Source organism: Strix uralensis, chromosome 4 (genome assembly GCF_047716275.1).
Source record: "Strix uralensis isolate ZFMK-TIS-50842 chromosome 4, bStrUra1, whole genome shotgun sequence".
Classification (NCBI taxonomy): domain Eukaryota; kingdom Metazoa; phylum Chordata; class Aves; order Strigiformes; family Strigidae; genus Strix; species Strix uralensis.
This window is the reverse complement of record NC_133975.1, coordinates 57600024-57722953: the sequence shown is the minus strand read 5'-3', so window position 1 is coordinate 57722953 and position 122930 is coordinate 57600024. Positions and strand designations below refer to the sequence as shown.

General features: G+C 41.3%; 3 protein-coding genes and 1 long non-coding RNA gene across 7 annotated transcripts in view; 2 read left to right on the top strand and 2 right to left on the bottom strand.

Moving 5' to 3' along the window:
• Positions 1 to 1599: 1599 nt before the first annotated feature.
• On the bottom strand, positions 1600 to 39619 carry ARHGEF38 (Rho guanine nucleotide exchange factor 38). The gene is made up of 14 exons (XM_074866862.1): positions 39214 to 39619; positions 28691 to 28881; positions 25167 to 25290; positions 20631 to 20778; positions 17627 to 17644; positions 13002 to 13201; positions 12366 to 12499; positions 10574 to 10678; positions 9262 to 9381; positions 6494 to 6814; positions 4732 to 4872; positions 3356 to 3554; positions 2919 to 3178; positions 1600 to 2151 (listed from the first exon to the last, which is right to left on the bottom strand). The coding sequence occupies exons 1-14, from the start codon at positions 39407 to 39409 to the stop codon at positions 1966 to 1968; spliced, it is 2343 nt and encodes a 780-aa protein (XP_074722963.1). The 5' UTR covers positions 39410 to 39619; the 3' UTR covers positions 1600 to 1965.
• Positions 4835 to 32749, top strand: LOC141942832 (uncharacterized). Its single transcript, XR_012628757.1, has 5 exons — positions 4835 to 4912; positions 5568 to 5672; positions 16906 to 17049; positions 31625 to 32481; positions 32651 to 32749. It is a non-coding gene; the product is annotated as an uncharacterized LOC141942832 (long non-coding RNA).
• Positions 39620 to 47841: 8222 nt separating the features above from the next.
• On the top strand, positions 47842 to 86407 carry PPA2 (inorganic pyrophosphatase 2). Of its 3 annotated transcripts, none has more exons than XM_074866859.1 (12): positions 47851 to 48130; positions 49924 to 49988; positions 51686 to 51730; positions 60233 to 60286; positions 62801 to 62920; positions 65314 to 65400; positions 66700 to 66826; positions 74441 to 74568; positions 76332 to 76417; positions 77932 to 78001; positions 85130 to 85169; positions 86230 to 86407. In XM_074866859.1, exons 1-12 carry the CDS (start codon positions 47989 to 47991, stop codon positions 86256 to 86258), a joined length of 993 nt encoding a protein of 330 aa, XP_074722960.1. In that variant the 5' UTR covers positions 47851 to 47988; the 3' UTR covers positions 86259 to 86407. The 3 variants fall into 3 exon arrangements, with proteins under 3 accessions (XP_074722961.1, XP_074722960.1, XP_074722962.1); XM_074866861.1 differs by lacking the exon at positions 47851 to 48130 and adding an exon at positions 48294 to 48419; XM_074866860.1 differs by lacking the exons at positions 85130 to 85169; positions 86230 to 86407 and adding an exon at positions 78279 to 79516 and having other exon boundaries at positions 47842 to 48130.
• Positions 86408 to 117632: 31225 nt separating this feature from the next.
• Positions 117633 to 122930, bottom strand: part of TET2 (tet methylcytosine dioxygenase 2) — a 75621-nt gene continuing 70323 nt past the window's right edge. Inside the window, exon 10 of one of the 2 annotated variants that reach the window (XM_074866856.1) lies at positions 117633 to 122360. In XM_074866856.1, coding sequence (XP_074722957.1) covers positions 120949 to 122360 — 1412 coding nt within the window. In that variant the 3' untranslated portion in view covers positions 117633 to 120948. The remainder of the gene's footprint in view (positions 122361 to 122930) is intronic. The other variant, XM_074866857.1, reaches the window with a different exon arrangement.

The window sequence follows — 122930 nt, the reverse complement described above, 5'->3', positions numbered from 1 at the left end:
CACATACCTGTTTCTGGATGTCCATCTCAGAGAACTCAAAGTTTCTCGATCATATGATTTAATCCAGAAGAAATTTCAGGTTCTCATCTCTCTGATCCACTGCATTCACCTTCCGAGCAAGATTAAGAACTTTCTTTACATTTTTAGGAAAATGAAATTAAAATTTGGGACACTAAAGAGAATGAAACTAGGTCCATTAGTGTAGCTAAAACTACTTTTTGCATTGATTGCCTGAACTTTTCTTATCCTTTCTTTGCTCAGAAGTTATTTCCTATTACATCTCAGTAAGGGATTTGAATAATTTCATCTTCTTACCCCACGCTTCAACTATAGGAAGTAGAAACTTACACAAGAGCTTTAGAACAATTTCTGTATAGCCTTCCACCCCTCTCCCTTCCTCACTTAATTTCAATAGTCTTGCCATTTTAATGTTCAGTCAGTAATAAGCAATTATGCAGCAATACAGAAAATACCTGATGGGAGTTTACCTTCAATTACACTGTCTGCTGCAGGCATAGTTGCTTTTTTTTGCTTTTTGCAATGCTTAGCACAAGAAGGTCCTCATTCATCAGTAGAGGACCTAGGCATTACTGTATTGAAATAAATTGCAATGAACACTCAGTTATTAATGGTGATAGCAATGATATGTTGTTAGATCACTATTCAGTCTAGCTCAGGTGTAAGGCACCAGCCTGACCTAAGAATCGCTGTAGTCAGCAAAGCTATAGAAGCGCCACATGACATTCAGATCCTTCCTTGGGATTTTTTGTTTGCTATGCTCGTTGAGGATGCAATGTGAACTATATTAACTTGTTAAAATAGCCTTGACCATTTTGAAGATACTTTAGCAAAATACAAGGATTTTGACCCTGAATTCTGCAAACAGTGAATCAGCTTATCAATACATTCTTCAATGTTCAATCTAACATCAGACACTGAGAATAATGATTTTTTTTTTTTTCCTGGAAGACAAATTTTGATGCATCTTAAATCCTAGCTTATTTACTAGACATTATGATCCCCATATCTGGCCTAAGGAATCAGATAGGTGGTAAATACTAATTGAAAGGCACTGCTTGACATTTTTTTTTTTTAAATCTTAATACATTTCCCAAGTCTAATAACAAAGGTTTTGTTTCACTACACAGATCTTGCACAATAAATCAGTTAGTGTGGAGACATATGTAGAAGTTCAAACCTGTGGTGCTTTCATATTGCTACAAACTGTAGAATACATATGAAGTAGCGTAATTATTTTGAAAATTATAACTAATTTATTTCACAGTACTTGCTTCTTGTTCCCCCTCTTTCCCTCTCTCCATTTCCATATTTAACTAAACATACCTTCTTCCCTGGGACCAGCCTCTGGTACCACCACACTTGGTATGTTTTAAATTGGAATGTTTCCTACAAAATTGAAAACCTTTTTCTTTTCCTACTCCAATAATCTCTACTGAGGAAAGGGTTCACTACAAAAGTGGCTGAGGATAAAAACAGACAACCAAAAATTCTCAAGTTTTAGACAGGTCTATGTTCATTGAGATAGTGATTCAGGAACAATTCAGCCTGAACTACAGCATCTCTGAAGACTGAATTTGTCCTTTTTCAAGGATAATTCTCTTCATCCTGAATATTATTTGCTAAATATCATGGAAGAGAAACATAATTTTAGCTGTGATTTGTACTTGTAGGTTGACTTTTGACGTAGGACACTGACAAAAGAGAAAATTATGGGGTAATAGAAAAGCAAGCTCTTCAGGATGTTAATCAGAATCAGTCTTCCTCCCTCAGGTCTTGACAAGGTGATGGCTTTTGGAGGATGGAGGTTCTCAATATCATCTGTGTGCTGTACCAGATACCGTGGCTTCTGTCAGTCACTTGTGAGTTTGCCTTGTTTGCTGCAAACTGTAATAGATTATTATTTTGTCTACTTCAGAGAAACTGGCTCAATGGGCCTTTCTGTTCCTAAGCATATGTCATCTTCCCAAGATAATTAGATGGTACATATCCTTTCTGACCTTTTGCTTCTGCTAGCCACCATTCTTTATTGCCACTTAGGTCAGAAAACTGAAGTATCCTAACCTTCTGGTACTCCTGAAGACTGAGTTCCTGATCATTTCTTGCTTGAAATGCATAAACAGCATAGAAGGTCTGTAAAAGAAAATCCACAGAAACCAAAATCTGAATTCAGAAATGTAGCCACATCTTACCGTGTTATTGCATATGAATTCTGTATACAGAAAATGTGTAGTACTATACATGAACCAGTACGCAACTACATGGTCTGCAATTGCTAGACAGACTACAATGAACAGAGCCAAAATAAAAAGGAAAATTGAAGGATCTGGGGAATTCTGCATGGGGAGGAACAAACCAAGCTCTGAGACCTCATTGCCTTACTACACTAGTAAGGTTTTCAGCTCACACCAAGTGCCTGTTTCTGTCACACCAAGCAGCCTTGGATTGGATGGAGAATTTTCCAGCAAGATTTCCTCAGGAAGAATCACCTTTCCTAAAGCTCCTGTACTCAAATGTGACATGAGTCACTTCTGTGCCTTGCTGACCAGCATTGCCACAGATTTCTTGTCAAACATATGTGGAAAAATCCCCCAAACTGAGCTATTTTGCAGGTTCCTTCATAGGAGAGCCTTGAAGCGTTGTATATGGGGTGTGGTAATGCAACGGCATGTCTTCTGTGAGATGGGACCGCAATTCATGGTTTAACTGATTATCCTTTCCTACCCTATAGCTATTTAAGAAAGGCAAAGAACAGAGGATAACAAATTCCCATGTCATAGTGACAGATTAGTGCCAGTCTTTTCCAGTGTAAAAGAAAATCATTTCAATTATGAGCAGTATAATTCTAGATTTGAAATAGGAACAACGAGAAGACAGGCACAAGTGTGTATCATACTTACATGCTGATCATCCATATCCTGAAAAGCATCACTCCCTGTGCCGTTAATCATGGAATTTTCACAAAAGAGAAGAGATGAGCTGCTATCACTCTTCTTGTGCCTTGGACTTCTTGTGCTGCTGTCAGTAGAGGGCCGTGAAGAGACGAAGAGGCTGATGTTATCAAAATCATCATCATCAAAGTTGTTTTCTGCTATATCCTTCTGTGCTTTGGCTGGATTGTAAGGCCTCAGGAAGGAGGAATACACATACCCTTTAAGGACTAGACACCAGAATAAAAAGAGAGAAAATAAACAGCAAAATACCGCTAAAACCGTTTCAAAGCCAACCATTTTATGCAGCTGTCAGTATGACAGAGGCAAACAGATGGGGCCAGAATGAAAAGAAATCAATATCCCAAAGGGAAGCTGTTATTGGGATGTTTGTGCAGAGAACTTACTTCCTGTGTCAACAAGCCATCTGCTCGTAGTTCCGAAGGGGTCCTTTTGCTCCACAACAGCCACCAGTTCTCCTTCATGTAAATCAATATCAAATTCCTGCGTGGCATTGCACTTGCGCTTAGCTTGGTATAGCAATTCTATGCTGTATGTAGACAACAGCTTGGACCTTTGGCCTTCTGTTTGACGTGGGGATTCGAGCTGAAAAGCAAAAAAATTATTGACTGGGAATAAAGCTGAGGCCATTTCTAGGCAACACGGGTGCCTAAAAAACAGTGTATGCTGCATGTGGCAACTGATCCTACATTTTTACACACAGATCAAGGAGTTACTTACACAGTTATATGTAGCCAAATGTCATCTGCATATGCAGCAAGGACCTGTCCAACTCCTATATTAATAGGTGAGCAATAAAGGGCAAATTTTAAAGAAATGTAGGAATTTCAATTAAAGACCTCTTAGTCTGTCCTCTGTTCTCAAAGAGTCGGTGTTCTGTATGTCAACCGTCACTTGCTTAATTGTTTTTCCATAGCAATGATCTTTGAATTCCTATGTGATATCACAAAAAAAGCATAATCCAAAAATTGCTGAGGTATGCTAAGGTCATGTAACAACTTGGATTATAAGGCATTAGGCAAAAAAAATCATTGGTACCCAAATGGTCTGCTTTTTGTGTGAACTTACTCCACTAAATAAGGGCAAGGTGCTATTAACTGCTGGAAGCATATCCACTAGAGTCTGGTTAGAGGGCAGGGAGGGAGGTGCTGCACATCAATGTGATCTTAACATACCACAGAAGCAAGAGCACATGCGCCTTAGTGACACTGAAAGGAATCCTTCAGCTTCTCCTGTAAATCTGCATTTGAGTTTTTATTTTACTGTAAACTAGACTCCTAAAAGTTCTGGAAATGTCTGATAAGATTTAGAACCAGGGGGGACACAGATTTCCTGGTAGATTTTCTGAATCTTGTGCTGTGGGGGTGTATGTGTGTGCATATGTGTGTAAATGTCAGTAACATAACCACAGCTGAGGATGAGGGAAAAAAAAGTTCTGAATTAGAAGACTCAGATGCACCGTAAGAGTATTTAATAAAAGAAGTAATCAAAGTTTATGTATACAACCTTAGACTTAACATGTGCTTAAAGACCTAAGGGTAATCAGAGATAATTTGAAATGGATTTTCAAGATAATAACATGAAAACAGCATGAAAAATCTTCAAAAGTTACTGTTCAATGGAACAGCTTTATTCCAACAACCTGATTCAGAGCCCCAGTGAAGAGACCAAGACCAAACCTCTAGGTGGCATAAAAATGGATTTGTTTCAAAAGTGATCAAAAGAGGATGCTTCATGCACAATTCGGACATATGGTACTCACCGGAGAAGGGACAGGTTTCTTTTTTTCCAAGCTCAATTTTCTCTCAATGAATGTTGCACTGCTGTTTTCTTTTACAAAATTCAGCTTGTGAACCTCCTCCATCAACTGATTCTGCACTTCACAGATGCTTGAGAAAGACAGCTGCAAACACAAAGGTGGCTTAGATCTCATGAACAAAATGGTAAGGAAATTTGAGAGAGCAGACTTGGTTTAATGGGCTGAACGCTAGGAGTCAGGAAATCCGACAAGTTCCTGCTCTTTTCTGCAGAGCCCGTAGTGCTAGGTACAAGATGGAAAGAAAAGAAAGGTCTTTTTGCTTAAAGAAAGTTTCTAATGATTGCTATTAGATTTAAAAGACATACTATTATAAGTTAAATCATCAAAAAATATTGTAGACAGTGATGAAAATGAGCAGCCTTGCACTTATGTTACTGAACCACCTGCTTTCAGATGCAAATGTGCATCTCAGCAGCTATCAGAGAGGCCAAAGTGCTGTAATGCTTGGAGTAGTTTACCCTACAGCTGTGTGTTTGTGCAACTGGGTGCTGCCAAAAGGTTAAAAATCGTTGGATAAGCTGAAGCTCTGTCTGAGGCACTGGATAAGTGCTTTTGGTCTGTGCATAACCCCAAATGTATTTGCTGATGTAAATAGGAAAAAAAATAAGGTAATTTTGTAGGCAGAGCCTCACAGAAAACACTGCTCAATACAACAGCTTTCAAAACATGAAATGGTCAAACTACAGGGCTGCAATTTCTTTATGCAGGAAAAGCATTCATTTTCCCATTAAAGAGCACAGATCTGTTTTGATCCTGACCTTGCTTTCTTAATTTTTCAGCTGTCCCTGACTATAAAGTGCTGTGTTCAAGCCTTGATGGAAGGGAATACTCCAGAATTGCCTCACTACAATGTGTTTCCTATCTAGAGTCTTGCTGTGGTTCAGGTGAGTGGATTTGGATGTGTGGAATGCATCATTGCAGCTATGTTTCTCAAGGGGTTCAAGTCCTCTGGGAAGAAGTACCACAAAACTGAAACACTGTAGGATTTTCACACAAATTAAGAATAATTTCTCAACTTCAATCTTCAGGTAATGATCATAGTGTCCAGAAAGAGTGGAGTGGGCTAGAGGAACTAATGCCCTTCTGTGTAGCTCAGTCGTCTTTGGTACCTTTGACTACATAAGTGAAATAATTTGAACTTCCTCAAAACGCCAACGTGGACAAAGCTATTGCTTGCTGCCTAGAGGTGTCTGCAGGAGCTTCTGAAGCATATTTGGGTTTAAAAGCAACTTGCTTTTCACATAAATTATTTCACCACATCTCCTAACCTGCTTCTCTTTTGCAGTCATCTGCAGTGACTCTGCAGGCCTAGCAACAGCAGTGTTCATGTACATACTTAGAATTTCTGTTCTTGTGTTTTCTGGGCTGCTCAGCGTAGACGCTAAGAAACAAAGACTAAAATGCTAGCAGCTGCCTCCCTTTTGCCTTACTATAATGTTTTTGCCATTACTATCACTGTAGCAGCTGGAACAGCTGCATTAGGATCACTCTTAATGAAAAGTCCAGGCCTGACAAAACTTAAACTCAGAAATTAACCTTTGCTGAGCTTGCAAGCAAAAATAAAACCCCAACCCTGACTGTGCTTAGCAGAACAAACAAAATCAGTGTAGCTTGTAGGTATGTGTCCTACATAACTCTAGCCAAATCATACAGAAAGAAAAAAGACAAATAAAGGCAGAGCTACAGCTGTTTCTAATGTACTTACTGGAACAGGCACCACCACAGCAGAATTTGATTGAAGTGCTGCAGACATAATATTCCTGAGGAGGGTGATGAAGCAATGCAGGCAGTTCAACACAATCTTTTTGGCTGCTTTGTTGAATACCTGAAGTTCTTCCACTAGCTGTGCATTTAGAGCCTCATAGTCTTTCTTTGCTAGGTCTGGCTCTTCTCCTGTTGACCTCTGAAGGTAGCTGTTGTAGTCCAACAACTTGTCATAGCGCTTCTGGATGAGCTTCTGCGGGCCTGAGAATAAGGCTTGTAGTGCTGAAAGAGGAGTCAAAACAAGCTTGTCCATCTGAGCCATCTGGAAAGGTATAAAACAGGTCTACTTATTACTTTATTCATACAGTTCTTCAGACCCAGTAACAGGTTAAGCCTGATGGCAGCCTATCAAGCAATCTGTAAATTTCTCTTCACAAAGCATTGCTATCAGAGGCAGCTTCAGGCAGGGTCTAGCATGAGTTAGAATCTCCTTCATAACATTGCAAAGGAGAGATAACAGTTTTGCAGCTTAAAGTATCTACTAATGGTAACGGTCCCTTGGAGCATGCAGCCTGCGCTACTGCCCTTAGTGTGCTACCACTGATGAAAAACTGGGCAAGGACCAGTGAAACGGCCCAATAAAACTGGGATTTCCATAATTGGAAGGCCCATGCCAATATACAGTCTAGAGGCAGTGAGGTCTTGTTAAACGTCAGTCTTGCAGTCCTGAATGCTTATCAAAGCTGCTTGCCTTTTTTTTTTTTTTTCTGGAAACAGCTGTAACTCAATTCCTGTTTAAGCAAACACAAACAATCACTTGATTTGATTAAATTATGTTATGCTTGTTGGTTTTATCTCTAGTAATCAACAAAATTAGACACCTGGTAAAAAACCCAAGTCTTTCTCAGACTTTTCCATCAGTCTCTAATTGTCTCAGGGGATTAATACTGCACAAAATAAAATTTATTTTTGTAAGTCACTTGTTCAAATACAGCACAGGCTTGTAGTGAGTGAAACTCATCATCATATTAAAGCTCTTGAACATTCTATGTGAATTAAGCTGTTGGCTTGAATGGGAGAATAAAAGAGCAGCTGTCCCTCCACCCTCTGTAACAAACCACAGTTGAGGACAGATCCATTTTAGCACCAGAATTGCTCTCCCAAGGCCAAGATGATGTACACTGACTAGATAGTTCCTACTTTATTTCCACCTGAAAAACTGGGCTATGTTTAGTGAACCAATTTTTGATGCATTAAGAAAACAGTTTTTCCAAACTGCTGGACCTGATTTCTGGAAGAGAAGAGGCTATTGTGAATTTCTGCCCTAAAAATCTAATGAGAGAGGAAGGTATTCATTATTGACAAATGCACAAAGGAAAAAAAATAACCTGAGCTCATTGCTGAGATCTCCGTTGATAATGCCCTTTCAGGAAAACATGTGAAGAACGCTATAGGTTGTTCAGTGAGAACATCTACTCATCATGCAATGTCAGGACAAAAGTTTTTTTAAAAAAAACTGATACATAAGATAGAGAATCCTTGTAATCTTGTAAATCCAAGTCACAGAAATAAATAGATAATAAATAGAAATTAACATGGTTAATAACAATGTCCACAATTGAAAAATATAAGATTAAGATTTTTTTTTTTTTTAAATTACGTAGACCTTCAGAATAGCTGAGTCATGAGCCAATAGGAGCCACAAATTTTTTTCTGAAAAAAAGTTTTCAGTTTCATCTATTTTGGAATTGATTCTGGTTTTCTTTGATGTTTCTGAATATGGGGACATCTTCCATACTGGACACACTCACCACTGCAATGATAGAGGGGTACTCTTCTGCACTTTATGCACTCATTCATTGTAAAGACATTGAAAATATCTTTCTGATTATTGAGATTAATTTTTGAGATTCTTTTTAAATGCAGGAACTTCAAAGGAAAGGAAGTATAACATCTTACTTCCCTGTCATTATCTGGGAGGATGTGGTCTGCCAAAGATCCTTCTGATTCTTGGCAGACTCTGTTTTCAGTGTTTTGAAAAGGATTGAATAGGTATATTTTAGCCAGCACAAACCTAGGAAAGTATAAGAAAACCTCCACCTCTGAATTTTTCCAGCTTGAGCAGTTTGAAGAAGCAGCCTGCTCTATTTTGAAGAGACATTTTAGTCTATCTTAGTAGACCCAGGCATTAGAGTTCATTTGGACTCTGAAAGCAAGAGACTAGTTGAAAAACTATTACTTTTTTTTTTTTTAAATGTTTTTTTAATTCCTATGGGCTATATTCAGATTTTTCATGCTTTCCCTATATGAAGGATAGTAACTTACCTGAAAAGGTAATAAAGCTGAGATTTTCACAGATCTATGATTCCAGAAGCTAATAGTTCATGAGCACAACAAAACTCAGAAAAGTCACTCTAAAACTGCAAGTACTGTTAACAGAAGTCACAAAGCAATAATCTGCTGCTCTTGTCTGAAGCTCAGGTGAAATGTGCAAATTTATCACAAAGATTTTAGTTTAAACCCAGGAATTTAGCTTCACAAGTTTTCTTTAGCTCTTCTAGGGAAAACACAGTGCACTTACACTGAATTTTATCTTATTTCTTACAGAAACTCAACCAAAAAACCCACTCATCTTTCCCAATGGATTCCTAATGTTTTTGGCTCTTTTCCATCCTAGTCTTCCTCACATACACCTGTTTTCTCACACACACAGATAGCTGTGTATCACTGGACATTAGCTGTGCAACACTGGACATTACATAAACTTACAAGGTCTTCACAGAGATTTGCGGTGTTCCGTTTTTTCAAACAGTCATTGACTTCGTTGTCTTTGTCTTGCAAGATTTCCTGAAGCCCAATTATATTCTGTGCAGCCAGATGCATAGAATCCTAAATTGTAGGAAGATGAAACTGTATTACTATCTGCTTTAATATACTGCATTCACTCATGCAGATACTGCAATAATACTGATGGAATCAGAAATATTTTCCATCTCTGACACCTGTGCAGTTTCTGTGCAGCTTCCAGCCATTGTGGAACTATTTACTGTGATAATATTTTCCTGTGTTTTGTCTGTTTTCAATGTAAACTATTTAAGAATCAAGTTGTTAACATTCAGCTGAAAAAATTATGCCCCAACCTAATGAATGTCCCACTGGAAGTTAGCTACTGCTCAGCATGAAACCAGCTCCAGACCCATGCACCCTCACAGGCCTCCTTTGGAGGACTAAGTAAGACTACAGTGGTGTATTTCACTTACTGTGAATGTTAATCTTAATGAAGAGTGCATCTGTTTGGATAATGAACTATCAACACCATTCCAGGCAACAACCCTTGTTGGCTGAGCTCACTGGCCTTCCCCTGTTTGTTGAACCAAACAAGGTGCATTTGCGATAAGCTGTGGCCAGCTGGCTATTGATCTTACCTACCTCTCAAACAACCTTTGTGTCAGGTTTGGGCACACTTACACTTTGAAGGGCCTCATGCCATCTACAGAGTTGGCAAGCTGTCCATGAGAGGGAAAAGTTGATAAGTTACAAGCCAACCCACATCTTCAGAGAGGAGAATTAAAGCAAGGACATTTACAGCACTTGAGCACTCTGCACATCTAATGCTAGCTGTCAACACTACCTAGCAATAGGATAAAGGAAGGAGTCCTCACATTCAAAATATGTATTTTAGGACATTTTAATTCTTGTGGCTGCAACTCAGTTCTTCCATTTTTAATGAGAAGCAGTTGGTGCTCCACTGCTGCAGATGTGCATGACCTATATGACGGCTTCACACAGTGATTGAAAGTCATAACTCTGCCACCAGACAGCACATTCTTTTCTGCACTGCACTCATTGATTTCCATAGAGCCTGCTTGTGTAAGGGGAGAAATGCAGAAGTGTGGGCTTCAAAACTTCTTTGCCATGGGCTCAGTAATGCAGCATCAGCATAGCTTATTTATTTAATACTGTGATGTAGACAGACCTGCCTATAAATAATTTGGTGTTGCCTAACCAGTGGCAGAAATGTGTGTTAGACTGGTTATGGATATGTTTTATGGCCACAGATTTCAAAAAGGCCTGTACCCACCTGTAGGTGTTGTGAGGAGAGTGAAATATTCTTCACACACAATTTCACCGTCTTCTCTAAACTTCGAAACAACTTTTCTTCCTTATTAAAAGTTTGATCTTTCACCTAAAATAGATGCTTGCACTGTTATTTTGGCAGTCCAAAAGAGCCTGGGTGATGAAAGAAATGTCCAGAGTACTGCTGAAAAAATCCCAAACCTTCCCTGAACAACTCCCTTTGAAAACAGAACAGATCGGCCCCTAGCATTCCCAAACTCCAGTTTTAATCCAAGAAAAGTCAAAGGGACAGGACAATGTGACAGAGAATTTAAGTTTTAATCCTTGTGGAAGCAGGGAGTTGCTTTATTACAGCACACCTACGTGTTCCAATAAAACTCTTCATTTTCTGTATCTTGATGCTCCATTTGAGGAAACAATGGTGAAAATTCTGAGATATTTTTATGTTATGGCATTACTTCCCTGGGTGCTTATTTGTGGGTGATGGGGACATTTCCCCAGGCAGGCTGTAGGTGGAGCTGTTACCTCTAGAGCAATGCCAGCTCTTCAGCTAGAAACCTCAGCAGCTGGAAATAGGCTTGTACTAATTTTCTATGCTAGCTGGAAAAAAAAAAAAAAAAAATGAAAATACGTTTATTTCTGCCTACCTTTTACTTGAGAAATTTGAGAAATCTCAAGTCTCGTTTTCAGTGATATTGCTGTAAGGGTCACAGCATTTTTCAGAGATGTGAACTGGGAACTTTCTTAGTCTAATTAAGCAGGAGAGAGGGCTGAATCTTTAACAGATGTATCCTGATTCTAAAATGATTCTCAAATGTTTTAAGCTTAATTAAGAAACAAAACAAAAAAAAAAAACGTAAAACAGAAGCTTCTAAAGGGAAAGAAAAAAAAAGAAAAATCACATCTCCTCTTAATCAAATTTGATTCCTGGTTTTTCTCTGATTTTATAGCCTTGCTGGTGTCCCATTTTGAATACAAAAATTTCCACTGTACAAATAAATGAACAGAAAAAATAAATGTGGGTAGTTTGCATCAGAGAAAGGGAGAAACCACTGATAAAAAGCAAAACAGGAAAAAACATCACGTATCTTGTAAAGTCACATCTAGAAAGGCAAGTGTCCTTGTATAATCAGCCATCTCATGCAGTGAGGTGCACTGGATATAATTTTCAGGTCGGTTGTAATTGATTTTCTTTGAGATTCAGATTTAAGCTTTCCTGAAAATGTTTATCCTGCTAGGTTTTGAATTATAACCTTGAAATTATGAAGGAGTGTTTTATTTTCGGCCACTCAACACCCATAGGACTTATCACAGGGTTCTTTGCCTCTGGTAGTTTTGACTGTTCCAGGTCCTTACACATGTAGAGGCAAACCCCCCTGGCCTTCCTAAACAGAAGTATTGCTCATCTTCCTTGGTGGGTTCAGAATCTGAATGTTACGATGCGGAGCAAGACAGACTGAACATATTCTCAGCACTGACAATAACTATTGCCAGTCTATTCACAAAGCACTAATCTCAGGCTGAGTTTCACAAAACTGCCAGTCACTTCCTCTCTGCTGAAGATCAGAAGTTTGAGAAACTCTTAGATAAAAAAGGAAAAGGTGGAGAACACATTACGTTATTTTCTATTTCAATCACAAAGATCTTTCCTGTCTTCTGTGACATTCAGAAAATGACTTTATAAATGATGCAGAAAAAAAGCAACACCACAAACTCCATTTCCAACATGTTTTAAAAAATGCCCAGTGCAAAAGCAGAAGCTGTCAATGCAAATCTGCAGTTGGATGAGTAAGTACCTGAGGTTCTCCCCCTGTCAGTATTTTCAGATGACTGGTGACCCTCTTGGATTTCTTGCTAATGGAGTGGATATTCAGTCGGGAAAACTTTTCCTTAAGGGTTTCATCATCATCATTCCTCTTATACTTCAGCACTGCAGACAGAGAATTTCATGACACTAATAATCTGTATTCACAGGGCTTTTCACAGGGACAGGCACACAAATATGAAACCATTTGAGAGCAGACACTTTGATGTCACTTGCTGTAATCTTGTGTGAAAATGCTTGAGATGATGAAAACCCTGTTATCAACGCTAGCCTTGGGAAGAGTGAAGTTAGGGCTTCTATGTGGCAAGTCTAAGAAATATTGCTATTACTGCATCTTAATTATTATCAGTGTTTACAACTGCATTACAGACAATGAACATAGATATAACATGAATTCTTTCATCATTTTCATATTTCTGGAGTTACCAGTCAGATAACATAACTGGCTGCAGACAAGTGACATTAAGGCATCTTGAAACCCAGCATATTACTCAATTTGGGTAGCACCAGCCAAAACTGTTGCAGTGATATGACTGGAGTTGAAATCTCTCTTGTAATTGCCAGCCCAAACCTACAGACAGAAGAACTCACTGTGCCTTTTTCTTACCTAAATCTTTCCTCCTTTTAAGTTCATTGATGTTGACATTAATGTTTTTCATAGCAAAAAGGGCATCTTGTAGCACCTTGTGGTCAGGGTGAGAAGCAGGAGTTGAATTCAAGAGTTCACAGAGTAACAAAGGATATTTCATCACCCGTTGCACTGGTTTGATCATCAGGGATCCCATGTCCATTAGATTTGGCTTTCCTCTATAATTTATACAAAAAAAATTGTCACATAAGGAGAAACTCCTTGAAAACAAAAGCTTCTTATTATTTCTGTCTAGTCATTGAAGCTGCTGCCTTTTATAGCCTTCAGTTGAGCTTTCAACTACAGAAAATATCAAAACAAGAGCAGTGCTTTGCACTGACTCATAGAACTGCAATTACCACTTCAGTAAAAAAATAAGATACATCTGTCAGGGAACATGGGCCACTGTAAATGAAACCCTCCTCTCGCCCACTCAATGAGAAATACACACCGGATCTGAGTTTTCTCTATTTTCAGCAACCTACCAGACTATTGATTAGACATTAGGTCTGAAACTGTCCCACTCAGTCTGAGGGTTCGTGTGGCACAACTTACACACCACAACACCCAGGAAGGGAGATGTAGGTGGAAGAACAAAAAACAGGAAGCTCGAGAAACGGCATGTGAACGGGGCTATTACATCCTGCTCTGGCCCCTCAGGCTTAAAATTGCAACATCTCGCTGCTGCGAGTAACTGGCATGCCCATTCATGGCTGCATCCCTTCTCATAACATCTCTCAAGTTGCCACAGTGACCCTTAAGCTTTACTGTCCTTTACCCGTCACTTTTCTTTGCTGGCTGCCAGTAGGTTACTTCCAGTGATGCCTGAGCTTCCAAAGGGTACCAGATCTGGCTGGGGAAACACTAAGCATACAGGATGTTCACCCAGGCTTGATCCAACCTGCTGAAAGTCATCTTACATAAAGGCAAAGCAGGCAGCTGCCTAGGGTGGCAGAATGATGAGGGTAGGAAAGTCACAGATTCCAACATGGGCATAGGGCCGCTCTGCGGCTCCAGGCTCGATCCTTGCTGGCTCGGCAGGGGCAGCAGCACAGCTTCCTCAGGCACCCGAGCTCTCTGGCCCCCATGCAAGGGAGTTAGTTACCAGCCAGCTGAATTCATGCTCCAGCCCCACTCTGGACAAAAGCCTTTGCTTGCACTCTCTAGGCTTGAAGAGGAGAGGCTGTGCAGCTTGCAGGCTGGCACAACAGCCTGGAAGGAAACAGGGAAGGGCAGGACTGAGCCACAGGTGCCTTCATTACTTTCCACATGGCTGGTAGAAACATGGGGTGTCCCCAAAGTAGGTAACACCAGGTGGTCAAGCCCTAAAGCCAGGGCCAGCCCCTACCGAGGCTCCAGCAGCAGGACAGACATGTCCGTTGTCTCCTCGCTACAGCCACTCCTGAGCAAACCAGACACCAAGTGCTGGCCCCAACTACCTGTGACTCACAGACCTCCCCTTTGAAACTGAGCGTGAGCTGTTGGTATCAGCATAAAAGTCAGTAAAGCAGAAGAAGCTTTCCATTTACATGCCCAAAAAGGCTGCTTTGGAGGCGAAAAGGTTGTCTGACATTAACTATGCAAGAGTTAATGCTAGTCAAAAAAGGATTTCAGCATATGGAAAGATGGAATAACACAATGTAGAAGGAAGGTACAAAACCCAGGGAACAGCCACTTGGTTTTGCAGGCTGACATCTATTGTTTTGTGCAGCAGAAACAGTAAAAGAGAAGGGGAAAAAAAAAGCTTTCATTCCCACTTTTATATGTATAAAAAGTACAAGAGCCAATCCTTACTGCTGACTAATTAACTAACAATTTGAATGCCTTTGAGAAGAGACATCTGCATATTTAAACCATCTCTCTCACACAGGCATTATCTGTAAGAAAGTTCTGCATGAAAAAAATTAACAGTAGATGCCTTTTAAGGCTTCTTGATGTCCCCAAACCTTCTCATCATTACAATCCCCCTCATTTCCCATGTATCCTACATTAAATATAGTGAGCTATTTTCCCTTCTTTCAGCTTCTGGCAGCAATAACAAAAAAAAAAAAATCTTAAATTGTTATTGTTTTCTCTGAAAAGCCCCATGAATGCAAATCTATAAAAGCTGCCTCATGAATGGAAAAATCTTCAAGTGTCTTTTCTTTATATAGTTGCACTTTGGACAGCTGCCCAAGTGATAAACAGCCCTCTGTTCATGTATCTGCATGACACAGTCTTGCAATATGGTTTGAGAGATAGTAGGTTTGTTATAAGATAATGACTCCCTGGGGCACTAAATGCCACAAAGTTCAACTCATCTAATTCTCCCCAGCAAGATTAGCTGATGATAGCCACTCTCCCTGGACGAGTTCCATTTGCAATGCACCCTGTTAGGATGCACCCAGCCACTGGGCAGGACACGCGGTGGCAACTGAAACAGGCGAGTAAGGGCTTGTGACATCTATTGTGCAGAAAATTAAGTTGATAATTCATTTGTGATGGTACTTCAGCCTTCTCCCCCTGTTATTTTGAATTTAGCAAGTATCCTAGGTCATATGTAGCTATACTAATCTCATCGCAAATTATTACCATAGGTTTGCAGTAAATGCAGCTGGCTTAACTGCACTGAGCTCACAGCATACCCTTCCTCCCTCCTCCTGACAAAAGAAAGTCACAAATGCAGAAAGATTCCCACCTGTTTAAAATTAAACACATGGTGGTGAGCTATGCAGAGACGGGTAATTCAGGATTTAGTTTCATTTGCTGTCATTACCCAAAAGCTAGGTCCAGTGGCAAACATGATAGCCAGTATGGTACAGCAGGGCTGAGGTTTGTCATATTCAGCTTGGCAATTTTGAAGTGGTGTGCAGGCATCATAGGCTGCAGCACGACTTAAAGTCTCAGGCTCCATGGTTTACTGTGCATGAGTTCATTTTAGTACAAGGCATGTAGGGCAAATAATTCACTGTGCTGTAAGACTCTCGTGCAAACCCAGGGAATTCACTGAGGCTGCACAGTTGTTAAGCCAAGCAGAATTTAACCTATTGAGCTGCTAGCAAAGGGCAGCACTGTCTGGTATTTATGTAATTGTTTTCTTGATCATGCTTGAATGAAAAGCAGTCTGGGAGCAGCAACATCACAGACCATTTAGGGCGAGTTAAACTGTATTTTCCAGTTCAACGTTAACCAGAGTTTTGGGCGTGGTCCTGCCCAAGGACTGCTGAGACTCTGCAACCTCTAAGCTGAGTTGCAGGTAATGGCATTTCTGAGGGCCCTGCCGGTCAGTGGGGAAGGCAAATGCCACCACACAGCACCACACGGTGAGGTGGCCAGGCTCAGGGAGGGTTCCACAGCTAATCCTGGCTTATTTCACTCTGCACAGCTTTATAAGAGCCAGTTTAAACTCAGAAAGTGAGTTGTATCGTACACTCCAGTGGAAACTGTTCGAAAGAGAACACCAGGCGTTCATTTCTGACAGGGTTACACAAGGCAGAGCAGCCAGTCTTGTGCTATTTCTATATGCGTTGCTGTCTCACGTGATCTTATTGTGACTCTCTGGACATTTTGTTCCTCTTGGAGCCCAGCTCATTGGGACACAGGAGTATACAAGAATGTCCCTTATCAAAACAAAATATAGAAAAACTATTTCCTAGCATAGACTAAAGCTTGAAAACCCCAACTGTAGAACTTCAACATACAAATCCTTCAAAGTGTATTTTACACTGATCTTATTTATGACATGCAATTGACTTCCTGATTAACAAATTCTCTGACTTTATAGGTGTGTTCCTCTCCTACCAATATAGAGCACACTTGCTCCCTTTTTCTCTCTTAACATTTCTGTCAGGTTGTAATAATTTTCTTCAGTTCAGCTAACCCCTCCTCTGACCTCTCCCTGCAGGTAACTTCAGGACATGCTGCATTTCAATGATTCCAACCTGCTGGATGTCCAGAAACTGCAGCTGTGATAAACGTTCCTTTATAGCTTTTCAAAGATGTCACATTTGGCACAGAAGTCCCTTAACCACAAGTTATCGGTGGCTGTGTGAGTATTCTGGCAAAGTGCTGCAATGAGCTTGTTCTTTTCTGATGTTCTTCCAGCCACTCTCAGAGGGAAGATCCTAAGGTGGACTTCTCATGCAGGGCTACTGAAGGGGTCGTCACTAAAGATAGCTTTACCTGTAAACCTAACATGTATTGTAGCAGGTCTAAAGAGGCCTATGCAAAATTATTTCAGAGTGTCTGGATTTCAAAGACTGACACTATGTTGTTGACAAGAACTCTTGTGGACCTCAGAGCTCTCTAAGCACATCTATTTACAAGACAGCAAGGTGATAATAAAGGGCTCCAAATGAATTGGCAACCAAATTAAGCAGCTTCATAAACCACAAATTTTGAAAGATACGGCAAAGCTAGTGCAGTGGTAATCAGAAAACTAGACAGGCTTAGGGAAATTAAAACTGAGAGTCTTTATCACATATATCCTGGAAAAATCTATGGGTTATACTAACACAAAAGGCTTGTGTTCTTAAAATTTCCACATGTACAGTTTTAAGCATTCTAAAAATAAATTAAAGATATTTTAAAGACTACTTTACATGTAAGAAAGGCATAGTACTTACTCTTCCTCATATATCTTTCTGCAAAAGAGAAGAAAACAAAACACATATTAGATTCCTCCTAAAAGGATTTACACAGATCAGGGGCTAGATTCTTGGATACACTTCAGTGACACAGAGCAGCCATAACTGGCCAGTTAACTTAGGTTTATGGCTGCTATGTGTCAGCAGAACTGCACACAACAGCCAGATGGTACCAGTGTATCCGGCCCTATATCTTTTGAAAGGACAGCCCCAAATGAGAAAGGATTGTCAGAAACCTGGCTTTGACTATAAGACCCAGACTTGTCCTAACACTGTTAGAGAAGGAAGTTTGGGTCACTGTGCTAGCAACAGTAAGTAACGTCAAGTCCTTAATACAAAAAGTAAAATTAAACATGTCATTCTTACACTTCATATACATTCCCATTTACGCTCTTTAAATAGAAATGTATTTCTAAATGAGAAAGAATACATTTCAGCCTTTTAGGATATAGAATCAATGAAGCTGGTTTTTGTAGGCAATACCAAGAAGGAAACCTCTTCAGTGTAGGATGGTATTGATACATACACTGAAAACAGCAGGGACATGCAATTGTAGTTTGGAAACATGCAAATGTGCATATAATATTTTCCTTATGGTATGAGTTCACTGAAATTCCAGGGAACCAAAATGTCGCTCCATCCCTGTGTTAGGCTTTCCTGACATCACATCATCAACCACTGCTTCTTGACTGCCTGCACTCTTATCTCCTTGCCCACCAGTGCCTAACCGAGCATCTGGAAGCTGGTGCTTTCATTGCTTCTGCACTGTCAGCACTTTGTGTGCTTATGACGTCCCTTTGCCCCTGTAACAGTTGACCAAGCTACTTCAGGCTGAAAGGAGAGCAGGTAGTTGCCAACATCCTTTCATTTTTACCAGCTGCATTTCTTTGGCTAAGCTAGCAAACAACATCCACAGTTTGCATAATTGCTGCTGAAACACAGGACTCTACAGAATTTGGATATGCACGTGTCTCCAAGGCAGTCACCTACATTTTGGGATGGAATTTCTCCTCTTCAGTCAACAGGAGGAATAGGAATCTCAGCATGTCTAATTAAATCTGATTTGTCTGTACAGATGTGCAGAGTGCCACTCTCAGATTGCTCCTGATATAGAAGTTGTTTTTCACATGGTAGATATTACTCAGCTGAGGAACAGAAGCCCCTAGTAACATTAGCCCATTTTAATTTAAAAAAAAAATGGAACAATATTCTTTCCAAGGAAAAAAAAAATTATTAAAAAGTAAACATTTTTCAAGAATAGCCATCACCAGCCCCCGCTTTTACTATGTCTCACAATGGAAAACAGCCTGTAACTTATTTGGTAAAAATGCTGCATGATTTTCTTCCTAGGGCAAGTAGTCTCCAAACGGTAGTAACAGGTTTAGGTGACCGCAGCTCTGCATTTGAGTGTGCACCTTCAGTTCTTAATATTTGAATTGACTGCAGTCTTTAGGCACTGGGAAAAAACACAATGTAGTATATATGCACCAGTCCTCTTTTCATTGGTTCCTGTTTAAAGGCTAATCAGAAAAGAACAAGAAAAAACAAGGCTTCATTGTGAGGAAGGCTTTGTCACTTCCTGCTAGCGAAGGCTACAATGATTCAGCACAAAATATCCTTTCTCTTCACAAATCCCAGCTGTGATGTTGGAACAGGAGCTCCTCTTGCTAGTTCTGGAATTCAAGTGGCAGCATCAACCCTAGCATGTACGTGGATGCTATCTTTTATCTTTATTTCCTTCCATGTCCCCTTGCCTCAGCAGCAGGGATGAATGAATGACAGTAGCGGCTTCTCTTGATTAGCCGGAAAAGAATATTGTAGGCATCAGCAACTAAAACATGCCCTTAGGGGAGATACCTGGCCATCCATTAGCCTGAAAGCCTGAGTTTATGATAATCTATTTCTTCCAACGTCCAGGGTAGCTAAAACCTAAGTACCCTGCACATATACTTTGTTATGTATTTAATAACTGGACATGTTGCACAAAAAAAGCCTTATTTTCAACATAACCTGTGTTCAAAGTGAATATTTCTCTTTTAATATTGTTAGTGTTTTCCTTCACCACTCTTTCCAGACTTCACTTGGACATACTTCCCATCTCCTCTCTGCAGACTGATCACTAACTGGTTGAAATATCTGTTGCTGGTGTATGCTCCATTATTTGTGATAGCTTTACATCTCTCCTACAAGCATGCAGCATGGGCCTTTCCTGAAGCTGGAGCTAGGCCTCTGATCTGAAAGAGCATGGTGCCTTCCCTTCTGACAGTTCTGTGTGATGCTTTTGGGAAAGTGCAGGGGCAGGGGGATTTATGAGTGGAAGATAAGCACACTTCATTGAGTGGATGAGCTGTTTCCTGTGACTGGCTGCAGGGGAAGCTGTACTGGAGGAAAGATGGATCAGTTATTCTGCAGCATTCCTGGTTCTCAACATGTTTCACTGAGGGGCTGGCATGGGAGCTGATGGTACAAAGCACCTTCCACTGGTGGGACCTGGGAGCTTGCTCCAACACTGACCGCTCTTAAATATCCCCATCGTGAGGGGTCCAGCACCACACAGCCACTCCAGATCCCTGGAGCCTTGCAACAGGTACACAGAAACCCCAGTGCATGTGAATAACTGCGTTACAGGCTACTCAATTCAAGCTATAGAATTGCTGAAGATGGGGGCAGCAAGTTTCCTGGGAGCTGGGCAAGGTGTTCCCAATAGGCCATGATATGATGCAGCATTTTTTTTGCCAGTATGGGGCACTGAAGCTAAGGAAAGAGCAACCTTTCTTGTGCTATTTTTGGCCATCTTAGAGAAAAAGAAGTCTAATCATGGCCCCTGGCTTGTCATCTTTTCATGAAAGCAGCATAAGCCAGAGCTCCCAGCAAGCCTCATAAAACTCCAGATTTACAGGGGACCTTTCATCTACATCCATTTAAAATGTTCCCTGCCAGGCAACTGACTATGGACGGAAATCATCATTTGAAAAGATCTTACTTTAAGGACTGTACACAGTGTCTTAAATGCTGCTTCAGTTCTTCATCCTTTTCATAAGATTCCAGCATGGTGTGTGCATCATCATGGCGATAGCAGTAGATTTTATATGTGTCTTCTAGTGGGCCTTTAATCTGCAAGAACACTTCCCCTGTTAAAGAGAAAAACAAAGCATGTCAAGCCAGACAACAGCATCTCAGAAGGAGTTTTATTATTCCACCACATTAGCCGTGAGCTAAAAAGGCTGGCTTCCACTTTACTTCCCTTAGAAACAATCTTGTGTGTTTATGTGCATTATTTATTACACGTATTTCTTAGCTGCTCATCTTTGTCATAGCCAGGCACCATTATATCAGTGTTAATGCACAAAGATTCCCTCAGGAAAAGGCATGAAATCTCTACACCTCGCACCCCTTTATATGCAACCCCCTAATTCACAATCCCAGCTTAATGCCCCTTCAGTGGAAACCACACACGAGAGCCTAACTGTTAAGGGGAGACCATTTTTGTGTCGTGGGCTGGCAGGAGGGGTGAATGCAAGCCTGTTAATTTTCCTTTTGACTTTTTTTTCAACTGAATATGAACTTAAATGGGTTATAGCAAGAATAATGTCTCTATCTCCCATTAGCCATTTCACTTTTATCTATTTTGCAAAATCCTGAAATGGCAACTGTTATGGCCTAGAATAGAGATTTTTCTTCACGTGACAGAGGAGTAACCTCCACCCCTTCCCTAATTAAATAAAACCACAGTGGATTACAGACTTTTTTATATAGTATCTAAGTTTACATACAACTGAAGGGGAAAACATTTCCATTTCAAGTCCTCCACACCACCATTTTCCCCCAAAGAACAGTTGGGAAATTTTAGAGGCACTAAAGTAGTCCTGCACCCGTTTCCCATTTAATTCTAGTGCTTAATTCTCTCAGCCTAAAAGTCCCATGTTGGTTTCTGTGTATGTAAGAAATATTATTGGAGCAGAGAAGGCATGCTTCATCTCTTCTGCTGAGATATTCATTTGGTTCTTACACCCTTATGTAGCAGTGCCCTGATCAGCATCCTTGGAAATTCATATAATAAGCAACATCAATGGTGAAAACTCCTGTCTTGGGCATTTACTGAAAATTACACCTATGTGGCAACTAGTCCAATGTTTCATAAACATTCCTGTTGAGTTATAAAAATGATTATTAAAGTTAAAAGCCAAACACCACATTAATTGGGAGCTCTCTATTCATTCACAGACTGAGCGCCAAGCTGTCAGGCATCCTGCATGTTTCATCCCGGCCGGAGTGGGCTGTTTCATAATACATTGCATTGAACTGCTCCATCTTAAAGTGAAAAATGATTCAGTTACCACAGTAACACAGCTCTGGGTTTTTTCCCCTAGCAGCGAAGGTTAACTGGGCTGTCTGATGCACATTGGTTTCAAGGTGCGAGTAAGGGAACAACAATGACGGAGCTAAGGCCACACGAGTTCATTTTAGTTACTGTAAGGCCACAGTCAGAAAAGCACCAGCATCCTGTAGTTAAATGCTCTCTAGCTGTCTGTCTTCTCTGTCTTCTGCTTAATGCTAATGTTGATGGGCTACCAACGCACATTGCATCCTAATTTTGCCATGAACTCTCCATACAGGCCTTTATCAGCCAACGGTGCCAGGGGAAACCTTAATAAGCTTTCTCTTGATCCTGCTCCCCTTGGCACCTGATTCTCAGAGATGCTGAGCTCTCACAGTTTTCACTAACTTTAAGCGGAGCTCCAAGTGCTTAGCATGGCCCATACTATGCTAAGCCCTCGAGTTTATGTTTTCAGTAGCAAAAATGCAAGCTGTAGGTTTACAGCTCACTTCAGCATATACTAGAGGCTGAAAATTATCATGCTCTTCTCCAGAATGAAAGAGATGAGCAAGATCTGTTCACTGATGTATTGTGCCACAACGACAGATACTTTCATTGATGCTCAGTGATGAGAAAAATTATGTGCTGATTTCATGGATAGGGCCTTTTAAAATCAGATGGATTTCTTAAGCCTAAAGCCTTTCTTGGTTCTGAGCCATATGGACCGAATCAGATGAGCTTTGGGCATATCGCTGTGGGAGCTTGCTTTATGAACCGAAACCACATTGTATTTGGGCACAACTTTAAAAATACGGAGTCTTTTGCACACTCTGACAGAGGCAAATCTGCCTGATGCCCCTTCTTAAGTGTGGTAGTCATTAGTCTCAAAGAGAAAATCCTAGGAGGAAGGCTTAAGCAACAGAAACAGTTTCTCCTGTGGCTTTCAGTGGTGCTTCCTGTGTGGACAGCAGTGGGAGGGGGAGGAAGAAAGGGTCTAATGGCTAAAGCCAGGGTAAGGTTACTAAGTCTTAATATTCCTCCATATACAGTATCCAGAACTGAGAGGAGAAAAAATACAGGAGAGAACTAGAAAGGGTATTTAACCTCAGCGACATTTAGCATCAGAAGACAAAGCACGACAAAAGGTCTGTCTACATTAGCATTTTAGCTCAGATTAGGAGAGGGTTTTTGAAGCCAATCTCTCAGTAGTCCTCATCTCCCATGCCTTAGTTATGCGGTGGAGCAGTCACAGACACAAAAACTGGATCACTTTGAGGATGGTAATTACCAGAAGATGCACTCCGAGGGCACATCTTATGTACTTCAACCATAAAGGGCATCTCTCAATTGAACCCTCAATTCAGCCAATCTGAAGTAAGACCTCTTGAAACGTGTTGTATGGATACCAGGTCCTTAGCAGCAACTGTTTCACTCTACAAGTCTGCTTCTATTGGACATTACTACTCATCAATGTGGAGATAGCATAAGGTGTGGAGAACATAGACTAAAATAAGACATGAATATGAGCAACCACATTGTTTTGGTTTTAAACCAGTGAATTAGCAGTTCTCCTTAACCTCACCATGACTGGCTTGCCTTCCAAAGCAAGGTAGTTCAAAGCAAGGTGTTTAAAGACCATAAACATGGTAGAATATGATGGGTATGTTAAACATTCTCAAGCCTGCTTTTTCTATAGACTGACTTCAACAACTTTTACACTGATTATGAAGATCCTGAAAACAAAATTATCACATTGATGTACTTTTAGAGGATGACAAACTTACTAACTTATTGCTTATAGTGATGCAATTATTCTCCCTGCTTCTGTCTCAGCCTTTGGAAGAATGTCTCACACCCAACCTGCCATCATTTTCCCTGCCATAAGTTAGCCAACTCTGTGATCCACAATCCCATTTTCATGGTTCTTTGTCTGATTCTGGAGAAATACACCCTAATAGATGGATAAAATTGTTTGTCTTTACTTCTGGATGTGGCAGGGAACTAAAAGGATGATTCTCTTGGCTGTGAAAAAGGCACTTCCTGCTAGAATAGAACATTGCTTATTAAGGGTATGACTCATCATGATGCACTTTTGTTGAAATACCGCCAAACAACACAGTCGCATCAAACTACGTTAAGCTGTTGCCTTGGCAAACCAGATTGAGACGTGCTAGGATTAATATATTTCCCAAGCCTCATATGTTTTAATATCATGTTTTTTAGTCAAACGACAACCGGTAATTTTTTACCCCATTATTTGTGAGAAAAAGGGTCATTTCTATAACATGTTACCTGTGCTATGTGGTCAGTTTAGAGAAGAAAGAACCTCTCTGACCTCTGAATCATGGCTGGAAGTTTTTTAAAGTAAACTGGCTGACTTTGCACTGAAACAAATTAAGAATTCTCACCTGATCCCTTAAGGTGGATCACCTACTGCCTCTGCACTGAAGAAGCAGTTATGGGAGAGATGATGAATGGTAACTGCTTAAATCTCTCCAGCTGTGCCAGAATGTCAAGTGAAGCCTTAACATTCATGGCCTGACCTGCAGAACATGTGACTGTTGTGACATATCCAGAGCCAACCTGTTTGCTGAAAATACCTATGATCCCTGCAGACATTCCTGTACAGATTCCCACAAACTTCGTATCAGTGACAGCTTTCTTGCCTTTACTGACCTTGTCCCTGTTAAGCACATGTAACCACCTCTTACATGAATTGTATCGCCGGTAGATATATGTTTACAGTGCTTGGGGGGTGGGTATGGGGGTGTTGTAACGTGTTTGTTATTCCAATAATTTTTAATGCTTTTCTTGAATGGCACAAATATGAGTATGCAATATAAGAGTTGGTCTAAGTGTGAGCAGAGTTATGTACGCAATATCAAACTAGATGAACAAGATATTATCAGTATGTGGCATAACTCAGTGCTGCAGTTTTTGCTCATGCTAAACTCACTCTCTCCTTCCTTTCTCCCCCTCAACATCTAGATGAATGGAAAAAGAGCGTCCTGATCATATGAGTACAGTAGAGCAGCTGGAGAGGTTTCACATGTCATTTTTCCTGTGTCATTATGGACAGCTTGTAGCATTGTTAGCCTCTGGGACTGGTACTAGTTAAGTCTGATGAGGATAAAGGACAGGAGAGTCTTATGTTTATTCTTTCACGTAGCTTTGTAGAACTCAAGAGGACAGTAAACATACCGATTATTTGCATGGGTGGTTCCACATCTGTCGTGGCTTCCTCCAACAATGACAGCAGTTTGGCTGATACTTGATGGACCAATTCAATGTTGCTAAACAAGCCATCCACGTCAAAGCGAGCAATCTAATGGAATACAAATATTAAGCAGCTACTGACGAAGGATAAAGAAGGACATTGTATATTACAGACCTTCTCTTGCTGTGCCCTGAGTGTTCAACACTCCAGGAAACACCACTTCTGCAAGACCTCACATAAACATCCTCCTTGTGACTTCAAGGACACATATACAGTTTTCAGATTAGTATAATATGGTTGACTCAGTTAACAAAGGGCATGCTATCAAGGGCTTTTAACCTTATTTTCAACTATTCCTAATCTGAAAGTGTTTACCTAAGACGGAAATAAATATTATCATCTGAATAAAGAAAAGATCTTTTGCTAGCTTTAAAATGTTTGTTTAGTCTCCCACTGAGGAAAAGAATAGTTGACGGTGGGTTTGATTCCCTGATTACCAGTTGCTAACAGATGTTGCTACATAAACTGAGACTTTGGTGCTTTGGTGACAGCTACCAGGTACAAAGACTTAAAGACGGTGGTACCATTTTAAGTTAGTTGTCCTATAATCCCAGAAATACAATCAAGATGATATAATTTCCACTAAAACAAACACATTTACAGTTCTGGTTATTAATATAACCTAAAGAGCTTCCTACAGAGCCTGAGTGCACAACATTGACTTCAGTGAACTGCATCAATTTACACCAATGTAAAATTTCATTCCATGTCTCTACTCATTTTAGAGCAAGTAAAAAATTTCCAGGACACATACTTTTCATGCAGTAGTTATTTATTTCCTTGCACAGCAGGGCAATAGTTAATATTCAGGGACAATTGGAGATAGCCAGTGGTAATGTGCTAGTACTGAGAACAAAGGCAAGACTGATTTCAACATCCATATTGATACCCTCTGAATGTATCTTTCCATTAGAAACAGAATTGCTGACTTACATGGCAGCTTACCAGATGCCAGGAGGATCAAATTGCATGCTATTGTAACAGAATCAGAAATATACTTTCAGTACTAATGCAGTTAATTTCTTTATAACTATTATAGGGCCTAAAACATGTTTTATCCATTTGGAAATATGAAACAGATTCATTGCTAGGTCAATTTTCTAAATGCTATCCTTCTCTAAACGTATTACAAACTTTCAGTACTGTAGTTTATCTGAGAACTAGCCTTAAAACCATACAACATTCTTGAAAGCCTTTCAAAAATGCAGAGGTTATTAAATTAAGAGAGTTATAATCTCTAAAGTACTTTTCCTGTATACATCTAACACAGGACTTCTGACCTCCACTCAAGCACAATGCCTACATAGTATTTGGAACTACATTGTGCATGGACACTTACACACATTAATACAGTGACAAAGGACAGAATTTAAGCGTATGTTTTCAGTTGATTGGAAAAGAAGGAATACAGCATGCTTGTCAAAAATCTGAGTTCAACCAGGGAATACTCTTTCTTGGTGCTGGCCAGGCTGGGGAGGGAGTCAAATGGAGACTACTTCTAAGCAGATGAACAAGTGAGGAGGAAGAAGTCAAGAACTCCTTAAAATTTTGCCAGCAAATACCAGCTCTTCTGAAAACCAGTTGGAACAAACTCTGACAGAGTTTTAAGAAAGAAAAAATGTTCCCTAGGAGCTTAAACAGCACAGGCTTCAGCTGGCCACAGCATTTCCTGAAGAGGCAGTGCCAATGTCATGTAAAGACACTTTGGCCTCTGCACCTGTATTTTGTCACCAATTTCATAAGAAACCCTACATACAGAATACTTGGTTTAAGGTCTGGTTTAAATTATTTTTTTCTGTATCTGCAGCAGATATCATTTGTGCAACCTCTGTGACCGCTATGTTGCAGGCCCCACAAACATGAATCTTTCTCTGGACAACCTCTTCTATTCCCAGCTTTCAGCTGCATAATTTTTCTATGAATTGAAATACTGTTGAGGAAAAGGTGCTCTTTGAAGTCTCAGCTGAAAAAGAAAAAGGGTATCATTGGCCTAATAAGATCTTTTGCCTGAAAGTTTATGAGCCTTCCTTCTTAAATGTGCCTTTTCTGTGTAGAATGCAAATTTCTGAAGTGCTCACTGCTCTGTCAGACATGGTATTTCTCCACCACAGCTGTCTGAAAGGCTGGAAAAAGTTATCTTTACAACTGAATTTAACCTTGATGGGGAGGTTCATGCCTTTTCAGGTTGCTGAAAATACTTGGAAATATCATGGAAAATACTGTTTAATATCTTCATAAGTGATCTGGATGATGGGATCAGCTGTACCCTGATGAAGTTTGCTGATGATACCAAACTGGGTGGGGAACTGGACACTTCAGAAGGGAGAGTGACCCTGCAGGATGACCTGAATAGGCTGGAAGAGCGGGCTAAAAAAAACCTTATGAAGTTCAACAAGAACAAGTGCAAGGTCTTGCACCTGGGAAAACATAATCTGGGAGTGCAGCACAGCCTGGCGAGCAGCTCTGTGGAAAGGGACCTGGGGGTCCTGGTGGACAAGCAGCTCAATATAAGCAAAGTGTGTTGCAGCAGCAAAGCAAGCCAACAGGATGCTGGGTTGCACCAACAAGGGTATCCTCAGCAGAGATAAAGAAGTCATTACCCCACTCTACTCAGCGCTTGTCAGGCCACACCTGGAACACTGTGTTCACTTTTGGTCCCCACTATACAAAAAAGATGTGGAAAGGCTGGAGAGGGTCCAGAGGAGGCCCACAAAGATGATCAGAAGACTGGGAAGCCTGCAACATGAGGAAAAGCGGAGAGAGCTGGCTTTGTTCAGCCTTGAGAAGAGAAGGTTTAGGGGAGACCTTGTCACCATATTCCAGTATTTAAAGGGTGGCTACAAAGAGACTCCGTTTTTACAAGGATTCACATGGAAAAGATGAGGGATATACCTGGAATAATGTCCCCAGGGAAGTGGTGGATTCCCCAACATTGGACACTTTTAAAATTCAGCTGGACAGGGTGCTGGGCCATCTTGTCTAGACCATACTTTTGCCAAGAAAGATTGGACCAGATGATCCTTGAGGCCCCTTCCAACCTGGTATTCTATCATTCTATGAAAATACTTGATTTTACTGCTTTTGGAGGTGCCAGTAAAGGTCTGCCAGGGCATGTAGCAGGGGTTATAATTACAGAGCAGTATGGAGAGTTGTAAGCTGCTATTGCAGCCCACAAGCAGGAGTACAGCATCCAAGTTGCCCTGTGGGCAAGTACCTTGATGCAGGCTTTATGCAACTGTAGCGCAAGTATCAGGAGCATATCTGACTTCCCGCTCTCCTCGTTAGAGCCCTGGCACGTCCCTTTCCAGAAAGCTAGCTCTGGACTCACTCCTGGCACCATGTCACTCCCATGTTGACACCTGTGCTTGCATTAACATTATCTGCAAGCAGAACGTGGGTGAGTTGAGACCTTGACGTCACTGCCTCATCCTCCACCCCCAGTGCTCACCTGCTTGTTTCTCAGGGGCTGAATCACTTCCTTGATGCAAAGATCCAGGTCGCTGATATAGTCTTTCTCCGTCTGCATGAGTTCTGTGATGATTTTCACCCTCTTGGCCATCATCTGTCTGCTAATTTGTTCTTCATCCTCCTGTGGTGAAGAGGCAGGGGTTGAGGACCCCACCTGCGGGGCCATTTTTTCTGTTTAAAAGAGGGAGATTTGTGAGGAGCATTGTAATCCCACATGCTCACCCAGCTTTCCCTGCATGACTGTGGGGGAACGTATCCAGTGCCTGTTGGAAATTCCCAAATTGCCATGGGAAGCAGGAAAAGAAGCGTAAGAAATGGCAATACTAGCTCAGACTCAGTGTCATCCCATCTCCCTCCTCTAAAAGTGAGCATGGTTTTGGCGAAGGAAACTGTCCATTTGGCAGTGAGGGGATAACCCATCACCAGCTCCCCCAGCTTTGATGTTGTGTATGTGAGCAGAAATTTTCCATGGAGCACAGAAGAGTCTGATCCTTGTCACAATGAAATTCAAGGATAGCTGATGCCCTTCTACTCCTTTGAAAACACAGTCTCGGTCTGACATCTATTATGATTTGGAGGATGGGAGAAAATGTGTTCCTGTGGAAGAAAAAGGCTGTGTTTATCATAAATAAGCTTCACTGGAATAACCTTTGCTCTGCACAATGTAATGTTGAGTTTATTCATGGGAAGCTGAGGGCTGCAGGTACTGGAAGACAAGCTTTTAAATGAAGACAGTGTTACTAACAATGAAGATGAAACTTGCAATTCTGTTTAAAAAGACTTATTTGCAAGAGGCAAAGGAATTACAGGAGAATATGGGAAAACCTTTAATGATCAATAACAAACATTTCTTGGAACAATGGAGATCACTAGGATCAGGACATTCTTAAGTATTTTTCCACAAGTATTTTGCTTGTTCCAAATACATAGAAATGCAAGCGAGTCTTCTACAGATAGGTAATTTATGTATGCTACAGGACCTGCACATAACCTACTTATCTGTAATAATGGTCTTCCCTTTTGCTGGTTTGTAAGCCAGCCTGCAGACACCCATGTCAGCTGTACAAAGGGTACTGAATTTTATCTATGTACGCTGACAATCTGTATTTTTCATTAGGAAAAACACATACAAAAAACAAGTGAAAGATTTCAGAAGCTATTCTGGTGTTTTTCTGCTAGCCACAAGATGGTGCAGAGTACCAACAAAGCTGGACATATCATTACTGTACTCATCTCTGCATTACCCAGGTCGTGCTTTGGCAGCATTGGCTTTCATTGCTCAGTGGTGAAGGACGGGAATCTCTACTGAGGATCAGACTGTTATGCCTTTGTGTCAACTTCTTGTCGGGAGCATACTGTATAATGAGGCAATAGCAAGCAGTATCTGATGCTTTGCTCACTGATAGTCAATACTGAATATATTGCAGTTGTTTGAATTGATTGTCAAGGAGAGGTAGTGAGCGCTCAAGTGAGCATTGAACAGCATGCAGCTCACCTGTACAACACCAGCCAAGGCTGTAGATGATAACCTGGAGCTGGACTTGTGGGAAAACCAAGCAGCTTTCAAGAGAGAAGGCTTTGAGCCGCCTACCACTGAGAGGTGTAAAATGTTATAAACCCAATGTATCATCATCCCCAACCCCTTCTACAATTATGCTGACCACCGATATTCAGAAAGGACAGTTCTGTTATTAATGCTTCTCCCATCAGGTTTTCTAGTGAGACTGATGTAACCACAGTTATTGTTTTAAATAGCTACTTTTGGGACTGCACGTCCACCTCTGTACTGCTAATTTTAAACAGTGAGGACAAGGAACCTAAACAAACCAGGGAGGGGGGTTGTTTCTTCAGACTTTTTTGTATTTAGATGTACTTTTTATCTTTGAGTTTTTAGCCTTGAAGTCTGTGTATAACAGCCATGAACATTTTGTCCTCAAGTTTGTACACGGACATAAAATGGAAACATGATGAGGATGTCTCCCCTCCACAAGGCTTGGGCTATCAAAAGATTTTAAAGCTGAATCTTGCCCTAGTGAGTCCATGCTGGTGTGAGTGCACAGACTGCACAGGAGCTCTCTCTGCTGCAGAGCTCACCCACCAAAGGTGCTGTGGGCTGGATAAAACACACTCTGTCCTTACCTTAGTGAGGAGAGCAAAACTGGTACCAGTATCATTCCACAGCTCCCTCTGAGCAATTTTCTGCCAGGGTTGCAGAATGAGACCACCTTGCCTGCTGCTTATGTGCTAAACTGACAGGAACTTTTCCTCTGAAAACTTACAGTATGTAACCACACTTATAAATTCACAAGGAACCACATGAGCAATACATTTCCGTTCCAGTTCTGCACCAGAATCAGCATTTTTCTTGAGATCAGGTGTGAAAATGTTTGCATGTGTGTGATTCTATATGAGAGTTCAGGGTGACTCCTGAGAAAGTGCAGAGAGAACCAGACTCCCTGACAAATCTCAGAAATGTCATTTCATCTCAGATGCAACACTGTTATGATATCAGATGGAATTTGAAGGTAAACACAAGATGCTGTGCAAAAGAATTTTCTAATCTTTTATACTAGTGGCAGGGGAGGGCATTATATGAGCAAAATAAAGCCCCTGTATCCCACTTCAGGCTTGAAGGTGCAATCCCTTGAGAGGCTGCTCTTTCAGTTTATGTCATTAGATCACCCTGATCAAATTTGATTCTTGAATTATGTCAGGGCTCATCTATTATCCTTATCGCATGATAGATAATAATGCCAGGAAATAAAAACTATTCTCAACAGGAAGAAATAACTGTGAGAAATATCAGGTAGATGCTGTTTCCTTATAGAAAACATGTTTTTTAATAAATGTATCCTTTTGTTAAAAGTAATATAATTTTCCATTTTCACTCACTATGTTCACTTTTTCATTTCAGGTATGTCTGTCTCTATAGAATGCAACAGCAAGATCTTGAAGTGATGATTACAGCCAAAACCTGTGATTTCATGTTCAGCTGATTGCTTTTGACCAGTTCGAGAACATTAGTAGCTTGTGAAATCCTTGTGGAGTAAGTGAAAGTGTAATGAATGCACAAACAGCAAGTGTATATCTGGAATATAAGCAGACTTGTTTCTACCTGGTAACGTGTACCAGCCCCGGAACGGTTCAAGAGAGAGGATTAGCAGGAAGAGACATTGCTGAGGATTAACTGCTACAGTAAGAATTTGGCTCATTCATCCTCAGAGATGCCAGGTGAATGGTTTATTAGACAGCTGTGTCTTAAGACCAGTTTTCAAAAAAGTTATTGGTATTTTTAGTAGGCATAAAAAAGTAAAGCAGAAGGTACCGTTTGCAATTGTTGCTTTGTGATGCTAGTTACCTGCAGGAGTCACCTTTCTGGAGGACTTTGCTTTGGAGAGGAAGGTGATGACTTTGGTTTTCCAGCTGTGTATTGAAGTACACAGCTCTAGTTGCATGAAACAAGAGGTTCACCATATGATAACATGGACAAAGCAGCCACATGTCTTACAAAAACAGTTTCTTGCAAGTATGAAGTCTAAAAATATCCCCCAGATGGAGACATCCAGCAATGCAGTGGAGGAATAGAGCTTGCAATGTGCAAATGCAGCAGCCCGCTTCTAGGCTCAGAGGAAGCATTGGGGATTCCACAGCAAGTGACTGAAGGAACCGCCATAGCAGGTTTGCAAGATCTATATGTGCAAATTTACCTGGCTTTCCCTCCTAGAGAGTAAGCAGCTCCAAGAGGTCTGCTCTATCCATCCTTCCTCCCAGGTAAGAGCATCTTATTAGGTTGGATATTATGTTTGCCTTTGGGGACGGGACCCAGGTTTCTCCCCATCCGATGCTTTCCATCCAGAAGTGAAGGTACTGGCACAGAATACAGCAACAAGTACAGTGATATCAGTGCATGGAGTGAGTAACAGGCCTTTTCATTACTTAGGCAGCATTTGGAGCACACCAAAGGAGCGCAAGTTCTGCACTCACGCTGTGCAGATATGGGGATTTTGCCTGGCACAAGGGAGCAGCGAAGGCATAAGTTATCAAGGTAAAACAAACAAATTACAGCATTACTGTGTTTTCATGTGTGAAACCTGAGTCTCACACCACCCTGGATAAAATTACTTCTCTGTGAAAGCAAGTCCTCAGATAGCCTGTACCCTCAGATAACCTAGCTATTGCACACAGGAATGTACACCAGCTTTTATCGGTTGGATTTGGGAATGAAATGCAGGCAGCAAGTCCAGAGGCTGCTGCTGTGGCAGCTTTCCTCTCCCCCCTCACACCATAGCCCTGGCTCTGCCCATTACACCCCTGCTTCCACCACAGGTGCAGGGAAGGCTGTAGGGCACAGGGAGACTGGGATCCTTGAAAATGAGGGAGCCTGAAATGGTACAAGCCGTAGGAAAGGATGGAGTGTCCCATTGCATGCAGAAGTGCATCACATGAGCTAACACACAGGAGTTTTACTCCAGATCCCATTCCCCTTGTGAGGGACCACTTCATAGGGGTGTCGTTATAGTTTTACACCAGAGTTATTACAGTGCAACATTATGGTGCACACATGGTGCACATTAGATCTGCTGAACTCCAAGTTGGGCACTGAAATACAAAAGGATCGGGAGAGGGTTGTGGAAAATGCCTTTTTGTCTTTTACTCACAAAGGCACATAACAGCAGCATTGTTCAGGAACAGGTTTGTTGCACATGTGCTGCTAGTTACACATGCAAAAGCCCCTTTTCTGAACACAGGAGAACACCGCAGGACCAGAATGACCTTGCACCAGTCTTCCTGGGCAACGGGCTCGCTCATAAAATCTGCATCAGAGACTTCCTTGCAATTAGGTCATTCAATCTTTGATCATTTTTCTGTTCCATAAGGTACAGAAAATATTTACATTCAGCACACAAGTTCTTTCTTCAATTCCTTGACAGCAGCCCGCTTTAATTATATGTGTGCTGACAGGACTACAGAGAGATCCCATGTGACCGCAGTGGAAGGGAAGAAAGCTTATCATCAGGTGACAGAAGAATGCCCTTATTGTTAGCGCCAATACTTACAAATAAACCTTTCCAGTGTGTCATATACCGGTATAAATATACCACTCCTGTGGCATTGAGCTAATACGTTAATAAAGTAAGAACCTAGAAAGGGCTGCATCTGAATTGCTTCCCCTGGGGCACATGCACCTCAAGATTTGTCACGGATTAGCTGTATGAACTGTGAGCTGTGTGACCCACAACACAAAGTATCCCAATTAATAAAACATTTGCTAATATGCTCAGAGAAGGATCCGTAAACCTCCTTGAGTCCTAGTCTTCACTCCTTTATCCCAGTTGCTGTTACTAGTTATGCTGCAGTAGGTCCTAAGAGTCCTAAGCCACACAGCAGGACTGGATTCTGCTAAATGCTGTGCAAACACAGCAGCACAAAATGGATTCTACTCTGAAAAGACAAGCTCTCTTCCCAGCCTGGCTGCCACTGCTTTATTGCAGTGCAAGTTAACAGAATTAGATCCTCCAAGCATAAATTTGCATGTGAGAAAATAGAAGTATTTCTTAGATTGTGATTTCTCATCACAGAGCACAGGGGGGTATTTTCATCAAGTCATCTCCTACACTTCAGGAAATAATCCAGACTTTTATTCCTTACCGTACTTCAGCAAACCAACCGCTCCAAAGATCAATACATTTTGCAGTGAAATAGGATATTATCTGCATTGTAGTCCATAGAAAGTTAATCAGTAAGTACAGCGCAAAGCAAATAAGGAACTGGAGAGAAGCACAGAGGATGGTTACTCCTGACAGGAGGTGCCAAGAAACTGTGTGCATGGGCAGCCCACGCAGGAAGAAGCAGTGTGCTCTGCAGGCAAGGAGGAGGATGGGGTGGAGGAAGGTTCCCTGCTTGTGATGGGAGTGAAGGGGAATGAGTTGCTTCTGACTGAATTTTTGTATGCCAAGGGATAGCAACTTTCCAGGGATTTCTATAATTTCACAGGTTTCTGAGTCATTTCTGGTGTTGGTTATTTCTCATAACTACATTAGACACAGGCAAAATGTGAAATTCAGGGTTCAGATACAACCTGTGAGGCAATATATTGTGGTAGCTGTGTGATTTGAATCACTATATCTATTACAGGTATGTCACTGATGTATTTTAAATTGAAGCAAATCATTTAACAGTGCAGTTGACCCATTCACAGTTAAAGTTATAAGGGAGTTAATATGTAACAGATTTGTAAAACAAGGAGTATTTTCAAAGCATGCATTGTCTCACTGAACGCTGCAAATGTGATCTCCAATTCCTTCTGGAAAACTACCATTTTCTATAGCTCATTTTTCACACCAAGCATAAGTTTGGTATATGATTATGAACAAAACCCAACAAAAAAACCTAACAGCGAACTATGTTTTAAATCCCTTTTCATGGTCTTCCGTTTTTGGTTGATAGCATCTATCCCACCATGACACATTGTATCTTAATCTGTTCTGATGTTGCAAACATTTATGTGCCAATAACTACATCAAACAAACTCCTCTTCCTGAAATACACAGGTACTCACAGAATGGTAGCTTTAGGTTAATTCAGAGGCTGATCCCAACATTAATGCAGTACATAGATATTAATACAGTTATTTTTACAGCTGCTACTGATGGATTTTTACTGTAGAAAAGAGACCAACTCCTAACAGCTAAACAGCTACGGGTAACACCTTTGAAAACAGAGCTGCTAAATACCATTTTGTGTCATTGCTTAAGGATAGTAGCAAGTTCTTCATTCCTCTTCAAAGGACATATGTGCAGGATTTTCTAGTGAACATAGAGCAGAGCACTACATAAAAATATCACAGGAACTCTATCTTAGCTCTTATAATGGCCCTTGATACTATTTCTGCATCCACCACAGATGCTAGTGAATATATCTTTTTTAACCCCATTTTTTCCCGCTTTAGAACAGTGATGCTTCTGCGCAGTTGATGGAGAACTATGAAAGAGAAATATATGTATGGCTTTATCAAGGTATTTCTGGACTCATCTAAGAATGCAACTACAAACCAGGTTCTAGATGACTGCATGGTTGTACCACAAACCTGCCATTTGATAGCAATTGCCTTATTTTCCCTTATCTAAAATGGGACTGCAGGCATTTGGTTATCTCACAGGATAAGGTGAAATAGATGCACTAATTCTTGCCAAGCTCTTTGAGAATATAATGGTTGCTCTGCATCTTATTTCCTTTCTAAAAGAGTAAAGCCAGGAGGTGTTGCATGGCCATTCACACCAGATAAGGTATTGAATAGATGTGTCTACTATAATAATTAACTATGAAAATGCTTTCTTGTGTTTTTAATGAATCCTTACTTTTAAAGTGAAAAACACTTGCATAAGTTTACACCTTTGACAATCCTATTGTGCTCGTGTTTGTAGACTTACAGAGCAAACCATCTTGATTACCCTGGAGATCTGAGTGGTAGGTTGCCTTTCTCACTCTTTATAGAAAACATTTTGGATTCTGCATAAAACAGGAAATCCAAGGGCAGAGACTGAATTCTCAGGAGTTTGTATGCCTGACTGTTGGCTCACTTGGTTTTGGTTTTTTGTTTGTTTATAGGCTTTTATCTGGGGACCTATGCTTGTAGCACACTGAGCTGCACTTTGAGCATATACTTCAGAGTTGCTAGAAATGGCGGGGGGGGGGGGGGGGGGGGGGAGGGCTGTCTGTCTCGGTCCAACCAGGATCGGGGCAACGTGCAGAACAATGACAAACTCACAACAGTTTGCTGAAGGGGGAGCATTGTCAAGAGCAAATGCCACTGCACTGTGTGCAAGCTCCCAATTTATTACCACCTGTTTACATAGGTTCATTTTTACTTTTACATCCTACTGACCTTCAGGTTTTGCCTGTTTATTGCTTACATGCTCACCACACTCTGCAGGTGGTGTTTTTTACTGCTGTTTTTCACTCAACACAGTGTTACATAATGCTGCCTCAGTTTCCCACAATCATTCTTCTAACCTCAAGGTCAGTTTACATTTTGCTAACCACCAATTCTTAATTGCCACAGGGGGCAACAGCCTGGTTTCTACTCAGGGAACCGTTTAAAGCACACAGAGCTCTAGAAGGGCCCTCAAGAGGTGTCTTGCCCATGCTTCACCTTGCACAAATGTGCTGCAGTGCTGCTGTAGGCACTGGGGTGTAAAAATGCCTTGGACCCCATGCTCTGCCTAGGTTGCCTTCCACTAGCAGAGATGGGGATCCTGCAGCCTCTGACTCTTAGCTGTGGAAATCTGCCCCACTCACAGGAGATTCCCCTCTGCAGGGTTTGCTCCTGTTGCATCTCCCTGTCTTACACATCCTTGTCTGTGCTAATGCCTACCACAGCTCTGCAAACTGTGTGTTAGAAAACATATTAACAGGGGACTATAGAAGGGAGGGGCAACTAAACACAGAGCTTTTCCTCCGATTCATATGGGAAGCAAGTGCAAATGATTACCATTTGTATCTTTTTGCAAAGCATTTACCATTCCAGGGTGATCAAAGTCCCAAACTGGTGATATGCAACAGACCAGTTTATGTCACCCACAGAGCTGTTGGGTTTTCTTACCAAGAATGGACACCTCAAAAGCTTTGTACCAAAAAAACCACTTCCCTCGCCTTGAAGTAAGCTGCTTCACATCCAAGCGCTGGTGAGAAAAATGAAGAACATAAAGGCATACAATCATAGCACATCATCAGTGCTGGCAGGTAGCACATTAGGCCTGGGATCCATGATCATAATCAGATTCAGGCACATCTAGCTCAGCAAAATTTGGTCCAGATCAGGCTTTGGCACATAACCGCATTTCTTTCTATTGCAACTGTAAATACACTTCATAGGAATTTCCACTGACTTTGTATTTTCACTCTGAGGACGGGCAACTTCTAACCCAATATAAAGCCTGCAGGTACCTTGTTAACCCATCACCGTTTTTCTTGAACAAACACAAGCAAGCAGAGTGACCTGATACCAGACCGGTGTTTTGCAGTAGGTGGCCGCGGCAGTCTCAGCTGGTGGCAGGAGCTGTAAAGCTGGATTTACCGTCTCCTTGGACTGCTGCCATGAACATAACCTCATGCTCTGCCATGACTACCTAGGTTTCCCCGCCTCCTTTGCTTCAGATTTTAAACAGGAGACATTTAAGGCACAAATACACCTGACATCGAACAGAAAGTTCTCACACTTTTTGCTGGACACTGCGCTGATCACCTTGACCTCACCTGGGCAACCCCCTTCACAAGTGAAAAACTGCTGTTTTGGTGGGACCTGTGCCAGGAGCTTGCCTGCCCAACCGTAGCAATCCGTGCTTGTACCCTGAAACACCTCCGCCAGATCCCTGCAGTGTGTGCCTGACTTAACTGAAAATTTTTCATCTTCTCATTGATTAGCTATCACGAGGAGGGAACAGCATAATCGATGAACCGCTCCGTTGTTCTCAGCATATGCAGCCACCATAGAAATCCTATTATTTTCAGGTTTATTATTTTATTTTCTGCTTTTATTGTCTCTCTGAAGGAATGATCCTTCCTAATTAAGTGCATCAAAACCATAATACAGCAACTCGAAGTATTTTCCTATTTTATTTCCCCATAAAGGATTATTGCCACAAGAGTGACTGTCACAAGGCAGTTATATCACTATTAGTAATAGAAGCTTATATTATAATAATACTCAAACCCCACATTTGTGATGGGGCCCTGTCATTCAAGACCCTGGATACCCACAGAAATTTGTCAATTTGCATGATAGAGCACTCCCAGAAACAGCCATACACATTCTTCATGCTTTTCCTCAATTTGTGGCATTACATTTAATTATTGATTGACAGGCCCAATACTGACATACATTGCCAATTTCTGGTCCAGATGCAATTTGGTTATTTCAAAAGAAACCCTCTCCATAATGGTATAATTTGAATCAGCATATCCATCAAAACATGTATTTAGATGTATTTCAGTTCAGGCTTCTACAATCTGAGCAACAGATAAACACATTATAGATCCTGGTATTTTTAACTGAAAGAAAAAACTGCCCTCGATGCTTCTAATTACTTAGCATATACCCCACTTGATAGGACAGACAGACAGATAGCATGGAGCCATCGTATTTTCAAGCTACTGTTTGCGTTGCAAACACATTCTGGTGGTGAAAAAGAAACATCCCGGTTGCATATGCATTTTGCAGGAACACACCAAAATCTTTGATGCATTTTGTGTTCTGCCTACACGACATTATTTAGAAAAATTAGGGGAAACATTGCACACCCTGGAAGTGGGGGTTAAGGCTGAGAGGGGGCAATTGGTCACTCCAACTGTGAGTGTGTGGGGGAGGAGACTGCCATTCCCTTCTTTATCTTGAACCTGCAGACTGGGGGGTGTCGATATACCCCCTCAGCCCAGAGCATCTCGAGATACCACCCCAGCCCAGAGGATCCCTAGCAGCAGAGCACCAAACAAGCTTCCTGGTACCTTGTAATTTCTGGCTGTACTCTGTCCTGTCAGACTGACTCCTCCTCAAGGTGCCGTGGTCCCCGGCAACAGCAGTGCTCTCCACCACAGGCTCTGTCCTTCTCCTCTCCCCCATGTACAGCTTGCTCCTCAGCAGGGCCAAATTCCTCTTCCTGCCCCCCACGCCTTCTTTCCCTGGACAGTCCATGCTTGCCATGGCCAGCTTTGCTTGGTGGTGGTGGTGGCGGGGTGGAGAGGCAATATCTTGTTTTTTTAGGAAGGTGAACTCGCTGCCCAGGTGAAGGCTGGCTGCTTTAGGCTTGGTTTTGGAGCAGGGCTCCCCAGGGCCCGGGGCTCAGCCCTGTCACCTGTGCTGGAGCAGCTCCACCCCCGGGAAGCTGACGCCCCAGGCAGTGTTTGCATTCACCTGCCCTATGTGCAAGCACGCCTGGCGGGGCCGGTTTCAGAGCCAGCCCCAAACCGCAGCCATTCAAGGCCCCTTTCCCTGCTTCAGGGTATGCTCCTCACCCCGCTGCGGGGCCGTGGATGCCAGTACCCCAAAATGGAGTTGCATCCTCCCAGCTTTGCCCAGGCCGTCCTTGCTGTGCAGTAGCAGAGCAATGTCCGAGTGCAGCAGGGCATCACCACGCTTTCACGGGACACCTTCCCTCTGCACTGCTGGGGCACTGGGGAAGCAGAGGGCGTGGCAAAAGGGAAGGGGAGGCCAGGCCACCCCCTTGACTGTCACTCCTTCTCCTTCCCCAGCCTGGTCAGGACCCCAACTCCTTGCGTATCGAATTGCATCTGCCAGGCTCCCAACTCCACCAATAGGTGTAGCCAAGAGGCTGGAAACTCCTGATCTACAAGTTTGAAGGGAGACCGATCCCCCAGGACAATGAAGAAAAGAGATGAGAAGGAGACGAAAACCTCTCTAAGAGGTGGGAAGCAGCATGGAGCTGATGCTTGTCTCAAACCAGGCTGTGTCCTTCTTTACACTACTCACAGAGAGGTGACACAAAAGCCTGCCAAAGACTTGTGGAGGCTGTCGTAACAAATCACCCTGCTCTGATGGCCGAGGAAGTGGACACCTGCTCGCAATACCTCTGGATCGGCCCCTGGAAGAGATCTTATTCTCCTGTCTGTTAACAGTGGCCTCTGGCACACTTGCACTGTCTAGTGATCCTCTGTAGCGCCGGTCTAATCAAGCTCATGTTAAAACAGCAGGAGCTGCTGGCATCTAAGCTTGGACCGGACTTATCCTGGGAAGAGCCCCAACAGCCATCAGTAGCAATCACTGCTGCTGCTGTGATTCCCAGCCCCTGTGGCCCTCGCTGCCCTAGGAAATGCCTGGTGGGAGCCCCGTGGTGCAGCCTAATCGCTGTCGGTCTCACGCACACTCATTGCCACAGCATCTGCCGGGGAACACAATTAATGTCCCTCTGACATACGCTGGCAGACCGCTCTGCTTTAGCATTGCCACACTGTGTCCCTGAAGGACTGCGTAGTAAAAAACAAGCAGGGATGCAAAGTAGTAGTGTAACTCTGTTTCCAACATTTATTTTTCTTTAAGAGGCTGGTCCTGTGATGCAACCTCCTGATCAAAGCCCCTAATTTCTACTCAGAAGTGAAAGGAAAAGGTTATGAAACTGTTAAGCAATTTACCATGTCAAATTGCAGCACTGTGCCAGTGCTGCACAAAGTGTTCAGCCCAAACACAGCCTGGCAGAGGAATAAAGCACGGAGTGGAATACTGGGAAGACTGTGCTCACCCAGAGAAGTCGCATATTACGTAGGCAATTTCTGTGTTACGTCTTGCCTCCTCGTTGATATTCCCTAAGAAACTCTTTGTTTTGCAAGTCAGACCACAAAAGTTCCTTGAAAGACAGAGCAGTGGTGACAGCGGGGAGAGGCGTACACAGGGACCCACCAGTGACACCCTTGTGACAAGCATCAAAGCCCCAGCAACAAGTAAACAGATTAAGGTGGGAGCTGAGGGAAATCAACCACCCCATTTCCTTCCACTGGGGAGGGGATTTTTTTCAAAGCAATGGCTTGGCATTCAGCAAGGGTGGTAAAATTGGTTTAAACAGTCACCACCCTGACTGCCGCTCTTCCCCGGATACTTTTGCTCCCACTATTGGTACAGGGTGTAAACACCCGCATTTGAGACAAGATGGAGAAACTGATCTGGCTGAAAACTCCCTCCCTCCCCCCTTTTCCCCAGGCTAGTATCCATCTGGATCTGTGATCCTGTTTAGTTCATCACCCAGCTACACAAGCAGTTGTGGCAGCATGAGGCAGGGGATGATGCAGGGGCGCATGTGAGCAGCTGGGGGTAGGGCTGGTGGTTGCTTAAGCCAGCATTGCCCAGAGAAGGTATTTCCCCCAGACAGGATTTTACGGTGTTGTGCTTTTCAGAAGGCACGGGTCCCACCATTTATATGAGATTTCATTATATTTATTTAAATTAAGATGGTTTGGGGGAGAACTGGGGAATGTATTTTGGCTGGGTGGAGGTGGAAGAACAAACTTTATAAAATTCTTGGCTTTGTAGGCTCTCTGCCACATATGCAGAGTTACAGCCAAGATAGGATATAGTGAAGTTTGCTCAGGTGTTTATTACGACAGCAATCTACCCACATGCAAAAGTTGTCTTCCTCTTCCTCCTCAACTCAGTCACAGGGTGTGAAAAGGTATGTGTTCATTCAGCAAGGGAATGGTTGCGGGGAAAGCCGGCTTGTGGTTTGCTGCTGCTTTTGTACTTGCAATGGTTTACCCAGCTTCATCTGGCAGCACTATTTCTGAGGCAGCCAGGAGGCCAGAACTAGCTTACAACTGCAGTTTGGAAATGTAGATGAGTACTTTCTGCAACCTCAAAGTATCTCCTCTGTGCCACTCAGCATGGAAAAGGCTGAAAATAGCATGTCTTCTGTAATACTCTAAGTGAAGGGGATGCATTCAGGACCGGTGGCTTCCCTATACCCTCTGGAGGGAGGGGAGGTTTGAGACACATCCTAGTTTATTAAATCCAATGATTGTTTTACACTTGAGGGCTGTGCCAGTGCAGTCAGTAGGAGGAATATGTAAAAACAATCAGATGTGTATATGAGCGAGATACACCTATAAACTCATTACTGTTTGCTGTACTTACCTGGACTATAACAAAATGCCACAGAAAGCATGGTCAGAACTGCATGTGACTTCAGCTGCCGCTTGCAATAGTATGAGCAACCCTTCTTCAATTTCCAAATTAGTCCTGCTCCCTTCTGGCCCTGGTAACAACTGATCATCAAGCAGTATCAAATCACTCATCCATAAAACAAGAGGGACTATTTGTCATCTACAAGGACAAAACACTCTTTTTACAATTAATGTGAAAATCTCTTTAACAGGTCTATGTTTTGCTCTTTTAATTCTACAAAGCAAACTGGAATCCAGTTGATGCGAGCACTCACATAGGAGTTATTTGCATGGAAGACACCCTGCTTAAGAGACAGAACAGGTGCTGATGTCAACACGGAAAATATTGGCATTATGTTCCCAAGCAACTGTATTAGACACATATAAGAGCTTATTGTTGTACAGTCAATGCTAACCTTTATCTCCATTCTGAGCTATAAACAAACTGGGAGCGCCATCAAGACTGATGGCCATTAAGTAAGCAAACAGTTATTTGTTTCCTTGTAATACCTCACAGCTGTTACAGAAGATTTCTTTATAACTTAGTATCCCAGAGCATATATGAAAAATGCTGGTGTGGGTTGACTACTGTGCCTGTTCCCTTTGAGTGGAGGCACAGACCACTGCTGGAGTCCTGTGGCAGTGACACCAGGCTGCCATTTTGAAGTTTGTTCACTGCAATGGCCAGCACAGCCATCAAACAAAAAGAGAGTCTCAATATGCAGCTGCAGAGTGACTTTACCCGCCAGCGCCAGTTTTGAGCACGTAAAGCGATTACACTCGACAGGCAGTGGAGAAGCAGAAATGTACCACGGTACTGCTGGAGAAAGCTGTCCTACCCTCCTCACAGGGGGAGCATGACAGCAAAAAGGTAGTCGTCTCTATAGATCCACAGCTCCGTACAAGGAAGCCTAGGTGCGTATAAAAGCAAGCTCATATCTCTTGTCACTCTGCCTGTACACACGAGTCATAGCAAAGATGTCTTCTGAGAGACAAAAAGATGAGGCTTTGATAAGAACAATCACGCATAAGGCCCACCGAGGACTTTGAGCACTGGGAAGTTGCTAGTACATACACCCTACCTGTTTGCTGTTATACTGGTAAGATAAGAACAGACTGATGGGTGAGGATAAAAGCAATAAAAAGGAAAGGCTTAAGGACAGAAAAAACTGGAGTCTACACATTGATTTTTTACAAGGAATGAATCAAAATTACTTTGAAATATACATAGAAAAAAAAAAAAACTTCAAACACCATTCCAATAGTACAAAAAGAGAAAAAAGCCTGTCTTGCAGGTGAAAAGTTATTTAGCGTGGCAGTGTCACCTTCTCTCCGACTGTTGATCTTGCCAGACTGGTGATTCCTGAGGAGAAACAGGTCTTTAGAAGTAAGTGCACAGTGATAATTTCTTTTAGCCCTGTCTGTAGTGTTTCTTGTCTAAATATTTGTAGGAGAAATTAATAAAGCATATGCCTGTCGGGGCTCAGACTAGGCTGTTGGTATTTTTAAGAAGGGATGGCTCAACCTATCAGGCTATGCAATCCATCTCCTCAACTGCTGTGATGCTTTCTTACTCTGAACAAAGCCTCTGTCCCAGTTTACACATACAAAAGGCTGACACGTTTTCCACCTACAGAGAGGGACCCGGCTCTCAAATGAAACACCTGCCGGAGAGGAGAGGGGATGCTGAGAGAAGGGTCAGCAGGGCCTGCATTGTCCTCGCCAGTGGATCCGTCACTGTCCAGGGCTTTGTGTCAGTCTGTGAAACAGGCTCGGAGCCAGGCCAGCTCCCAAAGGCACACATCTAAGGGCAGTGCTGCTTTGAAAGGGGTAAGAGATGTGGAGGAGAGGGGAACTCACTAAGAAACAGAGTAGGCCTTTGATTTCTTTGGGGTTACAGCCACGTAGTTATTTCTAAGGAAAATAACCTGACTCTGTTGATCAAGTAGATGGCACTGTGATATCAAAGCTAATGAGAAAAGACAAGCAAGCGAGCAAGGCACAGATAAAAGGACAGGAAGATGAATCTTCATTATTGTTACGTTTCGATGTAAAACAGGGGGGTGTAGAAATTACCAAAGATGAAATATTTTCTGTGGGATTCTTTGAGAACCTTATGTCTGGCAATTCACAAATCAAGAGGGGAATGGAGCCTAGAAATGATTATCATGAGCAATAGGCAAGATTTTCCTTCTAGGTCCCTATTTTGAATGATTATAAATTTGCAGCTTTGCACCAAAACTTCATGTTTCCAGACAGTATTTTTATAGCTGTACTGAAACCATTTTTCTCTCTCTTTGTGTACATGCATGTATGTGAAAGAACAAATGAAAGAATGAACAGGAAAGAAGACTATTTGGTGATTTCTGTTTTGTGATGGGGAAGTTGCTTTGGAGTAACAAAGAGTCTTAAAAAAAAATGAAGTTCCAGTTGATACTCACAAACAAGTTTTGGTGGGGTAATGGTAGACTGTAAAATCTTGGTTCACAGGGCCTAAAATGAACTCAGTACAGATGCCCAGGAGGGAAGAAATGGGCATATCCTACAAAGCTTGACTTAGCCACAGTGGCCTGGCCTCTTGATAGGCAAATCACTTTCTAGGCAGAAGTCCAGAGAAGTTAATCCGGCAAGTGAATCCTAATATACATTACAGGGAGCCTAACGAAAAGCATGGTTAAAAATGAAACTAAAAGCTCAGAGAAACGATTTATTCAGAAAAAAGCAGGGTGTAAACTTGACATCTTCCTATACACAGTAGTGAATATTATGACTAAAAATGAATTTTGCATAAATACAGAGGATCAGTCTTTTTAAAACAATAGGGTTACTGAAGTGAGTTCACCGCTACGAAAATGGGTTCGCAATCTGACTGAAGGTACTTAGTTTCTTTGGGATAGGAGCTTCTATCTTTATTCACACTGAGATGGAAAGTAACATAACCTGATAAACGTAATTCTAGTTACTGACACAATTTCTTCCTTTTAGCTAGATGATGTATTCTCTTGCTGCCATCAGGCATTCATCAGTACGTAAAATGCAGATACATGTGTGTGGGCTGCACGTATACATCCTCCCCCAAATCTAGCTGTGCCCATGAAAGAGGTTACTGACTCCAACGACTCGTCATCCTCCTCCTGCTGCAGACTGTCAGTGCGAAGACCCGCAGAAGGAGTTGTTCATGTTCCTTAACTTGCTTCAGCCAAAAAAGCAGCCTGACTAACTTAGCCCCTGTCCCTAAACTGCCTCAGCTAGCCTTGCTTGGCTTGATCTGAACTAGGGAGCACTGATACGGGCTGATCCATCAGCATGGTGGTGGGACGGTGACGGCTGAACAAGTGCGCGCTGGCGAGCAAGTGCAGGCAGTGACCTGTCCCACCGAGGTGGCTGGACAGGGAGGACGGCTGTCCACGGCTGCTGGCCCTTTGCACAAAGGCAGCAGCAAAATAGAAGGCTGGCAAGAATTGATTCCTTCAGATTAATGGTCTTATAAGCCATGGAGATAGAAGTTATATTACAGCAAAATTTAATGATAATGATGTGATCACCAGTCAAGAGCAAATGCACTGAAATAGCACATAGTGGTACTAATGAAATTCTTCAAAGCCTTATTAGGTGAAAAGATGAAAATGATTTTCATTCAGGAGGAAGGGAAACTTTTTTTTTTCTTAAATTATAATATAGGTAGTGTTTTCTGCATTTAATTTCCACAGCATTATCATGGGCAAAACATTAATTTTATACATATATGTGTGTGTATATATATAAAAATATATATAAATGTAAATGCACACTGTGGAGTACAAACTTTTAAAGTAAGGATGTCCTTCAGGCTTAGGTGATTATACTGCTGTTGAGTTTTTGCTATACTCCAGTGGCATTCTGCTGGAATGAGATTCACCCCTGTGCAGAGGGCAAGCATAAAACCTAAGTACCATGTAAGTCCTACTTAAGGACCTGGTTCTAATTCCATTGAAATAAATAGCAATATTTTCATTGTCTTTCAGTGGGAGCTGTTTCAAGGTCAATAAATGGGATCAGTCCTATACATTGCTTTTTTGCTGGCCCAGCTGGAATGATACTTCGAGGAGCTGGATGTAAACTGCTTGGGAATAAAAAGAGGTGAAATAATACCTTGGTAGTAAAAGCCTTGATAATTCTGGATAATTTGCTTAGAGTAGATACTGGAACCAAAACATTCTTTTGTTTCAAAGATTCAAGAAGGTTAGGTAAATTTATTCTAACCAGGAAGCTGGTCTTACCTACATCTGACTTGAGGAGTACTGTGCACAGTTCTGTCATATTCTGTGTAATATAATGCATAATACTGAGAAATACAGCCAAGCCTATTTAAAGCTTTATTATTTCTGCAGTACTGAGAAAATTTTGGGTACCTTAGACTACTAAAACATCATGTTCTCTGCTCTGGCAGCATTAGCTGGGTTTCTGTGTGTTTTTCTGCTGCATCATCTGCCCTTGGTAGGTAACACAATGGCATCTACTTATGCATCTAAAAAGTGCCTGCACAGAAACTCGTTTATATTTCATAAATTCCAAGTGTTTCACAGCTGATTTCCCATTACAGATGAGAAAGCTTTTGATAAGACCACATTTGCAACACAAGGCAATGGAGAACTCTGCACTCAGACTTTGTGCATCTGACAGGGACTCCTGGCCACAGCAGTGTATTTCACTTCCCAGCTTGTACAGGTAAATAAATATATATTGGACCATATGTAGGGGTAATAAACTTTAAAAACATCACAACCTGAATACAGATAAGAATCTAATTTAAGTATCAGCAGGGTTCAAAATAAAAAACGCATCTACCATTGGGTACCCATGCAAATAGCCTGCCTGTAAGCTGCACAGACACAGACTGGCTTGGGTGACATTAAACTGCACATGCCAAGAAGAAATAAACGCTTCTCTCCCCAGGGAGCAGCTGGGTAGGGTCTTCACACCGACGAGGGCCTCAGGTAAGGGTAACAACCCTTCTACCATCACCCCCAATTTTACATCCACACTTTTGGCAGTGCTGGTGGCCTGAAAGCACCTCAGCGACGGCACAGCTGGGCTACCACCTGCCCAGAGTCGTCTGGCTCCTGCTGAGGGACATCTGCCACCTCAAGCGCTTTTTTTATTACTATTTTCACTCGGTGGAGCCCTCCCTTGAGGTTGGGCCTGTGAGGGCTGCCGACAGCCTCCTTCTTCCTCTGAGGTGCTCACCCTGGCCTCAGTAGGGGGAAGCAGCACCTCCCGGGGCCCGCAGGGAAAACGGAGCAGCGCCTAGGCCCGGCAGCAGCCACCCCCTCAGGAAAAACCGCCACACACCCGCCTATTCAACGGAGCCCCCGGGGGCCAACGGTCGCGCCCTCCCTCAGGTGGCAGCCGCGGCAGGGCGTGAGGCAGTGGCTCTCCCTCCTCGCCGGTGAGGCGGGCGGGGGACAAGGGAGCAGCCCCCGGCGGCCGGCAGCACCCTCCGCCGCCCTGCGCGGTTTCCCGGCGGGGGCAGGCGGGGCAGGGGGCCGGCGCGGCACTGAGCTGAGCTGAGCTGAGCTGAGCGGCGCAGGCCCGGCAGCCGCAGGAAGGGGAGGGAAGGCGGCCGCCGCCGCCATCATGCGCGCGCCGCCGGGGCTGGTGCGGCTGCTGGCGGCGCGGGGGTGGGGGCGGCCGCCGCGCCGCTGCCTCGGCGCCATGGCCCGCTACGGCACGGAGCAGCGGGGGCGGCCCAACTCTCCCGATTACCGCCTCTACTTTAGTAAGTAGCAGCCCCCGGGCTCGACAAGCCCCTTCCTTCCGCGCCTCGCGGGGGGGCACGATGGGGAGAGGCGGCGGGGAGAGGCGGCGGAGGCGGCTCCCCGCTCCCGCCAAGGTCCCTCGGGCTGGCTGAGTTGTCGCCCCTGAGCTCCCGCTCTCAACTCCGGGGGGCATTTTTTTGTGGAGAGTGTGAGGGGATTTCCTGGCAGATGGGCTTTCGGAGGGGATGCTGGGCCTGGTGTGCGCGGCACAGCCGTGCCCGTCGTCAGCCCTGCGAAGGCCTCTGGAGGGTGAGGAGGTGCTGGGGCCGCGGGGGGTGAAGCGCTGCCGTGGTGCGGTGTTGTGGCAGCCTGGGCGCAGAGGCCACGGGGCGCTCAGGGACCCTAAGGACAACCTTGGGACCCTTGCCTCGCCTCACCCCTGCGGTATGACCGCCCAGGGGGAGCATGGCCTGTTACCTGGGACGAGGCCAGCCCTCCCTCCAGAAACGTCACGGTGAGGAGAGGCTGGCGTCCAAAACACGGGGCGTCAGCCCCGAGGGGCCTGTGGGGCCAGCAGCAGCAAGAGGCAGCAGAAGGGCATGGGCAGAGCTCCAGGAGGCTTCTCCAAACCGAGTGAGAGCTGGTGGCTTGCAGTCTCAGTATTACGCATTTTAGTAACAACGTTGTTTGTTTGTATGCCACTTCTCTAGCCATGGTTTTGTACAGTTTTGATCCGTTGACTTACAAGTAGTTAATTCTGACGTCTGGTGGTGTGAGAGAAGCGAAGGAGGCGTTCTGTACCCTGTCACCGGTACCCTGCCAGAGATGCCTTGTGCTCGGTCCCCAGGGGGCTGCCAGTGCAGGAGCTCATCTAGAGAAAGTCACTTTAGTTAGTGGGAATAAGCAGCTTACCACTAAACTTTGTTTTATTTGGGAGGAGCATCTGGGAGGCTTCCAGGAGTTGCAAAAACAACTACCGTTTACTCTTTGCAGAGGTGGTCAGAGTGCAGTCCAAAGCTAAATGAAGTCCCTTGTCTGCTTTCCCCTTTACTGTGAATAGGGGTTAGCAGAGGAGAAGTTCCTTGGGATTTGTGTTAGCACCTTATATTGTTGTTGATGTTTCTGTTTTGATGCAGTACTTGGGCTTTTAGTATATTGAACAATTTCTGAGTAGTTTGAAAAGCTTAAACATCAACTCCAATGGATTTTGTTCCTTTCTACAGTGGGAGCAAGGCTGAGGTGCAAACTGGGCCCCCATTAAGTTAATGTCAATTTCTGCTGTTTTTGAGATGTGGTGTTTCATGTCTAGGGCCTGAACAATTGTCCCATTCCTCACTTATTCTTTTGGTCAGACTTTGGCCTACTGTGTTGGGGGATTTTCTCTTTGTGGTCATGAAACTCAGTTTATTAGAAATACAGTGAAGTCACAAGGGCAGCATTGCTAGAAACCCAGATGAATTCATTGATACCCCATGGAAATGAGGTTCCCTTGGTATTTTTTCCTTTGTTAATGGTTTGTATTGTTGGGGAGGAGGTCATCTTTACGTAGCTTGTATTGACAGGTAGTTAGAAGAAAAGTGTTGTATTGAATACTAAAGCAATGATTTTGATTCCAGTGAATCCTTGTCAAACAATCAAATTCCTTGTCCTGCACATAGGTTATATTTTAGTCCTTGGAATTAAACTTCAGAAAAAGTTTTAACTAATGCATAATTGTGATATATCGTACATTTCTGTAATGCATAATAGCAGTACCAACGTCTTCTGGCATATCTTTAGATTTGTAATGCTACTTTTTTGTTTTGTTTTTCAGAGAATGCAGATGGTAAATATATTTCCCCATTTCATGACATTCCACTGTTTGCTGGATCTAAAGAGGTATGTATTTACGCCTTGAAAGACAGTTAATTTCAAAATAACAGTTTTGTTGGTATTCTTTAGGTAAAAATACAGTTTTTAAAAGCCATCGCTTTTTTTTTTTTTAGCAATTAACGGACAAATGTATAGCATCAGAAAGTACCACTTTAACACAGGCTGTTTTCTTATGTAATACAGGCACAATAACTCCACCAGATTTTCTCTGCTGAGTTCAGTATCTTGCAGTGAAACATGATGATTACTGTGTAGACGAGCCTAGGCGTCTCTAAGTCTCCAAGTGATTGAGGGCAGGGGGAGCCCTCACTGTATCTTGTGTTAATTCTCTGTGTTTAAGGTTTGTGTTTATGTGTGCTTGAATTAATTTCTTACTATTACTCTTCTTAATTTGGCAATTTTCTACATCTGCAATTAAAAGTGTACGTTTCCTTGCAGTAGGAGATGTACAGCACATGATTATGTAACTTACGGTGTATTTCTTTAACTTCCAAAAGGAGCATTATAATTGGAAGCCAACAATAATGCCCAAGAGAGAAGTGGTAATCGCACCTTCGGAGAATTACAGGGCGTGAGGTGCAGCTGAGCACTTTCACGTCTTGTTAGCCACACTCCCTGGAGTTTCATTATAGCAATAATGAAATGCCTGTTTTATGTGTCACCAGTGGGAACTGCCAGTCTTTGGTTTAGGCTTAGGGTTGCTTATTATGGTATGCTTGTTACACAAACAGGTTGGGAAGGTTTCGGACGTTTTCTTGATTTGTTGCTGTGTCTCTATGGATGATATGAATGGTGAGGGAAGGTCAGCAGCTGTAACATGTTCAGAATGAGACTTCTGAACTAATGAACCAATCTCTTGAATTATTTAAACCGAGAGATTAAAAATACGCATGAAACCTTTTTGATCAGCAAGACCCTAAGCATGCTGTTCTGTGGAAGAGGTAAGTCTCATTCAGAGAGTCATTACTAAGATGCTCTGTTCAGTGGGTACTATTGCTGGAAAAGCAATGGGCGTTTTCATCACGTGTTTCCTGGGGGCTTTGCTGTCCCTGCATCTAGAGTTTAAGGTTTGAAGAGGTGGATTATAGTCTCTGATTTTTCTGTAGATTAGATTATAGTACAGCGATGTCTGATCAGTGTGGAGAGGTTTTAATTTTGGTGTGTGAGCAAGGATTCCACAGGATATTGGGGCCTGAAGGGGGAGCAAGAAAGGAGTTGTTGTGAAGGTCTCTGTTAATTTTGCCATCTTTGCAGGAGGAGGACATAAGGAGTTGTATGTTATATTCTTTCCTTTCCCTGGTCTAAGCTTTGTGGACTTTATTTTGTGATGGATAACTCCAGCCTTATTTTTTTCATACTGGTTTTGTTTGTTTATTTTGGTTTTTATCTTTTTCAACTGAACAGAAGGATGACTGTGTTTTTCAGTTGAGGACAGGCCTAAATTGCTGCTTAAGTTTTTTAGTAGCTGGGAGAAAGCGGATGTGTCCTTGTACATTTTTATCTTCCTCTGTTAACATCTGGAAGGTTATAATTTCACAATGAAATAGAACTGAGTACTTACTTTTAAAAGTTGTAGTGTAGGCCTTTATGCTCACAAAGGGATGTTTCAATTGCATTGAAAATTACCGTTGTCTGTATTTATGCGAATACAGTATTGCTCTCTAATTTTCTTTGTAACTCTTTACTTCACTCTTTCTCTATAGGATAAAGAGATTCCAGCAAAAAGGTCAAAGACTACTGGAACTGAGGTACTGCTAAGCTTTTATGGTTTTTTTACTATTCCTGCTATTTCCTTTCCAACATCACTTCACTATTCTGCAGAGTGAACTTGCTCTCACTGAATATGGTTGACATATCTTTAAATGCAAGTCTTTTAGGAGAAGAAGGCTTAAAGGGATTTAATATTCTCCTCTTTGAATGAGCCAGAAATGTCAGCATTCTTTTATTCATCAAGATGTTCTCAAAGGCAAAGACTTTTATACCAGTCTTTGAAAAGTTCGTTATGACTATTGCAGCATAGATATGTTATCTTTTTTTCTATTGCATTCAGAAACATTTGCCGTAAAACCTCCATTAATGAAATATTCATTATGCTGTGACTGTGGGTAATCTTTTGTATATATACAAAACTTCAGAAATCATAAATACGTTAGGGCAGAAATTAGACTTAGTATCTGCTTTTTAGAACTGAGGATATGTTGTTTTCGATACTCATCTGGGAGCCCAAAGAGAGAAAAGTCACATGTGCTAATGGTTCAGTATTAACCAGCACTGAAGTTAGGCTTATCAGAAGCCCAAAAAAACATGGAAGGTCTGCTCAGGCTTTTTCTGTGAAACGAGATATGTTTATGCAGGTGTCTTTCCCAAAATGTAGCATTTTTTGCAGTGCTTTCCCTGGTGTAGGAGTACCTAAAACTTAGTAGAAGAAAGTGAAAGAAAAAAATGAAGCAAACTATTCTTTAATGCCGTGATGTGTGGGTGTGTGTCGCAATCTTCTGATATCTGTTTGTCCCATCATATTGCAAAACTGTAACTACCCATCTGATGTGAAAGAACTGTCCTAACTGTCTGGGTTCTCATAGTTCTGCAATTAGTGTGTGATACACTGGTTCTACTGTACAACAGTCCCCATGCAATCCTGCACTATATATTTTCTTTCTCTTTGCCCTGTGATTCATTCAAGCTACAGTGCCTAGGTAATGCTTTTTAGATTTCCTGTTACTTGATGCCTGTTTAAGTACGATTTAGTAGACAGAGAATCATGCGTGAAAGATGAATCGTTGAGGAGAAACAGTACGTGCCAGTAGCCTTTCTCCGAAATCATTGTCTTGCAGCATGAATTCTTAATTACTGCTCTTGCTAGAAGTCAAGTATTCTGTTTCTTACCTCCTTATGAATACTGTGACAGTACCAGTTGCGAAGCCTGTTTTATGCAGTGTCTAAAACTGTTCAAAACTGCATTTGTCTGTGTAGTGGGAATCATAATAGCTTGCTGAAAAACACATTTCTAGTACCCTTTTTCTGATCTCTGGATCTTTGGAGTGGGGGGAAAAAAATGCCAGTGAGGCTGAGCAGCTCTTGGGCCAGTGTAGACTCTGAAGCTGCTTCACATAACTCCTGCTATGAGAGAGCTCTGGACTGGGGTTTAATAGAACTACAGAAAATGAGCAAAGGCAAAGGTACATTCCAGTCTTTGTGGGCTTCTGATTCAAGTAAGCAAACAAACATGCAGGCTATGGGCTTCCCAAACGTGCTTGGTCTTTACTTAGATGGTGAAATGTGAGAATGCAAATAATTTAGAAAACCCTTTTTCATCATCATGTTTGGCAGTTGGGTAGGAGAGAAAATAGAGGGATCTTTGTGTTCAGGAAAGCAGTTTCTTACACTGGGCTCTTCAGAAGCTCTCCTCACCTTGGCTTAGTGAGAAATGCATCCCTGTGTGTTTGTATGTAGGGAAAGCCTGGCTTAATCAGGGGTTAAAGGGAAAACAAGGAATTTAATGCCATGTACTGATTTCTGAAGACCTTTGAAGCACTGTACTCCTTACTGTTGTCTAGGGATGCAAAGGCTATTATTGATACCTGGTGTTCAGTTGATCCTTGCACTGAATTTGGCCAGAATTCAAAGGTGATAGTTCCTCTTGCCCTGGAAACACAGTGGCATCTTTAAAACTTGTGCTTTTAGGGTGGCAGTTACTTGTTACTTTTGACAAGGGCAAGCCCTCTTAAGAGTGTTAAATTATGCTGAACTGGTGTTCATCAGATGGCAGTTTAGCTATGGAAAATGAAGATAATTCTGCATGAGTCTCTTCAGTCTGTCTAATCTAGTTTAAGTTGTTCTTGGCATTCCTGATGCCGGAAAAACAAGTCTCAAAATAGAGGAGTTTCAGCTTTCAACATTCATGGGATAGGAGAATGCACATCGTACAAGTCTGTTAGCTGTTTTGCAGTCTCAGCTTGTAGTTCTAAGGGAAACGCCGTGGTGTTTCTGTATGAACTGTTCTCAGTAGTGCAGCCATTTCTTGCAACATTTTAGACCTTCCCAAATCTCAATTAAATTTTGCTGTGCAGCCAACTGTTGACAACTGATCTTTTTGCTTTCACAGATGTTTTTTGGCTGTTTGAAGACTAAAGTTATTTTGAGAGAAACTATGCTGAAAGAAATCATATTCAGCTTCAGTCTCAGAATTATCACCAGCTTGCAATCTGAACCTGTGCTTTGTCTTAAGCATTGCAAGCACTTGGAATCCACTCCTGCTCACATAAATCTCTGTGAAAGGTATCAAAAGTTTCACATCTCTGTCTGGAAGAGTGGGTGCTCCCACTGTGGTTACAGTTAAAACTGTCAGAGGCAGATTGTTGAATATGGTCTTCCATGTCTAGCAGGAAGAAGGTTTGAAGAGGTCGTTGTTTTCTTTTCAAGACAAATGTGACATGTTGCTTCCCTGCTGTAGCGAAAGGGTTTCTAATCTACTTGTCATTGTATGTCTTTGGTAAAGTATTCACATGTCATCTCATTCAGAGGACCCAGGTGTTCCTGAATGCGAAGTTTTATTTAAAATGTTGGCCTTGGTAAGGAATCTGTCCAAGCATGTAGAGGTTATAGTCCTCTAACTTGCAGACACCCACAAGAGCATTTGGGAAATAAAAAAAAAAATACAGAGAAGGAAACAAGACAGCTTTTGTTTTGTTGTATCCTGTGGGTTGTGCAGTGCTGGAATGCCCTTGTGGACTTCAGCTGAATTGCTTCTGTCAAGCAAAAACTTCTGATAAGTTAACTAGGCAGGTGAGATATAAGGGGTCATCAGAGTGATCATGGAGCCTGAATAGGTGATCTGATGGAGGGCCTTATGCTTCGAACAGTGTTCAGAACTGGTGTCAGAGTTGTCTTATGATAAAGTTGGTATGTTTCATAAGAAAAGCTGTCACCATTTGTCATGCAGTACAGGTGCAAACTTTGTACTGACTTTGTATTCTAACTACAGCCTTCTTCGGTCACATTAGACATTTTTTTGGTATGTGTAATGTGGGCTGTAGTGAGTCCATCATGTGTATTCAGGGATTTCTGTGTTCCAAATTTTAGCTATCAGTGAAGCTTTCATCCTGAGTCTTGAACTTTCCCAGCCTTTTTCTATGGACGTGTCCAATAGCTGCAGGCCTTGTTTTGTGCTCTTGTAGATTAGCAAAAAATACTGAGAATAGAAGTAATCTTCACTCAGCAGTCCACTTAAAATCTAATGGAGTAGCCTTGGTTTACCGAGAAAGTTGCATCAGTGATTTGATCAAGCTTAACTTCAAATAAATGGTTCCTTAAAGTTCAGAAGGTCAGTGTTTCATTTTCATTCATGTCATGGTTGGATATTGAGTAATGTTGCAGGTGAATGTTTCCAGTAACTAGTTTATCAGAGAATATGCCTGACACCACTTTTGGGATACCTGTGGTTAAAAACTGACATAGTGTTTGTGATTCCCTTTTCACTGTAACATTAGGGCAGTACACTATGATGAGGCTGCAGGCACTTTGTATTTATGCTGGGCACTGCATTCCTTTTTTGCTATGTGACATGTTAATTTATATGGGAAAAGTTCCACTGACTTCTCATTTAAATACAGTATACTTGGTCTCCAGATGTTACTGGCATCTGATTCGTTGTTTTCACTGGCAAATACCTTGTAGCAAGTGATACATTGGGAATGCTTATAACATGGGTACTCATTTTATAAGCAAGCCCCTCTCCATTTATTTCTGGGTGTATTTCATCACAGTCCTTATTTTCCTTCTTTTTTTTTTTTTTTTCTTTTTTCCTTTTAAACATCGTCTTTTGTTCACAGGACTGCTGGACTGAGGCTCATCTTTTTCGTTCTTGTTAGTTCCTCATGTGCATGCTGCCATGTTCAGTTGATGGCTGATGAGAATCCCTGCAAGACTGTAAATGAGCAGACAGAAAAGAAATTGAAATGACAGCTGCTTTTTCTTCTTTCTGTCTTGTGAGCTCAGAGTGTCTCAGTGAGGAAGGGTCAGGAAGCCCCCAAGTGCTGCCTTTAATGCTTTCAGGTTTTTTTTTTTTAATCACTCTACTACAAAAATGATTAATGTCATTGTAACCTTTAGCATATCTCTTCTCCCTGTCATGCAGGAGTGATGGTGGATGGCAATCAGGCCTTAAAAAGTGGTGATGTTTGTCATTTTATGAAACTATACTGAGTTTCTGTTCCTCTCTTCATTGTTTTGTCACTTTCCTCGCTCTGCATTGGTTGCTCCATTTCTGCTTCAACCTAGCCGAACCTTCAGAGTTGAGCATTAAATATTGCAACCCCTGGGCAAAATCATACCTATTCAAAACCCTCCCCTCACATGCACCTGCTAAGGAACTTTGGAAGGCTGGGAAAGGAAATAGTTGAACAAGAAAGGGAAAGTTAGGTAAGGAAGAATTGTTTCTGAGAAGGGTGTATGCAAGTGAGTCCAGAAGGGTAGGTTGTAAAAATAGTGTCACAAATGTGCTTTTAAAAATTTTTTTTTCTTCTTGTGATATTCAGGTTTGTAATAACAAACCCTGATAAAAATGAGTTATCTTCTGTAAGAAACCACAGCTAGCAGTTGTTTTTGCCCATCAGTCTTAATGGAGAGAACGCTGACTCACAGTTTACCTGGGTACGACAGTCTGTATTTTCCTTGCTTTTCTCAACACTTGCTGTACGAGTATGTTGAAGTATATTTGTATATCTTTTTTGTTTTTCTCTGGTTTTCTTATTTCAGAAAACAAAAACTGTTCCTGTTCTCTGTGTGAGACACACTTTTGCTTGTCTCGGCAAACATGATATCATGATACATTTAAAATGATGTTCAACTGAAATGAAATGTAGTGAGTTGCCAGCCAGTGCTAAAGAAAACACCCTGATAAAGCAAACATCCTATGTGAGTTCCCATGTAATGTACTTAGCATGCATTTCTTAGGAAATAAAGGATATCATTTAGATATACTGGTTGCTCCTTCTGACATCGTTTTCTGCTGATTTGTGTATTCATTTTTAGGAATTAGGAAATGCACTTTTGACTACTCTGTTGAGCAAATGGATTTTTTTTTTCCCATCACCTTTTCAAGGTATAATAGAGCATCAGTACAGATGACTGTCTTGTGTTCACATTAACCCAAAGTCAAACAAGCTGCTGCTTAACCTGGATTGAAAATCCCTCTTGGGCTCTGTCAGGTCACTTCCCTAGCAGGTGGGTTCTGTCCCTTTTTTTGAATCTAGGAAATGGTTTCCCCCTCTCTTCTTGCATGCTCCAGGAGACTGTCCTGAAGAAACCATCAGCCAGCAGAGCTGTTGTGAGGCTAGCCTGTAGGAACAACTCCATCTGGCCTGTTGTACAGTCTGCTGTCATGAAGTGGAACCCCTTCTACATTAGGTGCTTGCAGAGTTGAATTAAGTCTGGACTGCAGCAAGCAGTGATCTCATAGGCAGACCAGTTGACTGCTGTCGTACTAAGGCAGTTAAATGGTAAACTTTCCAAAGCAATAGTTTTCGTTTCATGTGAGATCTTTTTTCTATCACTGGAAGGTGTGTCAAATGGAAGTGGTCTCACCATTGCTTGAAGGGGGTAGAAGTGCTCATTTGGGAGTTTGGTGAGGTGGAATTTTTGGGTTTAGTGATTTAAAATAAAAATATCAATTACCAGATGCATTCACTATCCAAAACTAACCACTGATCGGCATATGCAGATGGTAATCTGTGAAGACAGGTGGTGTCTGACACTTGCATTTCTATTTGCAGCTGAGGTAGGCATGGTTTTGCAGCAAGGGATGGGGAAGAACTTTCAAGTGGTTAGAAGGAACAGGTGCTTGGTCTGGGAAAATAAGAGTGATGGAAAAATTCCTGCATGATATTTAGACAAAGAGGGAAACAGGGTAGGAAAGAGGAGGAAAAAACCCTAAAAAAACAGAGGAGTATTATTTCTCTCTATCTGTCAAATTATCTAGTATGTGCTCTCCTTTCCACACTAGTGAATCCTGTCTCGTCACTGTGAAAATGTGATTGCCCTATAAATAAAACTTCTTATTTTTAAATGTAAGCACTGCATGAAGTTATTAATCTCTTGTAAATGCTTGTGGCAGCTTAGCATTAGACAGAGTACTTTCGGGGATTTTTTTGCATACAGATTAATCTGTCAGGCTGTCACATTTAAGACTCTTGACAATTCACATTTGACTGATACCACAAGTTATGAGGGCCTGTTCTTACAGCTGAGTTAAATCCAAGTGATTTTTTTGTTTTTGAGAGCAGCGTTGTATTTATTTCAGTCCAATTGTTGTCCAGCCCTGAGAGCTGTTTTGGTGAAGACCTGGAATAACTCTTGACCAATTAAAGCTCGAAACCAAGGTTTACAGGCTGCTGAAGCCATTGTATTAGACAAAGTCAGGAAGACATACAGTGACATCTAAACAACAAAAATACAGGACTGCGGTGGAGGGGAAGGCATCGTGTGTAATTCCGGGAGTACTTTGTAAGTTTTCTGCCTGTAGCTACCAGTCAGAACAATTCTTTGACCTGCTTGGCAGTTCCCTAAGAGTTGCTTGTCAGCACTGGCTCTCATGCTGTGTATTTCTTTTTTCCAAGTGTTTCCCAGATGGATGTGCAGACTTTATTTGGCTCTTTTCCAACCCTTCCCTTACCTGCTGCTGCATGTATGTTGCTTTCTTCTGTTTCCTTAGTGTTGACATCTTTGAGCTCTCTTTCTGATTACTTCTCTGTTTGAGCCGTTCTTATGTATATAAGATGTACTTTATGAAACTGATCTGAAGCACCTTTCTCTTTGTTTTTTTTTTTTTTTTTATTGTTTCGTTTGGTTATGACCTGATTGGGGAAGGTGATTCCGCCTGACATGCCACTGATTGCAGTATGGGCACAGTACTTATGGATGGCAAATTTAATGTAAATTTACTGGGAATTTGCTGTCAGGATTGTGCATAGCGTGTGATCTCATGGAAGAAAAGCTGAGTGACAGTTGGGGTTTTCCATTGCTTTCTTACTTTCCATATTCCAGGTTTGTTTGGGAGGAGATCATAGAACCGCTGGAATTATTTTAATCAGACTGTGGCATTGACCCCAGTAATGGTATTTGTTTGTTGCAGCTGCAGGATACAAGGAGCAAAAAACCAAATATTTGTCTGCCTGAGCCTTAGCTGCAGTGTAGTTAAAGAGTCAGTGCAAATCTTCATCTAGTTTAACTATATATTTTTTTCTTACAAATTTCCGCAAAAACATATTTTGGCCTTCCTGAACTGTTGCGATTTTTTGATACCAATGTGAATTTTCTTTGGCTGTGAAGAGATGTCCCAGGCAATGTGATATTTTGAGGTTACGTTAGTAATCTAGGAGAAAACAAGTTGTAGACATGGCTGGGTGGTTTGGTCTAGTTACCCATTTCAATTAATACTTTACTCCTTGATAGTGCTTAACTCTGACAGCTTCAGAAGAGGAACCTTATGGCAAATTACACAGTTTTTCCTCTGGAAAACGTCACTTTAACCTCCTCAGCAAGAAGGACATAGATTACTTATTTTTCTTCTAAAAACATGAGAGTTTACATGTGTTAAGATTATTGCCCCACACCCCCCTTAAAACAACTTTCAGTTTGTTTTTATTAGGAACAAGGCTAACAGAAACATGAGGTATCTGTGTCCATGTCTTCCTCTGCCATCACTTTTGGATTCATTTTGCCTTACTTCAAGCAGTTTTGACTGAGAATCAGAAATGTTGGTGGTTGTTGCATTTGCATGGGTTTTGAAAAAATGAATGAGGCAAAAGAGGAGGGTCTGAAGAAATAAATCCTCAGGGGAAAAAACCAAAGCATCATCCTTTCTAGTGCTTGAGGGAAGCTAACTATGTCCTGTAGAAACGTCCAGTCCTCTTTGATAGTAGACTGAACCCCTGCCTTGTGGCAAACCATTCCATTGACTTTCTGAACATTCTGTGAAGAGTAATATTGATGATACAGGAATAAAAAACATCATGTGGATTTCCACTACTTGTAGTTGTTCACATTTTCAAAGGGGTGGGGTGGGAAAATGTTGAATCAAGGGGGCTGAATATCATTGTGTGGAATTTAACGACTCGTACTTAACATAAAGGAGCTGGAACAGAGGGATGTGATGTATGTTGATGCTGAATACAGAGGAAAGAATTTGTCTTATTGTAAAATGCTAATTGACAAGTGGATTTTGTCTTCAGTTCTGTCATTTTTTGTTTTAGGTCCTGTTTAATATGATTGTAGAAGTGCCTCGTTGGACAAATGCAAAAATGGAGGTAATTAAGAAAAATACTTTGATTATATAGGTATTTATGAAAGTTATGACAATGCAGTTGCTTTCAGCAGTCTAATCAGAGTGTGGATTACTCTATACATAAAAGTTTCTCTGTTAAATTAACTTGAGGTTGTGCATACAGACACTTTTCTTGCGATTACAACAAGTGTTGAGGTTCTAATTTTGTTTCCCTTCTGCAGGTGAGCATGGCTTCTTGACAGCCCTCTGACTGCAGAGTGCAGCATACCTGCACTACACAGTCCTAGAGTACTGGCTTGCAGGACATTGTCCAACGTTTAGTCTTACTCTTGCTTGCTCGTAGAGCATTCCACTCGGAGAATTTAGTTCCTTTCATTTCCACTGTATGGTGTGCTAGGCCAAATCCTGACAAATGGAGTTGCAAGTTAAAAAGCATTTCCTTGTGACAGAAAAAATACTTGGGGACCTCACTGATTGAAAGTACCTACTCCTGCAGGGAGATATTTTAAAAGTAGATCCTAGTGGGTTGTTCCTCTGCAGTTACAATAGAGAAGCTGAGTAATGCTTCATCTGTAGTGTTTGTGAAACAACAGATCTCACCAGGATATATCCTACCTTCCTGAACACTTGTATTAATTTTACAGATGCTTCCCAGATGCTTTTGAGGAAGTTTGTGGTTGAGCTGTTAACTATTTTGATTATTAAAAGTAACACCAAAGAACCTCCCCAGCCTATTATTTCAGGGTTTTGTTTTCTCCTTTCCCTGATGCTGGAAAACCATTTGAACTGTGTTTACCGCCACAGTTATTACTCCACAAGCAGGGTTACTTTGGAGATTTACCTTGTATTTTAAGATGATGATTTATTGTGGAAGCTGGGTTCTCTTTTGCAGAGTTTCACTTTGACAATGCTATTTGAACTGTTTGCGTAAAGCTTAGGTTGCTCTCCCTCCCCTTCTCTCGGCACATTATGTCAAGGGTAGAAATGTTTGCTGTCCTTGTAGGTTCAGAAATTGGTGGGTTTAGACTTTTCTGGCTTGATAGAGGAGACCAAATGTGGTTCTCTAATCTGTAACTTTTAATATACTTGAAATTTCCTGCATTAATCATTAAGGCAGTTGTCTTGCCCTGCTGTTGTGTCCTGGCAGTCCTTCAGTCCAGACTGTGGTAAGGTGCTAATACCAAATCTTGTCTGCATCTCCGTGCTGAGATTCCTTCACATGGAATGGAGACTAGAAAATTAAACCTTGCCTTAGGATGAATGTTTCCCACTCTTACATCTCCAGTACCAGATCTCCTGCTCATCAGTTTGTTGTATTTCAGTTGCTCTTCCCTTGCTTTTACTGAAGGTGCTTTTTGTGAAACTTTTGTCTGCTGTTGTTAGTTACTCCTCTTTGTCCTGATTTGCATCAAGAAGGAGCGTTGCTGAGCTCTGCTTCTGTCAAAGTCCCAGGTGGCCTGTTTGAGGTCTGCATTGTTAAGTTAGGACCAGAAGCAGGTAGAATCAAGCGTGAAACCAGAAATGTGTGAACCTTGATCTCAGCTCTTGGGGAGGGTTTACCTGTGGAATAAGTTCATGCTGTTGACAGTTTGGTGTGGTTCAAAAAGGTGGAATTTCTTTGGGATGGCTTTGGTGGTGGTGCTTTAGGTAAATTACAAGGATGTTGTAAAACAAGTATAGGCTAAGAGCTGTGTGCTTAGGCACGCAAGCTGTGTACCACCTGAGCCAGTGTAACCACTGAGCCTGTAACAAATGTGATGCCATTCAGACGAGTGTTTGTAAACAAGAGCCAAGCTAACATGGATTGGATTGTGATGTGGAGTGTCGAAAACATGGTTACAATGAATTAGCTGATGTGTGGTAGGTAATTCATATGGCAGTGGGTTTGTATTTGAGGTTTTGGGGAGGATGACAATAATAAACTGTTCAGCTTTAATTAGTTTAGTCCTTCTGTGAGTGCTTCTTCGGGAATAAGAACGCTTTCTTCTAACGGTGGCTTAACTTGTTCCAAATCTGTGTTAAGTTGGCATTTGGTGACTATGCAGAACTTGTGCTTACGAAAAAGCATTTGTGTGCTGAGAGGTGATGGAGAAAAGGGATGTATTCAATAGGAGAGCAATGAACAGAGGCTGAGAAGAAGGTGAAACACTTCTGCTGTTGCTGTCAAAGCCCATGTTGTCAGAAGAACTTGGGCCACTATTTGCATGTCTGTTGAACTTGTACTATAAAGTGCAAGAGCTTCTAACTTAAGTTCTTTCAGTATTTATGTTTGACCATGACAGTCTCCTTATAAATTTATTACTTTCTCTTCTAGATTCATTTTTTCTTGCATACTTCACAACGTTATTTAAAACCTTAATAAGCTGCTTTTTGAACATGACCCTTGAGATTTAGAGTGAGGCCATCGTACTTTTAATACTTCTCAAACCACAAGCACCTGCTCCCAGATGGATCTTTCTAACTGGTTGGGTACAGAATGAATTGCTTTCCATTTTACCATCTCTTTCTCTCTCTCTCTCTTTCATGATCTGCTTAGATTGCCACTGAGGAGCCGTTGAATCCCATTAAACAAGATATAAAGAAAGGCAAGCTTCGATATGTGGCAAATATCTTTCCTCACAAGGGTTATATATGGAATTATGGTGCCCTCCCACAGGTAACATTTTTGTTATAATGGTGAAAGTTTTCTGTCTTCTTTGTAAATTGCCTTGTAAATCTTGGATACTGCCTGAATGCAAATCAGTTGCACGAGGGATGTTTCTCTTTGATACATTTGTAAATTAGGATTTTTTATGTTGAGCTTTATTGTGTCCATAAATTTTGATCAGAATTTGGGTGTGAGTGTAAGTATGTGCTGTGTTTCAGGAAGGAGTTAAATGATCATGAAATCTCAAATCTTTAGTCTGCATCTCTGTACTGTAGTGACAGAATTAAACTGTCTGTAGCGACAGAATTAAACTATGGTCTGCTATTCAAGAATACTTTGTCAAGTAGCCCTTTTCTGCTTAAACAAGGCTTTTTTTTTTTTTAAACTAATATAGGATTTTCATGTATTGCAGCATAAATTTTAATTGGGATTTCTTAATATGTTTAACAAAGAGGAACACAAGGGCTGCTCTTTTTTAGATTAAACCTCAACTGCCTTAGCTAACTTTTCTCTGAACTGTGAGACTTTACTGATGATGACACATTCAAAACTTTGAGCCTTGAAAAAGCCCAACTAATGGCTGAAATTTTGTGCATAATGAAAAGTTTTAAACTTTTTTCATTTCTGTGAACAACAAATTGGACTTAAATTAGTACTGAAGAACATGATGGAGCTAGGAAAGAGTGATCTATTTTCTTTACACTTAACTGCATAAGCAATGAAAGTTAACTCCTGAAAATCTGCTTGTTCATTTCATCCGTGAAGAGGCAGGTGCTGGAGTATAGCAATGAAGTCAGCAGTCAGCAGTCTCAGTAGACAAAGTTTCCACGTAGGTATAGTTGGAAACCAGCAATTCCATTTAGTGTTTTGAAATTCATGTGTGCCTTAGTACAAAGCCAAAACTAAACATTTGAACATTTTTCTGCACAAAGTGCATTATTTTGGACTGATGACACTTTCCCCAGGAGAAATGTTCAACTTCCCTTGTTGCCTTGTGAGTCCACAGAGGGTTGGAGATAATTGTCATTTTTATTTTCTGCAATAACTTCAAAATACTAGTTGGATCATTAAACCTCCAATTGTTGACATCTAGATGATAACTCCAGATTCCTACTAGCTGCTGTAACAAACAAAATCCAGCTCAGTGCTTCCGTTATCACAAGAGGACTTTTCATCAGGATCAGCAGTTGCCAGAGGTTCAACCTTAGTATATGGCTTAAAGCTGTGTATTTGTGCCTGCTGTTTTCTTCTCTGTTCCACAGCATAAAAAAATGACAGTAGGACTGTCATTATTGCAGGAGTTGCTATACTGTCCAGAGGACGAAACCATTCCTAGTGAGCTTTCCTTCTAACCTACAGGTGGAGGGGTGCAGCTGGGCAGGAGAATAGTACTGGTATAATGCAGCCTTAAATAAAAAGCACTTTGGAAGAGTATTGGAAAAATAAGTTCTAAGTTGAAGTCCTCTCTTGGCTCTACTTCAGCAATTTTTTGGTAATGATTCTGCTACCTAAACACCTGAGCATTTGCTTTTCACTGTTTTGCCTTTTAGTATTAGTCAAGTTCTCAAGAACAAGTTTCAGGTGGAGGTTTGACCATGGACAGCAGAAGCTAATAGTATAGCTTCCTGGAAGAAAAGTTTTCTAACACCTTTTCAACAAAACTTCATTGGACTCAAAATTCTTACCAGGGAAACTTCTCCAATTCAGAACGAGTTACTCATTACTAGCCAGTAAGAGACAGAACAAGTTCTGGTCTAGTAATTAAGTTAACTTGGCTATGATTCCTTGCTTGTACAGAGCTCGGAGCAGGGCATGAACATGCCTCCTGGAGAGGCTTCTTTGGTCTTAAACTGTTGGCTGTTCTTGGGAATGTACACATCTCAAAATACTCAGAAATATTTCATACATAAATCTAAAAATGTAAAAAAGCTAATTGAGTTCTGACAAATCCATACATAGGAGCTTGGTTAGCTCAAAGCCTAGATGTTTTTGAAAACAACTTATGTTAGTGCCATGGTATTTAAAGAGTATAATAAGAATGTAATGATAGGATGTCCTAGCTTAATCCCACAACCACTAGTAACCAGAAAAATACATATTCAGGGTCCTCTGATACCTTAATCGCTGAAATTTGGTAGTGTATCTGTTGAGTCATGAATGCAGTTAATATTTTTGTTTTGTCCTCAGTAATCCTCATGTTACTTGTCCTGAGTATGAGGATGAGTTATGCAATGTCAGTCCATTGGCTGTTTGTTTGTTTGTTTTTTGTTTGCCATTGAGCAAGCCTGTTCTCAGAAAGCTGATGTTTTTATTGGTGTTTTTATTAATCTTAGTAATTTAGTGGTTGGACGAATTGTAATTGCGGATCAACTGGTAATTGATAATTCTTTTTCCTTTGACAGACCTGGGAAGATCCAAACCATACAGATAACATTACAGGATGTTGTGGGGATAACGATCCTATTGATGTTTGTGAAATAGGTTCAAAGGTTTGTCTTTATCAGGATTAATTTAATTTATTAAGGTTAATTTAATAATTTGGTAACAGTTTTTGGAGGAGAAGATGGTAATAGTCTCAGGGGGTCACAAAAGCATGAATAGAGGATCTGAGGAGGTAATAGGTAAGGAAATTGTGGATTTTTAAAAAGAAAAAAAAAGCAGGATTTGGTAAAGTCTGTGTACTGGATAAAAGGGCAAATAGGTGAACACCACCCTGAAGTTCTGTGGCTGGACAGTGAATTTTGGGTGGAGGAGGAGGGGATTAAAATTTTGGGGAAAGGAAAAGATTTCTTTCTTTTTTCCCTGTTAGTAGTACAGGACCTGGGAATAGGTTTCTGAAAGATCAGGAAGTATGGCAGCACTGTACTTAAAATACACATAAAATTACAAGATCAGACCCACAAAGGAGGTAAGTTTGAGTTTTCTCATGAGTGCAAACAGAAGTAGATCCCTCTTCTCTAGAGGAGAAGACAGGAACCTGTTGCGGTATTGCAGAGTTATGAGATACGGAGTGAATGGATGAAACAGAGGTGCAGCAAACACCATTAGTAGGTACAGGGAAAAGTTTTAGCTCACTGAAAGAAAATTCTACATATCTGGAGACAGCAAAGAATGGAGCAATCCTCCATTGGAGGGTTATGAAGATAGGGTTATGAAACGATTGAGTTTAGAAGAGGGATCTGTTGGGATATTTTAGGTAAGGGGAAATTTAATTGGTGGCCTCAGTGAAGGTGGTTTTATTTGAGGAAAGGAAGCTAAAGCTGAATTTCAAGGGATCCAGAAAGAGTTTTAAAGGGAATATTAGCTGGTAGGGAGAAGGTTCCCAAGAAAATGCAAAAAAGAGTTGTGCTCGTGTTTCTGGGGAAGGGGGGTTGTGTATATTGGAGTTTAGAGGAAGGAACAGCAAGAGATAGGTTAAGACCAGAAGTTGAAAAAGTAGAGAGTCAAGAGGCAAGAAAGGGTTAAAAAATGAGTAGGAGATACTTCTGATTTGCAGTTTGGTGTGAAGATCAAGAAGGTGTGTGGGAAGTGGGGTAGAAGAGAAGAAAAAAATTTTCTGGCTTGTTGTCTGCTTAAATAAATGCTGACTGGAGAATTGAGGGTTGAAGAATAACAATGGTGGTAGAAAGGCTAGTAATGTTAAATAAATGTGTACTGGTTTTACAGAACTATCTTGCAATTCTGTTACCTGCTGGTCAAAAATGTAATAAAACTATTGTGTCCGTAAGGTAAAAGAGAAATTCTCTGTAGTGTTTTCCAAATTTTTGTGAGGTTATGTTCTCTTTCAGATTCGTTCTTCTGGTGAGATTGTTCAGGTGAAGGTCTTGGGTGTTTTAGCTCTTGTTGATGAAGGAGAGACAGATTGGAAGATAATTGCAATCAGCGTGGATGACCCAGAAGCCCAGAAAATCCATGGCAAGTATTTTTATCTTTCTTAATGCAAGTTATGTCAGCAACTTGCACAGTAGAATGGTACCGGAGTTTAGGCCACTCAGGACAAGAAGAGGCATACAGTGGAAAGGCCAAGATTTCTTTATTTTTTTTGTTGTTGTTTCAATCAGGTGCTTCCTTCAAGGAGGACATATGTGCTTTCACACTAAGCTTTTGAAAAGGTTCACTTCGATTTTCAAGAGGACCTGTCATGCAGAAAATCTTTTGACTTCTGAAACATAACTGCCTTAGAAAGTGACCTCTTAAAATTACAGGCTTAGCTCCTGTGTAATAGTGCATATTTACCCACTCAGATTATGTAGCACACTGCTATTTTCCTTGTTGAAAGTGTTTGTTCCTTTTATGTTTGTAGGCATTGTGTTGCATTCTGAAAAGGGCTGTACCTTTTCAGTGTTTTGTCACTTGTAACTGGGTTACTTCCAGGGTTTGTTGCTAGTATGAACAATTAGCTTGAAAATTTGCAAAGTAAACTACTACTAATGCAGCTCACCCTAATGTCAGCCTTGGTGATGAGTAGCTGTGCAGGGGGAAATACCCTGTCCAGACTTGTCCTCCTGTAACCATGCTTCTGGTATCCAGATGGAATTCAAGTACTAAAATGTGTCAGTGTGAATAGCACATGAGGTGTAATTCTGCTTGCAGACTGTTCAATAAGAAGATGATACAGATGTGTTAAAACTGCAGGGAGCTAGGTTTTTACAGCACAGGTAAAGTCCAGCTCTTCTCTGGGTAAACGGAGGTTCACTTCCTCAAATGCAGTGTTACTGGGAACCAACAGAATTAAGTGAGGAGGTTTGTCTCAGTGATTGTTACGAGGCCAAAAACCATATATGCCATCAGGTATGTACAATTAGATGCTGCTCTTTGTTGGTGGGGAGCATCAAGGCACAGAGTGGCCTTCCTGTGGGAATAGGGCTATCCAGTAGCTTTTTAAGGAATTATGTTTCTCAGCCATTGAGGCTTTTTCTGGGTTTCTGAATGTAAAGTAAGTATATCACTGCACTGGCCCTTCATTCTCAGTTTTCTTGCAGGTTGCTTTCACATGGAGAATACTTGGCTTGTGGGGAAAGAAGGGGAGAAGAGGAAATGAGGAAAAGGAAACTCTTGGGTTGATGCTGATTAAAATCATTGGGCAGATGAATTACTACATAGTGTTTGTGACTCTTTAACTACTTTGACAGTTAGAGCTTAAGGAAATAGTAAGTAATAGTTTGCTGTTAATGATAGTATCAATTTAAACCTCTCTGTAATGTGCAGTGATATGCGATATAAGTGTCAGTAGTTAAAAGACAAGTAATTAGCACTTTATTTCTATACACTGTTCTGTTTAACTCTTACCTTTTTTCCTTAACAATTTCTGAGAGAGTTTAATCAGAAAAGCCGGTGAGAGAATTGAAAAGGAGTCCACTAAGTAGGGGCAAAACTGGGACAGTTTATGCCACTGGGTTAAGTAGTTCTATTTGAAAGCCCTCTGGTTTGGTTTTGTTTCATTTTTTCAAGTGATGACTGATTTGTGTCAGCTGTGTTACAGCTTTAGTTTGTTTGAGAGGCGAGTAAGAGTTTTAGACTTGTTTAAACAAAAAAAAAAAAAAATGGGCAAACCATTGCCTGTAGTTGATTAGTGTGTGCATCCTTTCTTATCAGAGAATAGGTGCAAAACTTAAAGAAGAGAACTGTCTTTCTGAGGTTCAGAGAAGTGCAGAAATATTTATCCAGTTTAATATGATTCCCTTTGGGACTGGAGTTGCAGTCCAGGATTTACAAAAGGAAAGAAAAAGAGGAAAAAAAAAGCCCCCATCTGCTTTCACAAAACATGACTAGCTTGCAGTGTTTAACAGCAATCCTTCTTCAGTCTGAAAACAAACAAATCTGTTGGAGTAGGCAGTACAATATGTCCTTTCATACTTGTTTTTCCCCCTTCCCAAAGATGTTAATTATTTCAGCATAAAGGGATAGCAGCTACAGATAAAACTGGTATCTCCCTCTATAATTGACATGCTGCTGTGTTACAGTGGTGGCCACCTAGGGAAAGATGAGGCTAAGTGTTGCCTTCTAAGTCTGTCCACTCATTTTTGTATCATTTGCTAAACGTTTCAAATTGGACTGAGAATCATCACATTTGCTTTCAGCTCAGTATGTGCACAGCCCCCAGTGAACATTTGGAAAAGATAATTCCGAGACACCAGAGTGGTGATTACTTGCAAACCCCATCCTGAGCCCGCGCAGTGTCTCTTGCTGCTTTAAGCACACCCCAGGTACTCTGTATATTCTCCTTCTGGGATTGTGATAGTTCTCATAAGTGCAATTGATTTTTCTGAGACTTTGCAGAATTTAAAACTGAGCAGTCCCAACTTCTGAGCAGTTCTCATTGTTTATTCATAGCACTCCACTGTACTGTGTCCTGCAGGCATTTATTGATAAATACTGGTTTAAATTGGAAACCCTGCCTAGAACTCTCTTTCACAGAGAGCAATGAGAAACTCTAGTTTATAGTGACAATACCCAGGAATGATAAGCAGTGCTTAGCACCTATTCAAGTGGGAACTGTGTCATCAGTGGTAATAGCAGGGGCTTAGTGTTTTTTTAGAAGGTAATCTGTTTGAAATTATACCACTTAATCCTGGTGGGCATGGGGACAATCTCACTTCAAATACAAGCTGTATGTCAGATGCAGGTACCTGTCTGAGAAAGTTTCTTTTAGACCAAAACTGGACATTTCAGATTTATCTATTTCAATAAGATACGTCTTTGTGACTACCTGAAAATCACTGAGTTGTCTTTCTGCTCAGGCAGTTGCTAGGCAGATGGCCGTTAGCGGACCAGCAAAGCAGCTTCAGACCAAGCAAGTCTGGGAAAGGGCCTGAAAGCTGCCTGCACACTGAAACACTAAATCTTGGTGGTGTAATAGGCCTGGCTGCTTTGTTGTTGTTGTTGCTTTTTGTTTGTTTCTTATAAAATACTAGCCAGGAGAAGCAGCAGATTCTTGGAGTGGAAAGGCTGCTTGTCTGCTTACCTCATAATTTGGATTGAATTTAATATATTGGAATTCACATACATATCCGTGCTTTACCAGGTTAGGCTCAGAAAGGATGAGTGATATTTTCATGCTGTAATTTGGTCTAAATATACATGGCATCTTCATGTTGGACAAGAGGTTTTGAAAATCACTGGCGTTGAAGCAGGAAGTGTGTTTGAAGCAGTTTATGAAAAGTCTGATGCTCAAAAGGTCATTTTACCTTCCCTGAGCAAATTGGACAAGTCACATATGTTGGATGGCATTTTGGAGGTGATTTACTGGTCTGGAATCTTAGCAGCCTTTTTTTGCTAATGCTCACTGGAAAGATGCCTGGATATATTCAACAGCAGTTGGTGATGTCTGCTGGCTTTGTTGCACTACCCTTTGCTGGCACCGCTAGAGTTAACTGTGCTGTGTTGCCATGCTGCTTTCCAGTGTGCAACTGAAGAGTAGCTTTTTGAGTTAAGTGATCAAACCCTAAATGGCAAAAAACAAAGCACATTGCATACTTCATACTATATTGTTACAGACCCTTGCATGTGAGTGTATTTATACACAGAGAAGCAGCAGAGGCCCTGAAAACCTTTGTTGTGGATTTGTGTAGCATTCAATATAAAGAAATTAATTATCTGTACCGAGGCTCGCCCCCTACCCCCTCACACCATGCTGCACAAAATACACCAAATGCCTTTATATGGAATGTAGCTGCTGCTTCCTGTAAATGTTTATAAGATGTTATTAAAAACATATGTCCTCTCTTCCCACAGACCTTGTTTAGAAAGCTTGCTGCAAGCATGTTGTTTTAGCTTTGCTTGCAAGAAGCAGCATCTGTTGTACTAAAAATGGTAGTTTTGTAGAAATGCTTTTGTTGCTCTCTTTTGTGAAGCCGGATAGAATTGGGATCTGCGTTTGCATTGGCTCCCTCCCTTGACAGAGAGCTAGCAGCAGTTGTTTGTGCCAACCTCTAGTGATTTTCCTTATTGAGACTGAACTGCAACCCTTAATGTGATTAGCCATCTTTTTTTAACCCTCGGTGCTTAACTTTGGTGCCCAGAAAAATGGGACCTGTGGTTGTATGTAGGCAGTATGAAGAGATTACTGCCTAGAGCCCAGTGGGTATGTGCTGATAACGTACCTGCAGGAGCCTGATCTTTCTGCTCTGTCACTCTGAGCGGGGTTTGCATGCAGAGATGAAACCACATTAGGCCGGGTACATGGTTGCTACTCCTGTACTTGCTCAGCCCCTTTTCACATCAGTGTGAGTACATAGCTCTAAGGGAAGGTAAGCAGCCAGGGTTAGAAAAAAGTGTCTAACAGTGTCTGCTGTGGAAAAGACATCTAAGTATTTTTTAAATCATATTATGCATCTAGCTTCTATAGATATTAGTGCAATAAATCACTGTACTGCTTATCATGATCTTTTCTTTTACCTTTCTTTGCTTACTGTTCTGTTTTCTGAGTGTATTTTTCTCCTGCTCCCCCTGATATCCCAAAGATGTTGTTTGGATTTCAAAGTGGAGGACCAGCTGTCTTTCAAGCTTTTCTATGGTGCCTTTTAATGAACTGAAGAGGTAGCTGTTGAGTGATGCAAGAGCTGCTGTTTTCTTTATATTTTGTGCTATGTGCTGACTCCACAGCAACAGGATTTTTTTTGTTGTTGTTTTGGTGCACTGTTGCACTCTTTCCTGCTGCTTGCCACCAACTCCTATTATATTGTTTGGTTTTTGTTTTTTTTTTTCTTCAACCATTTACTCTTCATTTGGTGCCCAGTAACTGTCCTTCATAATAAAGAATAATGAAGCAAAGCATGGGGATGAGGAAGAATAACTTGCAAGGAACCAAGGAAATAAAAGCAACCACTGTTCCCCTTCCTAAGTTCTCAGAACCAGAAATACAACAGCCAGGCCAGTACTTTAGGGGACATATAATGTTGTAGCCTGATTCTCTGTGGTCATTTTACCTAGGCAAGGTATTTACCAGTAGAGTGTGAAATTCAGAGAGCTGATACTATCCATGAAGATGGTCATCCCTGTCTTAAGGAGATGATGAAAGCCTGCCCCAAAGTCTATTGTAATATTTGAGTCCTTTTAAAGAAATATAAACAAAGCCTATAAATAAGGAACAGCAGATGGGGAAGGACACAAGTGTCTGTCAGTAGACAGTAAAGCACTTTTGATGAACAGTTTTTATGGGAATAGGAGGCAAATAACCAAGAAGGAGGAATGGAGAAGCAGAATTAGGAGAGAAGTTTGCTGGAACAGGAACCAGAAAAAAGGAGCAGCAGTCTGAGAAAGTATGCTTCAATATAAGTAGTGTTTGGAGATGGAGATCTGGAGTTCATCCACTGCTGGGAGCCAAGGAAATTGCTGCAGCAGCCTGGTTTGCTTTACAGACTTGAGATACTGGCTCTTCAACAAGTACTAGGAATTGTGAGTTCAAACCTCACAAGAGAAGATGACAAAGGCTCAAGATGAGAGGAGGGATGTTCCCTTGCTTGGAGAGAACAGGATGATACACTGGAGCCCTGAAACCAATTTGAATTGGTGCTGCAGTTTTATTAGTGTCCAAACGACGCATCCTCCCTCCAGCCAAGACCCCACCCTTTTCTAAATCATTCCTTCTTGGTTGGTCTCACCCACCCACCCCAGTGAAAGGCTTCTTGTACTCTTAAACATATATTCCGGCTAGAAAACCTGCCTCTAGCACAGCCTCATGTGCCCTTTTTTTTCTGGGATTCTGCCAATGAAACTCCCTAATCTTCTACAGGCAGATGGCCAGCAGCCAAGTTCAAAATGTGTTTTACTCCGAGTCCATAAACACGTAGCCCTATTAAGTGTGTGCAGAAGCAAAAATTTACACAGGGTTCTTCAAAGTTTTATGTTTTATTCTTTGGGTACTATGTGATCCAGTGGAATTTGGGAGTGGCATCTATCAGATGCCTATGAACACTCAGCATATCTTCTCACATAGGATTGGTTTCATAGTTCAGTAGACATGGCATCGCTCTTGGTGGTCTACAGAGAATTGAATGGCCTGTAGCACAAGACTTTTTCCCTTCTCTTACTGTTCTCTTTAGAAATACTTGAATGTCTTTGTTCAGTTTCACAGACTAGATTTTATAAAGAGATTTAGGCACTTAAAGATGGAAAGTACATGACCAGGTGTCAATTCTGTGGACTAAGCAACTCTGAAAATCTGTTTTATAAGACTGGATAGACAGAAGAGCATCCATGTGGAATCACTGCCAACCAAGAGGTGTCAGTGAGTGAGGGTCTCTATGAGAGAAGAGAATGAAGTAGCCAAGCAGTATGGAGAGAGAGCAAGAGGGAATTGGGAAGGGAGAAATGAGCAAGTGACTTGCAAAACACTAGAGGAGGAGACTAACACCATGAAAGGTGGGTGGCAGACTGAGGTTGTGAAATAGCTGGAAGATGACATGCAAAGCACAGCAATAAAGTCAGTTCCCATTTCCATCAGAATTGACTGTAGGAGGGAAATAAATGGGAAGAGAAGGATTACACCAGCTACAAAAAGTATTTGGCTTCCAGAAAGGACAAAATCCTTTATTGTATCAAAATCAATTAAAATTGTATTGAAGGCTTTTCCATATAATCATTGCCAGAGAGTTAATTTGCCAAGGGGCTGATAGGGCTCCCTCATTGCCAGTGACAAGAGTGATAGTGGTCTCACGGGATAACCTGGTAGAATTTGATACGCACAGCAGAAGTAAACGTTTAAGATCATGAACTGTGTCTTTGCTACAGCAGTATAGCCCTCGAGCAGCATTACTGTGTGACTGTTTAATCTCTCTGTACCCACTGTGGCAGTGTTCATCTCTGGCTCCGAAGGGTGTCCTGCAAATGACATGCATTCCTCTTTGTGTCCTGTTCCATCTTTGCACAGTAGGATTATAGAGGTAAAGGTAGAATTGGCTTATTACTGTGAGTATGCAGATATCACAGGGTTATCAGTAGAGTTAGTGTTTAGTGCTCCTGGCATGTATCTGTCTTGTATCTAATGGGCTGAATTTGGAAGTAATGTGAGCGAAGGGATGCCTTTAATATAACTTCGAGACGTCAAGCCTCTATTTTGTTTTGAGGTGCTGGTGTAAAAATCCATGTGTTGAACTTGTTTTTACTAGCTATTCTTTCATTATCAAAAAATGCCTGTAGTCCCTGCAGTTCCTGCAGTTGCTGGGGAAAAAAATTTACCTCACTGAATAACCTAAGTATTGCAAGAGGTATCTGCTTGAGATGAAAGCCTGTAAATACAGAATTTTCTTCCTCTCCTGTCACAAGTATGGTCCTTTTATTCATTGTCCCTTTGGGTCTTAATTAATGAAGGGCAGGAGGCAACTGGTTTACCTGTTTAGTGTGGTTGTGAAATCATAAGATATCAACTGTGGGCAGCTAATGTAATAAAGTGAAGTTCCCCAATGACTTTGAAAGTGCTCAGTGGAATCAAATTGCTTGCAGATCCTTTATGAGACTTTAAAAATATGAATGTTACAAATGAGTAAAAATGACCTTTTTTTTTTTTTTTTTTTTTATTAAAACTTATAGATATTGATGATGTCAAGAAGCACAAACCGGGTTATCTTGAGGCTACAGTTGACTGGTTCCGACTATATAAAGTCCCTGATGGTAAACCGGAAAATCAGTTTGCTTTTAACGGAGAATTTAAAGACAAGGTGAAGATAATCCAAAATTAAAGCTGCATTATTCTATTATGTGGCCTCTTTAATACATCCTAGAATTTTTGGAATTGTAAAGGAGGAGGTTTAACAAAAAGAATTATATGAGGGATGTTTGAATACAATTTATTAGGCTAGGAATAAATAATGTTTGCTGTTTTCCATTTTATTCAGGGAAAATGCATAGGTTACTAAAGGAAATCTGCAAAAAAAAATTCAGTCCTAATCCTGACAAGACTTACACACACATCTGTGTGTATGTGTAGGGTTTTTTCACAGCATTTTCATTTTCCCTGACAGAAGAATGAACAGATTGTCTTTTCAGGTATTTTTTCAGTCCTGATTGATAACTTTTCCTGACATTCTTTTCAGGCTATGCGGTATAAGACAGACAGTGGGTTGCAGATTTTTTCATACTTGGTATTTGCTCAAGGTATACTTTTTCCTGATAATTCTATGTAAAAACATTTGAACTAGTTTTGGGGTTGAAAGCTGAAAAAGTATTTTCCCCTTTTTTTTGAAAAAATGAATGGCATTTTAAACTATCTACAGTAAAAATGGCCAGTGTTTGAAAGGAGAGTGGACCTGGGAATAGACCTTGCTGAAGAAAATACCTGGATTTTTCTAGAGGAAATTGTGTGTGATTTGAGTAAAAACGCTTTGCAAATCGTGTATTGCACATTCTCTGTAGACTATTTTTGGCAAAGAATCACAGGTTCCTACTGAATGATGTCCATGTGTCAGCTAGTTCAACCTTGCAGTGTGCTATCAAAGTTATAAAATGCCTTCTAACCAGCACAAGCAACTTCATGTGTTTTGTCTGGTAAAAGGGATGCCCTGACTCCCCTCTGCATAAAACTGTCTTTTAAGTCAATGAAACTTAGAGTTCTAAGGTTTGATAACCTGATCTTTCTCCTGTTCTCCCAGGAACTGCTCTTGGAGGTTTTCCTGCTCTGTAAAGCAGAGTGTTGCTCTGTAGCAACAGTTTAACAGTATATTCCTGTCAGGCCATTGGAGTTCAGGCTTGAGGCACTAAATGCCCTGCGATGGCTGGTTTGGAGCACTGGAATAATTCTCAAGCATTTCTAGAGACCCAGGATGTGGTGAGGCAGCCATGGCTGTGCTCCAGCAGCGCTGGTGAAGTTCACAATGTTCCAGTGGCATTTTGCCAAGTCACTCCTTGTTAGGAAATGTGAATGTTAGGTTGGCAGCTTTTTGCAAACCAGTCAAGATACCATCATCTGGACGCTTAGGGCTTATTTTACTTTTTTTTTTTTGAAGCTTTTTCATCACCAGCCGCCCCCAATATGACTTTTTGTTTTAAACAAAAACTGCTAAGCAGCTGATATGTTACATTGTTGCAAATGCTTAAGTATATGATTGGGCAATTAATGAAGTAAATGCAAATTTTGCCACTAGAGGGGAAACCTTAACTCTGACCCTGATGTGCACGTGTAACAGAGGAGTCATAGCTCATGTGCTTTGTCCATTTAGGACCTGTTAGTTTTCTACAGCTGTAGGTGTCTGCTTAGCATCTAGCGCTGATTTCATTTTTTTTGTGCAGCCTTCATGTTTACTGGCTGCAGACTAAGGGCAAGTCCTGAATGTGTTGCCAGTGTATTTGACAGATAGTGAAGTTTGTTTCTTTTCATAAAAAGGGTGTTATATTTTCCAGAAATTGTTTTAATAAACTTGTTCTGTGACTTTTTTTCTGTTTAATAACATTTTAATTCATAAAACTTTTCCTTGATGTAAACTAGGATTTTGCTGTTGAAATTATTAAATCCACCCATGAATGCTGGAAAGCTTTGCTTCATAAAAAAGCTGATGGAGGTACTATTAAGTGGTAAGCATCTAGTCACGTCTTTTCCTCTTTGTATTGTGCTAGTACTGGTGGTGGTATTCAACGTGTGGCAGCTGTGCATGAACCGCTTAGATTTTTTACTTTAAGATGACTGGAATACTTATGGTTTTGATTGATAATTAATTTATAATAGACTATGATTGACTAATTGCACCTTGAATGATGATGATTTAATGGTAAGTGGTTCCAAAAAAAATATTGATGGTATCAAAGTGACATAGATTAATTCAACTTTCCAGAAATGGCCCCAGAGTATTTGTTTGGGATCATTCTGGGAGAATCTCAGTATCCCATGCAAATCCTCTTGTTTATTCCATCCTTCAGTGCTGCATTGCTGTGTTGCAAAATTCTTTTGCAGCTTAGCATTCCATATTTTTAAGTTGTTCTCTGGAATGAGAGAACGAAATTATTGTTCTTTACTAGTCTTTGGCCTAATCTAAATTAAAATGGACTTTATTGAGCTCTCTGGATTGGTTTGCATTGGCAATTCTGGCACCAGAGGCTTTGAAGAGCAGGCAGTTGTCTTTGCCTGGTGCTTTCCAAGGGGTGTAGACTGCCATTAGCTAAACCAGAGGGCAAAGGCTGTGGGGGAAGCTGTGCTGAGGTAGTTACTATTGTCTTCTACTTTATTGGGAAAATGTGACATTCTCTCTCCATTTCTTGGAGCTGCTTGAACACCTTAGCAGTTGGACAGGTTAGTAGTTCCATTTTAGCATGGCAGGAATACTGTAGGATAATATTCAAGTTTTGGTCTTGATCGTTTCAGAGGCGCTTTGAGCTTCATCTTGATGAAATTAAAAAGTTGAAGTTGTGCTTTGAGGAATTGAACTTCTTGCAGTTTACTTTATAGGATGTTAAAAACTCATGACCAAACTCACAGTCTGAAAGGATATATATTCATAGGGAAATGTTTCTGCAAAGTATTTGGTCCCAGAATTTGTCTACTCTCTGGAGGCAGTACAGGTATCTGCTGTATGTTGGCGAAGAATTCTGACCTGTTTTTTCCTTCTTCTTGTTAGATACTGCAGGCACACTACTGCAAACCAAGGGTGGCCTGCCACAGAATCTGGCCATCCTTCCAAGACACAAGAGACAGGGGGAATATTCACACCATCTGTCCTAGCCATCTAGGTGTTCTTCAACTCCCTCAGGAAGTGCCAGTTTATCTCTACTGACTTTTTGGGAGGATATAGTTTCTTAGCTGTGGTCCTCTGAACTGTACCCAAGTTAGCTGTCAGAAGCACTGAGTATGATCACTGCTTGCATTAATATAGAATGTATAGCCTAAAAACCCTCTCAAACCCAAAGAAACAAAGAACACCCCTCCACACCCCTGTTCCCTTCCAGCATTACTGGGTACTTCGTGACTTCCTCATTTCTTGCAGGTACACATTTCTGAGCTCTATATGTGAAGGTGTTTTTTTTCCATAGGTGTTTAATTGTGCATGTCTCTTTTCCACTGATTGATCAAACAGGTTTAAAATTTTTTTTTTCAGCACAAATGTTCTGGTGAGTGGCAGCCCATTTTGTTGCAGTGAGGAGATTGCCCGATCGATTGTGCAGTCGGTAAGGATAATATTTACTTTTTTTCCCACCTTTTTTAAAAAGTGATTAATAGGAGAAGAAGATTCAGAACTCCAAAACCAAAATAAAGTAGCTAAACTGAGATGGTCTTAAACAAAAATTTAAGGCATAAAGTAAAAAGAAGAGCACAGAGGTTGTGGGGGAAATATAAACATTATAATATAAACCTTTCATTATAGTGGTCCAATTGTGCTTTCTGGCAGGTTCATTACTGTTCTGGTGGGATTTTTTTTTTTTTTTTTTTTTTCTCCCTCTGCAGTGCTGTTTCTTCTGATCCTGAATAGCAAGATGGACTGCTATTTGTATCTAGCCTGCTGTCTTCTCTGTCTCCCCTGTTGCCATGAGTTACCACCCAGTGTTAGAACTCATTGACTAGCTAACTGTAGTCCCTAATCAGTAAAGGGATCCTTTGTTTGTCTGCTTGCATAATTAAATGCATTGCTGTAAGAGAGGGGGATGCTTTTTTCAATGTTTCTTAAAGAATGCCTGTCATATTCTGGAAATTAACATAAAACTAAAACGTGCAGATTTCCTGTTCAGGCAAGAAAAATGTCCTGCAGGTCTGATGCTTTCATGTGCAAATGCTAGTGGAGGAGAATTTCTTCCATTTTAAAATATGCTCATTTGGATGCCAGAAATTAAGCAAAGTTACCAGAAATTACATGGAGAAAAGTACCCCCAAATGTTACTTTTTTTTTTTTTTTCTAAAAAACATATGCCGTGATTGAGCCTGTGCTCACGACCACATGAGCATGGCAGGTATTTTGCACATGTGCATGGCTGCCTGAGCAGCCAGCGTTTTGTCCCAGCAGTCACAGTGATTATGCAAGTTCAGGTGTCAAAGGAGTGGTCCGCTGTCTGTGCAGTTAGCATTCCAACAGCATTTCCAGTAAGAATGTGTTGTCCTGGGTGGTGTTTTGTCATAAGCAAATAAGACTGTCAGTTGCAAAGAAAAGTTAGTTTAAGTCATAAAGAAGCATCAAACCTGTTTTTCCTATTCAGGTCTCTTGCTTTCAGCACTTCTTTAAAAGTACCTTTATGGTTGCACTTGTGAATGTTGATTAATGGGACTGTAAGTTTTACATGATGAAAAGTTCATTTTGGAATTCAAATATGTATTTAGACATGTCAGTGTCAGCTATAAGTATATATATATGCTTATATTTTTTTATATATATATAAGCTATATATCCTCTGTACTTTCAAATTTACAGTAATTTTTAGTGAGTGTTTAAATGGAACTAAAATTTCAGGTTCAAATGTATTTGGATGGTGACAAACCTCCAAAGGAATATTTCCTTTTGTGTTCTGTGCTGTTTGTACCTTGAAGCATAATTATCTGTTTAAATTGGCAGTATCTGTTATTTTGTCTCTTAATATCAAACAAAATTTTTCCTGTTTTTTGGGGTGGAGGTTAGTAAAATCAGTTTATGAAATAGGTACCTTGTATCAAACGTTAATATCTTTTTTATTATGAGCACTTGCCTTCTTATCAAATATTATCTCTTCCTGGCTTTTTTGTGCCTCACATTATTTTCTTTAAGTGATACTGTGTTTGTGAAGTTGTCATCATATACTCCTTTCCATCATTGTGTTTCAGTTCAGTCTAAGTATTTTAATTGTGTCTTTGTAGGGTACTGTCTCTTGGTACTTTTTGGTCAGGGAAAAGATTCAATACTCTTTTAAATACTGTTCATACTGAATACAGTTTCTAATCTATGATAACTAAAAAAAGTAAAATGATCTTGAAATATGAATGATAGACAGTCAAACTCTAAATATAAGCAGGGAGGTTGACTTACACATTTTAAGCAGGTATCTTTTTGTCTGGTACACTACACTGCCCACTTTGGTTGTCAGGCATTCATCTCTTTCATACTGAAGTGAAAGTACGTGAGAGTTGGCTGTAGAATTTTAATGGCTGTGGTAATTGTAAATGAAGGCTGCCTGTGTCTGTCTGGAGCTTTTTTTTGTTTGTGCTTTTTCTTTTTTTTAAACTAAAAGCAGATACATTTTCTACTAACTTATGTCCATCTATTAAGTTCTGGATAAAAACCGAAGAATGAAATGCGGGGTAGAGATTTTGTATGCAAGTACAGTGAGAAACATATTTCAGCTACTGCAAAATTTCTGAGCTACTTGTGTAGTGAGAGCTCGTTCCCTGCAGTTCTGTTTCCTGGGTCAGACTCCAGTTACGGAATTTTTGAATTGACTGATAATTACCTTAAATTGGATATATTGAGTTCTCAAAAAAACCCACCACCACCCCCAAAAAAAACCTAAACCAAAAGGCTGCACTCAGTATTGTTATGAACCAATTTTCACGGTGAACAAGAAAACTATAACTAAGAATCAAATAGAAAACAAACAAATCCTTACCAAATGCTTACCAAATTGTGCATTAAACAGAATTTCATATAGATTTTGATTGGGTAGTTCCCAAGGTAGTCCTGTTGATTTCAGTAGGATTTATTGTGCTGTTATTTGACCTTTCATTATTTTACAGGTGTGGGACTAGAATGGCTTGTCTGTGGTAGGGAATTCCATTCTACTGAGTTAGTTTCTAGATGGTGGGCATGCATACTGTCATCTATATTGGTGGCAAACTAGGAATGATTCTACAGCTGGTGAAGTTGCCATGTCCAGTCAATTCCAAAGGGGTAGAAGATAATATGTGCATATGGAAACACATACTGAACATTTGAACCAGATAAAATTACACTTAGCCCCCTGCAACCACAAACCCAGTTGAGTTTTAACACTAGGTGGTGAAAATATCTAGCATTCTCTAGCCTCTGAATATTGTTTCATCTCTGTTTCAGCTCCAATGTTAGTATATGTTGAAAACTAAACCCAGGAGGAATAGAGCTGAATGTGCTAGTGCTAAGATGTAGTGTTTATTTCTGGCTTTTAAGTGTTGCCATCTGTAAAACTGACCAGGACAGCCAAACTTTTGTTTAACATTAATTCTGAGAACTGCTTGCTCACTTGCTCTGTGAAGAAGCTGCTGAGGACTTTGCAAGTTGGAAAATCTCCAAGACAATCTATATATAGTTAGTAGAGCAGTGTTTCTCAGACTTATCACATAATTCTTCCCTTATAGTACTGGAAAGTGAACTAGGAAAGCTTGGCTAGATGAAGTCTCTTCTGATAAAATGCAGAACAGTGTCTTACAGGGGAGAATATTTGTTTTTTCCTGATAATTTAAAAAATCTCCAACAAAATTTGAATCTGCATGCTTACTAATGTGTTTCAAATAATTAAGATCTAAGCAGGAAAGTCTGTTAGCTACCTTTCTCCCTACATGTTTTCTGTGAGTACATTTCCATTTGGGACTTAGAAGCAGGATTTTCTGTTCAGTGGTCAGTTCTGAAACAAAAGATTGGTGGGGGGTTTTGGTCTGGGTTTTCTGGGGGGATTTTGTGTGTTTGTTTTTAAAATGTATTTATTTATTTATTTGTTTGGGTTTTTTAAACTGGTGTTCCACATGAAAGGGTTGTGTAGTGAAGAGATTCCTGGTTCAGTGGGATGAGTTTTTGATCTGTTCCTAGTGGGAAGGTGCTGAGTCCTTATCTCAAACTTCCTGAGCAGTTATCCCAGAAGTGGCAGGCACCTGGTTATGCATGGTGACCACTGGTTCTCCCTGCCTTATGAGTTAAAGCTTGGTTTTACTGGAAAGAGAGGGGATGATCTGGTGTTAAGGCCTGGAAGACACTTTCCATAGAATACAAGAGCTCTCGATCCCCCTGTGTAAGAAGTCGGGAAAGGATGGTAAGAGACCAGCGTGGACAAGTCAAGACCTGCTGGTCAAAATAAAGGGCAAGAAGGAAACGCACAGAAACTGGAATCAGGGACAGGTATCCTGGGAAGAGTATAGAGACGTTGCCCAGTTGTATAGGGGCAGCAACAGGAAGGCCAAGGCATGGCTGGAGCTGAGCTTGTCAAGGGATGCAAAGAATAATAATGGCTTCTATAGGTATGTCAGCCAGAAAAGGAAGGTCAAAGGAAGCGTACCCCCCTGATGAACACGACTGGCAAACAAGTAACAATGGCAAAGGAGAAGGCTGAGGTACTCGACAACTTTTTTAACTCAGTCTTCACTGGCAGCCTTTCTTCCCACACCTCTTGAGTGGATGGACCTCAAGGCAGGGACTGGGGGAGCAAAGTCCCTCTCACTGTAAAAGAAGATCAAGTTCACGACTGCCCAAGGAACTTGAACATACGTAAGTCTATGGCACCTGATGAGATGTATCGCAGAGTCCTGAGGGAATTGGCAGATGTAGTTGCCAAGCCACACTCTTATGATATTTGAAAAGTCATGGCAGTCAGGTGAAGTCCCTGGTGACTGGAAAAAGGAAAACATTGCACACATTTTTAAAAAGGGTTGAAAGGAGCACCCTGAGAACTACCAACCTGTCAGCCTCATCTCTGTGCCTGGGAAGATCATGGAACAGATCCTCCTAGAAGCTATGATAAGTCACATGGAGAACAGGGAGGTGGTTTGAGACAGCCAGCATGGCTTCACCAAGGGCAAGTCTTGCTTGACCAACCTGTGGCCTTCTATGATGAACTGCGTCAGTGGAGAAGGGAAGAGCTATGGATGTCATCTATCTGAACTCTGTAAGGCCTTTGACACGGTCTACCACAACATCCTTCTCTCTAAATGGGAGAGATATGGATTTGATGGGTGGACTGTTTGGTGGATGAGGAGTTGGCTGGATGGTCACATCCAGAGAGTAGTGGTCAACGGCTCAATGTCCAGATGGAGGTCAGTGATGAGTGGTGTCCCTCGGGGGTCTGTACTGGGACCAGTACTGTTTAATATCTTCATCAGTGACATAGACAGTGGGATCGAGTGCACCCTCAGCAGGTTTGCAGATGACACCAAGCTGAGTGGTGCAGTTGACACGCCTGAGGGACAGGATGCCATCCAGAGGGACCTGGACAAGCTCGAGAAGTGGGTCCATGTGAACCTCATGAGGTTCAACAAGGCCAAGTGCAAGGTCCTGCACATGGGTCGGGGCAATCCCCAGTATCAATACAGGTGGGGGGATGAAGGGATTGAGAGCAGCCCTGCCGAGAAGGACCTGAGGGTACTGCTGGATGAAAAACTGGACATGAGCCAGCAATGTGCACTCGCAGCCCAGAAAGCCAACCATGTCCTGGGCTGCATCAAGAGAAGTGTGGCCAGCAGGTCAAGGGAGGGGATTCTCCCCCTCTACTCCGCTCTGGTGAGACCCCACCTGCAGTGCTGTGTCCAGCTCTGGAGTTCTCAGCACAGGAAAGACATGGACCTGTTCAAGTGGGTCCAGAGGAGCCCACAAAAATGATCAGAGGGATGAAACGCCTCTCCTATGAGGACAGGTTGGGAGAGTTGGGGTTGTTCAGCCTGAAGAAGAGAAAGCTCCAGGGAGACCTTATTGCAGCCTTTCAATACTTAAAGGGGGCTTATAAAAAGTCTGTCCCCATCTATCTTGTTAGGGCCTGTAGTGATAGTACAGGGGGCAATGGTGTTAAACTAAAAGAGGGTAGATTCAGACTAGCTATAAGGAAGAAGTATTTTACAATGAGGGTGGTTAAACACTGGAACAGGTTGCCCAGAGAGATGGTAGAAGCCCCATTGCTGGAAACATTTAAAGCCAGGTTGGACGAGGCTTGATTTAGTGGAAGGTGTCCCTGCTCGTTGCAAGGGGTTGGACTAGATGATCTTTAAAGGTCCCTTCCAACCCAAACTACTCCATGATTTTTAAGACCTGGATTACGTTTGTCATACTGGCACATCCTTTCAAGACCAGTCCCACAACCTGCCCTGTGCAGGTAATTATCCTAGCTAAAGTGAGAAAAAGAATACTGTTTTTCCCTTCCCTCCTCACAGGCTTTGACCTGTTCTTCAGTGGATCAAGCCCTGTGCCTGCTTGGAGGCAGGCAGGCTCGTGAGGGAATTTCACACCAACACAGCGCAGTTTGAGTGCTGCACTGTGCTAAGCCTGGCCTTGTGGCTTCTGGGTCAGTTTGCCTGCCTGCAGGATACTGCAGAGTTTTCATTAATGTCTTCACATGCCATTAAGTAGTGGCATGAAGTTCTGTTGGTGTGGAAGACATGGGTGGTCACTGGCAGCTTTGTTCTCCTGAAGCTTCAAACAGCTGCAAACCCTGCTTTTGAGGTTGTTTCTTTTTTGTATAGTTCACCTAAGTGATTACTCCTGGGGTTATCCGCTTGGGTAAGCGAACTTGGGGTGGGCTTGTGTCATGGCAAAGGCTAACAGCCACATGTTTTTTGCATTTGGTTTGTGTGTATGAGTGAGCGTCGCAGGATTGCTTGTCTGAGGTGCTCTCTGCTTCTTTCCGATCAGTTATGTCAGTTGGAAAACTTGTATGTGAGGAGCTGATGGAAGGGTAGTGGAGGATTGTTGCTATGCAAATAACTAACATCCTCGTCATGAGACAGGTTGCTTCCAGCTGGTGTTAAAACTAGCTTTAATTTTGTCCTTTAAGTAATAGCACAAGACATGCTGTGTAATACTGCAATTGAGTAGTGGTGTATCCAGCTTTGAAATGGAGACTTACAGACCTACATTTTAAAATTTGTCACTTTCCACAGAACTGAATCCTGCTCTGTCAAAATGTGGTTGTAAAAGAGTTTAATTACACATTTATTTAAAAGGTTTGCATATATGTAATGTAAATTTTGTGTGTGTATATATATTCACATGCATACCTTTATACTGCAACATGTATAGTAATGTAATTGGAAAGGCATTTTTATTCTTTAGCATGTAAGCAACAAATCGTGTTATCCTCAAAGACAATACAGTAGGAAAATCTCCCTTTATGTTAGGTAAGATGTTAATCTGTCACTTATTATTAGTGTGTTTGTTTTGTCATTTGTGAGCAATCAAGAAATATGTAAAGTAGTTATAGGGGGAAAAAGGGAAAGTCTACAAGGTAGAGCATTTCCTGTGGGGGCAACAGAAAGTTCTGTTTTTATTAATATCGCTTGACTTTAGCAGTAAAATAGCTTTGAGTTTGGGTGCTACCTCTGAAACTTTAACTAAACACTGATATGTTGGTTTGGTCTTTTGTTTGTGGTTTTTTTTTTTTTTTATTCAGGCACCAGTGCCTGTGAATGGAGATTGTGTTTCCCCAGAAGGTACGTTTTTCCCCAAATGCCATGTGATTTATTTAATTGTTTGCTTTTAAAAATTGACATAAAAACTGTTGTGTTGAAAAAAAGTGGGTTTGTGCATATGAGAATGATGATAGTTATATTCTGTCAGACTGTAACGCCTGTCCCCTTTTAGATAGAACATGGACAGAAAATCATGGATGGTTTGTGGGAGATTAGTTTTGAGTATGAGTGAAAGTGTAGTCCACATAAAAAAGATGAGAAGACTAAATTTTTCTGTCACTGGTCATGGAAGGCAAATGCATGACATTTATCCTTTTTAAAGGAGAAAGGTTGCTTTGTTTGCCTTAGTTTTTGTCATTCCTCACAGTAGCTAACTAATCAAATAAACAGCCCCTTTTCCTAGAAGTGACATAGCGATATTTAATTTTCAAGTGTAAGTTCTAAAGACAAAATTCTGTCTTTCACTGTTATGACTGTTTCTCATGCTAACAGAACATGTGTTTTTGGTCAAGAAATAAGAATGCATCCTACATATTCATTTTTGTTAACTACTTTAAAAAAAAAAAAGAAAAAAAGATTTTTCTACTGGCAGGAACTATAGAGAAGATGTACGTGCTTTTTGAGATAGAGGGAGTTACAGAAATGCTAAGAGAAACAGTCATGAGTCAAGTTCCAGACTGTTTGCAAAGTAACATCTGTGTAAGCCATGTCATGGGAAAACAAGTTGCATTCCATTTGCCCTTATATGGTATGCCAGTAAATAGCATTTCTTTACTGAAGTACTACATCTCAGACCTCTGACAGACAACTAAACATAATCTGCCTGATCTTTGATGTTTTCCAGGGATGGTCAACTCAGTGTTGTAACTCGTTGCAGGATTGTTTCAGCCAAAGTGTTGAAGTGGACAGATACTATTTTGGGGCTGTGCTTTACATAGGCTGGGGGTAGAGCTCACCCAGAAGTATTGTTGTGGGAGGGAAGATAGCTGAAAGGGCAGAATGGTGCTTTTTCAAGTGTTTGTGTCTGGCTAGTTGTATAGAACTAATATAATTCTTGATGTCTATTTTTTTTTTGTTTTAGTTGATTCCTGGCACTTTTTTCCCAAGTGATCGTCAGTGTTCTGAAGCTGCTTCATCACATCTTAAAGTCATCCCTTTTTTGAAGACAGGCAAAAGCACTAATTGTTGGGTTCCTGTTGAAACAACTTTTCAACTTGTGTAAACTTTCATGTAAATAAACACTGACATTATAAAATGAATGTTTCCGTTCTGTGTCTTTCTTTGTGCAGGGTGGAGCAGAGGGAAGAGGAATACTTGCTTGTTTGTTTCTGAATCTCAGAACTCCAGAATTGCTTTTATGCACTCATGAAGTGTAGTATCAAATGAGATGGGAGATAAGGTGTCTTCAACCTTGTTCTCCAGATTTTGGAATAATCCAGCCATCAGGTGCATAGAAGACTCTGTTAATTTGTATCTTAGGGCTTGTCTGGCCACCCTGACTGTAATCCTTTTCAAGTAAACAACAATCTTTAATACGCTTAGCAGTTTACCATGTATATGACTGTGTGCTGTTTTGTGTTCACTTCTGTGCCCAGTTTTCTTTGCATGCTTTGTCGAGTTAGGAGCAGAGCATGCTTGCTTTAAAAAAAACAAATACAACTTCACTCCAAAGAGTGCTTCAACTAGGAAGGGCTAATGCCATAACAATTGAAGTAAGGATGCACGTGTGCTCACTGTAATACATCCTGTTTTGATAACTTCTGTGTTTCATCACACAGGAAGGACTTTCCTTATGGAAAGCTTCCGTTTTTAGAATTCTGTATGCCTGAAGGCTTTTGATAGTTCATTCAGTGAGACAAGATTGCTAAAATGTATAGAACTGAGCTTTGAGCTTTCATCTGCCATTTTTTCTACTTCAGGATTATATCTGACCTGTCTGTACCCACGGTGTTCATTAAAAACAGAACCAAAAAAAGCCAGCTGTTAAGTAGAAAGAGAGGAAGTGTTAATATAGACAGACAACTTTATCCAGCTTGTTACTGAGACCAAAGGTGAGCATTGTATGTATGACTGAAACAAAAGGTTAATATTGCTGCCACATGATGGAAATGGAGGATAAAGAACTGAAAAAGTTAGGCTGTGGCTTGCCATAGAGGACTACCTTTTCTTTACAAAGAGTAAGTTATTAGTAAGAAAGCTTTCACCTTTGGGAATGTTTCTTTGATTTTAGGAGATTATTTTCTTGGTTTAGAGACTTTCCTCTAGAATATTATCCAGTGTATAAGCACCAGTCAGTTGTGAAATCTTAGTCTGGGCCTCAGCACTTATGAGTAGATGGGAGTTCTCCCATCTGCAGAGTGTTTTGCATTGTTTTATATGCAGAGTTGAGGTGTGGTATGAAAAATACAACATAAACCTCAGATATTAAGGACTACTTTTTTTAAGTTAAGAGATATGTTACCTCCAACATTTACAGTACTGATTTTCCATACTTTATTTTACAGTTTAGAATTCTAAGTACATGCAGCATTATACCTACAGATGTAATAGCTTTTTTTTTTTTTTTTTTTTTTAATAGAATAAATGTTTCCTTAGTGTCTTGGGTTCATGTGCAGCCTTTCAGTATGAAATTACTCTGGTTAGAGGTTAGCACTTGTAGAGTGCAGAATAGCTGCTGTGTTTGTCTCTATGGTGGTACATCTAGGAGGCTTACTGTTCTGTAAAGTGCTTAGGGACATCTGGACAATGAAGGGCACTGTGTAAAAACCACATTATCTTCCCTATACATTGGTCACTGCTGTCCTGGTTTTGATTTTTTTTTTTTTAGACCTAGAATGAAAGGTGGTATGCATATGAAAAACACATACTGATTACAAACGTACCCATGCTGAACTGTAAAGAATAGGTCAGATGTTACTTCATTTTTACTTCAAATAATTTTAGTAGTTTTTTAAATTTATAACTGTATTGACAGCATGGAGTTAGAAATACAGAAGGAGAAATAAATTTCTAGATCGGAATAGACTTTGTGCAAGAAAATAACAAGTAGTACTTGGGAAAGCTGAAAATTGAAGTGGTTGTGAATGTCCAATACTATCATAAATTTGAAAATGTTAAAATATTTCTTATGTGTAGAGTAGATAAACAGATGACCCTCTTGTCTTCAGACTACTTTCAACATGTGTTTATGTACGTTTTCTAAAGGTTTTTCCCAAGTGGGACAAAAAGATACACCGTTATGTGTAGCCTTGCTACTAAAATGTACTGAATGCTACTGACATGGATTTCAGAAATGAAACATAATGAAATAGCTGTGGAGAGAATGTCTGCTAATAAGAGGATTAGGGGGATGGGACAGAAAACCAATATATTTTTCAGATCTCAGGAAAAACAAGTCTGTGCAGTAAACACATTTTTTATTTTATTTTGGATTTTTTTGCAGGCTAGGTCTTCTGTTTGTCTGTATTTATATGCCTATATTGTTGTATTTAAAATTGGTTTCTTTGTAGTGGGAAGCTTAGTGTAGCATTGTCCACGTCTCAGTTTTATGAAAAGAACTTTTTTACATCTGATACCAGTATCTCCTGGAAAGATGTCTTGAAGAGAATTTCCCCCCCCCCCCCCCCCAGGAAATAAATCTATCTCAACTGTATTTTCTGTTGAATATATAATACACATATGTATATATTTCTTGGAAGGATAACTTTGCATCTTGATTTCCTCTTTTTGTCTGTTTTGGAGAGAAAAGAGGTTACTTTCCTCCCCCCCTCCCTGCATATTGGGATGGTGAAGGTTCTTTTTAGTTATGCAAATCATTAGCTACTGCTCAAAATACTCTCTTTTACTGACATGGAGTCCACACTTAAGTCCCCCTAGTCAAAAATGGGGTTTGAATTTTACTGTGGAAATAATGTTCATTATTCTTTAAAGTGTGAAAATAGTATGTTATTGTCACTGTTAGGATGTTATTTTCGTGCTGTTAGTAACAATGGACATCCTCTGAAAACCCCTGAAAGAATAGAAAGTAATTCTGAAGTGTGTTTAGGAGCACTGGTCATAGATGTTATGCAAGGAGAGTGCCTTACCATAACTTGCCTGTGGTTGCCTGTTGGTGTATTAACACTTGAGAGCTCCAACATAAAGCAGTCCTAAACTGACTGAAGTATTATGTCATGCTTCTCCTTGCTTTTACTGGGATTGAATCTTTTTAATGGGTTCTAATTCAATTTTAGTCAACCAATATTAAGTCAGTAGGGTGTGAAATTTTTTTCCTGCCCTTGCTGTAAAGCTTAAGGTGATTTCTTAGGAGGTTTGACAAGAGATCTGGGATTTATAGAACAAAGAGGTGAAAAATTAGCTGGAAGAGAACAGAAAGAATGAAAGACAGATCTAGGAGGTGGAGAGAAATAGAAGTAATGAATAGAACATTATATAGGAGTGACTGAAATGTTTTAAAACAATTTTGCCTAAATCTTGCAGCACTACATAACAGTGCTGATTTCATGCGACTGGAGAGGTCAATAGGATGCATTTGCCAAGGAAGAAGAACATTAACCCACCACACAAAAGTTGGAATTGCATTCACTAAGTGCCCAGAAATAGTACTTCAATCTTTGGTCTCCTGACTGGGGGAAAGCAGCACTCTCTGGGAGTCTTTTGGGTTGTGCAGAGATGTCCTGGGTGCTCAGCAGTGTTGACTGACTGATCCACACATGGTCTTTGATTTCTCACAGCTTACTGTTCTGTGCAGCAGGATGCTGGATGTATGCAGTGCTCTCTTCCTGAAACTACAGATGGAGTCTAGAGAGTAGACCAAAAAAACCAAAACTCACTGCAGTAGATTGTCACTTCATTACTATTTCTCAGCTTTGGCGAATTAATTAATTGCTAAGTCTTGGGGCAGAAGCTTGAAAGTGTTCTGGAGCTATGGGCAGAATTCAGATAGTGCTGCATGTTTTGTCTCATTCTTGATCTGATAAGTTACAACTGAGTCAATCTTACCAGTGATTCAGTATGCTGAGTCAAAAGTGAGGTTTTTGTTGATGGTTTGGTCTACTGCAAGGGTCAAAACTGGGTTTCCCTTTGTAAGGGAAAATGCAGATGCCAAAAAGAATTGCACTATTCTGTGCATGAAGAATGTGTCTTGTGTGCCAGAACACTGCTGCCCGTTAGCTTTTTCCCTTAAAACTTACTCATAAAGTTTCTAGATTCTTCACAGATGTCACCAAGTTTAATACTAACTTTTTTGTTTATTATATTTGGAAAATAATACTTGCGTTACCCAGGTATTACAGCACATATGCAAATTTATGTGTTCAGTTGCACTCCTTGTGGTTTGCTTCTGTATATGTATTAATGCTTGCCTGGAAATTAAGGGGGTTTTTTCAGACCTGAAGATCTGGTTTTGTGTGCAGTGCTCAGTGCTAATAGATTACTAGATGGTACTGTGAGCTTCTCTTTTGGGATGAAGAGAGTAAGTGTGTCACTGAAATCGCTGCACTTTGTAGCTGTTACTAGCTTTAGGCTCATTTATTGATGCTTGTATCAGGACAGGGATACTGCAATGTTATGAAACTGGTTTGTCCACTCTGTGTATCTGACTGCTCTCTGCTGCTAATATACCAACTACAGGTTTGGGGTTTTTCTTAAGCATTTCTTATTTCACAGTTTAAATATGCTGAAGAGTAAACACCTACCTAGTGTTAAAAGCCTTGGGTTGGAATACAAAGAATTAACTTTAAATTCTGCTTTTCCATAGTGTACCTTGTGGGCTTGGGCAGACCATGTAATCTTTATGCTACCTGTAAAATGGGTAGAAAAGTTTCTTCTGTGAGTGGTCTGATTTCTAGCAGAGACCTGACAGTTCCCCGACACTGAGAGGGGAACTCCTTCCAGTGTCTAGGAAAACATAGGATACATTCAGCTTTGTTTACGATGAGAAGGTTGGCTACACTGACAGGCTTTCTGAAGGACTTGACTGAAGATGCAAGCTTTGCTAGTCAGACTGATCTGCCCGAGGATTGTCTGATGGCGTAATTATCTTAAGAGTGAAAAGAGCATCAGTGGTGGTGAAAGTTGAAGGTGTAAATTGGCATCTTCATCCTTGTGAGTTCTGCAGGAGATTAGACTCAATTCTTAAGCAGGTCTTTAAGTAAGTCCCCTAATGGCCTATGCATGGTGTTTCTGGAGTGCAGAAAAGCCAATTTCAAAGTGTAACTTGTGACCACCTGGGAGTTCTGAGCATTTTAACTCTAAATCATAGGAGGCCTGGGAACAAAGCTGGTTTAAGAGTCAAAGTGAAAATATCCTGCTAGTTCCTGCTATTTAGAAGACCTGCTATGTGGTACAAAATTATGTCTAGCTGAATGGCATTTGGCAGCCTGCTCTCCCTGCAGAGCTGGGATGAGAGGAAAGGCACAATCGGGTGAGGACAAAATTCCTCCGATAGAGCTGTTCAATGAAATTTACTTCTTGTCTCATTATTGCCTTGCTTTAACTAGATTATTTATTTCTTGTATGTGATGATTTGGGAATCAAGAGTTCAGGAATTCCTAGACCTTTACTTGGGCAGTTTTCTGACTCAGATAAACCACATAAACCTCTCTCTCTTTTTGTGTCTATAAATAGGGACAGTATCTGTTTATGTTACAGTAATGTTGTAGGCATTAGTTGCTTAAAAACTTTAAACATCAAGGAAGCCTTATTACTAACAGATGTCTCTCTGACCCTATAGGTTGGCAGCACAAAGCTTCTAAGTGTTCAGATGAGGAGTTTTGGAATCCTGTCAAAGTTTCTGTAGCGCTGTGTGTGTGGAAGGGAAATCCTGCAAGAGAAAAGGAGTCAGGGTAAGAGCAGGGCAACTGAGCAAGGGTCATTGTGAAGTGCATATGAAAAGAAAGTTGTAGCTTGTCATGCAATGAACAAAGAGAACAAGGGGACCCAAATGTGGGAAAGGAAATGACATCTCCTGTCCTAATACAAGAAGAGATTTGAGATTCATGTAGACCTAAGTGTCCTCAGAACATCTTTGTCTGTTATCTACAAATCATGTACAGGTGTTGCTCCCTGATTATGATAATCTGCTTTGTGAAAGTAGCTCTCTGATTCACTTAGCTCTCTATCTTGAGCTGGAATGGTTTGTGGGACCTGCAACTGAAATGCAAATTAGCCATAGATGTCTCTCTTCAATTCGCACTTCTTGGAAGAAATGACACAATTCTTGAAAATATCATAATGATGTTTCTGTGACGTGCAAGCTCTTTGTTATATACGTAGTATAGCTAATCTGAATCATACCAATATGCTTATGGTCTGCCTGAAAGTGTAATGTATGCAAGTTGCACAGCGTGTGGTATTTTTCACTGAATGTGTGATCTCATGTAAAAAATTAAAAGTTATTTTTTTCAGAAAAGGGAGAAAAATAAAGGAGGGGGAATTGCCCTTTACCAGGAAGGGACCAAGCAAACTGTATCAGTTAATGAACTTAGGCACACCAGCTCCTAAAACTTCAGGATTTTTCCCTTTTAACTTAAAAGTGTAATCCATTCCTAAATGTAGGTTTATTAAAATTTAAGTTTAGCAAAAATTGTTTCTTTATGATGATTAGTTGCATAGTGAATAGAGGTAGCTGACTCATTTTCATTTCTCTTCTGTAATAATTGGTTTTTGCTTTCTGAATGTTCAAATTGTAAATTTTCCTATTTAAAAATGCCTATTTTTAAATTATTCATTTCGAAACAATGTTGCACTGAAGTCTTCTGACCCATCAAATGATACAGAGTATCCATAAAAATGAAATGCTCATTGCATATAACAACTAGGAAGCTATTTTTTCTGATTTTAAAGATGCTATTTTCCAGAATATGAATAATGAAAAAAACTCGTTTTGCAGCCATAACCATTTTCTGCATCTATTAGAACTTGTTGTACTCATGATCAGAGAGCACTGTAGTAGGTATGTTGAAATACACATAGCACCTCAAAGAGCTGATGCTCTAAGTAGAAAAAACAGGTAAGAGATGGGAGGAGAATTAAATGCTATTCCTGATCTGCTATTGAGAGAACTTGAGGAACAGTGAACATTAGTCGGTTACTCAGGGGCAGTGGCTGATATGTGAAGGAGGTGAACTCTGGAGAGATTTATCCTGACCCCTCAACCTCTATACTGTAATATCATGCTGTTATTGTTTGACAAACAGTTATATATTATGTGGAGCGATAGTGGCTGGTTATAACAGAAAACAGTCATGTAAGCAGGACTAAAGTTTAAGTGATAAATTTAGCTTACCCTAAATAGTAAAAAAGTAGGATATGGGACCTCAGATCCATGCTGTTGTATCTTACTATCTTGCTGGTCTACGTACCACGTGTTGCTGAGGCCCAGAAGAGGAAGCCTTGTGTTCACAAAGGAGATAAAAGTAAACAAAGTGCAGCTCACCTTGAGGAAGTACTTTTCCCTGGACTAAAACCTATCCGTTGTGTTCTTTTGCCAGCTGAATCCTAGAGCTTCCATGAATGACACCAACCAACATGTATTTCTTTTAATGTGCAACCAAACTGTGAAGAATTACTACCTTCCAGGAGTTAAGCTAGCATCACTTGGATTGTTTTTGCAAACCCTTTGAGCTGACATTTGAAGATTACTGACCTACACTATGTTACTATGAAACACTTATATAGCCTTGATGGAGAACTGTCACCTGGTGCCAGGGGTAGGAGGTTAAAATCCTTTTATTACATGAAGAAACTTCTGCATCTAATGCAAACCTACTGAGGTCTTGTCTTCCTTCTTACTGCTGATCTTGTCATGTTGATGAAAGTGTAAACTAGAGGTAATTCCTTTGGCAGGGTGACTGAAAATATTTGTGTGATGGAACTGTAGCCATTTAAGTTGAACTATTCATGCAGTCCCAATAATTAGCTATGTTTGTTAGTAGTTTTCCATTAATAAGACATTCTGGTTGTAGGAGTCTGTATATTTGGCTTTTTATTCAAGCTGGTGATGTTTGTTTCAGTAAAAGTGGTGTTTCAGCCATATGCTCAGATGTTAACATGTTTAATGCCAGCAGCAGAGTATTTACAGTAAAGGACATAGAGCCAAATTAAACTCAATTGCAACTTTATTAACTGGATTACAGTATTATCAGCAAAAACCAGCTGTGATAATCGAGTGATCTCTTGATTTTTTTCTTTTTTTCTCCTCTGAATCTTTCCACCCAGGCTGAGGCAGATCTGCCCCTGTTGGAAGTTGTGCTCTAATTACTATTGTAAGTCCTAGTGCAGCAGGGGGTTCCAAGAGGTGTTCCGCTTGGACCTGAAACCCTTGAGAGGGAGGGATAGGAAGGTAAGCATATCCAGGATTTTATTCCATACTCCTTCCCTCTTGTTAGGGGACTAGAAAATGTTCTATGCTTTCTTTCAACAATGCATGATTTGTTTATGTTAAGCAGTAGTTCTGGAAGAGATATTTTACAGGTCAGACTGAGGCAGTTGAGTAGATTGTCCCCAGAAGGCTGTGGATGCACAATATCTAACTGCAGCAAATGCTTCATGAGGTTTCTGCCTCTCAGATCAGACTTGCAAAGACCTACAGTTTTGATTGTATAACTGAATTGGTAGAAATGGCTAATGGAGGGATAACCAGACTAAACAAGTCAGCAGATTTGAGGAAGTGGTAACTGTGAGCAAGGCTTGGTGTGAACGGTTAGTGATGGATGTGTCTCTTCTGCTCTGTTGCAGCCAGGGGAAATGGTCTGTTCATAGATGGTGTCAGAACTGGGACTGCAATGCAGGAATAAAACTTCTGTGTTTTGTTTGAAACAGTAATGAATAGGTTGCTGCCTAGTGGAGTCACAGCTAGTGGTAGGATGAAGTTCAGACTTTGAATAAGCATTCAACCTTCAAAAAACCCCCACCAAACCCCTAACAACAACCTCAAACCCTGGATGTTCATCATGCCAGTTTGGAAAGAGGATGAGAAAAGTCTTTCTTCTTACAGTTCCCCTTTCCATCTGAAAAAGAGAACCATCTGAGGAGCACAGAAAGGAGAAGTTAAACGACACTTTTATGGTTTATTGGCAAACACTAGGTCACTTTTTTCCCCTTCTTTTTTTTTTTTTTTTTTCCCCCCCCTCCTCTGTCCCCTTCCAAAGTTATTAATTCTAGTTAGGCCCATTCCAGATGATCTTGGAGAGGACTGACAGGGAGTTAGCATCATAGTATGATACAGCCACAAGTGATTTCTGTAGAAGCTGGACCTTCAGCATCCCGTGTGTATTTTGTATGCAGTATGGCTGCCCTCAGAGGAGTTCTGCCTCTGTTGAGACACGAAGACAGCAGAAGGGGTGCACAGTGGAGAATGAAAAGCTGAGGAACTTACAAAGAGGAAAAATTGATCTGCCACATGGGATTAGGTAGCAATAGAGCTGTAGGCAGTTTTCTTCTTGCTGAGCTGATGTTTCTGAGGCTGGAGATGGTGGGTGTTCAGGCACAGTAAGGGCTTGTGCACTCATTTTTGGAGAGAGTGTCTGGGTTCTCAAGGTGAGAGGAAGCAATATACACTATGGGGGTGATATATATGAAAACAGATTACGGTTCTAAGATGACTGTGGAGATGAAAGAAATACTTGGATCTTTTTGAGGGATCTTTTTTCCTGCCTTGTGTGTTACTACTCTAATTTTATACTTGTGAGCGGGAGCAAATGAAAGAGACCACTCTTTCCCTTGTTTGTTTCTCAGTGCCCATCAGCTTTTCTCCATCACTTGGCAAAACCCTGTGACACACACTTGGACCACAGCAGCTTGTTTCTCATCCTGAGAACGTGGTCAGACTGTGGTGATGATTAGAAAGGGGTTATACAGATGGTAGCCTCAACTTCCCCAGCTATTTTAGGCCCCAACTACTTCTGAAAGGAGGATGAACTTAGGGGGAACAGTTGATTCATTCACTTCTTAAAGCCATCAAGCTCTCAAGCCGTCTTGTGTTATTCTCCTAGTTACAGTGTCTTCTCAAGAAAAGATGCTGTATGATGCAGGCACTGACCCAAGAAGGGAAACAGTAGTTGGAAATGTCAGGAGGAACGGAAGGAGTACTTCCATGTTTGCAGAAACATTTGGTCGTGCACTTACCACGGTTTTCCAATTTTTTAAATTTTTTTTTCCTTGTATTCAGTGACTTTGTCCAATTCCTTGTAACGAGTTAGAACAGACAATGTTTTTTTCATTAAGGTGATCACATGTGGAAGTTGGTTGGAAAACATAGTTCAGTGGTGCAGGCAAATGAAAAGAAGCTCAAACCTTAAGAAAATATGTTTGGAGGGAGGGAGCTGCATAAAGATTAAGTTGAAATGAAAATGTTATCCAAATCAAACAGTGGGCTTAACTCTGAGGTAATTTTTCCTCTTGAAGTAGTTGGAAAATTGTCTCTTGCATTCCAGATCCAAAATTTAAAGTGCAGTCATGCTTTGTGAAACTAAAGACATATTACAGATGTTGATTTCTGTATGTGATTTAGTGGTTATGACAAGTGGCAGATTTACAGCATTGGGACTTTCAAGTTTTATTGCAGACTGAGTCATTTAGTGACCTTTGGGTGACTCTTGGTTAAACACCTACATACGGAGCTTGATCTTGAGCTGTGAGGAATGGCTGCAGCTTCCCTGGCCTCCCCTTGGGCTTGTCCGTGACCCACACAGGGGGCAGGGAAGGACCGCCCGGCGGGTGCCCCGTAGGGCCCAGCACCCCGCACTTCTGCCTGCCATCAGCAGGGGTAGCTAAACTGCTGCCTTCTCTGGCAGTCCTCTGCCTTCCCTTTCCTCGCTCTTACTTGCCTGGCAGAAAGGACCAAGAGAGTAACCAGAGAGCTTCTCCCCCTCGGGGACAGGAAAGGGGCAGTGGTGCAGTGTGTCAGCTCAGGGGGCTGTTTTCCTGGAAGCATGCCGCTTCCTATGGCAGTGTGCGCGGAGCTGGGAGTTACTGTCGTCGCCCTTTCTTCCTCCCCACCAGTGCAAGACTTTTGGTTGAATGTCCTGAAGTTTGCTTTCTTGATGTTGTAATGAGTTTGTGACAAATGTTTCAATACCCTGAATGGGGAAACACCATTTGAATCTCTAGGAGGCTTACAGGAGGTGAGGGGAGAGGGAAGGAAGATGAAGAGAAATGACAGTTTCGTCCAGATTCACTTCTGAGTTAGTGCCACATGGCAGTCAGATGACTGAGCAGAGCTGCATGGCTGCGTGGTCACATAATCCACATCCTCACTAAGCAGTTTGTTGGTTACTTCCGAAGGATAAGTCAAGAAAGGGGAAGGCAGAGAGACTGCTGGGACCCACTGCCATGCAGTGCTGGAGAGTCTCTGGTTCTGTGCTTCATGCTGGGATGTGAAAACAGTGAACAGTGAAATACCCTTGTGCACAGAGCCCGATTCTGTGAAAACCCAGGCTTAAAACAGTGCAAAGAATTCTTGTGCAGATGAGTAAATGCTCAAAGACTGCTAATTTCCACCTTCAGCATTGACTTTTTTCATGTGAAGAGATGTGGTGGCAGGTCTGGAGCTGCCAGCAAGCACAGGAAGAAGCATTCAGCTGCATGGGCAGTATTTACTGTGCCCGTTTCCTCCAGAGAAACAACTGTGGGTCTGGTTTTAGTGCATATCTCTTCGAACTGGTTTTAGTGCATATCTCTTCGAACTAGCTTTGCACATATGCATGGTGTGCATACCGCAGTTTGGGAAGTCCTGACCTAGATGAAGGGAAGCCAGTGAATTACTGCTCTCAGCCTGCTTGAAACTACAGTGCCATAAGTGAATGCTGCTTCTGGAAGGAGTTGTTACCAGTAAGGTGCAGCAAGCAAGTGGTGGTGTTGCTTACCTGGTTATTAGCAGAACTGCTGAATCAGACCTGCTATTTGCATTCTCCAAACTTAGTCCAACACTAAATGTAAAAATCAGGTAAAAGAGGGAAAAGCAGACAGAGGTGACTCATTTAGCTCTGTTGCTGTAATCCTTTGGCTTCACACAACACATCAGAAAAGGATGGGAGAGGCATGTGTGGCTGCATGTGGTGATGGAGCAACTCTTGGAGAAAGTGTGTGAATCTGAAAGCTGTGGAGTCATTGAGACATCAGCTTTGCTTCCTGTAATTACAGGGAGAGGGAAAACTGGCATAAGGGGTCAGATCTGGCTAAAGGCAGGTCTGTTTTCTACGAGGCAAAGGGTATCCTAAAGGGATGATGAGAGACGGCTGGCAGCAGGGCAAGATGCTGCCCTACCATATTGGGAGTGGCTGTGGCTGCTTCTGTGGAAGGGCAGGAGCAGTGAGAAGCTCTTCACTACTGACTACATAATATTTCTCTGCCATTCTGGAAATGCTCCAAGACTTCAGTACCTTATGCTGAATGTATTTAAACCAGCCTCGGTTATTTCATGAGGCTGTTATGACGTGCCTACTCTGCTATTTTTCATGAAAGACTGCTATGTTTTAGTAAGAGAGGAGTGGGATTGTATGAATTTGAGAGATCTTGAACAAGTTGGTTATGAGGTCTGCAGTTTTTTCTTCTTTCTGGAAAAAAAACCCAAACAAAAATCACCAAACAAACCCCTCAGAACACAAAAACCCCTGAAAACAAAGGTTATTTTTTTCATTGGGGAATCTTTAAATGTTCAAACTAAGCAGCTGTTTTTTCAGCTGTTGCAGGTATTAAACAACAGCAAGAAAATCCTCTGCTATGACCTGTCACAGGAAATAATCCTTTCTTGATCATGGTGAACAGCTGGGTTCGTTGGTTCTCCTGCAATAGCAATCCTCAACTTCTTGTTACCTGCACAATGGCTTGTCAAAATTTTAAGCTAATGGTGTAAAAAAATGAAATAATGAAATTGCAGATGTTTAAGTGCATCCTTGGGATTCATAAATTATGGAAGCTACAGTGAATTGCTGTTAGGAATGAATTAGGTGTTTGGAAGTGACCTACTTTGAACATATTTTTCCTTTTTTAAAAATGCTGAATGCTTTTGACCTTTTTTCCCATTGCAATGCAAGTGACCACCTAATAACACCACTTCAATTTTGTTGCTTTTTTGTGATAATAAATAACATTTACTTTTCAATGGTGATACTTATGCAAATCAAATCGTCACTAATAGCTTTTTTTCAGACCCCATAAATCAGCAGTGTAATTTGTTCTTTAGTAAATAGGTCAAGGGAAATGCAACAATGACAAGGGTGGGCAGACATATTTTTGGATCCTCTGATTAACTACACGTATCCTGTGTAATCACTTAAAAAAAAAAAGCCAGAAAGTCCCAAAAACTGGTGTCCCCTATAAATGTTAAGAAATGGAAATAATGATTGGAATTGCTGTGTTTTGTGTTGTGACTGTCTGTAAAGGGGCTGTTGCTAATTTATTTCACTTAACAAATATCAGTGGAACCAATGCTGAAAAATCTTACCCTGAGAATATCCTGTAGGCTTCCTTTACTTGGAGACCATGTTTATTTCTGGCTTGAATCTGCTTATTGTTTAGATTATAATCTGCTTTGCATGGTCAACGTAGTTGAAAGCGAGCAGATTGCCTTGACTCCTACATTATCAACACAAGCATAATTGCAATCACAAATAAAAAGGCAGGAAATAACATTCATTACTTGAAAAAGAATACACAACTTTCATGTTCACAGATTTTTAAGGTTAACAGCTACTTTCCTTTCTTTTTCTCCTGCTTTCAAATCAAAACAGAACCCTACCCCTGAAAAGCGTGAAAAACTCAGGAACAAGCAAGCTCCCCCAAAAGCTGAGAAGCAGGCAGCTGTGAGCTATAATTGCTGGGACAAATAAAAATGGACTTCTGCTGTGTCATGTCTAGAATCATATTTGAGATTGGTACTGTGATTGAATTGTTGCAGCATTATGTGTTGCAGCACAGGGACATACCGAGACAGAGTTTCCAGACCAGAAGCCCAGTGCACTGCAGATATGTTTAAATTCGGTATGTAGCAATACAAAGTAATTTCTGGATGAGGTCTGTACTCTTATGCATACACCAGCCAAGGCCATTTCAGCTGGCAGGTTGCACGGGATGGGAGTCTACACTGTGAGTAGTGTGATAGCCATAGCCAAAAAAGGAGCGTTTTAACAGAGAAGATTAGATGTTCTCCATGCCATGCTTGTCCCTTCCCTTTACCATCATTTTGACGTTGTAAGTTTTTATAAAGAAAATTAGGGTGTAAGAGCGTGGGACACCTTAGAGAATCAGTAGGTGAATACCAGTTCTTTGAAGAGAAGCACAGTCTGTCTCAGAGGGCTTGTTGATTATCCAACAGCAATTTGATCTTGTACTCTGTTGGTTCAGTGATTTGACACACTGTGTTGGCATTGTTATTTAGGGCGTTTTATGTAAACCAGTATGAGCTGGTTTATCCTGTTTAGAGTGTAAGCTACTTCTCCCATTCCTGCAACTGAATCTAACAATTTCATTACAGTGGATGCTTTCCTTATTTGAACTCTTAACTACAATCACAAACAAAGCAGTTATGACCTCTGTCTTTGACGCGAGGTTGTCAGACTTTTCTTAATACAAGACAGGGGATACTGCCTTGCCTTGCTTTGGATAGCTGTTCCCTATTATCTTTGGAAATGAAATATCCTTTTAAAAAAGGATGGTGGTATATTCATTATAGCAGTGTTTCTCAGGCTACAATCCTGGATTGTTGGTCAGCTATAAAACATGGAACGTTATGCCAGGGAGGATGGAAAGTAAAATGCTCGGACTGTACCGTGTGTGCTCTCATGTATGCCAGCAAATCAAGAACAAAGTGGGAGGAAATGGGCAAATAACAGACATACAGAGTTTTATTTTTTATTGGGAAATTTTAATAAGTAACAGAGCAAGAAACATGGCCTTGGATATTGTTTGTTTAATTTCCTGAAGGGGCAGATAGTTCTTTGATTTATTTATTTCTCGTTGTTTGGGAAGCATTGTGCTTGGGCTCTGTTCTGGTGGGTCTGATTATTGTACACAAGAGATGCCGTTTCTCCTACCTTTGATCTGGAGCATTGGTGTCACCGGCACTGGTCTACAGGAAGAACTAGTACACCTCCCCTCTCAGCTAGCTCGTTGTCATCTGAACTTGAAAACTATTTGCTCCTAGTTTTTCACACTTAAAGCCTCAGACACGGACAGTCCTGCTATTGCTGCTCTCAGAAACACCTGCCTTTTCTTCAGGGCTAAGCCGTGTGGCACATCCATCTTGCCTGAGCCACAGACAGGCTGCTCTCCCTGCTGTGCTCACTTCAGGCAGCTTTCAGAGCGCTCTTTTTACATGATGGCTCGGAGGTTAGAGTGTTCAGGTCTCCATTTTCTGAGGAAATTCAGCTCTTGCAAAACTGAACAGATGGATCTGAGTCCCAGCAAGTAGACAGGGAACTATGTTTAATTCCCACATCCTGAATGAGTGCTCTAACTGCTAAGGAAGGGCAAGGAAACTGCTGCTTCCTCTGGCCATGCTGTGTAGTAAAGATGTTGCTCTTCCTTGTGAGAGCAAAGGGGTAGGCAGGTCAGAGCTCAATGTGCTGAACTGCAAATGAAAAGAAGGGCCTTCTGTTGCCCTGCATGAAGAGCCTGAGCCCCCAGAAGAACTGGGTTTAAGGAGCTTCTCTTTCCTTGGTGCTCCCTGATGCTGGTGAGCTGTTTTGCGTGGATCGTGCTCTGAAGCATCAAGTCCTTCACCTACTTGCTGAAATCACAACTGTTGCTTCTGCTGCAAAATCTAGAGAATAAAATAGTTAAGTGCTTTTGTGTAGCACTGCTGTGTCAAAAACCTAGGTCCACGAATAAATTAATAGTTTGTTCCTTAGGGGCATTAACAGCACAGTACTCTTAAAGTATGTGGTACAGAGAAAAAGTAGCATTTGGTACTACTTTCTTCCCAAACCCTCCTCCCAGCAGTCTGTATATTAAATATACATTAACATCCTCCACCCCCCAATAACTACTCAATTATGACAGTTGAAGAAGAATTAGAGGAGCTAACATAAAGCCAGACCCTGCGTCCCACCTGCACTGCAGGCTGCTGTCAGAGCATGTCAGTCATGATTTGCATCTGCACAATGGTTTCTTTCCTGAAAAAAGGCAAAACAAAAATCAGACTTCCTTCCAGCCTGCTACCCTGATAAAGCTTATCAGTCATAGCGACAGCGAAGGCATAGCGAGGATAGCTTATAATGCTTACATCACTTCGCTCTTAGAAGCATAGACGACACAGTGCTGAAAATCAGTTACTTGCATCTTGTTGCACTTCTGCTGCCAGTGGGACATCTACCAGCAGTTACGAAAAAAATCCCGCTGTAGCATATGTAAAGCCTGCACTGATATTTCTGTGGCCCTAACAATCAATTTTTCAGTGTCCTGCTTGTACATAAAAAACATAATAAAATATTTGTACAAGAAAAACAGTCCAGTTTCTCTAGAAAGCTCTAAGCTGCCTGGGGTGGTCTGATGCCCAGAGTCCTGGTGATCTACATGTTACTGTAATTGAGGAATGGATGGCATCTTTCTCTTGAACAAGCAGCATGCTTAGCAGGAGAAATAAGAAAAAAGCACCTTTCCAAATGTCTGGTTCAAAGGTTGTTCTGTACTTTCAGCATTTACTCTGGTAGTCCTGAACTCTGAATTTTCAGTATATTGCATTCATTGCTTTGGATGGATGCCTTCTTTCTTTCTAAGCTAAGACCAAGCACTGAGGTGATTGTAGTTTCAAGATAATAATGTCTTTATTTAAATAAACCCAAGACTGCCATTTTTAAAAAATGTAGCTCTAACCCATTTGTTGCAAATTATGGCTTTCTGTGTTTGCACTACTGTGACTATGCTGGTTCCTGATGTGGGCTCATTAATAGATTATTTCCTTGTTAGCTGTAGGTAAAGCTTTGACCTAGAGCTGATTAGGGAAAAGAACTTCTGTATCTATTATCTTTTCTCTCTCATAATTAATATAATTATGCTTCTGTGCCCTAGACAGAAATCTCAGACAGTCTGCTGTGGAGCCACAGAAACCATCTGGACTGCAGGAATGGGAGTTTGCTGTTGAGCAAGGGATGGCAGAGTTCTGTAGTGTCAGGGAAAAGCTGAATTACAGACACAGAAAGTAACCAAACCAGCAGAGAGAGAGTTCCCTACCTCCCCACCCAGTTAAATCCAATTAACTGGGAGGAATGCAAAAAGCAGGTTCTGTCATTTCCACTTTTTTTAAGACAAATTGGCACACCTATGAGACAGAATCTTTTAAGGGCACAGTATTTCAATTTTTAGGTGGAAATCACAGGCAGCATTGAGGAGGAAAGCATCCAAATGAAAGCACTCTGGTTTTGACACAATACTACAGCTTTTTAGTAACATGTTCACCTGCTCTCTGGGCTGGTTGAGAGTGTTCACAGCTGTGCAGAGTGGGTGTGAGTGGGACTAATTCAGCACTGGGGTGGGGGTTGCTCTCCCCAGGTGTGGGTAGGGTTTTCTCCATCCCAGGGTGCCCTGTCTGGTCGCAGTGCAAAGGCCAGCTGCCTCTGAAGTCAGGTTACAAAACAAAAGCAAAGGAGGAAAGGACTCTTTTCAAGGTAGGCTGTAGCAGCCTTTAGGGGGAAGCAAGTTAAGAAGGTGAGTTCAATTTAGTACCTTTGGTTTTCATACAGTTTTGATGTGTTTTGAATGCAGTGCTCTGTTCCTGAGGCCTCAAATCAGCCTAGTTAAAGTTAATGCTCACTTTAAGAAGGACATGGCCAAACTGCTGGTGTGTTTGGAAAGTGTTGAGCTGCTTAACTGGCAAGAAATCTTGAAGCTTAAATCGTGAAGGAGTTTAAGTGTATGTTGAAGGGCACTAACAGCTGCCTCTGTTGCCTCTTACCCTTCCCACCATGTTTGCACCTCAGAGTACATGTTACTTTTCCTTGTAGTGTGACTGGACTGACAGGATTTAACAAGACTGTTGTTCTTCACAGCTATCTCTGATATTGTTGCTCTGGTACTATGGAAGAGTAATTCCCATAATAAAATGTCAGCTGTACCTGGGCACTTCCTAGCAGGGCTGAAACGCAAAGCTCAATAGAAGGAGAAAGGATGTTATGGTAGTAGGTAGTTGTGAGGATGCAAGTGTAACTTTTTCCTTGGACTCAGGGCTTGGAGTCCCCACCTCGTGCCTTGCGAAGGAGTTCTCTGGTGAGGTGGGAATGGGTTGGTCAGTGGGAGCAGCCTTCATCCATCCTTTTTAATTAATCTTGCAACCTGAGAGAGTTGTCTGAGTGCCTGTATCTGAAGTGGAGAGGCAGGCTCTAGTGTTTCATGCTCTTCTCCATAGAATGATAAATGCATGAGCAGCCCCTGGAAGAGAGGGGAAAGCTCAGGCTCAGGGATACTGCTGGCTTAAGTGTTAGGATGCTTTCTTGGGAACCAAGAGTGATAACGTTGGATCCCCTCCAGAATAGAGGAGCTTTAAGGACTAATCTACCACATCTCGGCTAAATGCCAAACTAGCTGTGGTCTGAAGGAAATGTCTCCTGCTCTAAGAGTAGGACTAGAGGTGCTTACTTCTAACCAGACGATGGACATCCTGAACCAGTGATGCTGCTTCTTAATAAACCCCTGAAGGCCCCAGGCAGGCTGTAGAAGCTTCTGCCAGGGATCCTGGGCTGTGTCACTTGTCTGCCCCTGCATCTCCTCCTGAGGTACCTGATTGTCCCTGGGCTTTGGGTCAGCTCAGTGCTTGTGTTAACACAGTCCCAAGTTCTACTCAAGGCCTGGTGGTCAGTTAGATCCTGCAGTGCTACCTGTGGAGATGCTCAAATCCCTTTTTGGGCTGAATTCCTTGCTGTTAGCCATCAGCCCTGCCAGGAAAGAAATCACTGAAATGTATGAAAATACTTTGTGTAATAGAGTACTTGGTAATTGACAAGGGATAGTTGGATTTTCTTTGCTTGTTTTCACTATATGACTTCTTAAAAAAAAATTAAAAATCATTAAATAAAAAAATAATCAGTTACAAATGGCAAAAGCACTCTGGGTTGTACTGCTGCATCCTGTGGTGTAACTATCCATGCTCTTTCTGTGCTCCACATGTGATAAAATAACCTGGGAGAGAGTAGGGTGTTTATATTCCCATGTCCCTGGCTCCTTGCCTGGAGGTGTTCCATAAGCAAAACCAAAGATGAGCCGTGATGTGGGGTGTGTCATGCGTTATGGTTTGATGTGGCAGGGGAATGAATGTGAGGCTGTGATTAACGCTCTTGTGATATGCCGTGAGAAAGTAAAAGGCTTGTGTGTGTTATTGGTGGAAACAGAAACGGAGTTTCGTGATGTATGGAGGAGTCTGCTCCTGCGTTGAGCTGTTTTCAGGCTGTGATTAAATGCTCTTACAGCTAAAGATTGTCTGATTTTTTTTTAAATACAGCATTGCTAGGACTGTTAGTGTAATAATTAACATGCTTTGGAAGTAAGTATGTGGTTGAGCACAAGAGCTTTTGTGTCTAAACTAGGTTAGTGTCTTGAGGCTCAAGAGAACAGGTAAAATGTCTTGTCAAGAGGAATGATGCTGCTTAATCCCAGTTTGCCAAAGAGAAATTTGAGATGGCAAAGGAGAAACTGCCTGTATCTGGAAACTTTTCAGGCTTCGGCTAGATTTTTACTAATTTTAAGAGACCAAGTTCCAGCTAAGAAGTGTGAATTACTTTATTAACTGGCTGTTACTGACCTTTCTCTCTGTTTACTTATGTTGCTAATGCTTTCTGTGCATTACAAGCAAGAAATCATAGCTTATGCTTTTTTCCTGTGCAGCTTGCAAGCATTTAACTTTGCAGTGTGAAACCTCTCCCTTCAGCCGATAAAGAGCAAACTGTGTTAGAAGTGTAGCTATTCAAACTAAGACACAGCTCCCAGTTGTGCTGGGTGGAGGCTTAGGAGAGCTAATTAATAATGGTTGAGTAGGTCCATGTTTCAGTTGGGACAAGCTCAGTGTGAGCAGGGCTAGCACAGAGCAGGTGGAGGGGCTAGATGATCTTAACCTGTTTAGACAATTTACAGACAGTTTACCAACCAAATAAACAGACTTGCATGCTGACTGTATCCAGAATGAGTCAGGTCAGATGTCTATTTTGGTTACAGAACTGTATGTGTTTTCCTCTTGTGAAAAATATTAGAAAAGAGTGAGACTGACTGACTTCTGTGTGGAAGTTCTGGCATTCACTCCTGGGCTTTCCTTACCTCCTGTTTGCTTGTTAAAGTGTATTATTTTTATCTAGGCTTTCTGAATATAATTTCTTTTTATTAGTGATCCAGTCATCATGCCATATTCCAGCATAAGGGAATTAGTTATCCCTAACTCCCTTTTTTCTTTCTCATTTTCAAGGTGCCTTAAATATAAAACCTCACAGTTTGGGTGTGGCTCCCATGTGAGAGTACTTGAAATGATTGGATTGATTAGTTGTTGACTGACTTTCCTTTGAAAGTATCCAAGTGAGGGGCTTTAATGTTCATATTTTTGTGCTTCTCTTGAAATGAAAGAGATGAAAGCATCAATGCATATCAGTGAATTTCAACTTCTATACAGCCTCTTGGTTTAGATCCCATTCCTTGCCACTCCATGAGAAAAGCCTTTCTATTCTTTGTCCCACAGGCTAAACTATTATTTTTATAATGTTGGCTTCTGTAGGTATGGTAAACAGGATATTGAGTTGCTAAGAAGGGAGGTAAAGAGGATTTAAAAAATAAAATAAAATAAAAAAAGAAGGGAAATAAAGAGAGACCATGGATATGATTTCTGATCTTCTGGAAACAATTTGAGTCACAAGCAACAAGAGCTGCATTTCAGTGGCCACAGAATCTGGTAGGATATACCCTTCCAGAGTCATGTGTGAGCTCCTGTCAATGGCTGAAGTTTTCTGTTCATTTTCTGGAATTAGTATAGGTGGTCATAGTAATAAAGCTCTATGGCAGGAAAATATCATGTAGGCGTAAGTAGTTGGGGTTTTTTTTCTGAGTTAATGGGGAGGGCAGTAGGCAAGCATGCAGAGTGAGACTTCAAAACAATTTACTAAAATAATCTGCTGTGAACAGAAATAACAAAATGATAAATAGAAGACACCTAATAATTCTCATAATGTCTTCCCCCCCCCCCCCCCCCCCCGAATTTCTTTGCCAGCTGATGCTGTTGAGTCAGGTGGTGAGCCTGGTAGAAGAGTAGAGAGCTCTGGAAAGGTGCTATGGCTTCTGCAAAGCTGCAGTCACTGTATGGTGAGGCTTAAAGTGCTGAGACTATTTGAGGGATGAGGAGAGTATAATTTCTTAGCAGAAGGAAGAGGTCTTGGTACTGAAGCATGAGAGTCTGGGTGTCCCAAACAGAAGTAACAGTGTGGGTAATGGTGCTGACTACAGGCCCTCGTTACCTTCGCTATTAGGACAAGTCTGTTTCTAATGTCTTGGGCAAACAGATCTCTTCAGCACCCTGAAAATGGACATGGAGAAGCAAACCTTCAAATCCCTGGAGTAATTTGGAAGCTGCAGAAACTCATGCAGCCCCAAAGAGGATTTGAGACTTTTTGCGGTCATTATTGACATCTTGGTACTCCTGTGCCACATGTGGTGCCAGCTCTGAAAACTGTATTCTGGCTGCTCAGATTGATTTCTCTGCCATTCCTGTGGATTCACTTTACACCCGATCTCCTCCTCCCTCCTCAGTCCCTAGGGGTGCACGCTGTAGGTAGTATTGTCTGGTCACAGTTTGCATTCAGGTCCCCACTTGTGGAGGCTATCAGATGGAGGCCGTCGGTATGAAGGAGAAACCAGACACTCAGTAGATTACCTTTGCTGTGTAAACGATCCTCTTTGTCTTGGCCTGACTTCCTGCAGCGTTGCAACAGGCGACTGTAAAATCACATCCATAGCAATAAAGTGTTGCAATCTCTCTCCTCAGACTGTCCTTCCTCTCCTCCCCCCTTCTGTATTATGCTGATTTTCACTGTTTCTGTTTTTCACTTTAAGGAGAAAATTGAATGAGATGGTTTTGTCCTTTTTCTCTCTCTCAAGCCAGTCTTCCCTGTGTCACACATGATCCCTTCAGAAACCCTCAGTCCATGTCTTGCTTTGACTGGTAGCAGTTACAAATGGTGCTTCTTGTTCAGTATAGGTTGTGTGCATCTTGGAGTAAAAACTGTGGTGAGCCTGGCTGGAGTTCTGCAAAAATTGCTCAGTTGTTCTACTGACAAATAGGCAAGGGTGAGTGCAGTTCACTCGCTTTTGTGTCATTTCTTACACCTTCATGGTTATTCTATAGTATCCTGCAGAATGGCTGCATTGTCTTGCTGTGAACTTTCCCACAAGTCCTATATCCAGTGTAATCTTAGTGCTTTAAAACTTTATGAATTGCCTTTTGGGAAGGACTGTTGGAGAACTAAGCTGTTGTGAGGGTTTCTTGCATCTTGAAAGGGTGAGAGGGTCAGGGCAGCAGTGTCTTAAATAGCTCTCGCAGTCTGAGCTCAGCTTTGTAAGCAAGGCTCTGAGAAAACTATGCATTTTGTAAACAATCTCCCAGAATCTGTACTACTTATATCCCAGGTTTTAGAGTGTGCCATAGACTATTTCGTGAGCAATCAAAAATTGTATAAACAAGGTCTGTAATTGAAGGAAGAAAAAAAAAGTTTTAATAAGTATAGAAATAGGCGTTACTGTAGCCTGATCTATAGTTAGTCCGCACTCAAATACTTTTCAAAGTGGCTGGCTGAGTGTTGGATGGTTAATGTGAGACAGTAAAAAGAAGCTGAAGTACCTATCTATGTTCCAATAATCAGGTGGCCTTGAAAGGTTTCAAAATGTGCACTCTGAAAACCTTGGAAGGCTCCAAGAGCTCGTAGTGTATTTGGCCACCTACTTCCTCTAGACTTCAAGACACTGCTTCATTCTTTCCCTTAAACCATAAGTGATGAGTGAGAGGGGGGGAAAAAAAAAAATGTGGGGGGTTTGCTTTCTACATATACGGAGTTAAACTAAAGGAAGAAAATCTAAGTATCTTCACCTCCAATTATCGTACCCCTGATGGACTAGAGAGTGCATTTGAGTAAAAAATACCCTTTTCCCCAGGGCCACTTGTAACCCTCAGCAGCGCTCTAGAGATCACTACTGATTAGCTGAGATACAGCCCTTCTGCCTCCAGAGCTGTAAGCCAGTGGTAAAGGTGCACTTCTCGGCTTTGCATCTGAGGCAGTTCACTGAAGACTGCTTGGAAAAGTTTTGCATGATGGCTGTTTTCTGTAGCGTTTTGTGCAGTTATTTCTGAACGAGACAGTAGAGCATGCCTGTAATGTTGAAAGCTGGTCCTTTTACATTGAACTTGCTGTCCGACGCAACTAGAAGCATCATTGTTGAATTGCGTGACACTTCTCTAGCTGAAACTTGATTCTGACCAGTGGGTTTTGGGTTTTTTTGCCAGTACTTGATGTGGTATGATTAGAATCAGAAAAGAAATAATTTTGTATGGGTTTTTACTGGAAAAAAGCAGTCAACAGATCTGCATCTCTGGAAGGTATTTTTTTTTTCCAGACATGACAGCATCTTTCCCATCTCTTGATGATGCAAATAGGATTTTATGGGTCATAATGAAATATTTTATTGATCATATTATGAAAAATCAATGAAAAAGTTGCCATGGCTGTCAATTCTTGCTACCTACTATGTATGCAGTGAGAGGTTTGACTGCTCACCATTGTGGCTGAGAAGAGAATACCTTGGGGTGCCCAATTACAGCAGCAGTGAGAGGAGATTCAGAAGAGTAATTTTGGCTTCCTCCATTGCCTTTATGTTGGACTCTGAACAAGTGGCCATTCCACTCCTTTCAGATTTCACAGCAGCAAGAGCACTAATGGCAACTCTGTGCAATTTTGACTTCTCATGTCCGTGAGATTGAATCAATGCTTTTCCTTCCACATTTAGTAAAACAATTTTACACGCACGCTGAGCAGCTATTCTTGTCTATACCTACTTTGAGATGGGCTAGATGAACTGGAAGATTTTTATAGAAAGTCATCTCTTTCTTTCTCTACCCCCCCCCCCTTTTTTTTTTTAATAAACTGGAGACTGACAATGAAACAGTTCTCTAAAGGAGGTATTTTTAAGGCAAAGATGAGGAAAAGCCAAGTGTTTTAATACGGGTTAATTCATAAGGGGTGGAAGTTTAAAGCAGGAAAGAAGAAAGTTAACATAAACAGAAAAAAAAACAGTTGAGCTCTCCTGATTCAAGGATACATAATTCAGGTGCTGTTACCATAGTACCTGAACACTTAAATTGTTAAAGTATTTATTGCTATAACATTCCCATGTGGTCTGGAGCAGACCCTTTTCAAGGGAACTGTGACTGAGAAACCCAGTTAAGGGGCTTGGGTACCTAAAGCAGGTTCTAAGCAAGAGTTTAGATGCTGAAATCCAAGGCTGCAGTCTGGATATTCCCTGTTCAGTCACTACTTACCCTGGAGGTGATGTATCTCCCTGACATCTATGAACAGCCAGATTTTGCTTTCATACTTGCCCGGGACTGCTTAGAATGGCAGTCCCACAGCACAGCTCACAGGGAAGTGTGACCTGACCCCAAAACGAAGTGTTCCTCTGCCTAAGGTCTGATCAAAGCAGACTCATTGCTCAGGGGAACTGAGCTCCTGACAAGCATCACGCCTCTGTTTTGACTTCTTTTAAAGTGTAGCTGGGGAAGTAGAGAGCCTACTGGGGAAGGTGCTTGCCTATGAAGAGGAAGGCAGGGGTCAAGTGCTATCTCTGAGCACTGTCTCTTAATGTGCTGTTTAATATTAACATCACATCCATAAGCAGGAATGAGAACAGGCAGCAGAGCTCTCCACTCCCATACAACAAAGTCACGCCTCCCCTTAGGCATATTCTGTCCCCCTGGCCCAGCAAATACGTTATTATAATTTGGGTTGAGTGGCAGGAGGAATCTCCTTCCTCAAGGGGGGGCATGTCTTGGACTAAAGCTGTCATGCTCTCCCCTGCACTGAAGGCTTGAATCTCTTCTGGCAGTCGTTTGAAAATGGTGACCATGCTTCCTAACAGGAACCCAGCTGCATTTTTGGAAGATGTTTGCATGCATGGTAGGCAAGAGATGTCTTTCCAGCCTCTGTGGCAAGAGGTCATGTGTAACGTATAATCTCTCTTAACTGTAATTGATTGATCAGAGTTAACTGAACAAGCAAGAACTTTGTTTGCTCTTTACCAGGAGCTGTTTGGGAATACTCACTAGCAGCAGGGCCCTCCGCAGATCAAACAGCATCTGCTCACTGCTTAGTCCGTGCTCTGGAGGCAAGCAGGCAGACATCAAACAGGCAGCAAATCTCTTTGGTTTGTTTTTATCAGCACAAGTATAATGCAGAACCCCTCCAAAAGAGGGCAGTGGCTTTTCTAGAGTGATAGTCCATAAATTATGCTGTGGAAGTCTGTCTTCAGAGAAATCTAACAGCCATGTGTAACTGGTGACTATCAACTGGCAGCAAACTGCTTTCTTAGGACGAGGAAGAAAATGGCAGCTAAGGTTCTCAGCTGGTCAAATGTCAGCTATACCTGACTGTATGTATACTGAGCTGTGTATTTGAGTAGTTTGATAGCCCCTTACTACAAAAGCACGAAAAGAGCACATAGGAATACTTGTTGGATTCACAGAAAGTTGTCAGATCCTCTTCAGACTTTGTGAAGTTTTCTTGCGCTTAAAATGTGGGGGGTTTTTTTGAGTCTAAGTATGTGTAAGCAAGCTGCTTGTCTGCCTTTCCCAAGGAAGCAGCTGCTGCTGTGCAGCAAGAGTGAACGTGGTGGTGGAGGAGGAGGCAGCACTTGCTTTCTTCACGTAACAGGCACAGCTGCAGGAGCTCTGAAACCTTGTGGCTACACTTGACCTGGTTTCCTTGATAAAAGCACATCTGGTTTTCAATTTGATTTAACCTGGAAACCATGCCTCTGCCTGTGCTGGGGCTAGGAATCCTGAGTCACAAATCCTTCTGTAAAACGCCAGTGTGTCCCTGCTGGGAAAATTACCAAGATAGCAGATCTAGACCATTCCCCATGTCCCCTTGGTAGTCCTGTGAGAGAGACTCACCTTTGTCTTGTCACCCTATGTGTCTGGGACTCACACCTGGCAATTTGATTGCTGTGTTAACTGTCAGACCCTCTTTTCCTCCTTGTACTGTTTCGGTTTGGCTGGTATCACCTGACACCTCCTCACAGTGTCACTGTCTTGATACAGAGGAGTGTCCTCTGTGCTATACCACTAGGTCAGCTGGTATTTGTTGCCTGGAGTTTTGGACAGGAGGAGCCCGGCGTGTCCTCTGTGAGGTGTGTATGTGTTGTGCCATGGCCTTGGTCCCCGTCTTCCCTGGAGCAGCTCAGCTGAGGAGTTTCTGCAGCTCACCTAAGGGTGCCACAGGAGCCTGGATCAAGGTGGAAATAAGCTGCTCTTGTTTGCATCCTGTGCCAGAGACCTTGGAGTGGTTTTGTGCCAACGAGCAGTTGTTTTCATCTTAAGAGCTGGGAGAATAAATGCCTGCGAACAGCAGCCCTCTGACAAAATGCACGCTTGCTTCTGGTATGGAGAGTGTTAACAGCAGAGAGACAAACAGAGGGGAGATTTGCCAGGGTTACTGATTATAAGACTGTGTAAATTCTTGAAGAGCAGGCAAGCCTGAGGTTTTAAAATTCTGCCTTATACGGTTCCTTCCAGTATCCCGTTCTTCTGCCTTAAGAAGGTTGTGTGGATGCTGCAAAGGTTGAAATACAGATCCAATATGTGAGTCTGGATGTTTTAAACCAGGGCCTGAACTGAAGGGCTGTGATGCAAAACAAATGTGCTGGGGGTGGTGGTGGAGGAGGGAACAGCTAATAGATGTTTTCCCCTTGCTTGACATCTGTCACCTCCCCCCATGCCAACCCTTCCTCTGTTTATAGCAAACCATTTGCTCCCATTAATTAGAACTGGATTCCTGCCATCTGACCAGCTTTATGCCTGTACAAATGTCAACAGAGCCAGGACTACACAGGTGGGGAGAAGGGGGTTAGTCAGAGGAGATCTGTTGCATCTGTTTGGGGAGGGATAGATGGGGGGAAATGCCACCCCCCTTCCAAATCAGGCATGTTAGCTACAACGATAGTAGAAATGCGGACTGGGAACCCCAGGATACCACTTTGCCCATCCCTTTTCATAGCAGACTGCACTTAAAGCCATCCCCTCCAGTTAAATCTCTTTACCAAAGTGGTCTGTACGAAGGCTTACATACAAGAAGATAATGGTGCTGTCATTTTTACAAATAATCACAACAGGAGCGGAAAAATAAGAGGAAGATGATTACGCCTGGAAATCCAATGAGGTTCCAGTTGCTAATGCAGTGGAAGCTAAAGGGAGGCTGAACCACAATCCCAAGCTGTTCCTGCCAGGCATTGGGCTGGCTTTTCTGCTGTGATTTAGGAGCATACAGCTGTGTTGCCATGACATTAGAAGGAAATGTGCTTGCCCTGGGATGGTTTTCCTCATGTAAAAATACTACGAAGACAAAGTATTTAATGTGCTAGTTGAAGCAAATCCCGAGTGGGAGAAACAGGTTAACCTTGATTAGCTTGGCTGGATTGTAAAAGAAAAAAACCTGCAAACCCTCTCGTGGCCTCCTCCAGCAGCGAGTGCTGTGTTTCTGCTGGGATTATGAATCAAGAGAGTGGCACTGTTTTTACACTGAGGATTAAACCCCATCTTAAAAGGAAGTGGAACAGCAGGCTCCCCCTCCCCCCATTCCTTCATATAGTGATTTGAAGTATTTTTTTGTGGCATGGGAAGAAGGAGGGGGTGGGGGTGATGTGATGTGCCTGTGTGTACACCAGAGTATTTTAAGCCTTTTATATTCTGTAAGATGGTGTTCTGAATCTGTTCAGGCAAGGAGGACCTGAATGTCAAGGTTGTGAGTACTCAAACCACTGAACTAATGGCAAAATGGTCTGGGGGAGAAACAGTGGTGCCTTGTTCCTGCATCTGAAAGAAACAGGTGCAGGCTCCAAACCTGGAAGGAAGGCGACCGTTTGAAGTCAAGAATAAGGAGATTTCTAAACTGAAAGGCCTTGGCTATATTTTTATACCATGTTGTAGGAAGTGTGTAATTCCCTTCGCTGGCACCCGGGGATCCCTCCCTTGTGTTCCCCTGGAGGGACAGGGGCCACTGGCATCCCACTGTGCTGCGGGGTGGCTACGGCAAGCGTGGTGTTTGGCTGGGGCTCGAGTGCCTCGTGTTTCAACGTGCAAGTCAAGTACACGGCTTCAATCCCCACTTTTCTCTGTTGATTGGAAAGAATAGAAAGGATAGCAGTAGATCTTCAACAGACCTTTTCCTCCTTTCACCCTTTCTTACCCCAGTGCAAGGTTTACCTTCCCTCTAAACAGAAGGATTTTTTTCTTTCTTTAAATCAGCAACAGTTTCTATGCTAACTTCCCACATATCAGTTATTTCCTTTGTTGGTTAGAGGTAAGGCAAGTAAAACATGGAGCTGACTTATTTGGAAGTTCTGCAAGAATCTCTTCTAGTACAATTTTTGCCCTAATTAAACTAATTTAGGGAATCATTTACAGGTCAAAGTAAAGGGACCCAATACATAAACTTTGTGTGAGACATTTTGTTTTTCAACTAAGTGATGGAGGGAGAGCTATCATTGTAGCTCATGGGGTGGTGGGGGTAAAATTGTCAGTCATTTGAGACAAGATGGTCATTTAATGAGTGCCTCAAAATTATTAGTTGTGTCTGCATTAGGTAAACACAGCTGAGTGTAAGAGAAACTTGACAGATGTGTGTTTTTCAGAAAAAAAAGTTACTGTGTCAGTTAAATAGCAGAGTATTAATTTGCTGCTGAGATGATGATATCTACCAATTCTAATCTTGGTGCTGCTGGACTATCAGCAAGCTTCAGTGAGTTCAGCGTGACGCTTGTCACGTGAGTGTAGAAGTAATGGAGAGCCCTGCCTGGCGGCTGTGCTGGCAGCGTGGTGCTGTGCTCTTCTGAACAGCCTACAGGCAAGGGGATGTGCATTTCTATAAGTTCTGTTTTTCAGCTAGGTACAAACCTCAAGGTTCACATTTAAATCCAAGCTCTTGTTCCCCTGCTTTGAGTTTTACTTGCATGAAAAGATTTGAGCATTTTTAAAAAAATATTTCCTAATTCGCACTTGAAAGTAGTGGTGAAAATGTGCATATGGAAAAACCACCATTATCCACCTGAATCCCTGCTGCCTGCTGTAGGGTGCTTTACTTCTCCAAAAGAAAGCCTTTTGTTTAAGTGTTTTGGTCCTTTTCCCCACTCATCCATGCTGGATACTGTTCTGTATCTTTGAGCACAGTCACCTGTTGCTCTTAAATTTTGCCTGGGTTTGTTCACCCTGGCTTGGCTTGTCATCACAGGCTTTTCAGTCGTTCCCATAAAAAAGCTGTATTGTCCTCTCTGAGATGTCAAAAGGCAGAAAATGACAGAACAGATGGGTAAGAGAAGAGGAAGGGCAAGGCAAAAGTTACCTCGGGGAGCTGGATCCTCAGCAGGGCACCCCCAGTTGTAACTAGTTTTATCAGGGCGAGCCACCTGTGGTTTGGGTAACGATGGCGAGGGGTGCCTTGGTCACAGCTGCCTGAGGCACAGGAGCAAACTGCCCTTGTCTTGGGGAGAGCCCCTGTTTGTGGGAGAAGTGGGGTCGGCAGGTGCAGTTTGACTTCCCAGTGGCCTTGGCTGGGAGCACGTTGTGCCAATGTTTGCGGCAGCTCTGAAGCGAGATCTGTAGACGCGTGCTGAAGAGAGAGCCGCTTGTGTTAAAAGGCAGCCGGTGGGAATGTTCATTAATGGCAGGGTTTTTTTCTGGGGAAGGCTAAAGGGGTGATAGACCTTTGTTAAAGCGAGTGCATCTGTCGGTTCCAGCTGTCTAATGCATTAAAGTGCACCTGCGCACAGAAAAGAGCAACACTTGGCTGCTGCAGCGTGCGAGCCTGCCTCGAGACATTCCCATCTGGGAATATGCTGAGAGCCAGGGGTGAACATTACAGATTTTTTGAGTCTTAAATCACTGCTTCCCCAAGACGCATAGCTACAGGAATGTACGGAGTAGGGGGGCTTTCCCGAGGTGCGTGGCACTGATGGGTGGGGTAACCAGGGCTGACAACAAACTTGTGGTCTTAAAAAAGCTTGAAAAGCTTTCAAGTACCAATTTTTGCAGAAACATTTTGCAACTGTGGAGAGAGCAATTTCTGTCTCTTCCCACAGAAAAGAGTATTTCAGGATCCAGTCCTGATCTCCCTTGAAGTTAAAAGAAGGGACCATGAAAACAAGCTTTAGTCTGGTGACTGCAAGAATGTCTGTCCTGGTATGGATTCAGACACACTTTCTTATTGCTTTGGCTTTACTCTAGGCTATGTATGATTTAGATTGCATGTGAGGTTTTAGGCTTTTATAATTTTGTTGTTTCTTAATCATTTAGGTTGGAAAAGACTCTTTAGGTCATCAAGTCCAATCATAAACCTAACACTGCCAAGTCCACCACTGAACCATGTCCCTGAATGCCACATCTACAAGTCTTTCAAATACCTCCAGCGGTGGCTACACAACCACTTCCCTGGGCAGCCTTTTCCAATGCTTGACAACCCTTTTTGGTGAAGAAATTTTTCCTAATATCCAATCTGAACCTCCCCTGGCACAATACTACTATCTGTTGAAATATCCCACCATTTGGGAGGAATTTGAAATCAACTGAAAAAATGCGTAAACAGGTAGAGATAAATACCCCAACCAAACCAATGAACCCCTAGAGTCTCCCCCTTGTCCTGCCTCTGCCAGGGGTGCATTTGTGGCTGTCACTTGAGCGGTAAGGAAATTCCAACAATGAATATGCCATATTCATCTGTGTCCACAAACACTGGTAGGAAACCAGCAGCAATGCTCTACGCACTCTTCCGGCCCATAAAAATGCCTCCCTCCTTCACTGTAAACACCAATTTTGTTGAGCAGCAGCCTGGGCTAGGTAGCTAGCATCCCAACCCCTTAGAGGCAAGAGTCAAAGCAGGACTAGGAGTACATGTGACATCTAGATCTCCTGTTTGGAAGTCCCTAGTGATGCATTTTGTTTGAGTGTGATGCTTGAGTCGGGGAAGATGGAGGTGGGCTAAACCTGGGGGGAGGTGGGCCTGTTTCACTGAGAAGTTTGGGTTGTCCTGGTGTATCAGCTGATGCATTCAATTTCTAAGCTGCTGAAGTACACAACTTCCTCCACTTCTTATAACAGTTTTAGATTTAAGTTCCCCAGGCTAGCAGTTTTCCCGGACCCTAGAACCGTTGTCCGGTTTCCCTGGGGCTCTTGACCTGTAGCTGGTACTAGGGGCCATGTTTCACTGTGCTGGCTTTGTTATCAGCTGATAAAAATGACAGGGAAAGATAAGTTTCTGCAAGACAGACTTAGAGTGCATTAAATAAATATAAATTTTATTAAAAACACCCACATCTCAGCGTTATCAGGAATGATATAATAATAAACAGCTTTCAAATAACCTGCATTACATTACAATACTTACAGTATTTATAACCATCCTTGGATTCTTTTTATAGACATACCAAACATTTCATGAAAATGAATGAAACTAAAGTAAAAAAAAAAGAAGTAGAACATAAGCATAGAAAATGCACACAGAAGTTCATTACCTTAGTGTCAAACTGCTAAAGTTTCCTACACAAGTTAACCACTAGCTTTAGAAGTGAACTTTATACCACTGTGCGTCAATCAGGATGAAAAATTCATTCAAGTAAAGTTGACACCACTCAGAAGCATCTTCAAGTATGGCTATAGTCAACCTGATAATCCTATACAAGCAATTTTATGTCTGCTTTGTCATTCGTTCCAACTGAGGCAGGGTTCTGTACACCAAAAATTACAGTTCGGGTATTTACAATACAAAACTGATTCACCAACTAAGCTTCCTGCTCCTGCTGCCAGCAGTTTGGCAAATGACGGTGCACAGCATATTAACCAAACATCTACTATGGATTACACAAATAATGCAGGACTTTAAAAAAAAAAAAAATCACCAAAAGATGAAGATTTATAATGATTTAATTAATCTGACATATAACCATAATTTTTTTTTTTTTTAAAAAAGGCGAAACTTTTGTTTCAATGCAGTGGGTAAAGTCACAGACTGAGAATTAAAAAACAAAATTGCCATAATAAATATTTGACCGTTAAACCCAAAGGCCTCCTTTGATTTACTTGAGTTAGGTTGTGATTCTGTTAGATAAAATTTCTTTCGACCAAACTTAATCTTACAGTATATTGCACAAGATATATCTGGGACATGGAGGTTTGCATGTTTAGGGAAGCCCTTGTACTGACTGTACCTTTTCATATTTTTTTCATTACAGTATCCAAGAAGCCTTGTTTAGAGAGTGACTTGAACAACTCTAGCAAACAGTCACTTGCCAAACCCCTGCCTTACATTTTTCCCTTTAATCAGCTCAGTGCATTCTACTTTCTTTTTATTCGTTTGAAACAGGCAAAACATTCTAAATCTCTTAAACACTTTCATTACAATAAAAAGAGCTAACGAATTTACAAAATTAGTTTTAGTTACATCAATACATGTACAAGAAAAATTAGAGAAGGGATTCAAAAGAAAAGATTAAATCCCTGAAAAAAAACCAAAACAAAACAAAAAACCCAAGAATAATATATTTAACCTACAACAGCTTTACATACACACAGGTGACACGTTGGCATAGGAGAACATGAGTTGAAATATCCCTGAATTTTTAGAACCAAAAAAAAAAAAAGTTGAAGTTCAAGTTATACTTGCTAAAATGTCAAGTATTGAGAGTTTTTTTTGTTTTGTTTTTTTTTGTTTGTTTTTTTCAAAGGCTATTGGGGAAAAAGATGGTATACAATATATAAACTTTCATACTCAGTTCAATATCCTATTGCCAAACTAGTGTTGAGGTATATGACAAGTAGGAACATCACTCAAACCTTTTAATGTATTTTTAGCTCACATTATGATATATTTGTAGCAGGCTGAGTAGCACCATGATGTGAATTCAGCTCAAAACCCAAATATATATAGATTTAATATTTTTACAGTACTAAAATACTAAAGCATTGCGTTAAAAAAAGTTTTGTTTACAATTTAATTTACTATACAACTCTCCTGCTTTTTTTTTAATAGAAATTAATGATTTAAAACCACCACAGCAAGCCAGCTGCCTATTTTTTTTTTCTATTTAATCAACGGAATCACACAGAACTAACCCTGTTTCATTCATCTTGTGTAGGCATCAGTCTGCTCAATCTTCCTGGAAAAGAGGACACTTGCACTGAGAAATGACTTACACCACAATGTACATAATTATCAACACAAAAGCAATCTGCCATTCAATATTTGAAGAGCGTACAGATCTTTAAAAACAGCAGAAGCCCAAGCTAACTAGTTGTAGTCTGTTGCATGCTGCTAATTATTACCTGTGGTTAATATAAAATTCTTTCCTTAAAACTGTACATATTTGAGCAATGAACTTGTCATAATAATTGTAGAAAACAGTTTACAGTATAGCTGTGTGAGATGAGCACCAGAAAAACATGTGTTTTGTGTACTAAAGTATTCCCTTATATCCAGTAAGCCCCATTTTTACTGTAACTGACTGTATTAAAAATGGATATGTAGCCCACTAGCAGATGCACGGCTAAAACAAAAGTATTTAAAAGCTTTTTTTAGTTTAAAAAAATTATCTTTGCATTTTAAAATCAAAGTAAACTCTTTTTTTTTTTTTTTTAATGTCTTAGTACCTTAGCATTGTTCAAGTTGCCAAGCTTAGGTAGACAAAGTGCTTTTGAAACACTATTTAAAAAAAAATATCTCTCTATATATTTTATTGTCCTTTTCTAGGACTTGACTGGATGAGCAAAATCCAGAGGTCTTTTTAATTCCCATATGTTAAAAAGTAAGCTTATTTTAACACCAGGTAAATTCAATACATACATGAATGAAAAGGTCCTCCCTGTTGTTGAAGAACACTTGACTACATCATCGACATTTTGTTATAAAGGCATTAACTGTTCGACTGTTAAAATAAAGACACCATTCTCTTAGATAGCACCATGGTTTTAGAATATCCAAACAAATTCAGTGTTTTGCTGTCTATTCATTATGTTTTATACTTATCTACTTTGTTAAATAAAATCAAGAGACTAATAAGATTACAGTAAAAACTGCATGTTAAAAAGCCATAATTCCAGTATTTCAGTACATCATAGATTCAGCACCAGATGTTATTTTAAGATTCCTGCAGTTGTAATACTACAGTATTATTTTTTTTAGGGTTTTTTTGCTCCTGTTCCATGACTATGCAAACTTGATGACATTAAAAGTGGCCACAGATGTGCAAAACTGTAAGAAAAAAAAAAAAATCCATTTGCAGATTATCTCTTTCAGTAATGGAGCCAGTGTTTTCAAATGTAAATTGTGAAACACTTTTTTGTTTTGTTTTTGTTTTTGCATAGGATGCTTTGGTCTTGTTTCCTACGTGCCATCTGTGACCACTTAAAAATCAGTGGAAAATAAGTGCGCTAGTGAGATTACCTCTTTTTGCTGGTGTGCTGAGGCTTTTTCCACTGACGAGTTTCATAAAAACACTGTTTTCTTCTCCACCCTTGCCTTCCCCAAAACCTAAAGAACTACCCTACTGACAAGGTGTTTTTTCAAATGAGGTAACCAACAAAGGTGTGAAGTTAGATATATCGGTTGTAAGGCCCTGTAACCCGTGTAAAGGCATATGGAGATGTAGTTACTGTGGAGTCTGTGGTGACCGACAGTGTCCTTTGTGCAAGAGACTTGATGAAGCGCACGTACGTTGGCTCAGAGGGTTCGTGTGGCTCAGCAGGCTCCCGCTTTGCTTTTTTGCCGTAAGATTTCTGAGGCACGTAGTCTGGACCATACTTTTCACATTCCTCTTCCTTCTCTCTCGCCTTCTCAGCCATCTTTGCCTCCCACAGAGCCAGACCATGTTTTGGCTCATTCATACTCTTGTGCTGGTAAAAGACAAGGGATATTCTGGTGGGATGGTTCCTGTTGGGATTTTTTAAGGGAGTCGTTGCATGGAGCTCACGTTTTGCACACTCTATGAGGATTGACCCATGAGATGGAGCAACTGCCACTCCTCCAATTTCTGGATCCAGAAAGCTCTGCTCACTATCTGACCAGACTTCATCGGGATCCTCTGTTTTTTCTGGATTCAGCACATCAGTTTTATCTAAACCACCCTGGGGAGTAGTCCTATCATGGTTTTGACCTGGAAGCATGTTAGATAAACCATTAACTGCATGTGAAATCATTTCACTATCCTTATTTGGGAGATGCAGTGAATTAGGAGGACCACTAAACATACTTGGAGCAGAATGGTAGTCGTGTGCCAAGTGTGTAGGGGGTTGCACGTGATGATGTTCACCAGTTTTACTCATGGAGGCATAATCCATGCTCGGATTACTCAGATTAGATTTTAACCTTGAGGCAATCTCCATAAAATGGCCATCAGCCTCATGGGTGGAGTAAGAGGAAAAAGACCCTACGTGGTGTACATTTGGTCTAATGGTGCAGTTACTGAAGGAGTCTACCTGCATATTTTGGTTTCCATAATTCAAGTACTTGGGACCAAAACTCTGGTTATTCCCAAACCTATGCTGGTATAATGTCTGAATGGGTGGTAGACTTAGTTTAGACATATGGTCTTGGCTCTGGCAACTATACAAGTCCACGTGCTGATGCTGGGAAGGGTAGGAGCCCAAGTAAGAGGGGCAGTTGTCCATAGGTATGTTTCCATTGCATTGGTAGGGTGGATATTGGTTATTTTGACTTAATGATCCTGAATAAGGGTTCATGGGACTGGAAGAATTCAAATAAGACCCCGCAGGCTGTGATGAGGTTGTATAGAGGTTCATGGGACTGGACCCTCCATAGGGATCTGAAGTGTATGAAGAGCTTGGATAAGCATTGGCTGGATTAGGCAACCTTACATAGAGATTTGCAGAACCTGAACCCGAGTAAGAGTTAATAGAATTTGATTGAGGGTTGTTAGGGAGAGTGCGCTGTGGATGTTGATGTTGCTGCTGTTGTTGTGTGGCTGGTCCTGAAAGACGTAAAAGATCTGTAGATGTGAAAGAAAAAAAAAACCAGACAACAAATAAGCTTTTTTTTAAAAAAAAAAAAAGCCCCAACAAACTACATACTTTACAGACTTTTCATGATACTTATCTATGAAATTTCTAAGAAAAGTATATCATATGATACATTAACAGAGGGTCCCTTTCTCATATCTCAAATATCATCCTTTAAGAAGCTGAATAAGTACTGAGGCTACTCATCCTTTTTGGCATGTATCCAGTGAGATCAGATGCTAATGGCAATGGGGAAAAAGAGGACAGTGCAATCTGTTCAGAGTCACATGCACAAAATCCAGAGTTGAATCATCATTTAAGCAGCCCATGAAATGGAGCATCAAAGTGCTCCCAAACAGCCATGCACAAGGCGACCTTTTCCCCAAAAATAAATAATTCTTCTCATCTATATTAATAGAACTGTCTCCAAAAACCATCCCTAGCTTTATGTAAAAAACCAATGGTCACATTCACTGATAGGGAGAACAGTTCAGTAACAAGTGAAATTAACTGAAGACATAAGAGCAAAAACATCATTTGTTAAAGTGAAATGGCATGGT

Excerpts from the sequence above, each read along its gene's own strand:
- ARHGEF38 (XM_074866862.1), bottom strand. The coding sequence starts at position 39,409 with ATGGCAAGCATGGACTGTCCAGGGAAAGAAGGCGTGGGGGGCAGGAAG. Across the intron at positions 6,815-9,261 it reads CAAATCTCTGTGAAGACCTT|ATGGCTCAGATGGACAAGCT; the intron begins GTAAGTTTATGT and ends ATACCTTTCCAG. Across the intron at positions 2,152-2,918 it reads AGGATATGGATGATCAGCAT|ACCTTCTATGCTGTTTATGC; the intron begins GTAAGTATGATA and ends TTTCTTTTACAG.
- PPA2 (XM_074866859.1), top strand. The coding sequence starts at position 47,989 with ATGCGCGCGCCGCCGGGGCTGGTGCGGCTGCTGGCGGCGCGGGGGTGG. Across the intron at positions 48,131-49,923 it reads CGATTACCGCCTCTACTTTA|AGAATGCAGATGGTAAATAT; the intron begins GTAAGTAGCAGC and ends TTTGTTTTTCAG. Across the intron at positions 85,170-86,229 it reads AGATTGTGTTTCCCCAGAAG|TTGATTCCTGGCACTTTTTT; the intron begins GTACGTTTTTCC and ends TTTTTGTTTTAG.